Raw genomic sequence first — 144179 nt, 5'->3', positions numbered from 1 at the left:
GTTCTGCCAGGAAATGAGCCAGCAACTGAGGAACTATGCTCGTGGCATAGGACACATCCACCAGGGAGAGGTTGGTGAGAAAGAAGTACATGGGAGTGTGCAGGCGGCTGTCCAGTCTGATCAGAAGGACAATGAGAACATTCCCCAGCACGGTCACTGTGTACATGGCCAGGAACAGGACGAAGAGGGAGACCTGGGTGTCCCAGTCCCTGGAGAGGCCAAGGAGGATAAACCCACTCACCCATGTTTCGTTACCTGCTTCCATTAAAAGAAACTCTGAAGACTATTAATCTGCAGAAAGAAACATATCTACTTAGCCATTCATTCAATCTGTAGATTACTCCTGAGACCATGGTTGCAGGTTAGATCCTTTCTCATTTTTCATGTTCACTGCTCGGGAGAAGCCAGCGTCTTCATAGGAATGTAATGTGTCTCCAGCAGAGTCAGCTACATGGCCGGGAGGTGAATGCTAGGCCATTTTAGTATTTTACAGCATCTCTGTTTTTCTTTATTGTTCATCAAGAGGAGCTAACAAAGGAAACAATATGATAAAAAAAATAAGCTGGGAAGGAGACAAGTGGAAAATTTACAATCTACACCAAATGTGTTAACGAGAACCATCCTGATAAATCCATGGAAAACAATGATGGCTACATGAGTAACCCGTGTTTGTAATCCTAGCTACTCAGAAGTTAGAAAAAGAATTGGAAGTCAACTTAGGCATTAATGTCCATGAGATTCCATTCCCAATTAACCAGCAAAAATCCAGGCTAGAGGCATGTGCCAAGTTGTAGAACATTAGCTGAGGAAACAAAGTTGAGAATTGATATGGCTGCACGTTTAAACCCCAGTATCTGGAAAAACTAAAACTAATTAGTCAAAGCCAGACAGAAATTGCTTGATGAATTCATCCATTATTCTATTCATTCTTAAACGTTTCTATGTCTTTCTGCCTTATATCTTAAGTAAAAATATGTGTCATCTGAAGATGGCAGGTGAGAAATTTCCACAACCATGTTAGGCAATGTGAAAATCTGGAATCACGGGAATAGTGAATGAAATGGGACCTTACATGATGCAAACTTGCATTTCCCCAGTTTCTCTTCTAATACATCAGCTATGCATGTTTCAGAAGATGTATGGTAAGGAATGTATTAGTAGTGAGTTCACACCCCCTCTGCAACATGCTAGCTATACTAGCATGCCTCTCAATAGACACAGAACCTATCTTAAATTCCCATTTGCTCTCTTCTCGATCAAAGGAATACCAAGAAATTCAAAAGGTGAAGCCAACTTAAACATGTTCTAATGACGAAGTCTCAGACAGTGATGGAGTGATATTTGTGGCTGCTGATGTATATTCGTTCTATTATAGAATCTTAGAACTGAGCTCCATTGAATTAGTCTGTTTCATCTTAGATAAGTCTGAAAGGTTGATAGGATTTACATTTGTGTTGAGCTCCATATAACAGGGCAGAATACATTAGAGAAAAGAGCGGGCTTGCAATTACTACAGGATTTTCCAACAGATAGTACCTTTTAAAAAATGTATTTTATTTTGTTATAAGGATGATGTACAGAAGGGTTACAGTTATATAAGTAAGGTAATGAGTACATTTCTTGTTGGATATTTTTTCCATTATAATCCACTCCTTCATTTTTGTCCCACTATTCACCCCCTGACTCTCCCCCTCCCGAAGTTGTAAAGTTCATTTCCAACATAGTGTCTTGTGAGTATCACTGTTGTGTTAGTTCACCCTGTGTCCTTTTTCTCATCGTTTTGTGATTCCCCTTCCCTTCCTCAAATCAGATAAGCATATATACAAGGCACAGAGTTCCAGAATCAAAAACAGTGATTACCATGGATTAACCAAGCTGGAGCAGGGGCCAGAATGAACTTGATACAGTATGTTAAAAACAGCAACAAATGGCTGGGAGTTTGGCCTAGTGGTTGAGTGCTTGCCTAGCATGCATGAAGACCCAGGTTCGATTCCTCGGTACCACATACATAGAAAAAGCCAGAAGTGGTGCTGAGACTCAAGTGGTAGAGCTCTAGCCTTGAGAAAGTCCAAGGACAGTGCTCAGGCCCTGAGCTCAAGCCCAGGACTGGCAAAAAAAAACAGCAACAAAAACAGAAGCCTCTTTTTTTTTTAATGAATAGATAAATTTCTATTTAATTAAAAGTGTAAGTGCATTTTGTGTCCAATGTGATATTTCTGGAATAGATTACATTAGCTATTTATTACTGCATACCAAATTATACCAAAAGCAGCTTAAAACAATATACAAGTATTATTCCACAAGTTCTGAGGGTCAAAAATTAGCTATGGATTACTTAGTTGAATCCAGAAGCCTTTTTTCCATATCTTGGAGTCCATTTCAATTACCATTATTGTATATATTCGTATGTCAACATAGAATACCTTTTATCTTAACTGCATGCTCTTCTATCCTTGCCCTAAGTAGAAACAAGACCTCGATGTACATATGAATAATTTCTCATTAAGAATAAAAGATGAGACATAGCCAGTGGATCACTGGGCCAAACAAGGAGAGAAGCTGTCACTCCACTAGTCCTAAAAACACAGCACTATCACATTCTGATATCTTCTAATGCTACTGTTTGAGTTATGAATTCACCATATTTAATTGCACTTGCTTTCCCTTGGTATTCTATTGGAAAACTTAACTTACCTTTTCAAGGAAGTACCCAAGGCATGGTACTTAGTTATCACTTCTCTTTGTAGCACTCACTGTCACATTTTATTTCCTACAGCAGTAAGTGGCATTGTACTTTTACAGCTACCTGAAATTATTTTCTTCATCTGTTGGTTGGCTGGGACAACAAATTATGTTTACTCTTCACCCCATATATTAGTGAGTGAAACCCAGCAGGTATTTGCAGTACAAAAGGATGCCTCTGTTCCTCAACTTCTCCAGATATTTAAAAAAAGATCATGTCCATTATTCAAATGACAAGAGTGCACAAATGGATCCCTTCAATCTTCCCCATATGTCACAAGATGGAGCACATTCCCCAGGCTACGGAGATGCTGCATTGCAGCATTACGCAGGGGATGCCCTGTACTTAAAGGATACATTGCCCACCACCACCACCCCCCCAAAAAAAATCCTGAGGAAGTGAGTTTGTGAATTCCCTTCTGCACCACTCTGTTGAGTCTTTATCATGTTTGGCCTCCTGAGGGGACTCGGCTACCATCTCAGCTGGGATCAATACTCTCCTCGATACTGAAGCCCAACACAAGAAGAGAAGATGCTCAAACTACATATATTCCTTTCCTGATGGTCAAAATAAGTCAGAGCCATACCTGCATGTGACAGAGCTGTCTGTAAATTATTCTATCCTTTCAAGAAAGGTTCATCTGATCTGTGTCCACATAGTGGATTGTTGCACACACAGATGGCATCCAAGATGGGTAAAAGGATTTCCATCATCCTCCCCCTGGGTCTGGAGAACCCCAGGTTCACATACATGGTGGCATATCAACAACCAGTCCACATGGGCAAAAGACAACTAGCAGCTCTTTATGGACTTTTGTCTTCTTTCTCTTCAGATCTAGTAGTTGTCCTGACCTTCACATCATTTGAGGTCAAATATTAAGGAATCAATGTCTCAAACATTAATACTTTTGAAATTTTCCTTTTGTAGATTATTTTGTCATGGCTCATGGTGCAACTTCTCATTCTTTCTCCTTGGAACTGGTATTGTTTTACGGTTTCTTTGCTTTAATACATTTTCATAATGTATTACTAGAGTTTCAATTGAAACCATCTGACATGAGATTCTGAAGATCCTAATCTCTTCCTAGTTTTTAATCTGAATGCCTCACAAGTGACAGTTTAGTCACGTTACATTTCAACTGTTTTACTGAGAAGAAAGAAAATTTAATTGAATATATACTCCCAAGAAAATAACTTAGATATGAAGATTTTTTTAAGTAATTGACAATTTTTCTTTGCTGGAAATATACTGCTAGATATGTCAATTAACCTCAGTTTCCCCTCTACTTATCACCCACAAATGTGATGCAGAATTCATTCAGCATATTTCAATTCACTCACCACATTTCTATAAATATGCAGTTACAGTTGTAACTGCAATTCTCTTTTCTAAATCCCTGTCTCACTCCTTTCTCTGCCAGTACTAAAGTACTAAATTGACAAGCTCATACGTTACAAATCTGCCTAAGACTCCAGCTACTAAAAGACAGATGATCTTACTGCTTTTCTGGAATGCTTAGGGTGATGGTATTTCAGCATTTGTAGCTCATGTCTCTGATCCAAAGTGCCAAAAAATCAGCTGACTAGGAATATTTCTTCTGCATACGCTCAGTTCACAAGAACCCTCTGCTGAGATCTTGCTCAGGACTTCTCAAATGGCTTCATGTCCCTTACATCTCAGATTGTATTATCAAGCATGCTCCCCACCAACAGAAACATGGATGGTAGAATGGAGCACTTGGGCCGCACAAGCTCTGTGAAACGAAGTCACCCAGGAATGGTTTAGAAAAACTCTTGGGAAGAAGTGTGTCACTATTCCCAAGTGGGCTGAAGCACAGACATAATCACGTGTGCTGGTGGCTAAACTGTCACTTGGAGCTAGCAGATACTCTTAGGACCTTGTGCTGGAGTGTTAATTGCTGTTATGACTCTCAAATCTCAAAGGCAGGGATACCATGATGCTTTTCTCCCCCTGAGGAACTCCTCCAAAGCCTTAGGTCATTCTAAAGAGAATCACCGGACCCATTGCTGTGCTCCTCTAGGATGCTTTTCTACAGTAGGAAGTTTCTCAATCTAAAGAACAATGACTGGGCCTGGTCAAGTCACTGGATCTATACTAACAAATGCAATATCCTCTTCATTTATATCTCCTTGGGCGCATGAGTATGAAACTCTGTATTTAAAGAATGTAATGGACTTCTGTGAGATTTATAAGCATTTACAGATAAATAGACAAGTACTTGGAGGAAGGGAGAAGATCCGTTGTAATTATATACTTTTTATACCCTTATTTCAGTTATTTTATACCCTTGTTCAGTTATTCCTTTTCTTTCCTTGTGCATTATTTAGGATTTTTCAAAAGATTGAAGCCACACTCAAGCCCTGATCTCTGAAAACTTGTGTTTGTAAGGGAAGATGGAAGAAATGATTAAGATGAAAACTGGCAGGGAGGAAGAATTTTAGCTCAGTTGGCTTACATATCTCAATTTTAAGACCCACTTTAATTTTTTTCTCATTTTTTTAAAGCCAAGTGTCAATGACCCATGTCTATAATCCCTGCTCCTAAAAAGAATGTTGTGAGAATGTTGTCAATTAGTGCTGGTTCACTTAGTGTCTTGGCTGATGTTAGCCATGTATGCAAGCTGTCTTTGGCTATATCTCTGTTGCAATCAAACAAGACCTTCAATCTTTCTTGAGTACTAAATAAAACCACTATACTTCATTTAGTAGGTCTTCACCAAAAAATGTAACCTGTCTTGACAACAGACACCTCAAAATGTCCACTCACCCATTTGCTGGAAGTGACTACACAGACCACATCTTATTTTAAGAAAATCTTCAAGTACGGAGGTGATTTAAAAGACTAAACAGAGAGCTCCTGTATGACCCAGCAATCTCACTTCTGGACATTTACCCAAATGTCCACAAACAAGGTCATTCTAAAACTACCAGCACAACCATGTGTATTGCAGCATCATTTACCATAGCTAAGATATGGAACCTACCCAGATGCCCCTCAGTAGAGGAATGGATCAAGAAGATGTGGTATTTATACACAATGGAATGCCATGTTGCCATCAGAAAGAATGACATCATTACATTTTTAAGGCAATGGAAAGATTTGGAATACAATCATATTAAGGAAAGTAAGCCAGACCCAAAGAAACATAGACCCCATAGTTGCCCTCATTTGTAAGGATCAGTATATGTGTCGGATTTTCCTAGCAGAAGACCACAATTGCTCAGTAGCTATTCATGACCATAAGAGGATGATAAGCAAAATGAGCTCCAGGATATGGAAACAAGAGGTTTTTCTTTGTGGTTGCTGATTTGAATGTACATCATGAAGTTATTTCTTTTTGTTGTTGTTGTCTTCCCCCCATGGTTTATTCCCTGTTGTCACTGAATCTGATGTTGGTACCTGGTATACTGTATATACGTTTATTTGAATTAGGAAAGGAGAGGGGAACAAATGGTGAGACAAAGGACAAAGGGAGAACCAATGTGACAGCGATACTCACAAGACAGTATGCTGAAAATGAACTCTGCAACTTGGGGGAGTCACAGGGAGGGAAAGTGGGAGAAAACATGGGAGGGGATAACAATGTCCAACAAGACATGTACTCACTATCTTATGTATATGTAAGGGTAACCCCTCTGTACATCACTGTGACCATAAAATTAAATGGAAGCTAAAGGAAATCTCCAAATATGACATTGCGTCTTGTTTCCATTGGAAACATGATCTTAATTATAAATGTATCTTATGTACAAATGGCATGAGGTAAGGACAAGCCGTAGGCCCATGGATTATAATTTGACACATTGAAAGTGACAGTAGATATTTTTCAGTTATTGTCAGGTGCCAGGAATGGAGTAAGGTGTGAAGTTTCATAACCATAGTGCTAACTCCAGTGGAAATGCTTCTGAGACATAAAAACTTACCCACATGCGACACCCCTACACAACTACTGAGTCAACCACAGAACATCACCAGTACATGTTATGCCATCACCTTCCTGGTTGCCCGGGAAACGCAACTCACGTGTGTCATTTAGGAATTGGATGGTGAGCTCACAGGCATGGTTCATTTTGCCAAATGATGCTCATGAGTCATCAGACTGACAATTTTGATGTGACTCCAGCGAACTGTCCTAAGAGTTTCTGCCAGGCCCCCTTTACCTCCTTATTCCTTAGACTATAAATCATGGGGTTCAGCATGGGTGTCAAAATGGCATAGAAGAGAGAGATCAACTTCTCCTGAAGGACAGAGGGGCTGGAGTGGGGCTGGATGTAAGTGAAAATGGCCATTCCATAGCACAGGGCAACCACCGTGAGGTGAGAGGCACAGGTGTGGAAGGCTTTCCGCCTGCCCTCTGTGGACTGGATCTTCAGGATGGTGGAGATGATGCGGATGTAGGACAACAGAACCAGGAAGAAGGGTGTCATCAGAAGGACGATGCTGGAAACCATGATGGCAACCTCATTGGTGGAGGTATCCACGCAGGCCAGCCTGACCACAGCTAGCAGTTCACAGGATATGTGATCAATATACTTGTTTGTACACATGGGAAGCTGAAAGGTGATGGCTGTCTGCATGAGAGAGTTGATGGAGCCACTGACCCAGGATGAGATTGCCAGCTTAGCACACCATCCTTCGCTCATGATAACAGGGTATCTCAGGGGTTCACACACAGCCACATAGCGATCATAAGCCATCACTGCCAGGAGAACAAACTCAATGCCACCCAAGGCCAGAGAGAAAAACAACTGGGCTGCACAGCTCAGGAATGGAATCACCTTGTGTTCTGCCAGGAAATGAGCTAGAAGCTGAGGAACTATGCTTGTGGCATAGGACACATCCACCAGGGAGAGGTTGGTGAGAAAGAAGTACATGGGAGTGTGCAGGCGGCTGTCCAGTCTGATCAGAAGGACAATGAGAACATTCCCCAGCACGGTCACCGTGTACATGGCCAGGAACAGGACGAAGAGGGAGACCTGGGTGTCCCAGTCCCTGGAGAGGCCAAGGAGGATAAACCCACTCACCCGCGTCTCGTTAGCTCTTCCCATCAAAACATTTTCATCTGCAGTGAAAGTGGGAAAGAACACAAGATACTCAAGAACCATAAAAAAAACAGTACTTTTAGCACATCTGGGTGAGCGTGCCTTAGCTGTCTTCGAGGGATGTGTTAACCTAGATGATATGCTTTGTCCCAACATGCATTGAATTCCTGTGACAGAATGACCAGCCCGTCTGCCCATGAAGTCATGCTTTGTGTCACAGAAATATCTTTATGGTTTGGAGATAAAGCATCAGCATTTAAGGAAAACTGCTATGTATGAACTTACCTCAGGATTCAGGGAAAAGGAGAAAAAAAATCGCATGATAATTGTAGGTGAACTGTACTCAACGTAATACATAGTTTTATAGTTAAGAATTGTTTCCAGCAAGCACCTCCAGACAGCCTGTACCATGGAACCAACAGCAAGAAAAATCGTTAAAAGAGTTTTAGTAGCTGAACTTGTAGGCATTGTTGGACTATACTTATTATTTAGCAAAATGAACACAAACCAAGATGTCAGGCAAAGAATGAGCAAGAAATCTCCCTTATCCTGGAAGTGTATTAAAAATCTGTTGAGGGCAGGGAGTTTGGCCTAGTGGTAGAGTGCTTGCCTAGCATGCAGAAAAACCCGGGTTCGATTCCTCGGTACCACATACATAGGAAAAAAAGCCGGAAATGGTACTGAGGCTCAAGTGGTAGCCTTGAGAAAGTCCAAGGACAGTGCTCAGGCTGTGAGCTCAAGCCCAGGACTGGCAAAAAAAAAAAAAATCTGTTGAAATATCTGGAATGTAAGGAATTAGACAGCAAGATCACGAAATGTGGATGAAGAGGAAAAAATTAAGAAGCTGGCTGCTGACCACTTAACTGGAGAAGAAATATATATCAAGCAAGACCAAATTGCCACAGTAGACATGGACAGGGTTTCGAATATTTAAGGTAAAATGTAAATTTTAATTCAGTGATCTTATTCTTTGCACTATGAAGATGTCATGAAAATATGTCTACAATGTCATCCATTTACTTTGTACTTGTGAAAATAAATATTCCTTAACCCAAAAAAATATTTCCACTCAGGACCAGGAGTGTGGCCTAGTGGTAGAATGCTTGCCTAGTAAGCACAAAGCCCTGTACCACATAAACAGAAAAAGCTGGAAGTGGTGCTGTGGCTCAAGGGGTAGAGCACTCGCCTAAAGAAAGCCCAAGGACAGTGCTCAGGCCCTGAGTTCAAGCCCCAGGACTGGCTAAATAAAGTTATTTCCAGTATATTTGGTTGGAGACATGGATAAAATAATAGGGAAGCTGTATGGCAAGCCTGAGACCCTGAAATCATATCAAACATCAAAGAATAAGAAAAAATCAATTATCTTCAATATATCCACTAGACTCATCTTGGTAAAATGTATAAATCTATTATACAAAGAAATAGCTAGAAGGAAGAAGGCTTTTGGAAAGATCTGAAATCTGAAGAACCCAGGTTTAAACTCGGTTTTGTTAGACAAGCTTTGGTGTTGCTTTGGTGATACAATGTGTATAGAGAAGAGTGCAGCACATGCTGCATAAGCTCCAATGCAGATAATTTACGGGGGAAAGATCTGTTACACCGCTATGGGAAGACTTACCGTGGTACTGTGGGTGTCAGTTGACACATACTATTTGTCTGTGGTAGTGGAGATAAAACAACCATCTTGGTTTTCTCTTTACCTCCTCTCCACAAACTGAACACAGATAGCCTGACAGGGAGCTTTTAGAACTTATAAATGGATGTGTAGAAATGGCTTGCCCCTTAGAGCAGGGATGAGGGGCAAGGGAACTAGACTTTTCTTCAAGTCTTCTCAACTCAAGGTGGGTTGTGAAAGAGAATTTTAACCATGCTTTAAAAAATTCATTATCTTTGAATAGTTATACAACTGAGGGGCCATGTAACAAAGCAGTTCATGACTACGTGTGGATAGGTGCCATCTCCTTCAAGCCCTTCCTTTCCTTTTCTCGATATTGTAGTACATACAATGAATCCTTTACTGCATTCTCCTTCCCATCCCCGTCACTCGTCTAAACCCTCCCCTCAATCAAATCCCCTTGCAGGTACCAATTTCCTGGTGTTGATTTTGTCCTAGTGTTTGGCCTAGTCTTTCTAAAAGATTATACTATTTGAACTCTCCATGGAGCCTATTATATTTCAGTTAATTCATTGGTAACCACTTGCATACCACCCAAAGTGTTTACTTATAGAATTATACACCCAACATATTTACTTATACATTTACAGGTACATTCTATCTACCACAAATGAAGGAAAACATGCAACCTTTGTTTCTCTGGGCCTGCCTTACTTCACTTAATCTTATTTTATTCTAAGTCTTTCTATTTCCTTGCCACTCAATGGAAAAAATGGATCAAGAAAATGTGGTATATGTACACAATGGAATTTTACTCATCTGTTACTCATCTGTTTTCCCATTTACTACTATTAAGAATCGATCCTTTTGAGCATGGCCGCCAAAGAAACAAAGCCATAGGGACCTGTATGGAACAGAGAAATCATACATTTAAGTACCTGTCTTCATTGTCAAAGAAAAAGCACAAAACAGGAGTTCTTATATATGAACAGTGGAATGAAAAGTTTCTATGTTCATTTCAGGAAGTGCTTTTTCAGTTTGCTGTCATGCTATATTATCAATTCTAAGCAATAAACTTAGACTTGACTCATTCTTATTGCATGCCTGTCTATTCATTATGTTTCCTTTTCTTGGAGTATAACACAACAAGAGAGGCAGGGAGAGAAAAGGGGCAGGGGGGTATTAAGGGCAGAAACAAGGGATCTTGATCAGGCTAGGGTCTCTGAATTGAAAAAGGGAAACCGTAACTACTTCAACTCTTCTTACTTGCTAAAGGGCAAAATATAATGATTAGCTCTGGATTTGCCCATCTCACTGACAGTTTGAATAGTCACAGACATTTTTTCTATCAATGCCCAATTTTGACTGTCAAAAGATCCTTCTTTTCAGTTCTCTTCTCATACTTTTATCTCTTCCTGTCATGGCCTTTTCCAAAGGCATAATCAGCCTGGGAAACAACTCAAAGAAGACGCTCAGATTGAAATTTTAACACATAAAAAAAATTATACCAACTGTTGGTATATAGATCACAGATTTGTATTTAAATTATTCATGTTTGTATTTAAATTATACATGTTTTCTATGAATTTGGCATATACCTAATTTTAGTAAGGACTTAATACTAATAGCTACTTAAAAGTACTTAATTCCATTAAGTATTATTTTTGTTAGGACCTAGGATTTCAGCAAGATGAACTTTGCTGTGTATCTATCATTCTAAAATTCTTCTTATTTCATATCTAAAATCATGTATATCAGTTTCTTGTATTGATGATATCAATTTCCTATTGTTCATCCTATAAACCAATAGAACTTTAATTTTCTTCTTTATAAAATTAGAAGACTTATGTGGTATCTATACACAATGGAATTCTACATAGCCAACAGACAAGATAAAATAATGGCATTCACGGGGAAATGGATGAATCTAGGGCAAATCATGTTGAGTGAGACAAGTGAAGACCTAAGGAACAAAAGGCGCATGGTATCCTTAATATGTGGCTATTAAATCCAAAGAGTACAAGAGTGAGGACTCAATAACTACATACCCAAAGCTATGGACATGGTAATGGAAATATAAACATAACTATATAGACATAAAAACCTATGACTCTATAGACATAATGTTTTATTTCTTAAATTAATATGTTTCTATGACATACAAACCCTTAGCCTAATTTTGATTAAGTTCTAAATACTAAGTCCCAGTGATTGTCAATAGAGATTCCCTCCTTGAACACTTGTTTGTTAAACTTGTCATTTAAAATATGATGTAAAAATCAACATTAATAAATTCTTTAAAAAAAGAAAAAAATTGAAGACTTGAGGGATGCTGGCTTTGTTATCATTAATTCTAGAGATTTTTATGATGTTTTTACTTCCTGTTCATTTTGTTAACTCTTCTTCAACTCCCTCATATGTTTCTCTCCGAATTTTCCTCAAGCCTGATTTTCCTCAAGCCTAACTTTCCTCAGTCCATTCTTCTCTAAATTCTCCTGTTCCAATGCTGTATTTCCTAAGATTATATAGTTATAACTTGCACATTTCTCTCTATAGCTTTTATTTTTTTTAATTGTAATTAGTAAAAGGGTTACATGATATTTGCCAGATAGAAGGTGCATTAATTCACATACATTGATACCCTTTCACATGTCTTGGTACCTATTACCCTCCCACTCCCTATAGCTTTTAATTTATAGCTATATATTCTACATAGTTCAACTTCTATTCTGCCATAATCTTCTATATATCTTACCCAACACCTAGAAGCTTTATTAGACTAGTTTATAATTTTTTCTAAATAGTTCATCAATGTCTACATTAATCACCTCACACAATGGATTCCTTCGAGAATATTTATGTTTCTGCCAATGAAACTAGAACCCTCCTCTTTCACTAGTGAATCATACTTGATTTTTCCCTTGTCAGCATTCCACAGAAGAAATGTTTTTTTCTACTAAATATTTTTCCATTTCCCTTCTTTTTTGTACATACTTACCATTGCTGTCCATGTATTTTATAGAGTACAAGTGATTTGATAAGGGTATTAGCTTGGAGGAGTCTTTTGCACTTCACACACACACATAAAGATGTTACTGAAAAATGTGCACCTCTTTAAAGTTGTGCCACAAGTATCTTAAATTGACTGTGTTGGACATTGCTGTTCTGTGAAATGTCTAAAAGTGAAATAGCAATTTATGCGAGGGTAAAAATAGGAAGTTCCTAAACTTACTATGGGCTAGTGCTATCCGCTCATGCTAGCCCTTTAAAATAAATAAGTTATATTAGTCAAAAGTCAAAGTTTTAGATGGCAATGACCCTGGAAGTTCAGGAAAGTTCAGAGAGGAATAGTGGATAGCAGATATGAACACTTATCTGATCAAATATTATTCTCACTGTATTGGCTAAGTCAATCTATCTAATATCCATATTAATTCACATTTTTATCTGATTCACTCCATGAACAAATCCAGTTTTTACTTGTTAAATAAGAAAATGGAAAGAATGCCTTATTTGAGCCCTATTAAAGATACCTCATGTGGTTTTTCCAATTATCCAGCAATTATTCATTACAGAGAATATGAAGACTCAAATGTTCTGTTCTCTGTGACAAGGAAACAAAGACCCAAAAAAAGTGTCGATTCCTTATACAAGCCCTTTTCTGATGAGACAATATGACTAATTTAAAAATCAAATTTAAATCAATCAGTTCTCTGTAAAGAAAACTATTTTTGCTTCCATAAAAATTGCTCTATTTGAGCAAAACCTTGATACATAAGGCCATATAATAGGACGCTAAATGAAAGGACCTCTAAGATATAGAAACAAAAGCCATATAATGAGTGATTGTTGTCCTTAAGGTACTATATTATCTCTCATCTCTTTTGCTGTCCCTTGGTTATCGCATATTGTTACAGTATCTCACTTTGTTACCTGATATATCGGATATATTTGTGTTTGGTTATTTGAAATTGGGTAGGGAAGGGGGGGAAACAAGATGAGGGGTGGAGGTGGGGGGGAGGGAAATGGGGACCAAGACATGTGAAAGGGTATCAATGTATGTGAATTAATGCACCTTCTATCTGGCAAATATCATGTAACCCTTCTATTAATTACAATAAAAAATATGAAAAATTGCTCTATTTTCTTTATTATAAAAATTCCATCTAAATGTTCACAGATTAAATATTACTTATGTTAAACCTATGCTACCTTGATAAAAAAAAATCATCCACTACTCTGTTGTTTCTTTTTTTTAGTCTCCTAATACTTTACTGATTCATTGGCTGAAAATAATGACAAAGAATAAGAAATTCACACAGCCTTGCTAGGTGAGGTTAAAACCTGATTTCCTGACTGGAAATAGACTTCACATGTTGACTTCCTTTTCCTAAGTCTGCCTTCTAACCATTCAACTATTAGTGAAATAACTTCATGCCATTCTTCAGAGCTCTGTGCACCAATACCGACTTCCCCTAAGCATAGACTCACTAAAAGCACCCTGAGATTTCCTACTCTGAACAGATGTATGAAGGAAGTCAAGATCTAATGTGTGGGGTTAAATGTGTTTCTCTCTCTCTCTTTTTACCATTGGCGATTGAGCTCAAGATCTTGCTGGACCTCCTGTCTACCTCTTGAGCCATGCTCTCACACCAAGCTGGACATGTTTCTACTGCTAAATTCTCAGGGGGTGATTGGAAGTGTTTGCTGTTGACATCTTCTACTTAGGAAATCAGGAGTCACTCAACTAATTTATGATAACTTATGTAAAACCAGACAATGAATGGGAGTTCCACCCATGACAACCTTCCCACACCTGTGGCACACATCTGGAAGAGCTTAGCTCCACACATGAGTAGGATTTTTCAACATAAACTACCATTCATCTTTTTTCCTACATCACCCAACCCAAACCCCAGCTCTAAGTAGAATTGCAAAGGCCTTGAAGTAAGCATAAGCAACCATTAATCATGAAAAAGATTGGCCAGGCACTGGTGAGTCATGCCTGTAATCCTGCCTACTTAGGACGCTGAAATTTGAGGTTTGCAGTTTGAAGCCAGGCTGGGCAGGAAAGCCAGAGAAACTCTCATCTCCAATTAACCAGCAGAAAACCAGGATTGGTGCTATGGTCCAAAGTGGTACAGTGCTAGCCTTGAACCAAAAGGCTCGTGGACAGCTTCTAGGCCCTTATTTCAAGCCCCACAACAGAGAAGAGAGGGGTGGGGGGGGGAGAGAGAGAGAGAGAGAGAGAGAGAGAGAGAGAGAGAGAGAGAGAGAGAGAGAGAGAGAGAGAGAGGGAGGGAGGGAGGGAGGGAGGGAGGGAGGGAGGGAGGGAGGGAGGGAGGGAGGGAGACAGAGACAGACAGACAGACAGACAGACAGACAGACAGACAGACAGACAGAAAGACAGAGAGATCCAACCCTAAGGCCACTTATCTGAACACAGACAGAACTGATCTCTGCTGTAGCACATCAAGAGGACTGTCAGGGTCTCCTCAGATGTCTTCTAATGCAGCTATTCACATTACTTGCACTAGCTTTTGATTGTTTTTGTTTCCCCTTGTGGTTCCACAATAGGTGACTTACCTTTGCAAGGAAGGAAGTAGCCAGGGGTTAGCACTTCATATCTCCTTCATACAAGTCATTGCCACGTTTTCTTAATCCACCCCAGTGAGATGAGTAGATAGCTCCTGTCGTCCACTACTTACTGGTTGTCTTAGTACATTATGCGTTTTCTCTCTCTCTCTCTCTCTCTCTCTCTCTCTCTCTCTCTCTCTCTCTCTCTCTCTCTCTCTCTCTCTCTCTCTCACACACACACACACACACACACACACACGCGCACACACACACACACACACACACACACACACTATGGAGACAGAAGTAATTTTTACTTAAAAAGAAATCCAAGGGTAACAATGTTCAACCAGTAATGTACTCAGTACCTTAAAAATATGACTGTAACCCCGCTATACGTCTCTTTGATAATAAAATTTAAAATTAAAGAAGAAATCCATAAAGCAGACATAGTGATAAAAGGATTTCTCAGTATCTCCTTCACCAGAACTCTATCATTAAAATGATCATTTCAGCTGTGAATGTCCGTACAAAGAATGCATAATGGCCTATCTTGAAAATCAAACTTCAAACATACTGGCTTAAGGTTGAGACTGTTAACTACGTAAATACATTATTAAAACCCTTTTTCTGGAGGGAACAAAAGGCATTTCTGCATCACCCTTCATAACTTTCTATGAAATCTTAATCATATCTGACAAGCTTACTGGAGACCTCAGTGATCTCCGCTGAGTGAAGCAGTGTCTAAGTAAGGAAGTCCAGTGCCCACAGCCCACAGAAAACACTCATTCCTGTGGGGTCCAAGCAAACCACAGAGTCTTACCTTCATAGAGTTTTTCAGTGGAGACTGCACTTTTTTCTTTTTTTTTAAATTGGGGTGATGTATAGAGGGGTTACAGTTACATTCGTCAGATAGTGGGTGCATTACTTTTCACACATTGATACCCCTTCTCATGTTTTTGTCCCCGTTTCCTTTCCCCCAGCCCTCCCAATCATTTTGCTTTCCCTGCTTCCCTTTCCTATTTCAAATAAACAAAAAAACCCATATATAACAGGTAACAAAATTAGATACAGTAGCTATGAGATTAACCAAAGGGGAAAAAAGAGGAGAAATAACGTACTATATTAAGAACAACAATATCACAAGAAAAACCTCTTGTTTCCATATCCTAGGAAAGCAGTATGGCAGTTCCTCAAAAGACTAAACATAGAGCTCCCCTATAACCCAGCAATTCCATTCCTGGGCATTTACCCAAATGTCCAGAAACAAGGGCATACTAAATCCACTAGCACAACAATGTTCATTGCAGCACTATTTACCGTAGCAAAGCTATGGAACCAACCCAGATGCCCCTCAGTTGATGAGACTGCGCTTTTCATTAGAGAAGGTTCATGTTAACTGTGGCTGCACACTTGGTTGTTGTGTGCGCACATCTTGGATAAGAATATTTTCAGAATTTTAACATTTGGACAGGTAGAAGCTCAGGGCCAATTGATTAGATGACGTATTTAAAAATGATTTAATATTCCCGGGGGTGGGGGGGAGTTGTGCTTCTTTAGAATCTTGTTATCTATTGTCTATCCAGTTTGAGTTGCTTGACTTTTCATGGAATCTGAGTCCACCCATTGAAACCTTGTTTCTCGAATGTGTGCAATCATGAAATGTACCTTTGGTGTTATTTGTGTGATGATTTCATTGTGCAAGTTCTCGCCCTCCTTCATTTCTTTAGACTCAAGTGTTCTTCTGTAGTGCTTCCTTTACTTGGAAAGGTCTCCATAGTGTAAATCCTAAAACTTCTTCCAGAGGAACCGGCTCTGAAATTAAAGATCAGCACATCTAAATCTAGATGCTGTCCCCAGTCTGAGTGCTGAATGGCCTCCATCAATCCACTTTACATTTCATACTTCAAATGTTTAGCACATGAAGTAAAATCAGAGTGCTTTACATGCACACGCTGAAAAAAACAATAGAAATAAAAGACTAACGGAATTGAGAAAGCATCTTTGTCACATAGGCATGAATATTAAATATAAAATTTTTACACATTTGATTTTTTTCTTTAATTCTGATAATCCCATGCTTCAGGAGTGACATGCATGTCCCCTATGGAGTCTCTACATTTGAATGATCATTCTCTTTTCCCTACCTGTTTTACTCCATTGTTGTTTCCAAAGTTGTGAACTGAGAGTATGGGAGGACCAGAGGATTGCCTGAATCTATAGCTTCGGAAAATCAGAATTTTTTTGGAATGGGAAATATGAAAGGTAAGAAGGTTTCACCATTCAAGTTTCATATTTCTGATCCAGTGTCCTTAATAAATCAGGTTAGGAAAGTTTCTGTCCTTCCAGAAACCTATTGACATTTTGTGACAACCTCAGTTCCCCCTTCCATTAAGAACTCGTGAATATCTATCCATACCTAGCAAAACAGATGCCTCCACTTAGCTCTAGTACCAAATTTGCTTCCAGAGGCCTGCCCTCCAACACAATAATAAATGATACAATTTAAAATGCTTCATCACCTCAGGCTTCAGGGCTTCAAAACCACTGGAGACTGGTGTCGCTCGTGAGGGAAACTCCTGAAATGACATTCCTACATGTCTCAAATTGGCTTAAACACAGATCCAAGAGAGTGTGGTAGTGTCTGCCCTGGCAGATTCCCCTCATGCATTAGGCTCTTAATTGCTGTCGTCTCTCTCATTTCTCAGGAGGTGAGCTTCTGTGTGCCTTTCTCCCTGTGGAAAGTCATTCTTCCTGCATCCCAAAATGGCACTGAAGACCTAGGTCATTCCGGAAAAAAAAAGTCATAGAAGCCAGCTTAATGATGTTCTAGAATGTTCTCCTATGGCCCAGACCTGACTTTTGGCCCTCACACCTGTGCTACAGTGAATAGAGGTCCTATATCCCTTACCTGGTAAGTCAGGCCAATTCACACCTGCAACTCTAGGATGCCCTTACCTCTTCTCCTGTAGAAAAGAGACTTGAGCTTCAAAACTCAAATGCATACACAAAGAATGTCTTTGGGCAGTGCAAGTATTGTATAACTATCAATATAGTTTAAGAATCCTATTAACATTTTGAAAACAGTGGAATTACATGATTTTAAGATGTTACAAGTTGAGATTCCAAATAAGATCTATATAGAATCTCATGACATGCTGATAAAATATGAGAGTGCCTGGAAGAATCCATTCTGTATAGTATTGCTTGTTCGGGAGTCTATCATCCTGTACTTAAAATGTGTGTTCCAACTGAAATGATGACTAGAACAAAGTGAATGAAAAATACATGGTTGGTGGGCACCACTGGCTCCTGCCTATAATTCTTTGTGCTACTCGGGAAGCTAAGATTTGAAAATCGTAATTTGAAGCCAGTCCAGGCAGGAAAGTCCATCTCCCATTAACTCCCAAAAGAGCTGGAAGTGAAGCTGTGGCTCAAGTTGGAAGAATGCTAGTCTTGAGCAAAAATCAGCTCAGGAACTGTTCCAAAACCCTGAATTCAAGCCTTAAAACTAACACCAAAAAAAAATTGATGGGTGAATCAATGAAAACATGCAGAAATAAGCATGGACTGTACATATAATCTATCTCAAGGTTATAGTAATTATTTAGTAAGTTCAGGTATCTAGTGGAAAGGACAGTCTACATAAATGCATTATAAATTTAAGCACAAAAATCGAAATTTATACTGAACAGTCTAGTGGAAATATTAGACGTGAATAACAAAGTATTCAAGCTGGAAAATATTCTTGAGAAGGCAGTGGAGTGACAATTGAAGATCTGAAGAGGACAGAATAATATTGAGGTGAGGAGGACATGTCGAGAGAATTCTATATGAACACAAAACATCTCTTGAGAAGGAAGAAATAATAAAGATAGTTTTATACAAGACTGAATTAACTCATGGCTGCAGACCTAGATAAGAAATGCTAGTAAAACTTCTTTAGGCACACAAGTATAATACTAGACACAAATTGGATTCTCTTTTTTAAATTAAAAATCCTGCAGATGATGAAATGGGCATTTAATAACAGATGTGTCTAAAATTATATTTCATATATTATTAAATAATAGCCCTTACAATGCAATTAACTTAAGCATGCTTAGTGTCTATGTCTCATATTAATGACAATAACAGCACAAACATGAAAGATATCCAATACATAGTATTTAGAGGTTATGTGACAAAGATTATGTGATATTCCAACATTTTATTTTATATTTTATTTATTTATTTATTTTGGTGCCAGTCCATGGACTTGAATGATCTAGGTGATGACCCTTAGCAAAGACAACATTTATTACCTGGAAGTATAGTGAAGATGCCACAGGATGTCTTTTAAAGGTATGTATGTATGTATCTTTAGTTGTACAAAGGGGTTTCAATTCAACCTGTCAGTTTCTGACTTCTATCACTGTCACTCTTTGGTTCTTCTCCCCCCATTTCTCCCTACTCTGTCCCCTCAGTCAGGCAAATCTGTTTTCACATGTATACATTCACACATCACATTTCTAATTAATCATAATCCATCTAAAATTGTAGATTAAAATACTATAATAAACATTAAAATCTTTTTAATAATATAAAAATAAACCAACAATAATGATAGAAAAAGAAAAAGTGGGAAATTTTTCAACAATTTTTAAAGGTAGCAAGATGGAGGATTTTAAGCAAAACACATTAATTAATTACACTAAAGGCAACTAGAATATCTAAGCACACTAAAAATAATATTTTATATTACATGAAAATATTAGATTCAATCATCCCTTTGGTGTATGAGAAAACTAAAGATAAAGATGTGGTTATGTTAAAAGTAAACAGTTGGAAAAAGAATTGCTATGAAAACACATACACGCAAATGTACACACAAGTATAATTATATCAGCACAAGTAGTCTTAAATATTAATGGGCATAAAGAGGGACCTGGCATAATGAAAAAGAATTATTAACCAAGAGATCACACCAACCCTACATATATATGCACGGATCAAAAAGCAGAAGTTGATGGAAATTAAAAGAGAAATAACTAAATCCCAAATTTCAGTTTTGCATTTCAACATACTATTCTCAATAATCAATAGAGCAAGTCCACAGAAAGCCTGAACAAGCATTAATAAATGACTTAATCTCACTGAAAAGTGTCAATAGCACATTCCATCCAATAGCACAATCCAATAGCAAAATTGGGACACCCAATTTCATTAAACAAATGTTATTGGACTTCAAAACACACATGGAGTCCTAATACCATGCTATTTGGAGACTTCAATTTATAGGTTATCAATTCAAAAAGTCAACAAAGAAAAGACATCTTTAAATATGTAACACCACAGACCAATTAGACCTTATAGACTCTTACAGAATATAGCCTCCAGTAGCTATAAAATACATATTCTTCTCAGTAGCCCCCAGAACATTCTCCAAGATAGATCATATTCTAGGAAATGAAATAACTACCTGTATTTTTACCAACCTACAACAGGAAAAAATAGGAGTTAATAGCAAAAGAAATCACACAAAAGTATTCAAATTATAAGAATTAAACAGCACATTGAAAAATGATGAGTGGATAATTAAAGAAATAAATAGGAAAACAAAAGTTCCTAGCACCCAATGAAAACAAAACCACAATCTATCAGAACATTTGGGACATAGCAAACTGCTCTAAGAGGAAAGTTTATAGCTTGACCCATTTTTTAAATGATGGCAAAACTAGGATTGGAAGCACTGCTCCAATGTAGAACACCAGCTGACAACCACGAAGCTCTAGGTTTACACCCTAGTATCACAGAAGATGGTGTGTGGAAGAGATGGCAGAGGAGAAGGAGGAGGAGGAGGAGGAGGAGGAGGAGGAGGAGGAGAAAGAGGAGGAGGAGGAGGCAAAGAAGGATACTATACTATACTACTGATATTTCCTGAATTAATATCATTGAAATTTTATTCATTATTACGTTATAAGGTGATATTTTTCTAAAATTTCCAAGAATGGATTAATTTTTAGACATTGGAAAACTTTAACGTTTTATTTTATTTTTACTTTATAAATAACAATTGTGTGCATATACAGGATATAATATAATAAAATTTTAGTGGGATAGCACTAACATTTTGGGGGAATGCCAGCCGATCTTATGAGATTTAGGATTGTATTACAATTAAGTAAAATTCAAATAGCTAATGGACTTTGGAAAATATGAACCTGCAATTTCTTTTTTTCCTTTTTTTATTTAGAGAATACTTTATTAGTTTCTGTAATCAAACCCACATAGATAAGACCTTACATATTTAATACAGTGTGTTTACCCCTGTACAAATGAAAACAATTAAGTTTAACGTTTCTAGACCAATATGGCTATTAATTTCTGTACAATGCCAACTCAACACGGTAAACTGGAATACTTTTTCCAAAATTGACAGCACAGCTAAAGTTTCCAAAAATTCAAATTATATATATATATTTATATAAAAAGATCAATAATAGCAGTACTGAACCTGCAATTTCTAACGCCTAAATTTTTGTGTTTTCATGTTAACCATTGTGAAAACTGTAATTTAATCAACCTAAAAAAGAGAAAGTAAGAGTACTGCAAATGAAAAGGAAGACCAGGAATTATTATACTCTTTCTCCTTTTTCATCATCTTATCATTGTTTAACTATTTCTTCCCCTTTTTCGTAATTTTTAGCCTTTAAATTGATTAGGAGAGGCAATCTTCCATTGTTAGCTCTAATTTTGCAAAGGTTGATGAGGGTCTGTTGTATGTGGATGGGAGGCATCTTTAATACAGAGTTTTAAGGATTTCACCCATAAGGCAGGCTGACACATCTTGATTTCTAAAATGCATATTGAAATGTCTTTATGCTTTGCCAAGGCTGAGAAGTATGTCTGTGTTAAGATTAAAGCACCATTTATTTGCCATTTCATTTATTAGTATAGTATTTTAGGGGGTGATATTTTTATAAGCTTTCTGAGAATTGATTAGACAATGGAAATTTCAACCTTTTTATTTTAATTTTACTTTATAAATAATAACTGTACATTTATAGGGTAGAATGTAGTAATTGGTACATATATAGTACTGGTGATTTATACACTAATATGTTTCTCAAACTGTTTGACTATTGTAAGATGTTACGTACACTTAGGTTTTCTGTGGACAGTGACAGATTTACATACAAATAACCCAAGGAAAAATACGTTCAGGTAAAACAAGACTCTGTTTTGATCTCTCTTCCCTTTTCTTCCAACACTGAGAGACAGCATGCACACCTGGAGTAGATCTTGCACAAAAAGAATTTTAATCAGCCTTGAGTAAAAACAAAACACTGTTTTCAAGCAATACAGGGTCTATTATTTAAATATACTGCATGTGAAAATTCCATGATGAAATACCTTGCACAATTCAATGTGCACACACACACAAAAAAAAAAGCAGGAACATCAAATGGTCTGTTAGGAGGTTAGGAATTGATAGAAGTAGATAGGCAAGCAGAGAAGGTAAAGAAAAATGAATATGTACTCTGAGAACTGGGTATACTGGGTATGAAAACGGCACAGTGAAACCTGCTGGAATTGTTTCTCTCAAGTGGACAGGGGTGAAGGCTCATTGTATGGAATGTCATAATGAAACCTCCTGCTTGTACAATCAATACATTCTAGTTTAAAAAAAAATTCTTAAACTACTTTTCTCAGAATGTTGATTCGTAGTGATTCCATGTGACGACATCCACCACACATTTTTAATGAGTCTTCACATGTGAAAAAAAAATCATTTCATTCCCAAGGGAAATATCAAATGCATTTTTAACGTGAGGGTGAATAAATGCTGGCAATCTAAAGACCGATCAGTGCCTCGGTCCGTGATTACAAATAATGTCATAAATAAATTACTATCAACCAGACTTAAGTGTGGGAGGTCTATGACATCAGCACTTAACTGTACGGAACATGCTGCGGTGACATAAAAACACACCCACCTCCCATCCCCAACACAGCAACTCAGCTTCCTATGGACATGGCCTGTGTGTAGCACCTCCTTTCTGGTTGCCATGGTGATGTAGCTCTTTCCTGTTATCTCAGTTTTAGCAAAGAACAGCAAGGCAAGGCTCTTTCTATAGGGATGCTCGTGAGTCACCAAATCGCATGCTGATTGGATCCACTTGGACCCCCTTTGCCTCCTCATCTCTTAGACTGAGCATCCTGAGAACCTGCAGTGACCAAATTCAGTTGGATACTTCCAATGATTCTTGTTTCCAATGTACAATACGTTTATTCTGACAATGGGGCTTTATTAATTACACGGGGTAGTCTTAAGTCAGTTACAACGGATAGACAATTCAAGATCAGTTTGTGGGTGTTCTATATCTTTGTCGCCTTACCTTGATACACAAAGCAGAGGGTGACGTCAGTAAGATGATGGAAGAGAAATTCTCAAGCTCCACTTCTCTTCCTCCTCCATGTGTCATAGCTTGAATGTCTCCTGAAGGATTGTGTATGAGAAGCTTTGTCACCAGGATGGTATAATGGGGAGAGAAGTGGTAAGGCCTGTAGAGAGTGAGGCCTATTGAAAGGTTCTCAGGATAAAAGACATGTGCTCATAAGGAGGCTCTGGTCCCCTGCTCCTGCTTTTCTCCTTTCCTGTTTCAGGATGTGCTCTGCTGTGTACCCCTGCATGAAAAGAAAAGCAAAAAAGGAGCCAGAGCCCAGGGGCTTGCATATAAAATCCAAGCTATTAAAAAAAGCAGAGTTTGAAAGGATTGTAGTACCAGGCCATTGAGGGAATAAAGATCATGAGACAACCCCATCTTAACCAACAGCCAGGTATGGTGGTATACTTCTGTCATCCCCGCTACACAGGAGATTAGGATTGAGAGGATTCCATTTCCAAGCCAGGCATAAGACTCCATCTAAACAACAACAACAACAAAAATGTTGGATGAAGTAGCCCATTCTTGTCCAACCAGTCATGACAGAAATTATTGACAGAAGAGTCTAGATTTCAGGCTGGCCTGGGCAAAAGCTGAGACCCGATCTGAAACATAATCAGGTCAAAGGGGAATGGAAATGTTGCCTAGCAAGCCCAAAGCCCTGAGTTCAGACTCCAGTTACCATTTGACACACCAAAGCTTGTTAAATTAATACACTTGTTATTAACATCTACAATAACATGGAGATGTGATCTCAGTTTTCACTCTCAGCTAAATAAAGATAAGTTCCTAGTTCAGCTTCAGAGAAAAGGATTAAAAAAAAGCCAAACCCTATCACAAAGCTTCTTGACTTTGTATAATGGTTTCAGGGGACCTGATGCTCTCCCCAAAATTGTATCTGTTTTCATAGATATCCACATGAAATACAGAATTTTTGAAGATTATTTGTTATATTGTAATATCACCTTTATACAAAAGAAGTGGCAAAGCTCTGTTAGAAGAGTGAGGAACACAGCTCCTGTGCAAAAACCAGTTTTGAACAGCTAACGCAGACAGCAGAAGCCAGTCCTGTTTAACCTGTCTTTCTATGCAAACTCTGCATGGGACTTACGTTCAACCCCCAGTACAGCCATAAAAAAAGAAAAGAAAAAAAAGATGCCATATTATGTATATATACAATGGGATGTTATTTATTGTAGCATGAAGAACAAAATCCTGGCATTGGGAAGAAAACAAATGAAACTTGAGGTCATCATTTTAAGTGAAATAACCCATATATACAGAAAGATAAATATATATTTTCTCCCAATTGTAGAATCTAGATTAAAGAAATCCTGGCAAGAAAGTAAAATGGGAGTGCTTTGGGAATAGGGGACTCATAGAAGAGGGAAGAGAACAAAACAAAGTTAAAAAAGAAATGTTGTCAAAGCATATTCCATACATATGTAAGAATGTCACAGCAAAACCCACTATGCTGTACAACTAATATATGCTAATTCACAGTTATAAATGAACCCCTTTTTCCTTACATATGTTTGACTTTCCATAGTTGTCTCATAATCTTTTTTTTTTTTTGCCAGTCCTGAGGTTTGAACTAAGGGCCTGGGCACTGTTCTAGGACTTTCTCAAGACTAGTTTTCTACCACTTGAGCCACAGCTCCACTTCTGTCTTTTTTTGCGTATGTGGTACAAAGGACTCAAATCCAGGGCTTCATGCATGCTAGGCAAGTACTCTACCACTAGGTCATGCTCTCAGCCTTGGCTCATAATCTTGAGAAAGATAAGTGAAAATTTTAACTGTGGAAGCAGAGAACGTGAGGATAAACATGTCTTTCATGCCATTATGTGTGAGGGTACACAACTGAAATCCCAGCACTCAAAATAAAAAGAGGCAGGGACTGGGACTTCAAGGTCACATGGACATGAGATATTGACTCAAAAATAAATATATACATACATAAGCTGAAAATAAGTATCAGATAAATCCACATTTGTCGTTTTAGACTTCAATCTTCCTTTCTTAGTATGCAGAAAATCTGTGAGGTTAAAGAACACTTGAAGAACACTTCCAAACATCCTGCTCTAATTTCCATTTATAGAAGATTCTACTCAGCAACAGAACATATGTTATTTTTAAATGTTCATGGAACATTAACCAGATAGATTATACTCTAAGCCATAAAACAAACCTTGACAGGCTTAAAATATACGAAGTATGTTCTCTTATGATCACAAAATTAAAGTTGAAAGCAACAACAGAAAATTTACATCAAATATCTAAATATTGCACATAAGAGTCCCAGACAAAACCTGAAGAGAATTCTAAAAATGGATTGATTGAATGGATATGAGTACAAACATATCAACATTGCTAAAGAACACTAAAACTGTCCCTAGATGGAAGTCATGAGAATTAAAAACATAATAAAAGCTTAGAAGAGAAGATTGGTCCCAAATCCATGATTACAACTTAAGAAATTAAAATAAAAGAACAAATTAAACTCAAGCAAGCAGAAAAAGGCAAAATGATTTTTATCAAAATACTTGCAGAGAACCAGCAAAATTCTGGATCTTTCAGGCTTGCTAAACTATGCAAATTAATTGTATATTTAAGAGCTCATCCAAGCTAACATTAACTATTTGGGGTGTAGACTCTGATATTTGTCTAGGACCTAAATCAGCAGAAATGTTTGATTTCAAGCAGCATGGAGATACTCATATAGATAGAAATAGAAGGCTAGTAAGATTTGGGGGCTTTCTGGGTACTCAACTACTCAAACTAAGTCTATATTTAAGATTCCATCCAGCTAACATTAATCATTTGGTATTTAGAAGCTGATATTTCCTTAGGGCTTAAATCAGCAGAAATGACTGGTTTTAAGGTAGTACAGAATGGCTCTGGGAAAGCAGCAACCAGGTGAGATTCTGGGGCTTTCAGGTTGCTCAACTACTCAAACTAAGTCTACATTTAAGAGTTCATCCAGCTACCATTCATTTTTTGGAATGTAGAAGCTTAAACTCAGGGACTGGATGCTGTTAGTGTTTTTACTCAAGGCTGGCACTCTACCGCTTGATCTAGAGCTCCACTTCCACCTTGTATTTTTTTTAACTAGCTAATTGGAGATTTTTTCTAAAAAAAATCCCAGACTTCCTTGGGCTAGGAGTTTGGCCTAGTGGTAGAGTGCTTGCCTAGTATGCATGAAGACCCGGGTTTGATTCCTCGGTACCACATACATAGAAAAAGGCTGGAAGTGGTGCTGAGGCTCAAGTGGTAGAGCTCTAGCCTTGAGAAAGTCCAAGGACAGTGCTCAGGCCCACAACTGGAAAAAAAAAATCCCAGACTTCCATGCCATGGCTGGCTTTGAACTACCTTCTTCAGGGACAGCCTTCTGAGTAGCTAGGATTACAGGCAAGAGACATCAGTGCCTCGCAATGTCTGTCTCTTGACGGTGGTGTTTGGAGAAGGCTAGGCAAAAATTCACAGAACCTCCCTGTGCAATTCTCTTTGCAACTTCTTGTGAATCTAACTACAACCAAGTTTTAAAACATAATTAATTAATTGTTTTAAAAAAAAGAAACTCTAAAGGGTAGCAATAAATATAATAAATATTTAATATTGTACCAACTTTATTTGACTCTGATAACGAGGTGCAGTTTATTTTTATCTTTCTGTTTAAATTCTTAATGGGAATATTTTTAACAATAAGCTTTAATTTTTTATTTGTTCCTTTATGTTCTCTTTAGCTATTCATCCAGTCTCTTACCACAGGAAGAGACTTGCAAATAATCCTTGACATTTAAAGCCATGGACTCTCTTCAACTCCAGACCCTAAAATGAGCCCATAATTTCTTCCACAGACAATGCCTTGCTTCTGTCTAGAAGACATTTCTAAAACATTTACCTCCTTCCTGTCGATTTAAGCATGTTGGTCTTGCTGAGCACTTAAAACTCATTGAAAAGATTAGATGTGAGTTGTTTCTTACCTACTATGCCAAAAAGAAAATATTTTCTCCTTGCCCTGTCAATCTGATAAAGAGAAAGGTATGCTCTGGGCACATAATGGCAGGGGCTCCCCGGCCACCAGGGATCAGGGCCCACAGCCACCTTCTCCAGTCCTAGAAAGCTCCTTGGCCTTTCACATTGTACTGGTTTCTTTTAGTGCAAAACAATCTCCTTCCTTTTCCTTCATGATTCTTTTCCCCTGATAACTACTTGATGATCATTTCTCATAGACTGTGGGAACTCGTTTCCAAGGATACTTTTGACAGTGTTTCACAAAGAAGACCATGTCAGAACCAAGAACCATTTTAACAAGACTTGGGTTTCTAAATGGGTTTAATATCTCATTATAGCTCTGCCCATTTCCATTGCATTGAGGCTTCATGCCCTACCTGTGAGTATCACTGAGGCAGAAGCAACTCCTCCAGTCAAGCCTGAAAGGGAAGAAAGACTTCTCTTGACAGCAGTTGCATGCTCTTTCCACGATCATTCAGCCTCCAGACTACGGTCTGTTTCCCTCACCACTTCTTGGCTGCGCCAAGTTCTTTGTTTAGAAACTGAAAGCCTGCAACGGTTTTCTTGAGGCTTGCCTCTTTTTTGTTTTTTTTTTTTCATCTCAGAATTTCACAGTCCTGACAGATTCTTTTTACTTGGGCTTAGCTTTCCATTCTCACCACGTGAAAGCTGAAATCCCAAGAAGAAAGAGGGTTGGTTAGGATCGTGCATTATTAGGTAATGAGAATTGCTCAAGTTCTCTCCCTCCTTCCCATTTTGTTCTTACATCACACAAACTCTCCAGTGGCAACACATCTGCGTTGGAAGAAAGAAGACTGTAGTTTTCCATCCACCTGGACCCTTAGTAACCAAGCTGGGATGTAGGCTCCGTGCTTAATGACAGTGGAAAACACATTCATTCTCCCAGTCCACTCTTCCCACCCATCCTTTCCTGATCATCCCTTCAACCATGACCCTTCCTTTGCTTTACTTTGAAAATCAAAATTGAATTTTATTTAATTCTCCTACAACCTAATATTTGGACAATTAATTTGTACTTGTGTTTCATATTGATGAGTGTTTTGTATAATTTTGATTTTATGCCGAATTAGAAGACATCTCCGTCTGCTCTTCCAGTCAATACTGGGTACAACCCTGAAGAAATAACTTCCTGCATGCACACTGATAAATATGTGAAAATGAGATATGACAAGCCAGTGGCACTACTGTGTACTGACAAAAGGAAATGAATATTCTAATGATCAAAATAAAAGAGACTAATAGCACACCACATCTGAGTACCAACAAAATAAAAACCAGTCAAGTTGGTGACCTTAGGGATGCCATTGCCACCACATTTGACAACTGTGAGTTTCTGGGATTGTAAGGGGCAGTGCTCTAAATGAAAAGAGCATTAGAGAAGTATATTTGGAGAAATGTTTGCTTATAATCAACTTCTCATCCACTCTTGGCAGACACCACCTTAACAAAGCAGTGAGCATGACCTCACATGACATCCGGTAGACAGGAGAGCTCAGCATCGCATTAGGGACTTTCTCACAAAAAGGCACAGCGTAGAGTTAATCATGAAGAGTTACGGGTGCCGTCCAATCTGAGGATACATGACGGATATCCCAAGACCATCAAAGTCAAAGAGAGAGTCAAAAATCACTCCAGACAGCTACAAGATGACCCAAGGTAACCTTTCGCTCCATACCAGATCCTGATTTCATGTATGCCATCGCTGGAATCAATAGCAAAATGAGATCTGAAACTAGATGGTGGTGACGTACTCATGGCAAGCCTCTTGATTATGATGGTTTTTTGAAGCTTGAAAAAGAGAATTTCCTGACTGCTCAGGGATGGCTAGGGCATCCTTTAAACATTTGCTCACAAATTTGGTTCAGGAACACAAAAATCTTCTCTGTATTTTAATTTATTCTATAAGCTCAGCATTTTGAATGGTGTTGATTGCTTCTGTACAGTGTCATTTTGCTCAGTCCTCAGTCCTGTCATTTTCTACTAAAACCTTAGTGAATTTTCTCCACATTTTGGCAAAGGTGGAGAGTAGAAGACCAGCGAACCCATTTAGTGCATGGATAGAGAGGCACTCTCCATTTCTCATTAACAGCCTGTTGCTGAGTGCCTGTTCTGGTCATTTTTATGACCTAAACATGATGTTATAAATAGCCAGATGGTTCTTGGTGGCAAAAAGCCTACAGCATCCACTTGTAGAATATTTCTCATAATTAAGAGGACAGCACACACTGTCTTCTAGGCAAAGGACGAAATGCAGCAGAGTCTTCGTGCATTAATGCACAAACGGTAAACTTTGGTCATCTGGCCTTCTTGGTTGAGTTTTCCAGAAAGATAACAACATTATCTGTCATAGCTATACAGAAAGTCCATTCTTATTAAAAATTTGAGATCAAATTTGGGAGATGGATCGCAGCAACGTATCTACAGAGACATTGCTCATGAAACTCAATTTTGAGTAAAAAAAATTCATTAATAATAATATTCAACTTCCAGAACAAGTTCAAAATTCCAAATGAGTTTATAGAATAAAATCCAAACAAACAACCTGGAGATGGGAGTGGGTAGTCAGCATTTTCCAGAGCAATGCAACCAATGAGAAATAAGTCTGTGTGTCTGTGTACGTGCATATGTGTATAGCTCCCTCCATGTATGTACAGAGAGATGAGTTATGGGGAATTGGCTCACGCATATACACAGGCTGACAAAATGTGCTTATGAGTTCAAGATCCAGAAAAGCTAATGCTTAGTTAGATCAGAATGCACAGTTCAAGAACTAGTCAAAGACCAACAGCTTCCTGACCTAGGGACAGCCTATGCTTCAGTCCAAGTCCAGAGGTGAGATAAAAGCTGAGATCTGGGTTAAAAGGCAACTCAACAAGAAAGATTCTCTGACTTGGGGAGAGTCACCCTTTTTGTTCCCTTTAGGGCATTGTGGGGGAGGAAATCTTCCCATAACAAGATAAAGAAAAGATAAACACTCTCCTACAAACAACCTGAAGCATTCCTAAGTATCTGGGCAATGGCCCATGGGAGTTGATATACAACTTTACCTGCTGTAGAGATTCTTGGGCAGACTAAAGTACACAAAGCTAAGGATCAACACACTAACTTCCTTGCAAGCACGTAATCAAGCTTCATGGACACAATACCTCTGAATGCAAGACACTAGTGCCCTCTGCCAGCCGGGAGCATGGCGCCTCAGCAGACAGCCCATCCCTCCCTTGAAGAAGCCCCGAGCCTTGATTAGCACTAACAGGCAGTCACTAAATTCACAGTATTTGGTGGGAACCATCCGGACCACTGTGATCTCCTACACGACTCCCAGAAGTGTGAGCTGCTGCTGAGGACCTCTGATATTCAAGGCCCAGGAGCCATGCCTTTAAAATTCAACCGATGCTTTTAAGCTTTCCATAGGAGGTGTTTCCAAAGGCCTATTATGACTCTTCCTTCCCTTTCCTAGCCCAAGTCACCACACTGAAGGGATCCCTTCTGCCCACCCCAAGAGAGGAGTACCTGGGTGGCTGGATGGCCTTGAGCAGGCCAATCAGAGTATGGCAAACAGAAAATTCTTCTCAGGCAAGCCTTCCAATGAGGGCCCCAAAGAAGGCAAATTGGTCCAATATCCCATGGTCAACTCTAAGGACAGCTTCTGCTTTGGATTCTTAAGTTTAAAAAAAATGCTGGAAATTAAAGAGATTATGCTGGTTCCCTATACACAGTTCTGGATCTAGCTTAATCTGTCGGTTATTGGTTTATAGGTTTATAACCTCCTTTAAAGGTTAATTGGGGGGGGTGGGAATCTTGTTCCTCTCCCATGTATCACTCTCAGTTGAAAATTTCACATACATTAAAAAAAATACATTGAGGAGTCACGTGTTGGTGGCTCATCCCTGTAATGTGACCTACTCCAGAGTCTGAGATCTGAGGATCACAGTTCAAAGCCCACCACAGTGAACAACTCTAAGAGACTCTTTTCTCCAACTAAGTAGCAAAAGGCTGGACATGGAGATGCGGCTCAAGTAGAAGCCTTCAACAACAAAAAAAGTCAAGCACAAGTGTGAGACCCTGACTTCAGTTCCCAGTCCTCAGCACAAAACTATTTTCCTTGTTTTAATTGAGTCAATGTAAGTTTAATGCTGAGATTCTATCCCACTGAGTTAGCGGAATCTTCTACCAGAGTCATTGCCTGCTGGCTGAGGGCCCAGGAAGAATGGAGGGAAGAAGAGAGCTGGGCCAGAGTCCCAGCTTAGTTCTGACAATCTCTGGAGTCTGAGAAGACCTTTCTCACACATTACATCTCTGAAAAGCAGCAGACTTTTAAATGGTTACTAAGTGGAAGTAAAAGAACCAGGCAAGTGATCAATGAACAAAACCTTCCACTTGCTAATTAAGGAACTGCATAATCTGGTGGGAGGGGAGGAGGGAAGGATGGAGGGAGAGAGAGAGAAAGAGAGAGGCGGGAACATGCAATGGGTAAAAATGAGAGGAAGGACCTAAGTAAGGAAAGGGAGCATTAGAAAGAATATGGGACAAGAAGGAATCTGAACACACTCAGAAGGTGTGGGAAAGGTTGGAGGAAGAAGAGGAGGAGAAAGAGGAAGAGGCAGCAGCCACTGGCGGAAGTGAGAGGACCTGCAGTGCAGAGGCGAGGTCTCACTGGTAATGCAGTGTGATTGTGTGAACTGAGACCCATGCATGAGGTCTAGAACAATCAGGTTACCTATGGTCATTGCAGACATTTATGTAGTATTTACCACATGCCACATACTGCTTAAATGCGTTTACCTACACTAACTAATCAGTTCAATGCTCAGCGATCCTGTGAAGTAGAGATAACCCCCAGCCCCTGTATTTCCAGTGAGGACAAGACACAAGAAGTAGCAAACCCTCTGCCCTCAGCAGAAACAGGGCTACATAAGGGTAACTGGATCCTCATAGTCCTGTGAACAGGCAAAGGAGCATTGATGGTGTAGGTGTCTGTAAAACTGCAGATCCACTGACCTTGAGCTGGGAGCTTAGCCTGAGTCATCTGAATTGCACCTGAGGTCATGCTTGCAGGAATGAGTTTTAAGTAACTCAGGGCAGTAAACAAGGAGATGTGACCACAGATGGGGCTGGAGTGTTGACCTTCTGGCTTTAAAGACAGAGGACCCGGCCCCAAGTCAGGGAACTGGGAGCTTCCAGAGACTCCAGTGGAGGGAATTAGTTGTAAGATTACAAACCTGTGTTGTAATAAACCTTGTGGTTCTTTGCCATAGCAGCCATGGGAGTCTCCTCCAGCCTCACAGTGGAGGCTCTGTACCAACCACACCTTTCCAACGCCTCTTTCATGCATGAGCCATGTTAGTACAATTCTGTGCTCGGAAATATGAAAATTAATCTCTAGCTTCTTCACCTTTAGCCCTGCTTGTAAATAAGCCCGTGTTTTCTTATAAAAATATAACCCAACTCTCCATCTTAGGGCAACTTGGTTTTTGTTTTCTTTCTTTACTTTTCCTTTTTGTGCTGGTCCTGGGACTTGAACTCAGGTCTTGAGTGCTGCAAGGTTTTATCAGCTGAGCCACAGCTCCACTTCTGGCTTCTTGGTGGTCCATGGGAGATAAAAGTCACTTGAACTTTCCTGCCTGGGCTGGCTTTGCCCCTCCATCCTCAGATCTCAGTCTCCTGAGAAGCAGTAACGAGGATAGACCCACACCATCAGCACCAGCCTTGAACCTGTGACTTTTCTCATTAAAATATATGTGTAGAAGCCATAGATTGCATTCAAAAAACAACTGGGTACTATTTGACACCACGATCTGTTATTCCTTCACAGGGTCTGTGTGTTCACAGCGTGAAATATTTACATTTTTATGTATTTATTGGACAAATTACCGACTGTGTCTCCAGAGGGGTGGGATGGGGTGGGGGAAGAACGTGGTTTCCATCCCAGATCTGGGCCCGCAGCTGAGGCTGAAAATGAAGCCTCTGCAGACCCGGGCTGCGGGCCAGGCTCCGCCCCCTCCCCGCGGCAGCCAATCAGACGCCGCCCTAGGCTCCGCCCCCTCCCCGCGGCAGCCAATCAGACGCCGTCCCGGCCCCTCGGCCCCCTCCCCGCCGCAGTGCGCGGTGCCCAGGCCTCCGGTCCACCGCCCAGTCTCGCCTAGGCCCGCAGCTCCGGCCCCTCCGGGACCCCCCTGGTGCTCGGCTCAGACCTAGCGGGTGCTCTCGGTCCTGAATCCGCGCTGCAGGGACTGGCGGAGCGGAGGGTGAGTGGGGGATCAGCCGTGGGGGTCTGCACCGGGGAGAGGCTGCGGTGACAAAGCTTGGGGGCGGGGGGGACAGGGAGCGGGGCCTGGCCAGAGTGCCCCGGCAGGAGGAGGCGGGGAGGGCGTCTGCCTGCGGGGCTGGGGTGGAGAGACGTGCCGCGGGGTGCCTCCCTCCCGCCTTCCTTCCCTCCTTCCTTGCTTGCTTCCCCCCTCTTTCCTTGCTCTTCCTCCCCCCTTCCTTTTTTCCTTCCTTCCTTCCTTCCTTCCTTCCTTCCTTCCTTCCTTCCTTCCTTCCTTCCTTTCCTCCCCTTCCTCCTCCTTTCCTTCTTCCCTCCCTTCCTGACCCTGTGCTTATTTCTCTCTGCACCTTGGGAATATTGTCCCTTGTCACTTGTTTTTCCCTTTTCCTTGCTTGGAGAATGGATATCCTCCCCCTCCTCCTCCCCCCCCCCCCATTTCCCCTGGTGTTGGATTTGTGCTCTAGAGAGAGCCATTGGGGCTTGGTGGTCCACAAAGAACCTTGAAAGCCAGGTTATCTCACCTGCCAGAGCCCTAGCTGGCTTGGCTTCTGTTAGAATGCCCTCCCCCGGCTTCACCCCCTCCCCCTGCACCAGGTAAAAGTCCCCCTCTCCAGCCTGTAGCTGCAGACAGACTCCACCCCACCCCAGCTCCCAGTGCATTTGAGCTGGGGGGAGGTGGAGGGGTGCTGTGTGGGGTGCCTGGAGTCAGAGAACATTAGTCTGGAATGCTTTTGGCCTGAAGCAGGAAGTGCTGGATTACACAGCTCCCAGATAAACAGCCCACAGCTGGAGGACACACAGGGTTGGGCCAGCCTGCAATGCAGGGAGGGAGAAGGCCTAATGCACAAGATAGAGGAAAGATCTTTGCCAACTGGATAATGACGGAGACTTGGAAGAAGCTTTCTCTAAGGAAACTTAAAGAACAGAATGTCTCTGTCCTCAGGATGGTCCATCCGTCACCACCACCCGCCCAGCTATAAGTAGATTGACTATATCGATTTCTTCCCGCTTTGCTTTGCTTTAAAACAAAACTAGGAAAAAGGATGTATGTGGTCTAAAGAATAATGAAATGAATGGCTGACATTCTTCCAGGCCAAGACTGAGGGCTTTGCTGTGTCTGTGACACAGGGGCAGGACCCTTCCCCACTCTGAGACATGACACCTGTCATGCTTTTTCCTTTGAACCATTCTCTTGCTTCTCTTTATAGTTTCACATATGTGTGTGAATTCTAAAACTACGTATTGGCTTTCCTTATCTTTTTTTTAATTTTTTGTTTTCACATAAGCATTATCCTGCACAGATTCTTACATGTTTGAGATTTTTCTCTCGTCAATGCACTTTACTCTTCATGGCTTATGATTTAATATAATCTATTAGTGGTGCTGCTGATGGAAATTTGGGTTGTTTCTAATTTGGGGGAGTATATTAGTTGTCTAGAGAGACAAATTTCCCCAACATTTAGCAACTTAAAACTAAAAGCAATTTTAAAAAAATAAAATAAATAAACCCAAGTAAAGCAAACCCTATCATTTCTCTGTTATCTCTGCTTCTGTGGATCAAGAATCCAGGGATAGCTAAGCTGGGAGGTGGACCAAGGTTCTCACAGGCTGTCGTCAAGGAATCAAGGTTCTGGCTCAGACCCCGGGGCCTCAAGGGCAGGGGGAGGAGATGCCAAGCTGACTCATTAGGCTGGGGTAGGCCTTGGGGCCTCCAGCACTGAGGTTAGACACACCCATTCTTTGCCACACTGGCATTTGTGGAAAAGCTCACCACCACAGCAGAGCAGCCTGATTTTTTTTTTCGGACTTTTTTTTCTTCCTCTCCCAGAGAGAAAGACTAGAAACCAGATTATTGTCACCTAATCCAAAAGGTGATATTTCCTTTGGCCATTTTCTATTTGTTAGACAAGACCCATTAGGTCCAGCCCCACGTGTCAGGGGAGGAAGCTGCACAAGAGCAAAGGTACCCATTCTGACAGGAGGGGCCATTTTAAAGGCACCTACCACTGGTGATAATGATAAGTAATTAATGATGTGCGTGCAAATGAGAGTAGAATTGCTGCGTCGTACGTAAGATTTGTGTGTGAGAGCTGGAAGAAATCTTTCCTCCTGTTTAAAATAAAAAAGAAGTGTACATATTGGATTTGATTAGGTCATTTCCAAAGCTGTGTCTGGTGTGTTGAGCCTGTTTTCATTCTGTCCAGCAAGGGATGGGAATTCTTGGGCCACATACTTGTCATAATTTAGTCTTGTCAAATTTCAATTTTACTCAGTCTGGCAGGTATGAAATAGCATTCTACTGTGTGATTTTTTAAAATTATCATTCCTACATAACTAACAAGGCTGGCTATTTTTTTGTATGTGTTGATGGGGTATGGTATTTTCTGTCTGCATTTCTGTTTCCTGTTTCATGCTCATTTTCATATTCTTTTTTTTTCTTTTTTTCACTGACATTGACATTGAAGTGTTTGTTGCTTCCGCTGCTGCTGCTGTTGGTGGTGGTGGTGGTAATGGTGGTGGTGGTGTGTTTGTGTGTGTTTGCGCGAGAGTACTCCAGTATTGAAAGTTTGCATCAAGGCCTGGATGCTGTCCTTGAGCTTTTCTTTTTTTCCTCCTCCTCCTCCTCCTCCTTCTTCTTCCTTGAACTCAGGGCCTGGGCACTGTCCTTAGACACTGTTTGCTCAAGGCTAGCTCTCTGCCACTTGAGCCACAGCACTACTTCCAGCTTTTTCTGTGTATGTGATCAGACCTAGGGCTTCGTGCATGCTAGGCAAGCACTCTACCACTAGGCCACACTCCTGGCCTCCTTGAGCTTGTGCTCTACTACTTGAGCCACAGCTCCACTTCCACCATTTTTCGTTGTTGTTGTTGTTAAGTTCTTATAAGAGTGTCACAGAATAGACATAAAAATTTATGACTCTATAGACATAATGTTTTATTACATAGATTAATATGTATCTCTGACACACAAACCCTCAGCCTAATTTTAATTATGTTCTGCAATCTACGTGCCAATGATTGTACATAGAGATTCCCTTCTTGAATACTTGTTTTTTAAACATGTTATTTGAAATATGATGTAAAAATCAATGTTAATAAATTCTTTAAAATATGTCTGTGCTCATAAAAAGGGGGGAAAAAAAAGAGTGTCACAGAATTCCCATCAGGCTACTTCAAACTTTTAGGTATTTAGATCTTGACCTCCTGAGAACCCATTGTTTTTCTTCCATAGTATAATCTTTTGGCCCTCCATATATATAAACATGGAAATAAACTTAGAAAATCAAATCAAAAACAAGTGAGCAAACAAACCTGTTGGCATTTTCATAGATACTATATTAACTGTATGTCTTAATCTCATTTCATTCTGCATGCATAGAATATCCAAGACTGGGCAATTAGTAATGAGTAGAAACTTATTGGCTCATCATTCTAGAAGAAAGGAAACTCTGAGATCTAGGGTTCAAGGTCTAATGAGAGCCCTGTTGCTCAGAGTCATGACAGAAAAGACAGAGATGAGAAGACAAGGAGCCTGTACCCCATTTTTTATGAATCACCACTCTCATGGTAATGGCACTAATTCCATTATCACTCCACCTTCAGAGCCAAAACATTTTCCCTAGTCCTCCCTTCTTAATGTTGCATTGGAGATTCAGTTTCAAACACACGGCTCTCATGTACTAGCCACATAAATGAATATGTTAAATTTTGCCCTTTTGTGCAACCGTTTGTAGAAATCAAATACATTTAAAAAGTAAACATTATATTAATTTGGGAAGAAATGACCTCTTTATAATCTGTTTTTCCATCTGTGACTTCTGTATATAAAACTTATTTACAATATCTTTAGTACTTGGAACGATTTTTCATTTGCTTGATTTTTGGTGAAATTTATTTTTAAGTACATTACAAAATTGCTGCAGTTTTAACTGTTTTGTTTTCATTTAGAATACTTCTGGTTTATCATTACTGACGAAGAAATATATAGTTTTCTTTTATGTACTAGTCAATGTATTAGTCAATCAAATCCGATGGAATTAATATTCCACATTGATATGTAGAAACTTTGCACATTTACTACAAAGACAGTCAAGTCATTGGAACATACTGACAATTTCATTTCTTCTTTTTCAGTTCTTACACCATTAATTTCTCTTTCCTGCTTTGCTAGGCTTGGCTAGGATTTTTATTATATTCCAGAGTAAAAGAACAGAAAGTTTTACCATATAGAATATAAACATGTTATTTACCATGGCTATTTTATATATGACTTCATGAAAAGAAAGTTTATTTTCTTTCTTTTGGTGATATGGGGTTTGAATTCCAGGGTTCATGCTTGCAAGACATGTTCTATCTATGGTTTGAGGTTTGAACCATGCCTTTATCCCCCCCTTTTTTTGCTGTGGTTATTTTTGAGATAGGATCTCATGTTTTGCCCAGGCCAGCCTGGTCCAAAATCCTATTATGCTTCCTGAATAACTGGGATGACAAATGTATGCCGTTGGTTGAGATAAGGTCCTGAAAACTTTTTTGTCCAAACTGACCTAGAACTGCAGTCTTTCTAACCTGTAGCTCCTGAGTGTCTTGCAGTACAGGCATGGACATCAGAACCTGGCATATTTTCTTCTTTCAGTAAATACTTTTATCATGAGTAGATACATTTTATGAAATGCTTCTATATATACTGAAAGGGCCATATCACTTTTCCCTTTATTATACGCTAAAACATCATATTTATATTCTAGTATAAATTGCTTACTATCCCTAGAATCAACCTTTTCTGATCTATAGGGAGTATCTTTTATGTATGGATATGGATAGTTAGATGAGCATTATCCATTTGCATTCAACAGTGTGAGATGACATTGGAAACTGAATTAGCCGTTCCTGCATGACCTTTATCTAGTTTGGTTGATACCAAATGTGAGAAATTTGTGCAAGATCCCATTTATCTGGTCCTGGAACATTTCTTCAAATCATTTACAAAAACCCCCAGGGTTTGGAGTTTAGGAGATTCTTTAATGTGTGGATTCAATTACTTTAATGATGATAGGCTAGTTGACTTTTCTTAGGAAGTCAGTTTTGGTAAATTCTACATGTAGATATGAAATATATATATATATACATATACACACTTGATGTGTGTATTCAGAATTAGTAGAATGAAGTTTTTCATTATTTCCTTTATCTTTCCAGTGTATTTTATTTATGTTTTGGCTTATTTTGACAGAACCTATTCTGTATTGACTATCTCATACACCGAATTTTTGTATCTTTTCCCCTTCTTGCCTTATACTTATTTCACTGTTATTTCCTACCTTCGTTGTTTCTTCTAAGCCCTTAAATTGAATAGTTAATTAATTTTATTTTTGACCTTTACTTTTTCCATGAACTTTTCTAACTGTGTATTATTTGGAAATACTTTTATTTGGGGGGGAGGTCATGGGGCTTGAACTCTGGGCCTGGGCATTGTCCCTGAGCTCTTCAGCTCAAGGCTACCGCTCTACCCCTTGAGCCACAGCCCCACTTCCATTTGTGTGTGTGTGTGTGTGTGTGTGTGTGTGTGTGTGTGTGTGTGTGTGTGTGATTAATTGGAGATAAGTCTCACAGTCTTTAGTGCCCGGGCTGGCTTTGAACCTTGATCCTCAGATCTCAGCCTCCTGAGTAGCTAGGATTACAGGCATGAGCCACTGCACCTGGCTCTTTTGGGAATACTTTCTAATGATCTTTGTTATAGTTTTCCTGTTTGATGCTCTTTTGTGTTTGCTAGCTACTACATTTATTATCTGTCTTTACAAAAAAAAGTCTAAAAACAGATTTGGTGCGTGTGTACGGTGAAGGTTTGTGTTCTTATTGTGCTCTTTGTTTTGTTTTCTTGCGGGGCGGGGGGGATGGAATTGTTCTTTGGGACCTGGGACTTGAATTCTGGATACTGACTTGGATACTGCCCCAGAGCTTTTTCACTCAAAGTTGGTACTCTGCCACTTGAGCCACAACTCCACTTCTGCCTTTTTGGTGGTTACTTGGAGGTAAGTCTCATGGAATCTTCTGCCCTGGCTGGCTTGGAACCTCTTTCTTCAGATCTCAGCCTTCTGAATAGCTAGGATTACAGGCCTTGGCATTCTGCAGCACCACAGGTCCACAGCTGCATCCCGGAGCAGAAACTGCAACAAAGCGGGGTCTCTGTGGTGCAGGGCTGGGTGGGGAGGCTCCACCCACATCCCGTGTCGGCCAATGGGCTCCCGGAACAGTACTCCGCCCCCGTCTCCGGGCGGCCAATAGGCTCTCAGAACGACCCAGCCCCGCCCCCTAAGGCGCCGCTCCTCATCCCCGCGGCCGCCTCTGGCTCTGCCAGCCTCCACCCTCTGCAGGCTCCAGGGTTCCCTCCCTGGCCCGGCGGGGCGCCCGGTCTCGCGGTCTAGCTCGTCCCCGCCCAGGGCGCCCCCTCGCCTCCCTAGGCGATCGCTGGTCCACCGGGTGAGTCTCCCAAAGATGGTGTGTGGACCGGGAGCGTGTGGGGCGCCCGCCCCATGTTAGGGGCGGTCCCAGCGGGGGTCCGGGGAGGCCGGCCGGGCGGGCGCCGGGTGCTGCGCCCGCGTGCCTCCGACGCGGTGCGCGCGGGTCCGGAGCCCGGCCGCGGGGACCCAGGCCGCGGGGACCCAGGCCGCCAGGACCCGGGAGCCGGCTTCTTTCCTGCCCCGGCTCGGGTTTGCTCCGCGCCAGTTGGGCCGTCCGAGCGCCGTCCATCACACACATCCTTGCCCTTGGAGACAGTTGTCACTGTGAAATTTTCAAAGCCACGTATGAAAGGCAGATCGCAGCGTGTATCCGAGGTAGACATTTTTATCACCTCTGCGCCAGCGATTTCAGTACAAATAAATAATAAAGCAAGTAAAAGAAAAAACATCCCTTTTCTGCACCAAGTCTCATGTCTTCATCCGCAGAGGTAAGTGAGTTTGTATACTTCCCGTGTAGATGGGTGTTCTTTGTTCTGTATGGACAGGGAAGGAGTCTGGTTGGTTGGTGGGTTGGTTGGGGATTTTTGTGCCACTTCTGGGGCTTGAACTCTGGAAGCTTTTTCACTCAAGTATGGCACTTGAGCCACCTTTGACTTTTTGTACCCCGGCTAGCTTTGAAGTGCAATCCTCAGATCTCAGCTTCCTGATGCGCTGGATTACAGGCTCCACTGCAATAGATGTGATTTTATTCCTCCTTTAGCCTTCCTCCCACCCCCAGTAAAACTTCTTGGGAGTTTTTAAACCTGCAGTGCTATTACCCTGAGTTTTCAAATCTAGAAACGCCGTAGTGAACATGACAACAGGGAGAACAAATATATTCTGTCTCTTGAATCATTACCTGGCAGGATTCTGAATCCAGTTTTCTTGGTCTTGTCCTTACCAGTCCCTCTACTTAAACCTGGCCACTGAGCTCAGCTGTGTACATCACTTTGTTGATTGATGTTCATAGGATTTGGTTTGAAGAAGGACACTCAAAGGAGATAGAGGAAAAACTTTATTTGGGGTAAAAGCCCCAGTTAGTATTGAAAGGCATCCATGTTTCAGAAAAACGAAATATAGAATTGTAAAAGGATTTGACTATTTGGTTTTAACAGGCACTCAGTCTTTCTGCATGCCAGGCATTGATCTAAGGATGAAAAGAAACCCACCCATTTCCAGCCTTACATCTGAAATAAAGGTGGAGAATACCTCTCACGTGGCTCACCCCCATTCTCCAAGGAATAAAACTTCCGCGTAGAGGAATTAAATAAACTCTCCAAAGTCGCCCAGCTGACAAAGCGTGGCTGGGAGGAGTTTCAGTCAGTCCATCTATGACAAGTCTGAGTCCTAACTTTGTTCTACCTGGATTTCTCCTGCTAGAGATGGCACCTGTGTGTTGCCTACCAACACTCAGCCAATTCACAGAGGGAGGAGAAACCGTCAGTTTATTATCAGAAAGAAAAAGAAGAACCTCGGAAGGCTGAGATTCCAGAGACTTTCTGTCCAAAGCCAAACTGGGCAGAAAAATGCTAATGTGATCCAAGTGGTAGAGTGCCAGCAAAGCACTCACAAAGCCCTAAGTCCACTCTACATACAGTGCAATTCAGAATATGTTTATTTTGAATTTATGAACGTTACATACACCCTTGTAGCAGTGCAATCCATGCTGAATTAAGAGTTGCTCCCTCCCCAGTTGCTCGGATTAAACAATATTGACAGGTAGAAATGCATATTTCCCTTTGTTTCATTGGGATACAAATATATACATGCTTTTTCTTCCTACTTTAAAAAAAAACAAAATACGAAAACATGCCCGTCAGTCTCTACAATTTGCATATCCTCTTGGGGGACATATTACACACTGTATAATAGTGAGCAGAATGTATGTCCTAATCAGCTACTTAGTAAGTAGATGATTAACTATGTTGGATTGAAACCCCTTTCTACAACAACTTAAAGATAATGTAATTCTAGTCCGGTACCAGTGGCTCATGCCTGTAATCCTAACTACTCAGGAGGCTGAGATCTGCGGTTCATGCTTTGAAGCCAGCTCGTCCAGGAAAGCGGATGAGACCCTCCTCTCCAATAAATGCTTCAGAAAAAGCTGGAAGAGGCACTGTGGCTCAAGTGGCTGAGTGCTAGCCTTGAGCACAAAGAGGCGCAGGGATAGTGCCCAGGCCCTGAGTTCAAGCCCCAGGACCGGCAGAAATAAATAAATAAAAGATGATATTCTTTTTTAAAAAAAATTAATTCTCATTAAATAGCGGTCCACTCTGCTGAGATGGGACCTTCTGATGTCCCTAATCCTTTACAATGCCTAGTCTCCCGGGCCAGACACAAAGAGGTGCTGTCCCCAGGCAAGCTCCGCCCCTTTCTCCTGAGCCGCCTCCAGTCTGGGAGGCCGCAGGGGCGGGGCCTGCGGGAGCCCCGCCCCTGGCCCGCTCCAGCTGGTCGGAAGCGGGACGGAGTCTGCAGAGGCCCCGCCCCGCCCCCGGCTCGCCCGCTGCCAGCGTCTCCCGGCTGGTGCGCGCTCTGCAGTGCAGCCCCTTTCCCGCAGCCTGCGCGTCTCCCCGAGCTCGAGGCCCTGCCCCCTCCCAGCTGCCCGGGTGGAGCTTGCAGGGTCACCCGGTGAGTGCTCCCCAGGAAGGTCTGGAGAGGGGGTTGGTGTCTGTGGACTGGCCCCGTCGTGGGGGGCTGGGGAACCTGCGCGCAGCCGGGCCGGGCCGGGGTGCGCAGCGGGGCGGAGGCACCTTGACGCCCGCTGGGGACGGTTCTCCTCCGCTCCCCGGCTGTGCATCCCCGAGGCCGCGTCGCTCCAGCCCCGATTCCCGACGCGGATGTCGGCGTGCGCTGGCTTTGTGTGGTTGCGTTGCCGACAGGCCTGTCTTCCAAGGGCAGCATCCGACCCCTGGGCGTTCTCGGGTGGAAAGGCCCCGCGTAGCCCCGGGGAGTCTTGGGCCGGCTTGGGGGTGGTCACACGCGGAGCTGGCGGGGCCTCGCCTCTGCCCTCCCGCGCTGCTCCCTGGGCTCGGGGAGGGGGTGGGGAGGATCGGTGGTCTGACACGACTCGGAGATGCCAGCAGCCTGGCAGAGAGCCCCCCCCCCCGCTCCCCTCCTCCTCCTCTCACCGCCCCCAGCTCAGCCCCTCCGCTCCCTTGACGTCACCGGCCAGCTCCGGGTCCGCGGGCTCTGAGCCCGGAGGAGGCGGGAGGGGAGGGGGAGGGGGACGGGCTCCAGGCTCCAGGCTCTGAGCCCAGGGAGGAAAGGAGAGGGGAGTGGGGCAGGGGAGGGGTGGGGGGGGGAGCGGAGCGGGCTCCAGGCTTAGCCCTGCTGGAGTTTGGGAAGACCTTTCTCACACTGTCCCCTTGGTAGAAACCTTCAGCCAGCTGAGAAGGGCTAAGGGGCAGGCCGGAACTGACCTGCCAAAAAACAACCCCAGGCTATCAGTCCTCTGAGAGTTACCCAGTGGGACAAAGGAGCAAACAGGAGCTTGGAAGCTTCCCCAGGGCCAAAGTCAGGACTTGAGAAGGAATGTGTATGCTAGAAATAAGGGAGTGGAAGAAGGGTTCAGTCCTTCATCCCGTGGAGATATTGAAGAGGGAGCCCCAGACACCAGTAAGGGTCTAGGGCTTGGATTTTTTTAAATCTACGTGGTGATAAATATATGGGGGAGGGAGGCGGCTCAGGATTTTTACCTGGTTTGCATTTTGTTGTCTATATTCTTCCATGTGTGTTATACATTATTTCAGATGGATGAATTAAACCATGTTTTCATATTAAAATGCAATGAGTCAGATGCAGCTCAGAATGTGTAGGATGGAATGCAGAAGAAAAAAAAAAAGATCAATCCGTTCAGATTCTTGGTTTAGTGGAGGTTGATAGCCAGTGGAAAGGTTGTTCATGCAGAAGCCTGTATGGGGTGGGGGTGGGGGGGCCTGTGGGCCTGCACAAGATGGAGGGATGCAGAGACAGGAGAGGAAGGAAAAGAGAAAAAAAATGCTGGAGAAGTTACTGAATGCATACGGAAAAAGAAACAGTGGGTTCGAGGAAGACAGTGGCAGGAAGATGAGAAGGTGTTGAATCACGTCTGTGTTGTCTACTTGTCCATATTCAAGGCCTGGCTAAATAACGCAGGACCCTGTTTGCTTCTAACTTCATATCATCATCCATATTTTACTGTTTGCATCCCTGATCTTCCTCCTAGGGATGCAAACCGTAAAATATATTCTCTGGTCTCAGATCTGCAATCCATCTGAAGTACAAAATGAGAATGGCCCAGGCCCTCTCCAAGAAGGTTCTACCTTCCCTTCAGCATATCTCAGGGAGAACCCTGAGTAGGTCCAACAGACAGGGCTGTTTCCTGGTGAAAATAGAAAACTTACTCTTCCCCTGTGAGTAGGATACCTTTAGCTTTGAAGGTGACCGTAGACTCTGAGCTCAAAGAATCATGGGGGAGAAAGTCAAAGATTTAATGACATTGTTTGAGAAATCTGTAATCGACGAGGCTAACCTGTTGAAATGTGTTGTTGTTCATATTAAAACCTGGCACTAAGAGACCACAAATCCTTATATATGTTTGGTGCTGGGCTTAAAAATGTGGGCCCTGGTGTTGTATTTCCTGGATTTGAATCCAAGATCCACCACTTTCCATATATATACCTTTGAACAGGTATCAAATCACCTTATCCCACAAGAATGCTTCTTTCTCCCCAGTTGATAAAATGGTGATAGCAAACATATCCAGGGTTTTGTTATAATTTTTAAAATTACAAAAATTATGTGTCATAATGCCAGAAACCTGGTAAGTATTGTAGTATTATGTTACTATCATTACTATCCTTATGAACTAATAACTATCATTATTTTAAAAATGGGCTCATGTCTTACCTAGCATAAGGATTTGAAATTCTCATTTAAGATGTATCTAGAACATTCTGCTTAGAAGTAAAATAGATGTAGTTCCTCCTTGAGCTATCTTAGAGCACAAAGGGTGTCATAAAGTATGAGTTCTCTTTTCTGGGAGTGTGGCGTTTCTAGGCACTAGGGAAGCACAGGTCTGCTGAGCAACTCTGGAGGAGCAGTGAGTGGGGGAGACCTCTTCCTGCCATAGGGAGAGGTCAAAGTTAGGTAAGTGTGGCATGGGATTTCAGATCCTAAACCCACACAGGTGTTGGAAATGATACCAGGAAATGTTCCTTGTCTTTGATCTATGTTTACTTCTTGGTTTCCACTTATCGATTTCCATTTCCAGCTCAGCATGGCAGTCAGAATCTTTGTATTCATGTCTTTCCTGCTGCTGTTCTTCACTGCCACTCTTTAAGAAAGCTTATTAGAAGGAGAGTGGCTGGGTCTAAGAATACACATAGTTTAGAAACCATGTTACCACTGGGTTCCTTTCAAAAGAGGGTAGGTAGACCTCAGTCCTTCCTGAGACAATGTGGCCACCATTGGTCCTCTATTAGAAGCCATTAGCCACTTCTGTCTTCTTCATTGTCTTCTCTTTCCCCTAGTTCATCTTTTGGACAGTCTTATGGATAATAGACATACTATTTTCCACTGCCAGACTAGAGATACTGAACACTTTTTCCAGAGATGGGTCCATTTAAATTTCCTCTTCTCAGAAGGGTAAGATTTCCATAGATAGAAAGGTGGAAGATGAAAGGGAAAGGAAAGAGGATCCTCTGAAATAAGAAGGGGGCCTGATCCTAGGAAGCTAGTGAGAAAGACGGAGCGAAAGATAAAGCTGGAAACTGTGAGGAACTGCCTGTCCTCAAGGCCTCACCAACCTGGGGAACTGAGTCAGGTTTCCCCCTGTGGACACAGATGCAGTCCTGAGGGATTTTTCTTCCCAATTAGAAGTGTGATAAGAGTGAGCTTAGATGAACAGAGATAAGAACAGGCACTGGTGACTCAGAAGCTGGATTGGTTTAGGCCAGACATGAATCACTAAAGACCCAAGCCAGCTGGTGTCATTGGAAATTGTGAACAAGAACATCAGCAGGACTGGTGACAAGCTGAGTAGGGGAAGAATAGGAAAAAGGGGCACCCTGTGACCTTGCAAAATTCTCTGTCCTGGTAATTTGTGGCATCCAGGGTGGGCAGGGAAAGCTTCTCACTCACCAAATGTTGGCTCAGCATTTTTGTATCGCATTCTTATATTTATACTTATATACTTCTATTTCACTGCCAGAAACATCTAGCTTGTTCAGTTTACCTTTGAAGAGAAGATACTCCATCTAAGACTTCTTTAATTTTAAAGACCGATAACCACGTATTGGATACACATGGATGACCACGTGTTCTTTTAGTGGGATCTGGAGTTTATTGGTTTCCTCAAGACCAAGATTTTATTCTATGGTCTATAATTGGCACATTGTCTACACCAAGGACTTTTTCAAGGACATACCAAGATACCTGAGGAATAAATGTAATAATCATTAGCTCTGGTATTATCATTAGATTCAGGTTTAACATTAGTTCCAAATAGGAAAATGGTAAAAAATCACTGTCAATAAATGCAGAACCCAGTGTTTGTAAAACATAATGTTGAGTCAGGCTTCCTTTTTCACTTTGCAAGAATTCCCTGCTCATTTGCAACTTAAATGTTTACATTGTATGTTTACTGTGGTACCTAGGATTGAACAGCAGGCCTCTTGCCTGCTAAGCGAGTGCTGTACCACTTAAGCTATATCCTCCCTTCCCTGTCCTAAATGACTTACTCGTAGAGTAAGCATAAGCATATATGGGAATTTCTATATACATGTAGTTGAATACTGATGAGAGATCTTGAAACATCCTTTAAAAAGGAGCTTGTGGTGAAGGAGCAAAGGACGGTTGTAAGGTCACACTCAGAAACAGAGACACCTTCCTCAGTGGAGTCCCAGGTACAAGTAAGAATCTACCATCCTTCCTAACCTAGCCTCTGTTTCTGGTTGTGTGGATTCAAGCCACAGACAGCTCTCACTTTCCTCCTGCTCAGCCTCTGCTTCTCTGAGTGAGGGTAGTTAGGCTAGTTAGACTGAAATTCTAAGTGTTCCAGGCTGAAATTTAAAAAGAGAGGATGAAGGAAGAGGTGATGTTGATCAAGAAGCATTACACTCATAAATTTACATGCTGAATTGTCACCCCTTAGTACAATTACTGAAAGATAATTTTTAAGTAAACAATAGCAAAGCTGAAATATAAATAAATAGTTGATATTGGGGGTTAGAGGTATGGTTCGAGTTGTAGTCTTTCTAGCAAATGCGTGGCTGTACGTTGAAATGCCAGTGGAATGGGTGTGAGAATGACAACTTGCTGCATGCTATGTTAATTTCTAGAGGCTGTCATATCAAATGACTGCCAATAGAGCAGATTTAAATCACAGCATTTTATTCAGCTCAGCACTGGAGGCTCAGAATTTCAAAATCTAGTTATCAGCACCACTGGCTGGTTCCTTCTGGGGGGTTCAGAAGTAGAATGCATTGTCTCTGTCTTTGCTTCTTATTTTTGCCAACCATTTCTGGAGTTCCTTGGCTTACAGAAGTAGCTTTCTAAGCCCCTGCTTTCATCTTCCAAGGACAGTCTCCCCTTGCATTCTCTGTCCAAATGGCCTCTCATCAGTCATTAGCCTAGAGCCATCCAAAGCCGCTGGGAGCTCATCTTAATTTGATTACATCTGCAGAGACCTTATTCCTAAATACGGTCGCATTCCCAAATGGATTTCACAAGGATTAGGATTAGGATTTCACAAAGTTTCTTGTGAGACACAATTCCACCTCCATTCCTTCCATGTTTGGCTGGTTCAGTATTGGGGAAAATAGCATACTAAATGTAACCACTTAATGTTGGAAAGGATAGGACATAGTCTAGGGCTGGGGGGGGCGAAGGGGGGGAGGAATCCAGGATTCCTCCTGGATTGCAGTCACTGACATTGTGATTGATTCATTGCAATGCCCGTCTTCTTCACAAGCTAACCAAGTAGTGGAAAAACACACTACTTTATTTTGTTGTTGTTGTTGTTTGCTTACCCTTTCTTCACCAAGTTGAATCCTTGCTCTCTTCTGTGCAGAACCAAACAGAGCCATGGCGACTCCTTCAGCTGCCTTTGAGGCCCTTATGAATGGAGTAACCAGCTGGGATCTCCCTGAAGATGCCATCCCTTGTGAACTGCTTCTCATTGGAGAGGCCTCCTTTCCTGTCATGGTGAATGACATGGGCCAGGTGCTCATTGCCGCCTCCACCTACGGTCGAGGCCGCCTGGTGGTCGTATCCCATGAGGACTACTTGGCCGAAACCCAGCTCACTCCTTTTCTCATCAATGCTGTGGGGTGGCTCCGTTCCTCCCCTGGGGCTCCCATTGGTATACACCCATCTGTGGCACCTTTGGTTAAAATCCTGGAGGGTGCTGGAGTGGAGTCAAAGATTGAACCGGAAGTGGATGACTCCCTCGGGGTTTACTGCATTGATGCCTACAACGAAACCATGACTGAAAAGCTGGTCCAGTTCATGAAACGTGGAGGAGGCTTGCTCATGGGGGGCCAAGCCTGGGATTGGGCCAACCAGGGTGAAGATGAAAGAGTTCTGTTCACCTTCCCTGGGAACTTGGTCACCAGTGTGGCTGGCGTGTACTTCACCGACAACAAAGGAGACACAAGTTTCTTTAAAGTCTCCAAGAAGATGCCCAAAATCCCAGTCTTAGTTAGGTGAGTACCCCAGAGACTAAATTCTCAAGAGCTGTGAGTAAACTTTTGCATATTTAGCCAGCTGTGGCTTGGCGAGGAAAGAAAAGCAAACAGTCCACAGGTTGAAATTGAAAATCAGGTGGTGCAAGTTATGCATGCTAAGTCTAGGAGCTTTATCTCAAGAGGCTAAGGACCAAGCAGGCCAGTGGAGAGGCAGATGGTGGACAAGAGTCAGACTGCTCTGAAAGTTCTTTGAGAGCATTGCCCAGTCTTATTTTGTTCACATACACGTAACTATACATGTAACAGATTAATGGGTGCCTAGTAAACATTCATTAGCTGTATATGATTGGATGGATGAATAAGAGTGATTAAAAGCTAGACTAGTCCCCAAAGCAGAAAAAAAATACACCAGGCCACTCCCCACTGTATAGTAAAGTTCTGTTCCCTGGGGATGAAGAACACTAATCTAGATAGATAAGACTGGGAAGATGCACATGGAAGTTAAAATTATGTCAAATGAGCTAGAACTTCTGGTTGATTTGCCGCCCAGAACAGTTCATTACTCTGTCTTTTGGATAAGAAAGCACTTTTCCTCGTTTTAACCCACGCTCTAGACTTCTATGAAGGAGTTCAAATCTTCTCTGTCTATTCATCCATTCATTGAGTATATTATACCCCAGATTTTTTTTTAATTTCAAGAATATTATTTGCAAGATCTAAGAACTAAGGACATAGAAGTGTGGAAAGGGGTATCTTTGCTCTAGATGCATTGTACTCATCCATTGAACTGTTGGATTGAAGCTCTTGCACAAAGATTTATTTTATTTAAAAGGAAGAAGTAACTCTGCAGGGCTTACATTCCAAGACCTTCATTGGATACCTAAAATTGCACATAGTACCAAGCAAACCCTGTGTATAATATATCATTTTGATAAAGTATAATTTATAAATTTGGTACCATAAGAAAGTAACAGTAACTAATTATAAAAGAACAACAGTTATGCTCTAATAAATGATATATAATGAGATAACACACAGTATCTTGCTGTAATATGCTCACTGCTCTGTGGCAAGACTACCTGAGGTGACTGACATAGGCGCTGTGAAATGTCATTAGGTCACTACCATTTAAGGATCACCGAACACAAACACTGCCACACCACCACAGGAAGTCCAGTGATCAAGGTGGCTACCGAGGGACCAAGAGCGGGAAGAGTATATAGTGAGGACACACTGGTCATAAGAATGATGAATATTAACTATAAAATAAGTCAGCATAGGATTTCATCACACTACTGAGAATATATACTATTTGAAGCCTATGAATCATTTATTTGTGGAATTTTACTTTTAATATTTTTGAGCCACAGTTAACTACAGGCAACCAAGGTACAGAAACTAAAACCATAAATAAGGGAAATTTGTATATGTATTTGCTAGAAATTGCAGGAACAGACACAAGAACTAAATTACTATAATAATATCTTTAAGTACAAAGCAAGTGTCATATAACAAAGCAGTTTATGAATATAGTGCATCGTGATCAGTGCCACTTCCTGCAACATTCTCACCAACCTGACCCTTCCCTTTCTTGATTTTGTGATACATAAGGTAAATTATTGACTACATTCTTCCTCTCTCCTCTCTTCAGTCGTGTGGTTCCACCCCCTACTTCTTGATTGTAATCATTTCCTGTTGTTTTTTGAGCTTTCCAGACTCGTCATCAAAATAAAAGCATGCTTTCCTATTCAGTTCTTAAACTCACTAGTGCCTAAGCATGCATGCATAGACTTCTGCCTGTCTTCTGCCTGCTACTTTCTTGGAAGTTAGTTGTTTCTTTTGGCCTAGTTTCATACTTCTCTTTCATGCTATTAGTTCCCATCAAACTTAGTTTGGTGACTCATGATTATTTAAATTAGAAATGGCATTAGAAATTCTGAACAGATCATTACTGGTTTCTGCAGTGTATTTTCCAGGACAAATGGTTCTCCTAGTCCTTTTGTTTCCTTAGTTTTTCTTTTCATACACATTCAGTCTTTTGTTCCAGTGATTTCATTTTCGAATGTAAAAATACCATTCCAGTTTGCAGATTGTACTCTTTTCAAAATCCACTGATATGGTGGATTTCTAGTATTCTTACTTTGTTGTTGTTGTTATTATCTCCAAGTAGTTATTCAGAGGTGTGTCGGTTTACTAAATCATTGATGAGTCCAATGCATCTTGATAGATATCCAGCCTTCCATCTTTCTCCCCCTTCTGCACTGGTAGATTTCTTTTTAAATAACTGTTTCAGAAAAGGGTAAGAAAGATAAGTCATGTTTGATTGAATTGTTTGTTTTGCAATTTATGAAATTATTGTCTAGCTCCTCCATTTCCAACAGAAAATGGCCAGGAATTCAGGTAGTTTTGTTTCTTAGATGAAGATCTGGAGACTATCTCATCTGGTCACGCCAGGCTAATTCAGAAATCCTGATGTTGCTGATGGTTTCATTTGAATTACAGTAACCAACCATCTTTGTTCATTGACTTCACTGGTTAAACAGGAAACACAAATTTTTAATGTAAAGTGCAGAATTCACAAACAGTAACAAAGAAAATAAGGCAAACAAAAAGCAAAATAACAAAAAACCTTTTATTTCCATTTCTTGGAGTTCTTATCTTGTATGTAAAGGCAAGGGGAAAGGGAAGGGGAGCACAGAAAGGGTGGCAAGAGGGTAAACACATGCAGCAGTGATACTCAGTAGATACTGTGTCAAACATGAACTATACAACCCTGAGGGTGGGGGATTAGGAGGGGAAAACCAATGAGGAAAGAGGCGGCACTATTCAAAAAGAAATGCACTCATTACCTGACCTATGTAACTGTAACCCCTCTGTACATCACCTTTACAATAAAAATTAATTAAATAATAAAAAATAAGTCTCAAATTCTAAACATCTTAAAATCTCATTGTTAGAATCATCAAATTAAGGTTAGAGTATCCAAGACAAAACCAGGTCATTCGTTCTGCTTTGCCTGGCAGCCACTCACTTCTTAATATCTTTAAGCAGATGGTCTTGGACAGCAAGATTATACTGGCAAAGGTGTTTGGTAAGCAGAGAACTAGTTGAATGATTTTAGTGGCTAATACTTCAGGGATAGGGACAGTCCAAACTGTAGAACAGTGCCTTTCTCTTCAGGGAAGGGTCTGCTGTGAAAACCATCCATGCCCTTGTCAGTTGATTAGAGCTCTGCTAGCCCAGCAGCTCAGAACAACACTACAAAGGTGATATCTATATGTCCCCCCAGGTTTTGGTGAGAGGTGTTGTCTATATGTACCCTCGGGTTTTGGTATTTCCTCAAAAGCTGTCTTCGGACCACACAATTGCCATAGCTTTATACCTGACAAAAATGGCAAAAGTGAGACTGAAATCTCAGGTTCATAGTAATCCCGTTAGGTATTCAGGATCATGTCTACCACTGGGGGCTTGTGGGTGTGCTGAGGCCCTCTCGGGGTAGATTAGTAATCCATGCAAAAGAGACACGTGATGCTGAGTGAAGCCCCCAGAACACAGCTATTCTGCTCTCTCCTGGCAGCCAACGAGTGAGTGGAGGTCTAGATAGAATCAGTCCTCTTGGGTCAGGTAGCCAGAGGTTCTCACTGGAATTGAAGCCAGTCAACTTTCCTGATAACACCTCAGCCAGCCGTAGACTTTGGCGAAAATTAGCTGTATGAAGTTTCTCAGAGACTCCTCATCAAAATAAAAGCATGCTTTCCTATTCAGTTCTTTAGCTGATGTTCAAAAGACTCAGAATGGTTTTTAATGAGCTAAAATCTAGACTCTTTAAAATAAAGTACGGGGTACACAGCGCGGGACCTCTTTTGCAGTTTCCTTCCCTTCAAGTCCCGGGACTTCAGTCCTATCCAATCTGCTCTCCCAGCTCTCCTGAAGGAGCCAGCATAGTATTAGTAAGAGCAGATGATCCGAAGGCCTTGCTGAGTACCAGAAACAGGCATAGGGGCTTGGTATAGGGTCCACCCACCCCTCTAATCCAGAGTGCTTGTGTCTCTTTGCAGTTGTGAAGACGACCTCTCTGAGGACAGAGATGAGCTCCTACATGGCATTTCAGAGCTGGACATCACCAATTCAGACTGTTTCCCATCTCAGCTGCTAGTGCATGGGGCTTTGGCTTTTCCTCTGGGGTTAGATACCTATCATGGTTGTGTGATAGCAGCTGCCCGCTATGGCCGGGGCAGGGTGGTTGTGACTGGCCATAAGGTATTATTTACTGTGGGGAAGCTGGGGCCCTTTCTGCTCAATGCTGTCCGCTGGCTGGATGGGGGCCGCAGAGGCAAGATCGTAGTGCAGACAGAGCTGAGAACACTGAGCGGCCTGCTGGCCGTCGGAGGCATAGACACCAGCATCGAGCCCAGTCTAACCAGCGATGCCAGCGTCTATTGCTTTGAACCGATGAGTGATATTGGGGTCAAGGAGCTGCAGGAGTTTGTGGCAGAGGGCGGTGGGCTCTTCGTTGGTGCCCAGGCCTGGTGGTGGGCCTTCAAAAACCCAGGAGTGTCTCCCCTGGCTCGATTCCCAGCAAATTTGCTCCTCAACCCCTTTGGCATCAGCATTACAAGCCAGAGCCTCAACCCAGGCCCCTTCCGTACCCCTAAAGCAGGGATAAGGACCTACCACTTCCGTTCCACCCTGGCTGAGTTCCAGGTTATCATGGGCAGAAAGAGGGGGAATGTGGAGAAAGGCTGGCTGGCCAAGCTGGGCCCCGATGGCGCAGCTTTCCTCCAGATCCCCGCAGATGAGATCCCTGCCTACATGTCAGTGCATCGGCTCCTGAGGAAGCTGCTGAGTCGTTATCGGCTCCCCGTGGCCACCCGAGAGAACCCGGTGATCAATGACTGTTGCCGAGGGGCCATGCTCTCCCTGGCCACAGGCCTAGCCCATTCTGGAAGTGACCTCTCACTGCTAGTCCCGGAAATTGAAGACATTTACAGCAGCGCCTACATGCGCCCCTCAGAATCTCCCATCACCGTGGAGGTCAACTGCACCAATCCAGGTATGGAAGGAGGGCATGGAAGCTCAGGTCAGGAGAAGCAGTGGATGGCATCACTGGGCGAGAACATGACTGCCAGAAAGCCTGTGGCTGGGGTGTGGGTGCTCTTAGAAGAGATCCGTCTGGGCAGCACGGATGGTTAGGGTTTGCAGTCCTCCAGAAGGGTTGAAGGGCGTGATGTGGGGCAGTGATAGTCTGCCCTTCCTGTACTTTTGGCAGGCACCCGATACTGCTGGATGAGTACCGCCCTCTACATACCTGGAAGACAGATTATAGAAGTGTCATTGCCGGAAGCCGCTACCTCTGCTGATCTGAAGGTCAGGCATCGTCTTAAGTGTTATGCTTTTAACTGGCATTACAGGGGGATGGTGGAGGTGGGGGGAGCTAAGAGAGATCTCAAAAAGAAGCTACTCTATTCTTCTGCAGAGACTCAATTCATCCTCATGAGTATTTCCCATTGTAGCACAAGAGCCTTCCTGACTGTAGTCTGTTCTGCTCCACATTCAGGACTGTTTAATTGTTCAACTCCACTCTCTTCTTTGCCACTTCTACACGTACACACTGCATGTGCACAACGAATCTGCCATCCTGTCTGGCCTCCTGCAGGGCCATTGTAGAGTTAAGGGCCACTTCTGTGCCCTGTTTAGTGTCTCTTCTGCCACCTATTTAACCTAAACTCAAGGAAAACAGTTCCAAGGGTCCAATGACAAGGACCATTCCATCTTTCCCATGAGAAAAGTGAGGAATCGAAACCATTCTCCACTATGTCATCTGGAATACACTGCCTCCTGTCTAATTAGCAAAGTTTAGGGGCCCCTCTGACCCCTTCCAAGGCCAGAGTTACCACAGTGCAACAAGCAACCTAGGATTCTGACTCAAAGGTACTGAGGCATTTATGGGAACTGCTTTTCCTCAGAATTAGCCTTTTGGGTTGTATGGAACCTCAGAGCACCATGTTAACATCCCCAGATGACCCACTGTGAAGCCACATGAGTCTCTTGTGAGATTCATGCATTACCTTGAGGAATGCCACGATTTCTGTTTATCTCACATTCTCTCACAGGTTTCATCCATGGAGTCATGAGGTCATGGCCTAATAACCCTTCCTAATTCCCTACCTCCTGGGCTTCCTTCCCCCACCCCTCTTCCCCCACAGTGCTTCATGCCCCGTGGTGACTCTGGAGGGGTATTTCTCTTCCAGATCCAGATTGGCTGCCACACAGATGACCTGACCAGAGCCAGCAAGCTGTTCCGAGGCCCACTCGTGATTAACCGGTGTTGCTTGGACAAACCCACAAAGTCAATCACCTGCCTCTGGGGTGGCCTGCTATACATCATTGTGCCTCAGAGTTGCAAACTGGGTTCTGTGCCCATCACCATTAAGGGGGCGGTGCATGCTCCGTATTACAAACTGGGTGAGTGGAAGCTGAGGGAGGGGAAGAGCTGGGATGGCAAATTCACTGGGACTGTTGAGAGAAAATGTAGACTAGTGGGGGATGTGAGGTAGCTAGGGTCAAGAAGAAAAGATTGAACATTGTGGCACCTGCATGATCGTGTTTCCAGGCCACGTGGGGCAAAAGCATGAGACCCTGTCTGAAAAATAGAACTAAAGGCAAAAGGACTTGAAAGCATGGCTCAAGTGGTAGAGGCCCTAGCGTGTGTGTATGTGTATTTTTATGTATATATGTGTGTTTGTGTGTGTGTATATATGTACACAGACATGCACATGTGTGTTTATGTAGGTATACATTGAAACATGTAGATGATAGATAGATAAATAGACAGATGAATATACCCATCCAATAGAGATTTCAGAAGGGTGGAAAGAAGAAGAAGGGGTGTGGCTCTTCATCAGCTTAGTGTTCTTCTGGAGCCCAGCTTGTATATTTGAACATGAAAGGTTTGGTAGCGTGTTCAAGACCCATGGCCTCTTTTCCTAGGAGAGACATCCCAGGAAGAGTGGAAGAGGCGTATCCAACAACATCCAGGCCCCTGGGGTGAGCTGGCCACAGACAATATCATCCTGACTGTGCCAACTGCCAATCTGCGTGCCCTGGAGAACCCCGAGCCGCTGCTTCGCCTCTGGGACGAGGTGATGCAGGCTGTGGCTCGGCTGGGAGCCGAACCCTTCCCACTGCGTCTGCCTCAGAGAATTGTGGCCGATGTGCAGATCTCAGTCGGTGGGTGCTCTGAACAAATCTGCCATGGTACCTTTGTTGTCTCCATAGTAGGTAGCCGGAAGGGTAAAACTATTCTGCTAGAAACACGTATGATGTCTTTATAGATATTTAAAGGATACACTAGTAGAATGATTCAGTATTAAAGAACAAATACAAAATTAAGAAGAAAACTTAGTAACATAAATGTCACATACTATTGAGAGAAAACTTAGTAACATAAATGTCACATACTGTTGAGACGTCAGAGGCATCCAGAGATGTCCCCTGGGCCCTCTCATGGGGGATTTCAAGTAGGTAAAGCTAGCAGAGGACTAGACCTAGCTCAGAGTTGGAAGACACTGAATCATATGTTCTTTGTGTTTGGGTCAGAGAGCCTAAAAATTACAGGTGAAGGAATTACATATCTTGAGGAGCCAGTGAAAGTTTTCTTGGCTTGCATGCATAATTACTATTAAGTGTCAGGGTGAGTGACTCCATATATCATCATGAACACTCCAGGAGACTGTTCATAGAGCTGAATTTTGGGGAAAAAAAATGATGTAGCAGCATGGATTCATATGGACAAGATACCATCATAAAAACAGAAATCTCTCAAGCCCAGGACTGGCAAAAAAAATAAAACAAAAAACCAGAAATCTCAAATGTCACCCCGAATGGCCATCTGCTCCCTGCCTCTGTCATCCTGGTTCAGGTGGGAAGGCAGGTGATTCACCTGTGGAATGAAGACTAAGGAGGATGAGGCAGGAAGATCAGGAGTTCAAGGTTAGCCTTGGACTATAGAACGAGTGCCAGGAAACTTGGGTTATATAATAGGATGCTATCTCAAAGGAAAAACAAAAGAAATTCTGGAAGGCTCTGGGTTTGGATTGATTGCCCTTTGGGAGTATGGACGTTGCTGAAAGTTGTCTGGGGCTATTGGATATTTGGGGAGGGAAATGGTTCAGAGGAAGATTTCATGAGATGAGAGAACAGCCATAACCCTCCCCTCTCCCCCTGCCCCTGCCCCTGCATTTCCAGGCTGGATGCATGCCGGGTACCCCATCATGTGCCATCTGGAGTCAGTGCAGGAGCTCATCAATGAGAAGCTCATCAGAACCAAGGGGCTGTGGGGCCCTGTGCACGAGCTGGGCCGCAACCAGCAACGGCAGGAGTGGGAGTTCCCGCCACACACCACCGAGGCCACCTGCAACCTGTGGTGTGTTTATGTGCACGAAACGGTCCTGGGCATTCCACGGAGCCGTGCTAACATTGCCCTGTGGCCCCCTGTTCGGGAGAAGAGAGTTCGAATCTACCTGGGCAAGGGGCCTAATGTGAAAAACTGGAATGCATGGACTGCACTGGAAACATACCTGCAGGTACCGGGCAAAAATTGAGGACGACAGGGCCTCCTTCCTGTGGGGGCCACATGTTGGATTAGGTGCTATTCTAGTGACTAAAAAGAAGACCTCCCACCACACCTCTGTAGGAATGTATAACAGCAGAGAAAGCGCTGAGGGACTGTGAAACGATTTGCAGGGCCAAAGAGAGTACTATAACTACACTTACTGTCATAGGCTTTAAAGCCAGGCATACCTGTAGTTCAGTAGCTGTCGAACAAAATTCCTCACACACACTATATATAGGTTATGACCTGTTTCTTGCTTAGATGAATGTATCAGTTCCACCTCTTGTCGACAGTCCAAGATTCCTGGCTGTCCGGGGCCTGAAGGCTGGCTTGTTGTTCAGTGCCCCAGTTTTCTGTCCCAGAGGCCTGGATCACCACTGAGGCCTGGATCACTCGGGCCTCAGATTAAGGCCAGGCATGTTCTATTCTGGTGTTTCCACCTGCCAGAGTTCTTCTCTGTTGATCCTCTCTGCTATGAGAAGGATGTAAAATGGCCAGGGAGCTGCGACTTTCACCTTGGTGTTTGGGTTGTTAACTTTGAGTTCTAGCTAGCTAGACTATCATCTTCTCTTTCTAACTCACTTTTTCTTCCTTTGGAGGAAAATGCGCATTAACCTTGTGAATTATTACAGACCTTTCATTCCTGAGTTTAGCCATCGCTGATGGTGTCTGCTTTGTGCCAAGGCACTGTGCCAGCCCCAAGGCTATGCTTAAATTTTTGCATGCTGCTGAGGCCAGCATGCAGAACAGAGAGACATCAGTGCTGGTTGGAAAGCTAACGTTTGGTGTATTCAATACTTGAAATTCATGTTTGCTGTCTGTGAATTGGCTGTCTCCCTTACCTCTCCCCTTCTCTCTCTAGCTTCAAGAGGCCTTTGGTTGGGAGCCATTCATCCGTCTCTTCGCTGAGTACAGAAACCAAACCAACTTGCCCACAGACAACGTGGACAAAATGAATCTGTGGGTCAAGATGTTCTCCCACCAAGTTCAGAAGAATCTGGCTCCGTTCTTTGAGGCCTGGGCCTGGCCCATCCAGAAGGAAGTGGCTACCAGCCTGGCCTATCTGCCTGAATGGAAGGAAAATATTATGAAATTGTACCTCCTCACACAGATGTAAGGAGTGCCCATCGAGGTGGCAGGTAGAGAGGTTTGGGGAGGTAACAGAGGTGGGGATCTACTTCCCTACCTCTGTCCTCGAGGGTCCAGGCCTTGCCTTCCTAGATCAGTGCCCCTGTGTCTTATGACCCAACTTCTGTCTCTAGGAAGTGGGTTAAGAACACCGCAACACATGGGTAAGAATTCTTCAGGAACAAGGACCCTCATTGGTTCATGAGCCCTGGCCCCTTTGCTCTCAGTGGTCAGATTCCTCCCTGCCCCACATTGACTCCATTCTCAGAGCATGGGCCCTTGTTTGTCTATTTATTGGCCCTTGGTCCCTCCTCTTGGAACGTAGCCCCTAGAGTATGGCTCTTACCTTGGCACCCTGCGGATTCTCCCTGGGCTTTTACCTGCTGGTCAAAAATATCACCCTAGACCTCCCCTTTAAGATAAATTTATTTTGTCCTCCAAACAGCTCCCAGATGACTCACACATCTTGTGAGCTTACAAAGTCCTGGAAAAGCAGCCTGGTATAGTGGGAAGGACCTAGACCCTAGCTCTTGGGAAAGTCACTTGATGAGTTTATAGTTCCTTGTGTGTGAATGGGTCTCACGGAACTGGCCAGGAAAATTCTGGTGGATGATTTGGAAGAATCTGACGAACTACTTATACAGTGCATACTACCTATCTTCAGAGGTGGTTTGATTTCCTGCGGGCCCACAAACTGGGGAGTTTCCTTGCTTTCCATAGCTTAGCAATTAAGCTCCTCGTTTCTATTAATGTGTAATCATAGAGTTCAAGTCCTGGATCTTTCACTTATTAGTTGTACGACTCTGAAAACTCCTTTATCTTCTCTGTGACTCAGTTTCCTCATTTTATAAAATGGGATCTACTTCGCAGTATTATTGTGAAGGTAAAGTTCTGTACAACAGAGTGATTAGAACAGTACCTGGCAATTAGTAAGAATTGGGTGGGGGGGGGAATCTTGGCTACCATTTTTATCATCTAATTAAGTATCATTTTAGAGCTAGCCTTCGCTTTTACATGGAATTTTCATATAAATTCATATTTTTTGTTTTCTTTAAACTGATGCACAAAAGTACAAAAATTGTCTCCTGGTTAGCCACAAAAAACATCAAAACTGGAGCTGTGGCTCAAGTGGTAGAGTGCTGGCCCTGGGCAAAAAATCTCAAGGACAGTGCCCAGCATGAGTTGAAGTCTAGAACTGGCGCGCACACACACACACATACACATACACACACACACACACACACACACACACACACACACACACACACACACACACACAAATCATACATACTGATATGCTAGGGATTATGCGATGTTTGCTATGTATATGCCTTTTGTAAAACATCTGTCTCCTCAAACAGTTATTTCTTCAGTCAAAACATTCAAACCCACTTCTGGAATGTACTTTTGAAATGTACAGTTCATAATTGAAATATACCATTGAAATGCACAGTTCATAATTGTTTTCTATCCCACCCCATTTTATACCCCTCCCTGCGAAGATTCTGATATATTGCACTGTAAATCTCAAGTAAAGATGTTAAATTCATAGTAGGTTTTGTTTGGTAAATTGCTTGGTTGGCTTGGTTGGAATAGGTCCTTGTTATATATCTCTGACCTCAAACTGTGATGGTCCTGCCTCAGCATTCAAGTTCTAGGATCAGAGGCATAAGCTACTTACCATTCTTGGCCCTAAGAAGCTGTAACACAAAATGAAAGCAAAACAATAAAAACTGCCAAGAAACAAAAATACAAGTTCATGAGGTTTAGTTTCTTTACCCATTTCTCCTGGGCCAAATTCTATCTTAAAAGCTGGAGTGGAAGTCTGTACAAAACCTAGAACAATTTCTAGATGTTATTTGTCCTTCACAAACTATCGTTGCCCAGTCCTTTGCAGTGGTGTTTAGATTTCCATAGTGAGACACATTCAAGATATTATCTCTGTCAAAAGGCACTGCACAACATAATTGTGGAACAAAATAGAAATAACCCAAAGTTCATTCAGAAAGGTTTTCTTATTTACTGATACCTTTTCTTTATCATTTTTATTAGCATTGAGGCTCTAGGATTGAGGTTGCAGACATCCAACTAGCTTTTCATTTCTTAGTTGACTATACCATTTTTCTTAATTGATAATTGGGAGAATGTGAACTACATAAAGTTTTTGTGTTCGGGGGAAGGGAAGGGATTTCTTCATCATGTCATTTCTCAGTTCTGTAATTATTTCCCTTTATTTCATGAGTATTCATTCAACATTGAATGGTCATTAATTATGAAGCATTGAGAACAGGCCAGGTATTACAATCTTCCTTTGTGTACATTGTGTCATTTAATCTTCACATTAATTTCATAGAGATAGAAACCATTACTGTTGCCATTTTTAGAATGAAAGAACTGAGTTTGCAGCAAATTACATAAGGCTGTATGGCTAATAAGTGGTAGATCGGTGAGTTGAACCCAGGTATTCTGGTTCCAGGCCAGATACAAATAATTACAGTGCTTCAAATGAAACCCAGATACATGCTTAAATACAGAAACCAGTCAGCAAACAAAAGGACCTTTATGCGGTAACTTGCCAGAGTTCGGCTCCTTATATTTACTCCTGATCTAATTTTAGCAAAAAAAAAAAAAAAAAAAAGTTCTTACTCCAAATTCCAGCCCAAAGAAAGAATTTCAGATGTTTCCAGATAAGTAGCACTGACTGAGGGGAGCACTTCTCCATCAGGCAGGTCTTTGAGGTTCTAAGTTATTCGGGTTCTAGTCATTCTCTCCTGAGTGTCTTGAAGTAAATCCTCTGGTTTATTGGACTTTGAGTGATAGATTATTTTTGGTAAGTGCCTAAGTCCGACATAGTGCATGTTCTCAGGGAGGAAATTGCATCCTCAGTCTTTTAGAATTAAATTGTATCCATCCCTGCTCGTGTTTAATCTATTTACAGCAGTAAAGCCTGGGGATCCTTTATTTTAAAAAGTGAAGTTATCTATGTCACACCCCTGTCTGAAAGCCTACAGCAGTACTTCCAATTTAAGATGATGGACTAAACATGTAAGTTTGCCTCCCCTCCCTCCCCAGGCCCCATTGAAATCGAAGTCAAGAAAAACAGAAAGAGAGTTGACACATCTCAGCAAAGGAAATGGACAGCATTTGGTTGGAGAAGATCTCACCACATTTCCAGAAGAGAGGAAAAAAAAAAAAAGAGAGAGAGGAGGAAGTATGGTAATGTGCTGAAAGAGGGAAGGTACCTTTCAGACAGAATGTAAGCTGATCTGAACATCATAACCCCAAAGAGACTTGAACACTGAAAGTGTCTATTTACAAAAGAATTGTTCCAGTTGTAAATTTGTTCCCTACCCTATTCTACCCCAACCCTTGTGCACAGAGCACACGCAGCCTATTCTTGGTAACAGTTAAAAATTCATTGTCGTTGTGGTTGTCTGTATAAAGGAGTTGCATAAACTGCCTGCAAAGAGGTAAGAGTTGGTACTGCAAATAAAATTATTTTGTGGAAATAAGTGGTCCCCTAGCCTATCACCCAACTCTACTAAGAGTCGAGACCCAGAGTGAAGTGTCTACTTACAGAAGAAACTTGTTATTGGAACAGATGTAAATACAGAATCATAGAAGAAACCCATACCATTCCCCGTCGAAGTCAGTATTTAACATTTAAGCATAAATGTGAATTTTCTTCTAGAGATTCCCAAACATGGAGGTGAGGAGGAAAGATCAGGGAGAAGTATAAAGAATATAACCATGTAGAATTAAAGGGTTTGAAAATTACTACCAACACTAGAGGAAATTAAGTCAAGGAGGGGAAAATGTGACTTAAAAATCTGTTTATCTTCAGAGAGATTTGACATGTAAGATGGTAACAGGATATGAAAGAGACAGAGAGAAGAAGGGGGGAGAAACTAAGAATAATATGAATCCTTCAGCGGTAAAACATGACTGCCAAAGAAAATATTCAGTAGACCATGCTGAAAAGGGATATGAAAGAAATCTTCTCAGATACACGGGAAAAAGAAATAGACAGAAAATATGAGAAAAAGGAAAAGACATAGACAATCATATGTAAACATTAGGTTACCTAGAAAACATGGGAGAAGAAAATAACTGAATTTTTAAAACTAAGTTTCCAGACTAACAGATCAAAAACAAACGATACCTAGATACAATCTGATTTCTGATTAGAATTCTAATTGCCCAGCAGTCCCATTTTGGATGAGAGCACAGTCTTATCTGGGGCTGTGAATATTATGCATTCTGTGCCGTAGTATCCATGAGAAGCTGGGATGACTGAGAATAAAAGACATTCTTTAATCAACAAAAAGATAGACGAATCAAAAATATGTCAAGAATGTTAGTTCTAATGATGAAGCAACGTAAAATGATACCTGAGTTTACTTACCCACAAGCATAAGAGGAGAGTGGCTTTGACTTTGGCAGTAAATAATTTCCTTTCCAGAGATACAGGTGGGATGTTGGGTGTGTAGGAAAGAAAGTATCTTGACTTTCGCTTGTCTCTCAGTAAAAAAACATTTTCATAGCCAAACTAATGGTGATAAATGTGTATTTGTCTTTGGTGTTCTGACCTGTCAACAAAGCATGAAAGGCTTAATTTCTGATTCATAATTGAAGTTGAAAGTGATGCTGATATGCTAAGTAAAAAAGAAAACAGAAAGAAGTTGAGATTTAGTGGGGCAGGGAAGGGAGGAGTAGAAGGTAGAGTGGGATATCCCTTATGTATTCAAAGTGGGGAGGAAACAAGGTTTTCAGTATAGCAATCCATGCTATACATTAAACCAAAAGAAATACTAAGCTGGCATATCTATCAAACATTTGAAGAAGGATAGGGGAGGAAAAGGAAGGAAAGGGGAGATACTATAAGTTAAATCCTTATCTTTTGTAATGAGGAATTATTAAAGATTAAAAGTTGCTCTACAGTCCATAAATCAAGAAACTATTGTTCAAACATTATTTAAAAGTAGGAAGTTAGTGGCCAGAAGATTCAAAAATAGATATTGTTTAAAAGCATCCGGGGCATGGAACTAAGGAAGAGTAGCGAGGGAAACTTTTTCATTTCAAGTTCTTCTGTACTATTTAATTTTGTATCTTGTGCATGTATGACTTTGAAAAAGTTTCTAATAAACACAGAGAAACGATATTCAATGGCTTCACATTGATTTAAGATGCCACAGGACCCAAACCCTTGATTTGCTGATTTGCCTTACAAAGCCTCCAAGTTACCTTGCTATTGAGCTGGTACTAGGGCTTGCACTCAGTCTGAGTATTATCACTTACTACCTCTTTTGCACAAGGCTGTTGATCTACCATTGAACCACAGCTCCATTTCTGGTTGTTGTTTTTTTTAATTTGTTTTGGTTTGGTTTAGTTTGGTTTGGCTTTTTGGTGGTGAATTGGAGATAAAGAGTCTCATAGACTTTACTACCTGGGCTAGCTTCAAACCACAATCCTCATTTCTCAGCCTCCTGAGTAGCTAGGATAATAGGCATGAGCCATTGTCTAAATATTTGGATTTACCTTACATGTAACTTATCATATAGCCTAATTCTTCCAGTTTAGCCTCATTAAATACCTGCCAGTGATTCAAGCACACTTTGCTTTTTCTATGGGTGTTCTAGAAATAGTGAAAGAACTGTGCTGGTTGCATAATGTCTGATTAAGCCAATGTACAATATTATTTGAATGAAGAGATGCTTAAGAGAGCATTCTCTAGTGTTCTAGCTATCTCTATTTTGGGAAACAGTTTGAGAAGATGCATGTGACAGTGCAAGTTCTTCTATGCTCCTGTCCATTTAATAGCTTTACAGGTTTTAGTCTTTCTTGAGACCAGCTGGCATCAGAGGATTTCTGTCCATCTGTCAGCTCCTTCCATATGTTCTCTGCCACAGCTTACAGCTGTTTTTGCTACACTTGAAAACTCAGTTGCCTATCTGATGGAAATCTTCAGCCTAAATTCTCGTGCTATGTTCTCTTAGCATCTCTTCGTTCTCCATTTTCATTAACATCTCTGGTTGAAAATAAGTATTCATAGCAAAGTCTTTTCTTGACTGAGCTAGCATCTCCTCTCTGTTCCCTGCATCCTTAGATTCTGGAAAAAGGATTTGCCCTCACAGAGAATGGTTTCTAGAGTGTTCTTGTTATAGAAATAACCCAAGTTCTTTTCTGTCTCCCACCACTCCACTCCATCTGTACCCTGGTAAAAGGAAAGTAAAATATGCCATTTGTTCACTTTACTGTGTTGTTTAATGCAGAGTCATCTACAGCCCTATGTGAGCAGTGGCTTCACAGGCAATAATTCTGAGGCAGTATTTGGTTTTTGTTTATTTTAGAAATCTTTCCTATCTGCTCTTCATAGGTCAATCACCGATATACTTAGTGTCTAAATCAGCACTCTAACCCCAAGGCCACAATCTCACTTCCTGTACAAAAGTATCTTTACAGGATAATAGACTAATAGCATGGGCTAGTAGTAACTAGAGTGGTTTTATTCCTTGTAAAACCTATGGACCTCAATGGCTTCCATCTGGAAAAAAATGTATTATTTGATTCATATCATTGGGGATCAGTCTTTTGTACATGGAAGAGAAAGAGTAGAAGGTGATCTTCCACTTCCTGGACATATTTCTTCTCAGCTCACATCCATACGCATATACATACACATGTACTTACATATATGAACACATGCACACGCTTCCACACATGAATCATTTGCACACAATGAATTCAGTGCTATGGAGAAGAGATTCTTTGCTAGAACATTGGCAGTTTAGGGAATGGTCAGTGCTCTTGTTTCCAGATGGGTGGCTGGATTTATAGCTACTCAGTTACATTCAGAATAAATTGAATAAATGAGAGATAAACAGGGGTGGAACAAAAGGATAGAAACATACTACCTTACACATGTAACTGTAATCCCTCTGTATATCATCCTGACAAATTAAATTTTAAAAAATGATAGAAGAAAATAGGCTATATACTGGCCACTGAAGACAGTATCAGGAAACAATTTATGTCAATATCAATATGTGCACCTATGAGCTATTAAAGTTAATTCCAGGCCAGGTGCTGGTGGCTCATGCAGGTAATCCTAGTTCCTCAGTAGATTGTATTTTGAGGATTGTGGTTCGAAGCCAGGCAGGGAAGACTCTTTTCTGCAATTAACCACCAGGAAATTGAAAATGGAACTCTGGCTCAGCGTGATAGAATGCTAGCCTTGAGCAAAAGGAGTTTGGGGACAGCACCTCGGACCAAAGTTCAAGCTCTACAACCAACAAAACAAAACAAAACCAAAGTTACTTCTGTTCATTTGAAATATACTGAACCTAAACTGTATATGATTAAGAAATGCATGTGAAGTACTCAAGATTTATTTCCATGAACTGCTTACATTTTGACCAAAGATTATTTTTAGAGAGTGCCAAAAACTATTTGTGACCTTTCTAAGTCTTAGAGTATTCCAAAAATAAAATGGAGACTGCATGATAGAACTTGTGGGACAGACACAGGTTTGTTTTTTGAGGATAAGATGATCAGAGACACAAATACAAACTCTTTCCAGACCGCCCTGCAGGCCCAGGGCCGAGAACAACCAGCAGGTACCCTGTGCCAGGGCTCTTGGAAGATTCTGTGCATCCAATGAGAGCCAAGAGCCCAGATGCTAATTTCCTTTACTCTACACTAAGGAAATAGGTAGTGGCAGCAACTCCGACTTCAGTTTAGTTTAGTTTAGTTTTGTTTTTTCTCCAAGTCCTGGGGCTACGGGGCGGGGGGGGGGGGAGGCACTGTCCTTGATTTTTCTCAAGGCTAGGTTGAGCCACAGCACCACTTCTGGCTTTTTTCTGTGTATGTAGCACAGAGGAATCAAACACAGGGCTTTGTGTATGCTAAGCAAGCACTCTACCACTACACCATGCTCCCAGCCCAGCTTTAGTGTTTTCAGATACAGCATTTCTATTTTTATACTAGCTGTCTTCATAGCCTTCTTTGCCTCTTTGGCAAAGGAGATTAATAGTAGGCCTTAAGACTTAATAGTCCAAAAAACAATAAACAATATGAGCTTATTGTTTAATTGCTGTTCTCACTAGCTGGAGCAGATTTAACCTTAGCTCTTCATAGGGAATTAACTATATAAAAAAGGAGGAAGACAGCTGGTTCACAGATGTAATGTTGACAATGATGTTTGGCGTAAATCCTATTCGACCTATAGTTGTGAAAAAAAAATAAGGTAAAAAGACACTCCCCATCCCATAATCCCTTGGTAGAAGGACTGTACAGACACTCATTTGTTTCTCTATGATGGGACTATTATTGGTTCCAGCCTTCTATGGCCCGAATATCTGTGATATAGGCACAAAAGAATGTAAATTCATCCAGTGTCAGTGGCGCATGCCTGTAATCCTAACTACTCAGGAAGCTGAGATCTTAGGACTGAGGTTCACAGCCAGCCTGTGCAGAAAAGTCCATGAGAGTCTTCTCTCTCATTAAGCACCAGAAAACCAGAAATGATCCTGTGACTCAGTGGTAAGAGCATTGGCCTTGAGCACCAAAGTTCAGGGACCGTGCACAAGTCCTGAGTTCAAGCTCCAGAACTGACACACAAAATGTATGTTCTGGGCCAGGAGTTTGGCCTAGTGGTAGAGTACTTGCCTAGCATGCGCGACGAGTCTGGTTCGATTCCTTGGCACTACATACATAGAAAAAGCCGGAAGTGGTGCTGAGGCCTAAGTGGTAGAGCTCTAGCCTTGAGAAAGTCCAAGGACAGGGTTCAGGCCCTTAGCTCAAGCCCAGGACTGGCAAAAAAAAAAAATATGTTCAGTTTAACTTCATGAATACACCAGAGAAACACATCAAATATTTTATAACTCTGAATTAGAACTTGTCACCTATCAAGAGAAGCAATCACCACAAGCTCTGTTGTTTCTGACAAAGAATCAGGCAGATATTTGCTCCTGGAGAGAAACTGCTGTAATATAAGCATTTTCATACATGTACTAAATAATGAAACATGTCATAGGGTAAGTCTTTCATAAATAATCTCAATAACTTTTCCTTCATTCCCACCATAACACAATTTTTAATGAACACATGTAAGAGTTATGTGATGATTATAATAATCATTATATTATTCTGGATCTTCCAGGAGGCAGAAATGGAGAAAGGATCGAAAATTTAAGAATGTATCAGTGGTTATGAATACATTCTTAAAATGAGGTTTCTGAAGGGCAGCCTTAGATAGAATATGAAGAGGGAACCAGAGGATGCCAGGCACAGAATCAGACTTCAGTGTAGACTTAACCCTAGGGAGGAGAGAAGAAGCAAGAAAGGCTTGTACTGCAGTGGGAAGTTTCTTGAAGGCCCCTGGGGAGTCCTGGAGCCAGAATTATCCATCAGCACAACCCCAGATCTCCTTGCAATCACCCTTAATCATTGGCTGGGAAAAGCCCTTGGGCAGTGTGGCCATGGGGCCAAGGATTCCAGAACCCACCAGCTGGGGCCACCTGGCATGCACACACCCTGCAGTTGGAAATCTGAGAGCAGTGCTTTTGTGACCACCGCATTACTTCTTCTTAAGACAGCTGTAGACACCTGCTCTGGATCATCTTAAATAGTGACTTCGTAAACCTCCCCAGTGACTCACATCAGGCCATGCACATAGGTGGACCCAACATTTCCATGCCTAAATTAGAAGGAGGCTAATCCCTTCCAGATTCTTAATGTCCTTAAGGGAAAGAATATACAGGACCTTATGAAGTCAAGTCTGTGACTAAAAGTAATTGAAAGACTACAGAGAGCTTTCAATTCACAATTAGGAAGGAGCCCCTGTGCTTGATTAGTGATAACCTGAAATTACTGCATAAACATTTGCACAGAATTCCCCCCCCCAAAAAAACCCTAAACAATATGCACTGGTAGCTATAACTTTAGTTTCTGTATGTGTCTTTTGTGCGCTGGATAATTAAGTATGGTAGTATTTATGTATTGACTATGAATAACCCAGGGAAAGCTACTTATGGAAATGCAAAAGACATACATTTATTTGACAGACGCTAATATTTAGACTTACCTTTACAACTTGAAATGGCTTCATTCTTCTCCCTCCCACCCCACCCCTTCTGAAGGGAGAGGTGGATTCTCGGCAGAAAAATAGGATTTGGTTTGAAAAAGACAGGAAGTGTAGAGATTAGATGGTGAGGAGGCAATTACGGTGTATGTGGTATTTCTTAAATACTGTTGAATTTCGTGAGGCCCAGGCCGTCTCTCAAAATCTGGCTTACACATTTCCTTACTTGTAGTGCTATCGAGAAATTGCAGTGGCATGAATACTTGTCAACTTTCTCAGACAGATCTCACAATGTAATGTCCCCCACTCAGCTCTGCCCACGGATGACATCTGTTTCTTGAGGTTAATTATTGTCTCTCCTTTACTGCAAGTTCTTCTGTGATCCTTTGGTCAGAAATAGACAAAACCACACACAAAAAAAGGGGGAAAAGATCCAGAAATGATATAACCAGCAAGTCCAACAAAGTTCACTTTAAGCCAAAATCAGCCAGAAGAGCTGGTCATGATTTATCAATAAAGGCAGCGATCTAACAAGGAAATGCAATAATTGTGAATATGCATGTACCGAATGATGGTATAAACAATTTCATAAAGCAAATATCGCTGATTATTAAGTAAATGACCAGAAGCAAGAATAATAGGTAAATGCAAACCTAATTCTCAATAGATAAGTCATCCAGAAAAAAAAAATCAGGAAAGAAACTTCTAAGTTAGATTGCATCGAAGATCACATGGACTTAACAGTAACCTACAGAATGTTTCAGATAATAGCTGTGGCATATAACATTCTTCTCAGCATCTTGTGTGACATTCATACATTTTTTTTAAATAAAAAGGGGGGAAAGGAAAAGGGAAGCACTTCCTGTACTTTATTAGATTATAATGGGATAAAATTCACAATTAAGAGGAGATACTACACATTGAAAAGTTAACTTTCGTGGTTTTAAAATTCCTAGTATCAAATAAAAAATACAGCACAATTTATCAGTACCTTTGAGATACCGCAAGGGGAACTCTAAGTGTATAGCTGAACACCTACATTAAAATTTAGAAAAAAATAAGGATAAAACTGGTTAAATCTCAAATCACATCGCTCCTACGGGGCGAACATATGGGACTTGCATAAAGGAAATCTTTTAACCACAAAAAGGCCCTGGGCCGGCGCGCAGCGCGGAGGGCGCACGGCCGGCTGCGGCCACCAGGGGGAGCCCGGGGCCGCGGGGGCCGCGGGCCGCGCAGCCGCGGGGGGGCCGTGCCTCCGAAGATGGTGTGTTGGCGGACAACATCCGGAAAGGAAGCTGTGCCTGGGGCGGGGCTGCTCTAGCCCGAATCCCCGAAGGCCCCCTTCCAGCCTCACTCCCTCCTCCAGACACGCCACCACCCCGAGGCAGCGGCCCTCACAGCCACCCATTCCAATCAGCCCCGGCTCGGCCGTGCTGTAAAGCAGCCTGTCAGAGAGGCCACGCCTCATGCAAGCCACGCCCAGTGCGGCCCCCTGCGATGCCACGCCCCGGTGTCGGCCACGCCCACCTCACCCTTCCGTGCGGCCACGCCCCCGCGTAAGTCCCGCCCCCCAACACGTCTCCACAGTGCTTCTGCTCCTACTGGAAGCCACCCCAGAACAGCCCCTCGTCCTTGAAAACCCCATCCCTAGGGCAAGGCCATGCCCCTGAAGACCCCGCCCCCAAAAGGCCTATCCCCGCGACCCCGCCCAATCGATGCCCCGCCCCTTGAAGCCCCGCCCCCAAGAGGCCCCTCCCTATGTGTACCCACCTCCAGATTCCCCGCCCCCGAGGACCCGTCCCTGAAAGGCCCCCTCTCTATGTGTCCCCGCCCCCGAGAGGCCCCGCCCCTAGGAGACCCCGCCCCCGGATTCCCCGCCCTGTTGAATCCTCGCCCCCTAGACCACGCCCCCAGGAGGCCCCGCCCCTGGATTCCCCGCCCCCAAGAGACCCCGCCCCCGCGGACTGGCCCTGGCTGCCCTGCCCCCGCCCCCAGGCCCCGCCTCGAGAGGCCACGCCCCCGAGAAGCCACGCCCTCTGGATACCCCGCCCCTCGCGGCCGGGCCCTGGCTGCCCCGCCCCCGAGAACCTCAGCGGCCGCAGGATCCGCCCGTCCAGACTGCGGGTCCGCGGGTCTGCGGGGATCCGGGCGCTCCGGAGTAAGTTGTTTAGTTTTCCTGAGTGGCGTGGCGGGCGGGCGGGTGGCCCTGGGGGCCCTGGGTTCCCAGAGGTGCCCGAAGGATGCTGAAGACGATTCCCTCCTGGAAGTGGAGGTGCGCGTGTCTGGACGCCTCCCTGGTTCCTCCGCGCCCGCCGGTCCCCGGGGGAAGCGCACGGCGCCCGGGGCGGCCTGCCGGGACAGCTCGCTCCTCTGTGAGTTTCCTGCCAAGCTAGGAAGGCGCCAGGACGTGGATTCTCTTCTCAGAGGTTCTCGAGCCCGCATCTGGAGCTCAGGTCTGCGGATCTGCCTCCACTTACCCTCCTCCAGTCCTGAGCCGTAGAGGCTGATCACCTCGACTTCCCAGGCGGTGGGAGACGGGAAGGGCGTGGGGCTGGGGGGTGGAGCCGGGCAGATTCCACAGAAGTGCGGGCTGGCGTGGGGGTGGGGGCCGGCAGTGTGGCCCACAGACCTGGGTTGCATTCCTCGGTACCACATATATAGGAAAAGGCTGGAGTGGTGCTGTGGCTCCAGTGGTAGAGCTCTAACCTTGAGAAAGCCCAAAGACAGTACTCAGGCCCTGAGCTCAAACCGACAAAAAATGAAATTTGTCTGGGGGGGACGGGGAGGTCACTAAATAACTAAATGCCAGACCTAGAAGCCTGCAAACAAAATAGAATAAAACCTAAGAGCTCTGCAAATGTCACCTTCCGGGAAGTAAGTAGATGGGAGAGGTTATGGATGAATCTTGTAGACTGGAATGCATCCTGGGGGGGAAGGGGTTAAGACCTAGAAGCCTGAAAACAAAATAAAATAAAGCCTGAAGGGCTGTGCTAAGGTCACCTACCCAGGAGTAAGTAGATGGGAGAGGTTAGGGATGACTCTTGTAGACTGGAATGCATCCTGGGGTGGAGGGGTTACTAAATAACCAAATTCCAGACCCAGAAGCCTGAAAACAAAATAAAATAAAACCTGAAGGGCTCTGCTAATGTCACCTTCCGGGGAGTAAGTAGATGGGAACGGTTATGGATGAATCTTGTAGACTGGAATGCATCCTGCAGATGCAACCCAGTCTTAGTCTAAATATGAATGTAGACTAGAACTGGCATTGGAGAGAGATGGAGAGAAGACTGGCTGAAGGAAGTAACTGTCAACAGGAATGGCAGGGACCAGCAAAGGGAGGGATGAAATGTAGCTCCCCTTTAGTAGCTGACTTAGTTTAAGCTGTCCTCCAATGCAAATTCCAATACAGGGATTGTCTGCATGAGGTAGAGAAGCAGAAAGCCAGGTGAGGAGATGGGGAGAATGAGGCAAGGAAGGGAAGGAGACCAACAAGAGGGGATGTGGAGTTCAGTCCCCAGGGGACATCTGAGGGGCTGCTAAGCTGCACTGAGGACCTGCACTGCCCATGGGTCTGCCATCTCACTGTTACCTATGGAGGGGAGAGAATCTGAGTGCACTGGAGCCTCGCTGTGACAGAAGTTGCTAGGGATCCCTGCCGCACCACGTCCCCTACCCATGTCCCTTGGGGAAACCCAGAGATTGAGGAACCGGTGGGAGTGTTTGTCCCGTGCCTGTAATGAGCTCAGTGTGGATCAACACTTAAAAAAAAATGTCTAGAAACTGCAGAATGCTGCCTCCCAGACTGAAGTAGGGACCAGTCCACTGGGGAAGAGATGACCAATTGAAAGGTATTTCAAACACATACTTGGAAAGCTGTCAGAATAACTGAAGTTTTCCAAAGAAATAAAACACCAAGTCAGCTGGCATGCTTCAACTTTGGCCTTTTCTTGAACTACCCACCCCTGCCGGACCCAGTCCTGGCCCTGGGCTTGCCAGTCACCTGGTGTGTCTCCTGCTGGGAGGCTTTTCTAGTTCTGCTCAATGCCACTTTGCCACAGAACTTTCCAAGGATTCAGTCTAAAGTGGGTCTCCAGTTGCTCCATGCCTCATCTTCACTGTTTTCATCTCAGTTATTCATTGCTGCATTTTTCTTTATTGTCTTTCACATCCTGCAATATCTAGCAGGATTCCTTGTCTATTTTGCTCCTTTGTCTCCAGTGCTAGAGCAGTGGTTAGCATGGGAAGAACCCAGTGGAATCTTCATGGGTGAATGTATTTTAATTGTTGAATTGTTGTCTCTGTCTCTCTCTCTCTCTCTCTCTCTCTCTCTCTTTCTCTCTCTCTCTCTCTCTCTCTCTCTGTGTGTGTGTGTGTGTGTGTGTGTGTGTTTGTGTGTCTCTCTCTCTCTGTGTACGTGTGTGTGTGTGTGTGTGTGTGTATGTTTCTACCTACTTGGGCTTGAGCTCAGGACCTTATGTTTTCAACTTGGCTTTTTCACTTGAAGTTGGCACTCTGCCTATTGAGCCACAGCTACATTTTTGGGTTCTTGAGAGTTAATTGGAGATAAGAATCTCTTGGGGGGCGGGGAGTTTGGCCTAGTGGTAGAGTGCTTGCCTAGCATGCATGAAGACCCAGGTTTGATTCCTCGGTACCACATACATAGAAAAGCCAGAAGCGGTGCTGTGGCTCAAGTGGCATTGCACTAGCCTTGAGGAAAAAGCCCAAGGCCAGTGCTCAGGCCCTGAGTTCAAGCCTCTGGACTGGCAAAAAAAAAAAAATGTCTCATGGACCTTCTGCCCAGGCTGACTTCAAGCAAGAATCCTTAGATCTCAGCCTCCTTAGTAGCTAGGATTACAGGCATGAGTTACCAGGACCTGGCAGTTGTTGGGTGTTATTTTTATTTTTTTATACTCCGTCTTCTACTGTTTTGACCCCAACCTGGGCTTTTGCTTCCTCTGCAGCTGCTGACAAAACCATGGAGACATCTCCTGCTGCTGCCTTTGAAACTCTCATGAATGGAGTGAAGAGCTGGGACCTCCCCAGAGGCCCGGTTCCCAGCGAGCTCCTCCTCATTGGAGAGGCTGCCTTCCCCGTGATGGTGAATGACCAGGGCCAGGTGCTCATTGCCGCCTCCTCCTATGGCCAAGGCCGCCTAGTAGTTGTCTCTCATGAAGGCTACCTGTTGCATTCTGGATTGGCTCCGTTTCTTCTTAATGCTGTGGGCTGGCTCCAGCCTTCTCCTGGGGCTCCTGTAGCAGTGCATCCATCCCTGGCATCACTAGCAAACCTTTTGCAAGACTCTGGCATCGACACGCAAATTGTGCCACGACCTGGAAAGTCCTTCGGAGTTTACTGCACCAATGCCTACAGTGACATCGTGCCTGAGAAAATGATCCGGTTTATGAAATGCGGAGGAGGCATGCTCATTGGAGGCCAAGCCTGGTACTGGGCCAGTCAGCATGGCTGTGACAAAGTGCTGTCCTCCTTCCCCGGAAACCAGGTGACAAGTGTGGCAGGAGTGTACTTCACTGATGTCTATGGTGACGTAGGCCATTTCAAGGTCTCTAAGAAGGTGCCAAAGATTCCACTCCACGTCAGGTGAGTGTGTGTTCCCCACTGGGGAGTCTGAATTGTGTTTTATAATCATGCTGAATTGTCTTCCTCAGTGAGCTTCTATTTCCATATGGATGGTATATTTTTACTCCATTTTGGGACTACCACAGATCAAAAGGAGGATAATTGAAATGTACCAAGACTCAAGAGAGGCCAGCCTTCACTGCCAAGCAGTCCTTCCTCCAGGCCAAGAAATAATCAGCTTTACAGAAAAGCTCATCTTATGTGCCACTCTATCCCTGCCTATCAGTTTCTTAAGAAAACAGAAGGGGGAAGTAGATGAATCTAGAACGAATCATGTTGAGTGAAACAACTCAAGGAAAAAGGAACAAAATGTGGCTATTAGATCCAAACAGTACAAGAGCAAGGACTCAATATTTGCGTACCCAATGCTATGAACATGGTACTGGAAATATAAACACAACTACATAACATAAGAATCTATGACTCTATAGACATAACGTTTTATTACATAAATTAATATGTCTATGACATACAAACCCTCAGCCTAATTTTAAGTATGTTCTAAAATCTAGGTTCCAGTGATTATATATAGAGACTCCCTTCTTGAATACTTGTTTGTTAAATACGTCATTTGAAATATGATGTAAAAATCAATGTTAATAAATTCTTTAATAAAAAATTCATATTGGTATACAAAAAAAGAAAGAAAGAACGGGAAGGGCATTTCTCTGTGTGAGCAGCTAGCATAAGCCAGTCCCTGCTCTGGACACTTGAGAATGCAGCACGGCACAACACAGACAAACCGTGCTTCCCATGAAGCTTGACTTCCAGTGGAGATCTAGGGAACTAATCAACAAGTATTCTGTCAGACGTTAATAATGGGGAAGGGCCGGGAGCGTGGCCTAGTGGTAGACTGCTTGCCTAGCATGCACAACAACTGGAGTTCAATTCCTCAGTAGCACACACATAGAAAAAGAAGTGGTGCTGTGGCTCAAGTGATGAGTCCTATCCCTGAGAAAGCCCAAGGACAGTGCTCAGGTCCTGAGTTCAAGTCCTGGGACTGGCCAAAAAAAAGGGGGTGGGGTGGAGAATGAAGCAAGTTTTATAGTAAGCCTGTGAGGAAGAGGAGAGTGGCAGCTATTCTATTTAGTGTCTTCAGGAAGGGTGTGTCAGAAGACTTGTCAATAACACTGTATTCAAATTGAATGATGTTGCAAAGAGAGGGATTCAAGATGCAGGATTGATGGTACAGTTGATGGAAAAGTAGGAACCCCCACAAGGACATCAGCTACATCAGGACCGACAGTGGAGGGGGTGGTGTTACAGGTAGCGTGGCCACCTTGTACATAACGGAGCTGCAGCTAGCAGTGTCCAACAGGGCTGGATCCCAAGGTGGGAGGTCAGCCTGACCAGAGCTGGAATCCTTTATTCTGCCTTCTAGTCAGTTATCTCTCCTTCTTATGGGATGAAGCCACCAGTATGGGTGGGGCGGGGGATAAGTCCAGGTAATGCAACTTCCTACAGCACTAAGGTTGGGCCACAAACAGGGGGCAGTGGCTTTACCTGCAAACAAGCAAATGGTCAGCTTGAAAGGCATCTCTGAAAGGAAATGTTTGGAAGGACACCTGAAAGAAGAGAGAGAATGAATGGTATATACAACCATTAAAAGAAGAATGGAGGGCCGGGAGTTTGGCCTAGTGGTTAAAGTGCTTGCCTAGCATGCATGAAGACCCGGGTTCGATTCCTCGGTACCACATATAGAAAAAAAGCCAGAAGTGGTGCTGAGGCTCAAGTGGTAGAGCTCTAGCCTTGAGAAAGTCCAAGGGCAGTGCTCAGGCCCTGAGCTCAAGCCCAGGACTGGCAAAAAAAAAAAATTAAAGAAGAATGGAGGCCAAGCAAGGAGCCAGAGCTAAAACCACAAACAGAAGCTGGCTGGGTACCTTCCAGGAACATCTAAGAAAGCAAAATGGTTGGAGCTGCATGAACAAGGATCAGAAGGGTACAAAGTCATGCAAGAAAGATCATCACAGCTAGACCCATAGATCTTACTCTCTTCAGGACAGAAGATAGAGAATCTATGCAGAAGATTTATCTCTTTATGTGTATGTGAGTCTGAGAACTCAGGTGACATGATTGATGGAGAAGCTGAACAGGAAGCCACTAAAGTAGGCCACACAGCTTGTGGCTTCCACTGCAGTGGCCATAGTGGAGCTGCTAGGGGCAACCTGCACTGTATACTCTGAAATATTATTGGCAGACTTGGCTGCTGGGATGGATATGGAAGAAGAGGAGAAAACGGAGTTGAGGTTTGGGGTTTGAATTGCCTAAAGACCATATTGACATTTACTGAGTTGTGAAAGACAGATCTAAAGCCAGTGTTGGATATTTGGGGTCTAGATGTCGGTGACTGTGTCTGTCCATATATAGTGAAGGCCCTCCTATAATGGGTGCATTCACCATGTTGCAGTTTATTTTACTCAGGCAGGATGAAGCCTGCGTAGGAAATGAAATCCTACAGCATTGCTCCTATGTGTTGCAGGCTGTGACTCTCACTGTGCCCTGCTTTTGTCACAGTGCATTGCTTTTTTGTTTATCGCTACAAGATAATGATTCTAGGCACTATAATTGTATATACCTAGGCAATAATTAGCTGGAATAGATGATGCACCTGCTGGGTCTGTCTCTTTTAATTTAGAAAGCCTTTTATTGTGGGGAAGTCAGAACCATTAGACTTTCATTTATATCTTAGGAAGGGTACCTGTCAATAATGAGTGAGCAGCTACAGGGCCTGGACCCTCACTCTCAAGACAGACAGACTTGGAATTCTTTCCCTTCTAACTGGGCTAGGAAGGTGCTCTGGTTACCAGGGAGACTGGATGAATCCAATTTGTCCCAGCCTGTTTGTTTAACATTCTAATATTAGGAAACAGGCAGGTTGAATTATATCAACGTGATCCTCTTAATTGCACCCTGTGAACTCTACATCCGCAGACCAAACCTGTTTTTCTTCATCAACAACTACATTTTTCATGTCTACGATTGAATTGGGAGTTTATTCCACATGGATATTTGTTTAACCTTTTAATTATGGCCCCAATGTTATTGATCAGGAATGAAAAGGTGGACAGGAGCCATGAAGTGAGCTCTTCATACTGACATTTGCCTCTTCCTCTCTCATGTCTCCTCAGATGGGGCGCGGAGCTCACACAGGACCAGCAGGAGCTCTTGGCCGGGATCTCTGAGCTGAACATCAAGTCAGGCGGTGTCCCCTCGCAGTTGCTGGTGCATGGGGCTCTGGCCTTCCCCGTGGGACTCGATACCTCCCTAGGCTGTTTCCTGGCAGCTGCCCACTATGGCCGTGGCCGCGTGGTCCTGGCTGCTCACGAGGGCATGCTCTGTGCTCCCAAGATGAGGCCTTTCTTGCTCAATGCTGTTCGCTGGCTGGCCAGAGGCCGGAAGGGTAAAGTTGGGGTGAACACAAGTCTTAAAAAGCTGCACTCGTTGCTTTTGGAGCATGAGTTAGACTGCACCCTGGAGTCCCAGCTAACCAAAGCCTTGTGTGTCTATTGCTGTGTGGCTTACAGTGATGGGGAGGCCAAGAAGATCCAAGAGTTTGTGGCTGAAGGCGGGGGCTTGCTGATGGGTGGGCAAGCCTGGTGGTGGGCTTCCCAGAACCCAGGCCACAACCCGATGGCTAGCTTCCCTGGAAACGTCATCGCCAACTGCTTCGGTCTCAGCATCCTGCCTCGGACCCTCAGCCCGGGCCGCTTCCCCGCCCCTACTCCACACATGCAGAGCTACCACCTTCGCAAGGCGCTGGCTGAGTTCCAGACAGTGTTGAACAGTGGTGAGGACACCATGGAAAAGAGCTATCTGGCCAGGTTGGGGGTAGACGGGGCGGCCTTCCTTCAGATTCCTGCAGAGGGGCTTCCTGCCTACACATCCCTGCATCGGCTGCTCAGGAAGATGCTGACACAAGCTGGCCTCCCGAATGTGAGCAAGGAAAATCCGGTAGCCAAGGGCTCCTGTGAGGCCACGGTGCTCTGTCTAGCCACAGAGCTGGCACACTCGGGGACTGACTGCTCCCAGCTGGTCCAGGGCCTTGGTCCTTGGACCTGCTCCTCCAGACTGTCCCCGTCAGACCATCCCATCACTGTGGAGATCGATGGAAACAACCCAGGTAGGGGTGAGCTGTGCTCACTGCAATCCCAGGCTGGGGCTTGATTTCTGAAGGGCTTGGAGGTGTTGACCTTCAGAAAGGCCAGCTCTATGCTTTACTTGGGTATTTTCAGGAAGATGGGGGCTTAGAGTTCCATTTAAGTCCTAGGAGATAGGAGGTAGAGATTGAAAGGGTGAAGGTTCAAGGCTGGACTGGACATAAAAGTAAGGCAGTTCCTGTTCTTCATGCTTATAATGTCAGCCTGGAGGAGATAAAGGTAGAAGCTGATCCAAGGCCAGCCTACAGCCAAGACCTGAGACCCTATCCAAATTATAAGTCCAGGGAGTGTGGCTGGCAGAACTCAGCAGGGGGACGCTTCCCAAGTGGGAGGCTAGAAGTGGAGTCCCAGTGGGAGCAGAGAACTCTGCCTTCTCTTGGACTCTTTCAGGTGACAGCGAAGCCTGGGTGAGCACTGGGCTGTACCTCCCAGAAGGACAAAGTGCGGAGGTGTCCTTGTCACAAGCTGCTGCATCTGCTGGCCTAAAGGTAAGGCCAGACCCCCTTGGGCAGCCATTTCCTGCTTCCTCACCCACTCATGGCTTCCAGGGGCACAGGGAGGGACCACACTGCCCATCTCAGCATCTGTGGGTAGAGCTGCGACATTTCCCACAGCCTCTGTGAGTGACTGAAGCAAGCCCCGCCACCAGGGCCACAGCCAGGTCTGCATCCTCAGCCTGAGTTCCACAAGAAGCTGCTTTCCCTGCCCACAGGCTCCTAACTGCACCCACCCTCCTCCTGCCAGCCCCGGGCTCTCTGAGCTTTATCTCCTCACCTGGACACACATAGGGTTTCTTCACTGAGCTGCCCACATCTCCTCATACTATGCTTTTCATGGAGAGTTTCAATTTAGGGGCTCTGATGTGTTCACATTCTCTCCAGAGCTCACCTGCTTCTACCCAGGCGAGCCCAGGGTGGCAGATAAAGCAGAACGGGGGGAGGGGAGGAAGAAAGGGGAACAGGCGCTTTTCCCTGAGCCACATGGCCCAGCCTCTGTTGACCAGGGCCAGTGGAGATCTCCGGGTTCCTTGGCAGCAGAGGACTCACTCTCGCTCTGCTGCTTTGGCATAGGATTCTGCCTGGTAGAAAGATAACACAATGCCATGCCGCGCCGTGCCCCCCCACCACTGTGGGCCTCAGTGTTATGATTATTCACAGTGTCTCACCAGGTCATGCCTGAGCTCTAGCCTCTGTCTGGCTCCTTTTATTACTAGAAAGGAATACAATATACTTTTAAGTCTACATGACCTTGGAGTGTGTGTGTTGCTCACTAGTAGAAAAGGGCAGTCCAATTCCCTTCTTCCCTACACACACACACACACACACACACACACACACACACACACACACTTCACATGCACACACATATACTTACACATAGATACCCACACACATATATACATAAACCCCTCCACATATACACATACACACCTCCACACATGTATACACATACATACTCACATACACATATACAGTACACACACACACACACACACCCCTCCATGAATGGTGGCCCCATCTATCCAGGTACAGATTGGCTGCCACACCGATGACCTGACCAACTCCAGCCAGCTGTCTCGGGCCCCCGTGGTCACTCACCAGTGCTGCCTGGACAGGACCGAGCGGTCCGTGTCCTGTCTCTGGGGTGGTCTCCTGTACATCATCGTGCCCAAGCACTGCCAACTGGGCCCAGTGCCTGTCACCATCAGGAGAGCTGTGCCTGCCCCCTACTACAAGCTGGGTGAGTGGACAGGATGGGGAGGAAGAGCTGCAGACACGGTGGTGACTGGGCTGGCTGCTCCAGGGAGAGCGGAAGAAGGGCCGGCAGAGAGAAAGAGGAGAACTGTTAGCAATGAGAGTAGAGATACAGAACACCCTGTGTCCGTAGAGACTTCTGGGCAGGGAGGAGCAGAAAGGAGATCTGGAAGTTTCTCTCCTTGCCACAGCCTAGTGGCCCAGGGGAAAGTAGCTCATGATTTCAGCGTCGTCCTGGCAGAGTTCAAGTTGTAGTTTGTCGGCTCCAAGAGAAGTCAGGGTCGTGTGTGGCAGGCTGGTGTTTCTTCCAGGTGCGACTTCCCGGGAGGAGTGGAGGGAGAGTGTCCAGGAGAGCCTGGCCCCTTGGGGTGAGCTGGCCACAGATAACATCATCCTGACCGTGCCAACAACCCACCTGCAGACCCTGGAGGACCCGGCGCCTCTGCTCCAGCTCTGGGATCAGATGATGGAATCCATAGCCAGGCTAGCGGCCCAGCCTTTCCCTTTCCACAGGCCTGAGCGGATTGTGGCCGACGTGCAGATCTCAGCCGGTGGGTATCCTGGGGAGCGCCCCCACTACTTGGCCATTCTGTTTTAAATTTGGTGGTACAGGCTCTCATGGTTGTCAGGCCAGAGGTCTAGAGGCACACCCCTTCCTGTTTTCCTTTTCCTTTTGGGACCATGATCCTCCTGTTTGTGTGTCCCATGCAGGTGGGGGTAGCAGGCATGAGCCACCCTACCCAGCCTTATTGATTGAGATGTCATCTCACTCACTTTGAACCCAAATCCTCCCAGTCTCTCCCTCCCAAAGTAGCCAGGATTACAGGCATGAGCCTTTGCACCCGACCTGCATTTCACTTAATAGCCAAGATCATTAAAGTATAATCTTTTTAGTAAAGTGTAATTGAGCAGGACAAAGACACCAAAGACCTGGACCATGACAGAGCTAAAAGATGTTTACCGATACAAGGTAAATTATTGCTGTCTACAAGAGTCATAGGACAGTAGGTCAGTCTCAGAAAACTGGTATTGAGCGGTCACTAATATCCGTGGAGGTTATTTCAAGGAGAGTGTGTAAATGAACTATTTTTTTTAACCCTGAAGTCTGCATTGAGAATGGATGAGGAAACAGAATAATGCACCAGGTCCTGAGTGGTTGAAAGTGAAGCAGCACAGGAAGGAAATCAAGAACTCTGCTTCCAACATGGGAAGGTTGCTTTGAATTTCAACTTATCTATTAAAAAAAAAAAGATGAAGCAATTTCTGTCATGGAGTACAAATTTAGATGGCAGTAATCTGAGCCTGGCCTGGCCTGTGAGACCTCAGGTAGACAGGTGACCCACAAAGGAAGCCCCGGATTCCAGCAAGGCTCACTACGTGGGGTGCATTCCTGTAGTCTCAGGAGTAGAGATTGGAGGAGCGGGTGGGACAAGAAGGAGGTGCTACAGTACAGCCATCTACTTTTCAACCAACAGAGGCGTTGTGCGATGGGTGGAGACATCTGGGGGTGGTGGGGAAACGCTCCAGGGTGGCAAGAAGTGGAGGGGGGAGGTTGGCGTGGCGCTTGCCTCCATGTGGCAGCTCTGCCTTCTCTACCCCCAGGCTGGATGCACTCGGGGTATCCCGTCATGTGCCATCTGGAGTCCGTGCAGGAGCTCCTCCACGAGCCGAGCATGAAAAGCAGAGGTCTGTGGGGAGCGATCCACGAGCTGGGCCACAACCAACAGTGTCCTGAGTGGGAGTTCCCCCCGCACACCACCGAGGCCACCTGCAACCTGTGGTCAGTGTACGTGCATGAGACCGTCCTGGGTATCCCCCGGGCCTTGGCCCACTGCGCTCTGAGACCCTCCGAGAGGAAAGAGAGGATCAAGGCACATCTGAGCAAAGGCGCCCCCTTGTGTAACTGGAATGTCTGGACGGCTTTGGAAACGTACCTGCAGGTACTGAGCAGAAATCGGGGGTGCCTTCGTGGGCATTCCACATCTTTCATTCTCCATCTCCTGTAGGGTTTCACCCAGCCTGGGACCCCACATCCCCTCAGTGTGCGACACAGGGCTGTGTGGTGCGTGCCCTTGGGTCTGCACCATGAGAATCACCCCCGTCCTGCTCACTCACAGTGAGGCGGCAGAGCAAGAGAAATGAAAAATGTATTAGTGTCTCTTGTCTAGCACATCGGTGAGGAGTTTACGTAAGCCCTGAGTGAGACATGCTGAGACTGAGTCACAGTTCCTCAGTCACCGTCCACGGTTCCTGCTGGTTTGGTCCTTGATCTCCTAATAAGCTTCCACAGCAGTCATTGTCTCTTGTGTTTTCTTCCACTTAGCTTTATGGGTCTATGGGTCCCATGAGTGTTAGCATCTTGATATGAGAACAAAGATTTGACCGCAGGAGAACATTATAGGAGATTTGTAAGGGTCCCAGACTTCTCTCACCCATCTGAATCAATGTACATTTTAAAGAAACAACTCCTAAACCCAATAGGGCAACACAGAAGTCATGATTTGAGCCTATTTCCGATGAAATAAACACCTACTTCTCTCCATTCCCGGTTCTGCTTTCTGTTTCAGCCCTCGTGAGCAGGATCTGAGCCCTCTTGTGTATAACCACAGTTCTATTGGTAGGGGTGGTGGCCTGCCCTCCACAGCTTCATGCAAATGCCCTTCGTGTAATGAAAAACTTAGAACTAAAGCTTGGAAGCTAATGGCAAGCCCTGCCCTTTTGCATCCTGTCTTTAATGATCTTTTTTTGATTGAAGATCCTCTCGTTTCCTTCCTTCCTTTCTTCCTTCCTCCTGTTCCTCTTCCTTCTCCGGGTCTCACTCTTCATCTTTTCTTCTCTCCTCCTCCCTTCTTCCTTCCTTTCATATGAATGAAGACCAAACCCAGATGTTTCCACACAGTTTCTATATTCTTTATTTATTCAGCCAGTCTGTGGCCCTAGAGATCATCAAACTTTAATGGTAGATTGTCACTAAAGTGTCAGTTAAAACCTTACTCCAGCCTGCCCACCCACTCACTCCCTCGGTGAGTGGATTCCTGCCTATCTTCATACCCGTCACTCCCATTGACCTGTGTCCTCTGGAGAAGCAGAAGCTCTTCATCCTTTTTATCAAGCACCAACTCTGGCATATCGTCGCTAAATCATATGTGATGAAGTTTAATTTATTGATGCATTAATTAATAAGTTATGGTCAGGGAGACTGAAAGACCAACCTGTTAAGAACAGATGAACAGTAAGGTACTGAGCAAGGCTTACCTTAAAGGTAATCAAAGGTCAGAAATGGCTTAAAAAAATGCTATGATCATGTCTACAAAGTGTTGGAAGTCACCAACACTGATAGGCCAAATAATTAGGATTTGGTCATTTCAGGGTTGGAGGCATGGCTCAGGTGGTAGATTGCCAGCCAATGGGCAAAAGCCTCAGATACTGAGTTCAAGTCCTGGTCTCGAACCAACAAAAGGAAAAGGATGAGGTGGTTTCCAGTCTCAGTCAGGCCCAAGCTTGTCCTGACACTGAGGAAAACACTTAACATTTGAGATTATGTGTTGATACAGATAAGACTAGAACTGTCATTTATTGAATGTTTTCCTTTCCCACATATCATGTTTTCCATGAGCCCCTCTGCTAGGCTGTTTGATGACAGGGAGCTGGAGTGAGCCATGGAAGTTATGTGGGGGGGGGGGAGGGGAGGGGAGAGTGGAGAGTACAGTAGAAAGATGGGCCCCAGAAGAGGAATGGAGCCGATGGACAAAGGGGCAGCCATTACAGCAAACGCAGTATACTGCAGAATATGCCTTGTTCCACCTGACTATTTCTTTCCCTTCTTTCTCTTTGCAGCTGCAGGAAACCTTTGGCTGGGAACCATTTACCCAGCTTTTTGCCGACTATCAGACTCTTTCTGGCCTCCCTGATGACAACAGGAGCAAGATGAATCTCTGGGTGAAGAAGTTCTCTGAAAAAGTGCAGAAGAATCTGGTCCCCTTCTTTCAGGCCTGGGGTTGGCCTGTGCAGAAGGAAGTGGCCGATAGCCTGGCCAGCCTGCCCTGTTGGTTGGAACATCCCATGGTCATGTACCTGGATACGAAGGAGTAGAAGGCACAGAGCAAGGGGACAGGGGAAGGAAAACAATCCCCCTGTGATCCAGCTTGCCACCCTCAGGGCCTTGAAGCGCTCTTCCTAGCCATGTCATTTCTTGTTTTGACAATCGTTCCATGAGAAAGTCTCATGAGGACAACTAATGTGAAGAAAAATCCCTTTATGACGCCATCATCTCAGCCTTGTCTACAATATGATAATTTCCTTTGATTTCACTAGTATCTACTTTCAACTGTCCAGGAAATGTTTAACTGAAAGCACAGAGGAACCCCCTGACACATAATGAAATCCTGGAGTAGGAACTGGGAGTTTAGATGTGGTGTTATCTATTTTTTTTTCTCTAACCACATTTATTTTTGTTTTCTGAGCTTTCTAGAAGTCATCATTAAGTAGCTGTATGAAGGATTTGCCATTCAAAAGAGCAAGACCCCTTAATGTAAGGGGTCTTGATCAGTGTCCCCCTTTCATCATGCTCCCTATCTCTTCCTTACAATCCCCCCCGCTCGGCAGTCTTCTTAATGTTGTAGGATTTGCATTGAATTTTATGACTGCGTTCTCACCCCCTCTAATAAAAAAACTAGTAGAAAAGGTGAGGAATGTCTTCATCTGGGATGAGACTGGGAAACTGAAGGAAAAGCCTTAAGATACATTCAGAAAGTAGCATGGTTTGTTTTAAAATGGACTTTTAAAAAGTTGAAAAATATTTTAAGTCAAGCAAAAAAAAAACAAAGTTGAAACACAGCACATTTTTATGTATGTTGTTATGGCTCCTAAACAGATCATAACATGATCTAAAAGCTGAAGTTGGATTGTTTAGGGTCATAAAATGCAACCTAGTACCATTCCCCTCCTCCCCCCATTTGTTATATTTTTCTTCTTTGCAAGTAGTGGGGTTTGAAACTCAAGTGCTTGCGAGGCAAGCTTGCCCCACTGAATCTTACCTCCAGTTTTGTACTGACTGATTTTAACATGGTGTCTCACTTTCAGGCCAGGCATGGGCTGTGATCCTCCTAAAATAAATCATCCTCACCAAGCTCTAACGAGGGCACTGTACAATTAGAGTAGTAATTATAAAGCGGATCGCCAGGGCAGCATCATATTAAGAGACTGTTGTCAATAAATCAGTGTTTCTCAAGTCCCCCATCACCATAAACCCCGCTTCCACCACCAAGTAGAACGCCATCCAGGCCTCTACGTTTCTCCTTTGTTTTCCTTTCAGGTTTACTGCTTGTGTACACAACCTTGAACCACAGTTTATAGTGAGTTGATTTTAAGTTTTATAAAAATATGATAAGGTTCTATTTCAATGTCATCTTTTATGACTTCCTTCTGGTGACAGATATTGTTTGTGAATTTCTTTGGGGGTGCCACATAGAAATGGAGTTGACTTTCATTTCTGCCTAATAGAACAATGATTCACTCAGTTCATCTATGTTGATACATATTTACATTTTTATATTTGGGAATAGTTCGCTACTATGAGCAAGTTTTGTATGGTTTTTGGTGTGGGTGAGCAAGAGTTTCCCTCAAATACCTTCAAAATAGGATTGCTACATCGTAGAACGTGAAAAACTTCAATTTTGATGAAGTAAGTTGAAGATCAAGGCAAATCACTTGGAATTTGTGAGTTTGCATGGCTTTAAGCACTCATGATCACAGTATTATTACGTTTTCATTAGGTCAGAGTTGTGAGTACTTTATCATGGTGGTTTGAGTTTTTTCCTGCTAACTAGGTCCATCAGCTCCCATATATTAGTAATGCATTTGTCGCTATGCTTTTTCAAGTACCCATTCAAATCTTGCGCATTTCACTATTGTTTTTCTTGTATGCCATGGATATTTTGGATTGATGAGAGATGGAGGCTTCAAGTATTTCTGTGTATTATAGATGTCTTCTCCAGCCCTGTGTGCTGCCATATCATTTTCCTTAGAATGTCTTTTAAGAAATGCAATTTCTTGGGGCCGGGAGTGTGGCCTAGTGGCAGAGTGCTTGCCTAGCATGCATGAAACCCTGGATTCAATTCCTTGGTACCACATAGAAAACACCAGAAGTGGTGCTGTGGCTCAAGTGGTAAGGTGCTAGCCTTAAGAAAGCTCAAGGACAGTGCCCAGGCCCTGAGTTCAAGTTTCAAGACTAGCAACCCCCCTCCCCAAGTATAATTTCTTTCAGTGTTGTCAGTTATCAATTCTCTTTTTTTATGGTCAGTGCTGTTTGCAGATTGAGTGACAAAAACATTGTCTCCAAATTTGATTAAGCTTTATATCAGTGTTATCTCCCAAAAGTTTCAGAACTTTCCCTGTAAGCTTAGAGTTTTCCGTGAGTCCTGTGTTTATGAGAACCTGAAGTACAATTTCAATTTTTGATGAAATGTATTCTAATTATAGCAAAGGCCATTTTAAAGTTCTTTTTTCTTGTTTCTACAATCATTCTGTATATATGTTGGTCTTTTTGAAGGCTGTCTATTATTCTATACAGATTTTTTCTCTATTTCTGTGACAATGCAATACTTCTGTAACATCTTTATAATAAATCATGTATGACTACTGGTAAAACACTAGCCTTGAGCAAAAAAGTCTATCAGAAGTCTGAGGCTTGGGATTTAAACTCTAGTATGGGCATTTAAAAAGACAAAATGATTTAAACTGTCCAAATAGATTTTGAAAAATATAAAACACAATCATATGATGCTTAAAAGAAATTCTCTGAGTGAGAAGAGTAAAGCTGGAGCTGGACACCTAGGGTTTACACATGTCATCCTAGCTACTCAGGAGGGTGAGATCTGAGGATCCATGTTTCAAAGCCAGTCTGGACGCAAAGGTCCATGAGAATCTTATCTCCAGTTAACCACCAGAAAACCAGAAGTAGCACTGTGTCTCAAAATGGTAGAGCACTACCCTTCAGCTGAAGAGCTCAGGGACAGCACCCAGCCTCAAGAGTTCAAGACCTACAACTGACCCCCTCCCAAAAAAAAAAGAGTAAAGAAAGAAAAGATCACTAGGACTGCACCAAAAATGAAATGTATTGAACTCATAGAATTATAGTGATTTCCAAAGGGTGGATAGGTATAGAGGAAGGGGAGGGAGAACGGTTAGGCACTGGGACAGGGTGTAGTTGGATGGGAGGGAACTTCTCATGTTCTATATCACAATACAATATAGGCAATGATTACCTGCACATTTCAAAACAGTGGAAAGGATGTGGGATGCACCCGACACAAAGAGATTATATGTGTCTATATGGCTAAGATGACAGACGCATCGTTTACTCCACTTTCATCATTGGTTATTATGTATGTATTGAATTGTCACTATGGACCCCATAAACACATACAATTTTATTATATGTCAATTAAAAGAAATAATTTTAAAAATAATAAAATTAGACATCTTTATCTTCTCATGATCTGAAAGGGAAATATTTTACCAACCAAATGTTTAGCACATATTTTTATATGTACCAGAGATCAGATTAGCATGTTTGCTTTCATTTTCTATTAAGATTTTTATTGAATCATCTTTGAGTTTAATAAAAGAATATTTGTTCAAATTTTTGTGTCTCTTTTCATCTGTTAACATAAGTAGATTTATACATTGATTTTTAATACTAAATCAATATTGAGTTTTGATATTAACCTCTTTAGTCATGTACATTATGATGCATATAAATTGTTTATAAGTATGATGTGATTAAGATTCTTGTTTCTGTATGTACAGGTTTGATTAGTTTATAATCTTCCTTTTTAGTGTTCTTGATTTGTTTGATACCAAATCTATATCCTCCTTCACAAAATACGTTACTGGATGTTCCTTCTTTTGCTTTCTTTGGAAAGGGTTCATAAGATTAAAGATATTTGTTCCTTGAAATTTTGAAAAAGCTCACCAGACATTGTGTCTGGAATTGTCTTTATAGTAAACTTTATCTTTATTTGCTGATATTATTTCCTTGATAGTTACAGGATGATACTTTTCCTGTATTTTACTTCTTTCTTTTTATTGCTGGGATAATGTATAGAGGGGTTACAGTTACATCTATCAGATAGTAGGTGCACTACTTCTCACATATTGATACCCCTTCTCATGTTTTTGTCCCCATTTCCCTTCCCCCACCCCCTCCCAACCATCTTGTTTTCCCCCTTCCCTCTCCGATTTCAAATAAACAAACAAACATATATACACTATACTAGGTAACAAAGTCAGATACAGTAACAATATGAGATTAACCATAAGGGCAAAAAAATAAGAGAAATAGCATAGCACATTAAGAATAACAACCACACAAGATAGAGCTTGTTTCCATAACCTAGAATTCCTTTCATTTAGTCTCATCTTATGTGGCCTTATGTACCTAGGTTTTGAGCTATTGTAATTCTCTGCTAGGAGAATTCTAGATGTGTAATAATTATTATAAATGAGGGAAACCTTTGAGCCTATATTCCTTTGAGTCTGGCTTACTTCATTTAATATGACTTTTTCTAAGTCTTTCCATTTCCTTACAAATGGGGCAATGTCATTCTTTCAGATGGCAGCATAGAATTCCATTGTGTATAAATACCACATCTTCTTGATCCAATCATCTACTGAGGGGCATCAGGGTTGGTTCCATATCTTAGCTATGATAAATAATGCTGCAATGAACATCATTGTGTTAGTATGTCCTTGTTTCTTGACATTTGGGTAAATGCCAAGCAGTGGGATTGCTAGGTCATAGGGGAGCTCTATGTTTAGTCTTTTGGGGAATCAACACACTGCTTTCCAGAGTGGTTGAATGAGTTTACACTCCCATCAACAGTATAGTAGTGATCCCTCCTGGCCACATCCCTGCCAGCATCTGTTACTAGATTTCTTGATCATGTCCATTCTAACTGGAGTGAGGCAGAGTATCAAAGTTGTTTTGATTTGCATTTCTTTTATGGCCAGAGTTGTTGAGCATTTCTTCATGTGTCTATAGGCCATTCTATTTTTCCTCTTCAGAGAAGTCTCTCTTTAAGTCTATTTTACTTCTTATTTCTGCCTCTCTCCTTGATCAGTTTCAGCAAAGTTAGACTTAGTTTTACTCTTTGTTTGAACTCAGGGCTCCATGCTTTCTGGGTACCATTAGATCCATCATCCCTCATTCCTTTTGCTAACTTTTTGGTTGGATTTTCAAATACAGTCTCGTGCTACATTTGGCTTGGCAACCCTGCAAAAGCAATCTTCCTCACTTTACTTTTTGAGTAGCTGGAGTTGAAGTGTATTCCACCATGCCCAACACGTGTGTTGGAGCCAGGTCCCATTACTTTTCATTAGTCTCTCTGTGAATTGTGACCCTCCCAATCCACTTTCCTAGCAGCAGGGTTATAAGCAGGCACCACCATGCCTACCAGATTTGGTTTTTTCCCCAAGAACTAATTTTGCATTTAGTTTTATGTGTACACATGTTTTTCTTCAATTAATATCCACTTTCAACTTCAGGATTTCCATGTTTTCTGCTCTGGGGAAAACGTGTATTGTTATTTTCAGACTACTTGTGATGATGCTTTCCTCAATTCATTTTCAGCTCTTTCTCTTCTCTAATATTATTCTCAAGGCTACCTCTTTACTCCCCTCTTTTGTCAGGCAGAGCAAATTTTCTTATTTGATTCCAGCTATTGTAGCAAGGTTTTGGTGAAAAGAACAACAGAAAATTCTTTTACATGCAATGGTGAACTGAATGCAAGCTAGCTCAAACTCAAATGAAACAGGTGTTTCCACCACCCTTGTGCATAACAGATAACTAAATGGAACTAATGCATTCAGACAATTCATCACCCACTATGCATGGCTTGCCAATGGTAGATTCCAGTAATTAGGTCTTGGTGAATCTCTATTCACAGTCAGGAATCTTCCCAGTTCTGTAGAGAAGCACCTGGTGGTCTCATGAGAGGTCACCAGAACAACTGGTTGGGTCTGTACCTCTCATTCAAAGGACAAATCCTATGACTCACACTGCCCAGGTTGGCCTGCAGTACTATTCCAATTTCCTAACCCAGGACCAAGACACAAATGAAAAGCCTATGGAAACTGTCTACTAGCATTTTCTTCCCCATATCCCAGGAGAGAGGCATTGAAGATCTCTGCATTTTGTCAAAGGATTTGCCTCAACCAGCCTCCATTTCTTATCATAGTCATCAATATTCGGTGGCTAATTGCAACCAGACCTTTGTCAAGACTCAGTCACTCACCAGAGGAAAATACAAGACACAGATTTGTCTACCAGCAACCACTTGACACTGCTGGAAAAGAAAATCCTAGAGCCTAAGTCACTTAACCCAGACCCCAAGTGAATTGGCCCCAGGAACGCATAACTTGAATGAACCCCGGTCATGTTCAGGGAAGTGTCCCAGCCAGATGCCACCGTTCCAAAAGGAAGCAGGAAGAAGGATACACTGAAAAGTAACCACAGCACTCTTTATATAGAAACTGTCCTGACCACGCACTTTTGAATTCTGCAGACTCTCATCTCTCCCAGGAGATCTAAACTCCAGTCTGAAGGCAACCAGGTGAGTGTCTCTGGTTGTTTGCAGAAGGTGAATTTTCCTACTGTGCAGTTATGGAAGGATGTTGCTGTCATCCATATTCCTTCCTTGTGAATGGGAATTGAGTGCTGGGTCTCTTGATTTTCTAGTCCTACTGTGCCTTTGTCAGCTTCCTGTTGTTGTGAAAAAAACACCTGAAGACATGTGCTTCATGAAAAAGTTGACCTTAGCTCACAGATCTAGGTGCTGAGAAGTTCAAGACAGAGCAGTTTCATTGGCAATGAATGACCTCGTATGGTTTTAATTCATATTGGAAAAACTGAAGGGGACAGAGGGTTAGGGGAGGCATCGCTTTCCAAAAACATCTGCCTGTAGCAACTACCACAGTTTGGAGAGCAAAAGAACTCCTCACTCCTGAAAGAATGAACCCGGTTCCTGGAGAAAGGCATGGATCTCACAGCCAATCTCTCTGTAAGGCTCCACCGCCTCCTCTAAATGGCTACATTAGGGAGCAATTCAAACATGAGTGTGGGATGGGGCAAGACAAACCATCCACAAGCCATGGGCCAATTAAATCTGCAAGGCGCCCGAAGTGCAGGAAGGGGGGACAAGGTGGGAGTTTCCTCACTGTCTCTCTTTTCTTGTTCTAATATTCTTGGTCCTCTGATCCTTTTTCTTTTGTTCTCATTGTAGCTACCCTTCATAGCTCTTGTTACAGTCTTTTCTGGCTGTCATGGTCAATCAAAGTCTCGGGGCTCAGGGGGATTTAGAGATTATCCCCTTGTTTCATTATAAGAGAAAACTACAGCCCAGAAGACTGAAAAAACGATCTGTGTATATGTCATGGACACTTTAGAACCCAATAGGTAAAAGGTAGAAGCAGCCAAGAAGAGCATCAAAAACAAAGTGACAGGTGCTTGTGGCTCAGGCCTATAATCCCAGCTATTCAGGAAGCCAGGGTCTGAGGATCACAGTTCAAAGCCAGCGTGGGCTGGAAAGTCCATGAGACTTTTATCTCCATTTAAGTATTCAAAAGCCAGAAGTGAAGCTTCTGGCTCAGGTGATAGAGTGCCAGTCTTAAACACAAAAGCTTAGGCCAGTGCCCAGGCCCTCAGTTCAAGCCCCAGGACAGGCATCAAAAACAAAAAAATCTCCATAGTCTCTTGAAATCTAATGGTTCTTCACAGAAGATGGAAAGCCATAAAACAATTTCTTTAAATGCAATGCCAAGGCTTTCCGATGTCATTTCCTGAACACACAGTCTCCAGGTTCCTCCCTGGGCATCTCTGGAGAGGCCAGACTCCACCCCACATCAAGGGAACCACAGAGCCCCTCTGCCATCTCAGTGACCCCTGGGTTGCACTGATTCCACTGAATCTTGGGAAATGCCTGGGAGAGGGGCTGGGTGCAAACAATGTCATTATTTGGCTTTGCAACTAAGCCTCCTCCTTCCATTTAAAGTAGCCACATTATGATTCACTAGTGAAGAGGAACATGTGCTATATCCGAGACATGAATCTACCCATTCTACTCCATCCTGAGCACACTTGGCCTCTTCTCTCAGTCCCAGACACTCAGGCTGGGGAGCACAACACCTGCCCTATGCATGGCCACCTGCTATGGTAGATTAGTGTCCTCAATCCATTGTGCATTCTCAGTGGAGAGGGAAATGGATGACAACTCCTCCTAACTTCCTGATGAAGACAGAGTGGCTGATTTAGCTGATTTCTTCTGGTTTCCCAGCACCATCTTCCTCCATTCATGCTTTGAACACACTGTGCTTCTCAAGCAAAGCCATAACTTTTTCTAAATACCTGATTGTTGTCTCTGAAATGATTCCCCCCCTCACTGAGGCTGATCAGTTCTCTCTCTACAATTTGTCAAGCAAAACAATCTATTGCTTTGTCCAAAGTAAAGTGTCTTTGTCTATGCCTCTGACCAACTCTTTGCTCATGGGTAAAAGGTACTGAGTGAACAGGATGTGAGCTAACTTCCTTCAACTTTCAAGCAGATAACCAATCTTTTAACTGTTTGCAAGCTAATCACCTAGTGTAGCTTTGCTGTAGTCAATCGAAATACCTTGCTTAGCCTCCACATTTTTCCACATGAACAAGGTTCTCTTCCCTCTCTTTACCAGCCCAACAATTAGGTGCTATTAGTAGAACTGAGAAGCAAGCAGCGTGTGCCACTCAATTGTACATCTGCTCCATCTGCTCCCAAATGGACTTCAGCATGGATTCAAAGATTCCATTCTGAGTCTAAAGAGTCCAATGAGTTCAAAGATTCTGTGTCCTGTATCATGTAAAGATGATGTTCCCAGAACTAGAGAGATGACTTCTACTCATTTAAAATTTTGCATGAGTGTGGGCAAAGGGCAAAGGAAGCGAAGAAAATGATGAAGTTTGCAGAGCGACTTGACAGTGATAGAAACCACAGATCATATCCACATTTTCCAAGTAGCACTGGGTCTTTCTAGAGCAAAGCAGTGGAATAAAAGGCTGGAAAATTGCCAAGACAGGGCCCACAGAGTTTAACTGCCAGGCTGATGGAGTGTTTGTTGCTTAACCATGGTGAAGCTTGGGGGGCTTTAGTGAAGGGAATTATTGTGAGAATTAAAGTTTCTGGATCGGTTTAGCTGCAGAATGGAGTCCTGAGATCTTGAACTAGGCCTACTACTCACAGGAATGGCACCCATCCAATACTTGACAAAGTTTGACGACTGAGTCTTCAAGGAGGAGGGAAGAAGAGAGAAATACTGCTTCGTGTCATCTGGGAACTAGGGAAGAATGATAAGCATAAAGGAATTTTCTTTCCATAGTTTCAAGTTTGAACAAAATGCTTGGCTGTGTTAATAATTCCATCAGTTTTCATAGGGAAACTTCTCAAGGATAATATTCTCATCCTTGAGAATATTAGTTAGGAATTTCAGTTAGGAAAAGCAAGTCTAAGGATTTGGATCTCAGAGTAACTTGTGAGAACACAGAGATGCTCTCAATTTCCTGTTTGCGCTAATAACCGTGACACCATATACTGTCCAATAAAGATTTATCTCCGTAAATCCCCTCAGCAAGGGATAAACAATGGGGATCACCTAGAGTTGTTCAAAAAGGACTATTGTAACCTCCAACAGGGAGCAGAGGCCTAGCAGACGGGAGAGCAGCCAGCCTTAGGGTGGGGAGAGGGGCCAGGAGGATTCAGAGTAAGGGCTGAATAATGAATAGAAGTTAGGATGATGAAGATCCTTAGAAACCATCCTAGAGCTTAGGAAACCAATAAACAGGTGAGGACTCTAATTATAGCTGGCCACCAGCCTTACGGGCAGTAGGCTGTGGAAGAGAAAGTCGTCTTGCTTTCATCCACTGAGTTTTTGCCCATTGGCTCATCACACTCAATGTTTGTTTCTCTGCAGCAGCTGAGAAATCATGGGAGAAGCCGTGGGAGCAAAAGCTAAGGATAATTTTGCAGATCTCGTGGAGGGAGTGGTGCGTTGGGATCTCAGTAAACTCCACATCCCCTCTGAACTCCTTCTGGTCAGCAAGGAGGCCTTTCCAGTGATGGTGAATGAGAAGGGCCAGGTGCTTATCGCTGCATCCTCCTACCGCAGAGGCCGCCTCCTGGTGGTGGCTCATGAGCATTATTTGTTTCAGCCTAGTTTCACTCGATTTCTGGTCAATGCAGTGAGCTGGCTCTCCCCCTTTATTGGGTCTCCAGTCATTCTCCACCCATCCCTGCTAATAGTAGCAGGCTTTCTGAAAAAACATGGACTTAATACACAGCTTAAGGCAGAACCTGGTGACGGTGTGGGGGTTTACTGCACCAACGCCTACCATGAGAACTTGATGGAGAGCTTGCTCCAATTTATGAAGCGTGGAGGGGGCGTGCTCATCGCAGGCCAAGCCTGCACTTGGGCCAATAGGTTTGGCCATGACAAGGTGCTATCCAAGTTCCCTGGGAACCAGGTGACGAGTGTGGCTGGAGTATACTTCACCGACATTCAAGGGAATGTGGACAGTTTCAAAGTCTCTCAGAAGATGCCTTTAATTCCACTGGACATCAGGTGAGCGAGGCCTCTCTTGGGGAGGGGGGGAATCAGATCCCTGTGAAATATCAGCAGTCCTGGGAGGTTTGAACTCAGGGAGGGCCTCGTTGCTTGCTGCTAAGCCACCCATCCCATTCCTTCAGGAAGGAGCTTTCAGTCCAAAGAGGGGAAACTGGTCACTGTTGAATCCTTACAGATTAGTCATGTAACTGCAGCCTTTGCCACAATTCCCCTCTGTTCTCTGCTGTGGACTGAATGCTAAATACTTTGAGGAAAGGCAGTTTTTCTGTTTTGCTTACAGTTGAGCCTCCCGAGTACGAATCATTAAGAAGTGGTTGGTAGGTGGTTAAGAGGTGTACAGCGGTCACTGAAATAAGGCACGTGTCTGTTTTGCCTACGTCGTATCCCTAATAGCTCATGTAGTTCTTGACATAGTAGATGAATGAAGACATGAAAAATAACTTGAGCCTCAAGGTATTTGAAGGATAGCAAAGAAATGCAATATAAGCCAGATGGTTGCATAGCAGTAATTTTTCTCTCTAGAAACAAAGTGGGAATCATTGGAATAGTGCTATATCTGAACCAAAGCAGGTCTGTAATAGGGTGCTAGGACTGGAAGAAGCCTTGTAGCACAGCTTTTGTAGAGGAGCTTGAGTCTCTGTAAAGACTAGGGGAAAATTGGGCAGTCATGATCATAAGATGGGGTCAGATATGTTAGATCTGTCCTTTGTTTGCTTTGAATCCTAAGAACCAGACAAATCAATGTTCTCTCTCTTCTGACCAATTCATATATGTATATATATGTACATATAGAGAGAAATATATAACATTCTTTCTCACAGATGAATAACTTTCTAAATAGTGTCTATGGCATAATTTATTTAACTTTAGGAATTTGGATCTGAAATAATACCTGCTATTAATTAAAGCTTCAACGTGACTCATATGTCATTGCATATAAATGCAACAGAGATAGGGATGCATTTGGTCTAAGAAATTGAAATGCTATCAAAAATATCTGTCTCTGAAACATCAAGGGATTCTGAAAATTTGCCATGATAAGAGGCAATTAATAACTTCACTCTTAAATTATAGCCCCAGAATATTGCTAATAATAGGTATTGTTAACTTTTGTTTAACATTACTGTCAGGAATGTGGAAGTGTTACATTAACTTATGTATCTCTGATTACAAATGTAAGATGATTACTAAATAGCAATTTATATTTCCTTTTTTTAAATAACAGTTTCATTTGGATGGTCTATTTTTGTACTTAATTTCTTAGTCTTTGTCTTTTTCTTATTGATGACTAAGTGTGTTTTTGTATATTATAGATGTTACTTCTTTGACTACACCATTTGTTCTTTTGGTGTGTGGTTCTGGACTTTGAATGCAGGGCTTTATGTTTTCCAGCCTGGCAGTCAATCACTTGAACCATACCCTTAGCCCTTTTAGATTTAGTTACTTTTTGACTAGAGCCTTGCATTCACATTCTACTGATCTAAACTGTGATCCTCCTCCTACTGATACTTCCTATGCTAGACACAGGCCAGCCTGCTCAGATTTGATTGGTCTGGAGATGTAGGCCATGGTAGAGCATTCACCTAACAGGTATAAGGCCCTGCTTCCACCTCCAACACAGAAGGAAGAAAGGAAGGAAGGAAGGAAGGAAGGAAGGAAGGAAGGAAGGAAGGAAGGAAGGAAGGAAGGAAGGAAGGAAAGATAAAAGTCTATATAGCTCTGATAGAGATCATTTGAGAATTTCATTGTCTTTTTGTGTCACATGTATGTGTGCACCTGTGCATATACCACATGTCTTCCAAGTTAAGGAAAAGATCATTCTCTTTAGAAATGACAGGCTGTATTATTTACCATAGCAAAGATATGGAACCAACCCAGATGTCCTTCAGTGGATGAGTGGATCAACAAGATGTGGTATTTATGCACAATGGAATTCTACGCTGCTGTCAGAAAGAACGACATTGTCCCGTTTGTAAAGAAATGGAAAGACTTAGAAAAAATCATATTAAGTGAAGTAAGCCAGACTCAAAGGAACATAGGCCCAATAGTCTCCCTCATTTGTCATAACCAGTAGAAACCTTGGGCTCTCCTAGCAGAGATTTACAATAGAACAAAATCTAGAAACATAAGGCCAAATAGTATGACACTAAATGTAAGGACTTCCAGGATAAGGAAACAAAAGCCATATAATGAGTGATTGTTGTCCTTAATGTACTATGTTATCGCTCATCTCTTTTGCCATCCCTTGGTTATCTCATATTGTTACAATATTTCACCTTGTTATCTGATATATTTTATATGTGCTTAATTGGTTATTTGAAATTGGATAAGGAAGGGGGGAAATCAAGATGAGTGGAGGGAAGGTGGGAGGGAGATGGGGACCATGTCATGAGAAAGGGTATCAATGTTTGTGAAGTTATGCACCTTCTATCTGGTGAATAGAATGTAACCTTCTATTAATCACAATAAAAAATATATGGAAAAAAAGAAATGACAGGCTGTTTTCCCAACTTGACTTATCTTGTTTGTCTAATGATTCCAATACACAGCAGGTATATCAGAATCATCAACAAAATGTTGACTGAAAGAGCAGTTGATCCTAGGCTATTTCACTGGGAGAATTTATATGTACATGGGGATCTAGAAACAAAAATCTCACCCCATGAATGTTAAATACTATCTTTTAACCCCGATTTGAAGAGAAGGAAAATATACAGTGTACAATTCAATAAAGCATTGAAATGTAAAGCAGTTTAAAAAATGTGATGCAGGACCGGTGGCTCATGCCTACAATCGAGGAAACTGAGATCTGAGGATCATGGTTCAAAGCCAGCCTGGGTATGAAAATCCATGAGACCCTTGTCTCCAATTAACTACCAGAAAACTGGAAGTGGAGCTGTGGCTCAAGGGGTAGGGCCATAGCCTTGAGCTGAAGAGCTCAGGGACAGGGCCCAGGCCCAGCATTGAAGCCCCATGACCGACAAATTTTAAAAAAAGCAAAAGCAAAAAAAAAAAAAAAGTGGTGATATTTCTTTTCTAAAACCTGACTCAACTGGGAAGAAAAGGGCCACACCTTTTTCTCTATGTGGCAAGTTCAGATATTAAAATGGCTCGGTTGGGTTTTTCCTTCTTGAAAGTTTTGTACCAAATGAGCTTGGGTCCTGGATACTCTTCATCTCTTGGATTTCTGGCCTCCACAGGCTCTCATGTGAGAATGTCTTTTTCTAGGTGTGATGAAGAGCTCAAAGAGGACCAGAGGCAGCTCCTGAAGGGGATTTCTGAGCTAGACATCCGGGCAGGGGGCATTCCCTCACTGCTGCTGGTGCACGGAGAGCTGGCCTTTCCCCTCGGCACAGACAGCCACTCCGACTGCTTTCTGGCAGCTTCCCACTATGGCCGTGGTCGCGTAGTGGTCGGAGGCCACGAAAACCTGATCCTCAGCCACAAGATGCACCCATTTGTGCTCAATGCTTTCCACTGGCTGGCAGGGAAGAGGAATGGTAAAATTGGCTTAGACTCCAAAATGAGAGCTCTGGGCCCTATGTTATCAAAAAATAACTTGGCATGGACCAGCACAGAAGTTCTGAGCAGTGACTTGAGCGTCTTCTGTGGTTGTTTCTCACTCGCCCAAATGGATCCGCAGAAGGTGAAGGAATTTGTTGCTGAAGGTGGAGGGTTGTTAATTGGAAGACATGCATGGCTGTGGAGCCTCCATCACCCAGACTTGAAATGCATGCTGCAGCTCCCTGAGAACAGGATTCTTACCACCTTTGGCCTTGGCATCACAGATCAGACAGGCAGACGAGACCGCTTCCCAGTCCCCAACCCGGACAAGACAAACTACCACATCCGTACCGCTCTCGCCCAGCTGGCCACCATGCTGTACAGTGAGAAGGGCACCATGGAAGAGAGTTGGCGGGAGAAGGTCATCAAGGACTGCTCTTACTTGTTCCAAATCCTGAACCAGGATGCACCCATCTACCAGTCCATGAAGACTCATATTCTGCAGATGATCAAGTGGGATGGTTTACCACCTGTGAGCAAAGAAAACCCCATCACCAAGGGCAGCTCCCAAGCTGTACTCATATCCCTGGCGGGAGAACTGGTCAAGTCAGGAATTGCCAGTTCTATGTTGCTGGATCATCCTGCCTTTTTACCTGCCACAGCATCTCCCATCACAATTGAGATCCACACAGGTAGGGAATGGAGAGAGGACCCCGGGCTGTGGAGAGAAGTGGGGAGGGGGGAGAGAAATGGTAGCGTAGCCAACTTCAGCATTATCCCAACTCCTTTCTTTTTCCATCAACTTTTGTTTTTAAAGCGTATATGCTGGTATTGGAGCTTGAACTCAGGGCAAGAGAGTCCTCCCTGAGCTTTTTCACTCAAGGCTCTACCACTTGAGCCACACTTCTACTTCTGACCCTCTGCTGGTTCACTGAAGATGAGAGTCTCATGGACTTTTTTCCCCCCAAGGGACTGGCTTCCAACTGTGATCCTCAGATCTTAGTTTCCTGAGTGGCTAGGAAGACAGGTGTGAGTTCCTGAATCCTGGCCCCCAGGAATGTGGAAGAAGACATACTTTAGGAATTCTGAGTAGGTGTGGGCATCCTGAGTGAGTGAAGGAGTCCCTAGGAGAATCCATAGCTCTTGAAGGAATTCTGGAGAATTCTGGATGAAGATGAAAATCTTGCAGATGAAATGACCTCAACTTTTCTTATGACTCTTGTCAGAAAACCACAACTCCTGGGTGAGCACTGGACTCTACCTACCGGAAGGGCAGACTATAGAAGTAACATTGCCTAGTAAAGCTGTTGGTGCTAAACTGAAGGTGAAGTATCTGTCCTATGACATTATACCTTTCCTTCCTCTCCCAACATCCTTTTAGATTCTCTCAATAATCTCACCAGCTGTACAAGGACGGTACCATTCTCATTTTGTACACAAAAATATTGTCATAGAAAAGCCAAAGCCTGTCCTAAGTGATAAGTAGAGTACAGAATATTATTAAACACATAGCAGAGTCTGGCCAATGATATAGACTCATGAAATATTAATTCCTTTTATCTCTTCTTTGCCCCAAGTGAAAGTTGCATATGATTGTTTAAATGCCTGAAGCATTATCCCAATATCATCCAAGCTCCAACACGTTAGAATTATTCCCATAGAACCACACACCAGTGACTCATGTTTGTCATCCTAGCTAACTGGGAGGCTGAGATCTGAGGATCTCAGTTTGAATCCAGCCCAGGCAAGAAACTCCATGAGACCCTTACTTCCAACTAACAACCAAAAAAAAAAAAATGAAGTGATGCTGTGGCTCAAAGTAATAGAGCACCAGCCTTGAGCGAAAAAGCAAAGGGACAGCTTCTAGGCTCTTAGTTCAAGCCCCATGACCAACAAAAAAAGAAGAGAAAAAAAAAAGAATTGCTACCTTTCCTTGCCTGAGACTCATAGAGACATAAGAGGCATAGTCAGTGCACTCTGTGAATCAGTATTTACCTTGGGACTGGTTTTGCTTAAATAAAAATCATCCCTGAACTCTACAGGAAATAGAAATGACTAGGACCAGAAGGAGATGCTCTGAAGGAGACAGATGAGTAGAATGTGTAGATTCTCTTTTTCCTACCTCTGCTAGGGACAAGAGTGGCCCCAATTCTCTCTGGCCTAGAAGACTTGCATGCAGAGGAGGGTGGTCAGCATTACCACCATGATCACTTGTGCTCCCTCTGACAGATCCTCATTGGCTGCCATACAGACAACATCAGTCATGCAAAAACTTACTTCCGGCCCCCGGTGGTGACACAGAGTTACAACTTAGATAAAGCCAAGAATTCCTTCTCCTGGCTGTGGGGAGGCCTCATCTACATCCTTGTGCCCCCTGGCTACAAACTGGGTAGTATACCCATCGCTATCCATGGCGCCTCCTGGGCCCCATGCTTCAAACTGGGTGAGTGAGAAGGTCCTTTTCATTCAGGTTGGCATCTGGAGGTTGGGAGGAGGGTGTGTGCTGAGGGGCAAGGATGGGGTAGGACTGAAGGGCTTACCATAGGATGAGTGCCTCCTGAGACGTCTGAGGGGTGGATGGCAATGGATGGAGGTGTGTGTCTTATGTTAATACAAGTGAAGATTTGACTGTTTATCTGGTTATGGCTCCACATCTCCTGTGCTACTGGGCCAGTTTTGTAAACTTTATTCCAGGAAAGACATCCAAGGAGGAGTGGAAGCGTCTTCGCCTGCAGAATCCAGCGCCCTGGGGAGAGCTGATCACAGATAACATCATCCTGACCGCGCCAACAGCAAGCCTGCAGTCTCTGGAGGACCCAGAGCCTTTGCTCCTGCTCTGGGATGAGATGATGCAGGCAGCAGCTGGGCTGGCGGCTGAGCCCTACCCTTACCGCCGACCGGAGAGGATTGTGTTTGACGTACAGATCTTAGTTGGTGGGTGCTTCAGAGAAGTATTCTGGAATGTATTGCTAGTTGAACAGGCAGGATCGAGCCATAATTTAGCAGGAATTGGTAGGAGGAAAGGGTTCATATTTAGGGCCCTGAAAACCATACTTGACATTTTAAAAGGGCAGAAAACTCTATTATGAGTCTCTGATCTCTAGTGAATCAGCCAAAAGCTAAGACGCGTGAGCATGGCTCAAATGGTAGAGTGCCAGCCTAGAAGGAAAAAGCTAAGGGTCAGCACCTAGCTTGCCCCCTCCCCAAAAGGCAACCATTATTTGTATCTTCAAGAAATGAGTCATGGAATAGTAAGAACAAAAGGAAATCATGTATGAACTCGTCATGTGTACCCCTGGGGAAAAGATGAGAATTCGGTGAGATCAGAGTTGGTCAGGGAAAGGATATTTGGTGAATTTAAACGGAATTGAGGACTTCATAAAGCTTGGAAAAACTAGAGAAAATTGAAGCATGTAGGAAAAAAAAAAACCATTGAGGAAGCCCAGTTGCCATTTTCAGGCTTTCAACCTGATTGCCTAAGATACAAGACTGAACTGGAAAAGGGAAAACGGCCCTGTTTTTCCAAGAGGGTCCATATTCAAACACAGAGCCTGAAGGCACAGACCTAGCACCCACCTAAAAGATGGGGACAGAGACGACCAATGATGGAATTCACATTCATGCCATGTACTCTGTGCTTGACGTCGTGAGGCAAATAGGAACAAGAATGGCAAAGCGGGTGTAAGAGCAGGAAGGAGGCCCATTCAGGGCACATACACGTGGGCACAGGCCAGATGCCATTCTGATTGACCAGGGGTGTGTTGGTGGCCTTCTCCAGGATGGTGGGGGGAAGTGCAACCTTTAACACACATCAGCCATCTGAATCTCTTTCCTGCCGCTGTCTCCAGGCCTGATGCATGCTGGATACCCCATCATGGGCCAAGTACAGATAGTAGGAGACTTTCTCTCCGTTGCTGCCATAAGGTCCAACGGTCTTTGGAGTGGCCTCCACGAGTTGGGCCATAATCACCAGCGGGGTGCGTGGAGCTTCCCTCCCTATACGAACGAAGCTACCTGTAACCTTTGGTCAGTCTATATCCACGAGACTGTTCTCGACATCCCCAGGGCTCGGGCCCATCCCGCTCTGAAGCCTGAAAGTCGCAAGCAGAGGATCAAAAGTCACATAGACAAGGGAGCCCCTCTGAATGACTGGAACATGTGGACAGCTCTAGAAACCTATCTCCAGGTACTGGGTAGATGGGGGAAGGAGATGAGGGTCTACAAAGACCCCCCCACCAGTTGCCTAGCTTTCTGGTGGTCCTGAGTCCTAGTTTCTTCACTAGCTCCAGTGGCTCTGGAATGCAGCTCCTCCCTGGGCATGGGAGGGTGGGGCCCCTTGGGACTCAGGCAGTTCACCAGTGGCATGGATGGGGGAGCAACAGGGAGTGTGCCCCCTTTCCTCTCCTCCACCTCACAAACTGGTGGAAATAAGTAAAAGCAGGTAGAGTCATTAGGAAAGATGCATCAAAACGATGAAGCTCTGTTGAGATGAACTCGACAGCTCTTCTCATAGCTTAGAGGATGCTAGTATTTCCCCTACAAAACCTAAACCTCACCCATGGACAGCTTCTGGTTTCATGATCAAATCCATGCTAGGTGCAGTGTCATGTAACTTTCCCCAAATCTTCCTCTCTGTTTTCTTGCTAGCTGTGGGAAATAATACCGAAGAAATATTATCTCCATAATCCATGCTGCAGGTTCAGAAATCCCAGGTGAAAATATCGAAGCAGTTTGCTCTTGGTCTAATAATTAGAGGGAACAGAGCTAGTGCCCACTTTCTCTGTTAGACCACCATGTTTTAGGCACGGTCTCCAGTTTTCACTCTGCTTTCGTGATTCCCACGAGACTGAGATTACTTTTGGATATACCAGCTTCTTTATCAATAAGCCACCAATCTGGTACCTGCACAGGGCCATAGTATCAACCAGAAGTTTCAGACCCAAGTTCAACTCTAGCCTCTGGGAACAGAGTCCTTTGATTACTCTGCATGAAGAGGCCCATTACTTTGGGGTCTGAGGGTGAAATTCAGGAACCTCCACTGACTCCTCACCTTCCCTTCCCAATAACATGCCAAAATTCACCTCTCCTCTTATCCAAATTGCTTCAGTATCCTCCTCACAGACTCCTTACCCCTAAGCCTGGAGCCCACTTAACGTATCTTTCAAAATGCTGTGGGGGGGGGGGGATAAATGACATAAATGTTATCCAGTAACTCTGTGGCACTTCCAGTAGAAAACTAAATCTTTATTATCTGGGATCTGTGTTATCCTCCTGCCTTGCACAGGGTCATAGACTCCTACATGGTGGAGTAGACGCAAGCACTCCATGGGCCCAGCCGTACATCTCCAGTCTTGAGCTCACCTCAGTCCCATCCAAATCTGTATTAGTAAGCCTAACAGCAGGAGAACCACTTACTGAGAACCCACTATCTATCAAATGATGGTCAAGTACAAATTCTGTCTCTGAGATTAGATCGAGATGCAGTAAATCAGGGAACCCACTGCAGGATAAGCTTGTAGAGAAGGAAGGAGAGAGCCATCAGCAAGAATTAACTTAATAATACAAGGTGGATAGTAACCCAGAGCCACTGTGTAATTGAATGTGAATGCTTCAGAGTGACTTTCTTGGCATGTGCTTTCTCTTTGTCTTTGCAGCTCCAGGAGGGCTTTGGGTGGGAGCCATTTACCCACGTCTTTGCTGATTACCAGACGCTCCATAATGTTCCCAGAGACAACACCAAGAAGATGAATCTTTGGATAAAGAAGTTCTCTGAAGCAGTGAACAAGAATCTGGCTCCTTTCTTTGAGAGCTGGGGCTGGCCTGTCCAGAAGGAAATGTCTGAGAGCCTGGCTTCTCTGCCTGAGTGGGTGGAAAATCCCATGAAACTTTATTTATCTATGTGAAAATCAAAGACATGAAAAAAAGTGTTCTTTCTGGAATAACTCATTGGGTGCAGCAAATACTCACTTAAATTTCAACTTTAAGGTTTTTTCCCTCTCAGTCTCAGACAGCACAATCTCAATTCTTTTGCAAAATAGAAATTAAATTAGATAATGACTTTTCAGAATTAACATTATGAATAAATTAATCATTTCCCCCTAGATTGCTCTTTTTAAGACATTCACAATTTCTTCCTTGTTTAACACTGAGCATTTTCTTTATTGAGTTAGTGAAAGTTGCTTAAATGTAGAGACATTGTCACAGGAAAGTCTTTTCCTCTAGATTCATTTATAATATGTTTATCCTAATTCTAAATTTATGTTTCAAATAGCATTTGTGCGGGTGTCTTAAACAGCAGTCCAATGAATACTTTTTTTTGCCAATGCTGGGCTTGAGCTCAGGGCCTGAGCACTGTCCTTGGGCTTTCTCAAGGCTAGAGCTCTACCACTTGAGCCTCAGCACCAATTCTGGCTTTTTTCAATGTATGTGGTACTGAGGAATTGAACCCCGGTCTTCGTGCATGCTAGGCAAGCACTCTACCACTAGGCCAAACTCCCGGACCCAACAAATACTTCTTAAAAATGAATAACAGTAACTACCAGATGGAGAATGCACCATATCCTACCCCAGGTGACTGGACTACAGCTGTCCCTATTGTACTATCCTGAGGAGCTAGGGACTCTGACATACAGAACCATTTCAAGTTAGTGTGCTACTGGAAATGAAAGCTCTAATGCAAATGACTACAGTTCATGTAGACATGTCTGTGAAGTTCTGTGGAGATATTGATTCATTAGTTCCTCAACATATTCTTTTCTACTACACATGGCAACTTATCTGTTTAGAGGAGACTTGCCATGTGGCCTGGGGAATCATCCATGGTGCTTCTTTGGGTAATAATTCTGTGACTCACTGACCTAAAACTCTGTTGCCTTGGACAATTTGATGCAAATGTTAGCTAGATTGACCAAAACAAGGAAAGCAAATAAATATTATCACACAAAAGCTGTAAAAAAAAATTCTGCAGCGTTAGGTAAGGCCTTACTGTAGGAGCTTCCAAGTTAAAAAGTCAATGCCACTCCAAGTCCATGAGGCATGAGCTTGCTAAGCTATATGTATATGCATCGTATTATCCCTACAGTCAAGGGCAGAAACAGAAATTTTTAAGTAACAGACAAACCGTGCTAGGGGAAGTATTGAACATAGATAATTGTGCGCTAGAGTCAGACTTCACAACTAAAACAACTGCCATAGTTATTCTCATATACTGAAGATATGCTTACAGAGTCTATCTGAAAGAGAACCTAATTCTTGGATATATACATTTGCCTTTCTTTATGATGGAGTTTTTTTCTTTTTCATTTGTTCCATGAAACTTCCCCTTGAGCACTGTTTTTCTTTTCTTATGACTGAAATGAAGGATAGAGGGGAGGCAGCAGTAAGAGATCCTCAGAATTTTCTTGTTGGCAGTCATGAGGATTGACTCTGGGCATGGGCACTGTCCCTGAGCTCTTCAGCTCAAGGCTACCACTCCACTACTTGAGTCATAGCACTACTTCCAGTGGCTAATTGGAGATAAGAGTCTCATGGACTTTCATGCTTGGGCAGGCTTTGAACCGCAACCTTCAGATCTCAGCCTCCTGAGTAGCTAGGATTACAGGCATGAACCACTGGTGCCTGGCTTAGACTATGAAGGTCTTTTATTTATTTATTATTTTTGATCATTCGTGGGGCTTGAACTCTAGGCCTGGGAGCTGTCCTGAGCTCTTCACCTCAAGGTTAGTGTTCTACCACTTGAGCCATAGCAGCACTTCTGGATCCTCAGAATTCTTATCATGAAAGCGTGCATAAGGCCACTAATGACCAAGAATAGCACTCTCATCCCTGGACAGAGAGACGTCAGCACAGATCCACACAAGGCCTGACAGATGTCAGTATCCTTTTTTCAGTGAGTCACAAAGGCACTAGCAGGAGATAATTTCTTTCTGAGATCATGATTTCGGTGAACCATATCTGATATTAAGAATAGTACAGATTATCTCAATATCACTGCTTTCATATAAAGAGGAATTAATGTGTAAAAAACCCCACACCAAGAAACACAATGAAAAGATTATATCCCCAGAGATACTTCTCAAAAGTATAGATACAAAATGTGGTAGCTCATGCCTGTCATCCTAGCAGCTTAGGTGGTAGGGATTGGGAGAATCCTGCTTCAGGCCAGCCTGGATAAAATGTCATCTCAATTCTCATCCACCTCAATCTCTAACAAAGAGAGGTGTGGTGACAGATGCTTGCCACTCCAGCTACACTAGAGGCATAAATATGAGGATCACAGTCCAGGCCAGCCTAGAAGACTGAAAGACTTCATTTTAAAAAATAAATGAGAGCAAAAAGGGCTGGGAGCTGGATCAAGCGATAGAGCACCTGCCTTGCCAGTGTCTGACCTTGGGTTTAAACTAGTCCAAAAGAATAAAAGTTAAAAAAGAAGAATCTAGATATCTTAACACAATAATGACTTAAGCTCCGGGTCAGTACTTAGGTTGTTTTGTGTCTATTTGTTTGGCTTATGTGATTTGTTTGTATATAAACTTACTGAATCAATAAATTGCTTCTTTTGGCTTCTTGCAAGTTGAAGTGAGTTTCTATCACCTGTCATCAGAAAAGTCTGTTTCCCCAAGTCCTCTCCAGCACGCTGCTGGAGCTATGTGGTACACAGATCTTGGAGAATCTGCCTGAGACTGACTTTCCGGGTCTCGTGCACCTTTCTTTTCTGTTCATGCTGCGGGGCTTCAATATGGGTCTCAGAAACGATTAAACACAAGCGTAATGACCACTGATAACAAAGGTGTCCATTGGTCTCCAAGGCTTCCACCTCGATGCCCCTCTTCCATTCGTTTCTAAAGATGATTTGGGGTACATAAGATAAGACATAGACTCTGGAATCTGGAATCTCATTTGTTTTTCTAGCTTTGGAAAGGCGGGAGTCTGCTTGGGAATGTTGACTGATAGCTGTTTATTTCCTCTTTTAGATCTCAATTTAAGGAAAATTTCCTTATTCCTTGACTTCTCGCTTTCTTTTTTTTCCCTTCCTCCTTGCTTGTTTTTTTTTTCCCCTTTATTTCTTTGTAGTGCTGGAGATTGAATCCAGGACTGTAAATGTGCTAGAGAAACACTTTCTCCCTGAGATACAATCCAAGCCCTGAAGATAATTTCTTCAGGGGAAACTCCATGCCCTTAAGTATTCTATCTGAACACACCCAGGAATTCATCTGCAGTCACACAACATGTGTGGTGAATTCTCACATTTGTACTTATTTTCTGTTTAATGCCCCCCAAAGCCTGTACATTTCATAAGACAAACCTGACTCTATATTTCTTAGAGCTGATTCCCCAGTATATAGCACAGTGCCTGTCACATAAAATCATGGGTATGTATAGATGGCATAAAATTACTGCTTGTGCAAATGTGACCTCATTTGAACACCCTCTAAAGACCTAAAAAAATTTACTGAAGTTCAAAGACATCTGTTTACTCTACAAATAAATAGCAATATTACTTTAATCTTTCTCCCATTTTTTCTCCTTAAGAACAAGCTACACACCTTTTTTTATGATAAAAATTACGTAAGTCAAGCGGTGAGCACATTTCCTCTTGAACAGTGTCATCCCCTCCCTCATTCTCTCCCAGTTTTCCCCTCCCAACTTCCCCCTTCCCCACCAACTTGTTTCTAGTGGGTGTCCGACATCATTCCTAGAGGGTCTCACTGCTGAATTTGTTCACTCCTTGGTCCTTGGTCTCTGAGCTTTCCCTACCCCTCCCCAAATCAGATAAACTTATTTATAAGACAAAGGGTACTGAGATCAAAAATAGTGTTGAGAGAATATACCAAAGACAAATGGAAAGAAGGAAAAAAGAAGACCCATAAATGGTATAATAAAAAAATCCCCTACTTCCATTTCTTGGAATTCATTTCCATGAGCATCATTTTATATGATCTTATGCCCATAGCTATTGAACTCTTGGGACCCTCTCATAAAAATATTTTCTTTGTTCTTACTGTATGAGTGTTTGCATTTGTCATTGCAGGGGTAATAATTTTTTCTTTTATTATCCATTGAGTTTACTTGTAGAGTTAAAGGCACTTTCTAGTTATTGCAAAGGAGGGAAATCGTGACACCTACGTTTCTTTGGGTCTGGCTTACTTTGCTTTTTTCCAGGTTTTTATTTCCTTATGAATGGGGCAATGTCATTCTTTCTGATGGAATCATAGAGTTCCATTTTCTTGATCCGTTCAATCACTGAGGGGCATCTAGGTTGATTCCATATCTACGTTAAACAATGCTGCAATGAACATGGTCATGCTGGTGGCTTCATATTGATATCAAATGGGATGACAAGGAAATCTGCATTGCTGCCCCTCTCTTCCTTTTAAATATTAAGAGATCTGTTTTTACAAGGATGTTTACAGCAGGAAATGGTGATGGAGAACTTTCAGGAGAAGTAATCCACTTTTAATTAAATTCCTTTATACCTTAACATTTCATGATTTCTGTGTTGGCATCTTCCCAAATCTGTTTCGTTTTCTTTCCTCACTTGCACTTCAGCAAACATTAATTTGTAAAGTGCTCCTATCTCTTCTGAATTCTCATCACCTCCTGTCCTGCGATGTGGCTCTGAATTTTTAGCCAAGGGCATTCCTGTAAATCAGGAAGATCTCCATCTCTTCTGATCATCCCTCGAAATAATTCCAGCCCATTTCTGTCTCTCCTCAAGATGGCACACTAAGCATAGGATATAGCCTCTTCCACCTTAGGTCTTAGATTTTTTAGACGAGATCTTGTTTATCTAGCAATATAGCACAGTGCTAGAAAATCAGAAGACAGGCTTGCCCTAAATATGTCATGTGGAAGGAAAGCAAGAACCAAAAACAGGTATTGTAAAGGACAGGAATAGTCTTGAGAGCACTTAAAATAATGAGACACTGTATTAGAGATGCAGACTCATTCTAGTATGTCCATTCTAGTATATTCTACTATATAACTTGGGGTGGGAGAGGAAGGGAGCTAAGAGGGAAAAAAACTGGGAGAAAATTGGGTGGGGCACTGTTCAAAAAGAAATGTACTCAATACCTGACTTATGTAACTGTATACCACCTTTACGATAAAAAATTTAAACATTCAATAGGACATGATCACTTATACAGAACTCTAAGCATTCATGCATAAACAGCCTACAGGGATCTACACTCAAACCCCTCTGTTTATTACAGTGACCGCCAGGAAATGAAAACATGGGAGGAAGTTTTTGGTGCTGGTGGTGATGCTAACGTTTGTGTTTGGGAGTTTAGGTATTGTTGTCTTTTTAGAGGAGCAAAAAGGGGGCACAGATATGGTGAAAGGAAGGGCTTGAAAAAAATTGAACTGAATATACACTATGTGCAAAACAACTATGCAACTTATGGGCAGAGATGGGAGAGAGAAATTGGGACAGCGAAGGAAGGGAAGCATTTTAGTCATGACCTCACATATAGAATTATACTATCATTCCTTAATAGTAACAATAAAAATGACTTGCTATCATCATTGTTCTGTTGCAGTTCTGAACATCTGGATCTTGGTTTCTAGCACACCCAGGCACAGTCGTCACACTCCATCACTGATGATACTTCTTCTATGGCTTTCTGATCATTCCTTTCCCATATTTTGCCATGGTGCTCTCTTCTGTGAATTGCCACCTAAGACCCTGGGGAGAACACTACATATACTTGCAATGAACCACTCTCCACACAGCCCCTCAGTGCCTCTTCCTTCAGGAATGCTGCCTAAGTCTTTGAATCTGTGGAAGCCCAAAGAACACCTACATATTTTCCTCATTGTCCTACGTGGCTCTTGAAGATCTCAATCTTGACCAACTCGAGTTGGTGTTAGAATCATGCAAAGGACTAAGAAAGTGTTTCGATATTGGTATAGTATCTCATTTTGTTATCTGATATATTGAATTTATTTGTATTTGGATATTTGAAATTTGATAGGGAAGGGGGGAAAACCAAGACGGGTGGGGGGTGTGGGGGGGGAGGGAAATGGGTACCAAGACATGTGAAAGGGTATCAATGTATGTGAATTAATGCACCTTCTATCTGGCAAATATCATGTAACCCTTTTACTAATTACAATAAAAAAAAAGAAAAAAGCTTATTTCTATTCATTCCTGTGTGCCACAGCTAACCAGGGCATCAAAGATGGAAAGTTCTTAATAAATATTTCTTGAATATATAAACTCAGAAAAACCAAAAAGCAAACAAAAAAAACCCCCAAAAAACCCAGGCTGGGTGCAATGGCTCATGCCTGTAATCCTAGCTACTCGAGATACTGAGATCTGAGGATGGTGGTTAGAAGCTAGCCCGAGTATTAAAATGTCTGTGAGACTCTTATCTCCAGTTAACTATTAGAAAATCAAAGTGGCACTGTGGCTCAAGGCGTAGGATGGTAGCCTTGAGCTGAAGAGTTCAGGGACAATGCCCAGACCCAGAGTTCAAGTCCCACAAATGACAAAACAAAATGCATAACAGCGGAACAGAGATAAGCTTGTCTCTGAGATCTTAAGATACTTCCTTAGATGTTAGTTTACTTATTTGTAAAACTTTTCTCTCAGAAATTCTTTGATTAGGAAATAAATATATGAATGATTGAGTGCAAGATTCTGAAATTTGGTGTGTGAGTTGACATAACACTTTGAAGAGAACAACTGGGGCTGGGTTTGCAGTGAAATAAGGATAGGTTTTCTTAACACAATTTCATTATGTTTAGATTGGGTCATAAATGTCATCTCTGAGAACTGAGCAAATCCACACCCCAGTAGCTTCTCCTATGGCTGCTTTTCCTTCTGAAGGTTAAACTCACTAACGCAAATTGCTCAGCTGGGTTCTAATTAAATCTCTGCTCTCCCTTTCTCTTTCTCTTGGGGGGACTTCTACCCTGTACACTTTGCTTCCTCTTCTTTCTCTCTTAGGTGCCTCCCTTTTCTCTTAATGTCCTCCACAGAGGCCAGTGGTAAGCACAGCTCATGTAATGACGACACTCTACGACCTAGTTCAAAGCCTGCTGTAAAACTTTTCAAATTAAACCCTCAGGATTTTCACAGTTGTAATTAAACTGCATGGTTTGAAGTGACCTAAAATAACCCTACCATCTAGCTGGCATCTTATACCCATAAGTATGCTGGGCTCTGGGTATCAGAGGACGATTTAAGAGTCGCTGACCATTGTGTGCAGTGCTAGAGACCATCCACCTGAGTGTCTTAAGACATTCCCTAGATCTCCTCTAGTTGGACAATTTCAGAGCATCCCCACACGTTTGTTATTTATTCTGTGCTTTTATTTTTTTAATTTTTGACATTTCATTTATATTCATTTGAGTTATTGATGTAAATATTTATTGATTTTCTTTAACCTACTTAAATGTAAATTTAATAGGAAAAGTATTGTCTGTTTTACTTACAGATGCATCCCAAAACCTAAATTGATACATGAAATGCAGTATGCATTTAAACCTTACTGAATGCATTAAAAATTACTGTAAGCAAAGTATGCAGACTAACGGCTGTGTTTCAACCTAGTGAGTGATTTCCTGGTTAGGCCTCAAAATGACATCACATGCACAACCTCTCCTACTTTTGATCAACATTACAGATCAAAAATGGTGGACGCTGTTACAAAGTGTTGTGCATCCCATTTGTTGGTCAAAATACGTTTCTAGAATGGCTTTTTCCAAACTGAAGGTCACTCACTCTTGTCCGTAGGCTATGACATAGAAGGCTGAGAACAGCCATTTTTTACAAAAAGAGAAATATTTTTTTAATTCATGGTAGGCCTGGATATAATTTATGTGTAAAATGGAAAAAAATCATTATATGAAATACAGGTGTTTTAGGAGGTTTATCAGAATTATTTGTATTATCATTCAAGTGTGGGCATGATGGTCACATACTAAAATTGCTATAAAAAGGAATCTTATTGTAGGCAATACTTTTAAATTAAAAATTAATTATCAATGATTCCTGGGAACCAATCCTAGCAGGATTTTTTTGGTATACCTTGATAAATTAATTCTAAGTTTTACATGGAAAAATCAAAGGAACTGTAAGAACTAATGCAAGTTGAGAGGAAGAAAGCCCAAAGCTAGAGAACATAAATCCTCATTTTGAGACTGAGATTAATCAAGAGTGATAATTCAATACATAGTATAAAGCAACATTAGCAAAGACAGGGTAGTGTTAATGAGAGGACAGATATAATCAATGAGACAAAAGATAGCCAAATACAGATTCACACATACATGATTAGTTGTTTCTGACAAGAGTACACAGGAAATTCAATAGAGAAAGTTAATCCTTCCAACAAATTAGCCCAAATGAATTGGACACTCACAATGCAAAACACAAGACAAAACAAACAAAAATCTTTACACATCCTTCATAAAAAACAAATGCAAGTGTATTATTGAAAACTGTAGAAGAAAACATATGACAACATATTTAATACTCTTTACGTTAAGAAAACATGTTTAGATATGACACCAAATCTTAACCTGTGAAGATAAAACTGACAACTAAGCATCCAAATTAAGAATGTGTGCCTTAAAAAAAAAAAAGCCCTTCTTAAAAACATGAAAAGAGGAGCTACACACTTTAAGAAAATGCTCTAAAACCTGGTTTCTGGACCAGGTATGATGTTGCACACTTACCATCCCAGCTACTTAGGAGATGGGGAGTTGGGGCTCACACTTTGAGGTTAGCCCAGTTAAAAGGGAGGAATAGCTCATCTCAATCAACAAGCCTAGGAGGAGTCGGAGGCATACAGAGGAGTACTGTGGCCCAAAACTGTTGCCATGGGAAAAGGCATAAGACTGTCAAAGGCTGGAGGCATGTCTCAGTGATTGCATCCCTGCCAAGTGAGTGGGAGGTCTTGAGTTCAAACCCCAGTACAATCTAAAAGAAAAAAGAGAGAAGAAAAGGAAAAGAGGGAAAGGGAAAAGGAGAAGAGAAAGAGGGAAGAGAAGGATTAGGGGAGAGGTGGAGAAGAGAGGTAGAAAAGGGTAGGGGAGAGTGAGAGGAGAAATAGAGAGGGGAGAATTCTAATGCTTTGCCCAAGGGGCCTAGAAATCTCATGAATACACATTTTTATATTGTCCCTGCTATTTTCCATATTGCTCTGGGAAAAATGTAGACTTATTCAAGCAGCATCATAGGAGCACTGACCGGAAGGAAATAATCAGGGATATACACACTTTTCTGAAATGCGAAAGGATATAACTTCCCTGAAAACTATGTGAATGTTCTTTTATATTCTGAAAGCTGGCATTTAAAAGAAGAGCATGAAGATTTTCAATTATCAAAGAAATAGAATTCTATTCATTTTAAGGATATCATTGTCACATTCAGATACTGAGAGAATCAGTGCTGTATGGGATATAAAGAATTCTGATCTATTTTTCATGCAAACTTGATATGATTAAATTTGTGTATTCAGTCTCATGAGCCTTTCTCAGTGGAAATTGTGTGGAAGTCAGAGCCAGTATGCAATAGTTCCTGAAAGTCTAGACCAAAAATACCCACTGGTATGATCCATGTAATGTTTGCTTTAAAAAGCCTCTTCTAAATCCTTGGGGATTAGAGAAGAACGAGAATGAGAAGACGAAGGCTTCTCAGGATGGAGCCCTTCGTATGTTCTAGCACCTAGTACGTCAGTTATCTTTCCATTGATGCAGAGGATTGCAGATGTCTTGCTATCTCTTGAAGTTTGTGAGCAATGGACCTGTGTTAGTATTCACCAGTCCAGCAAACCATTAGGCTCATACACACACACACACACACACACACACACACACACACACACACACACACACACTTATAAATGGTCCAGTAAATTTAGTTAATAAATCCAGTAAAACCTAAAATTATGGTTTCTTCTTCCACCAAGTACTATCAAAATTGTGTAATCCCAAACTGGGCATTGATGGCTCATGCCTGAATCCTAGCTACTCCCAGAGGCTGAGTTCTGAGGATCACAGTTCAGAGCCAGCCCAGACACTAAAGTCTGTGAGATTCTTATCTCCAATTAACCACCAGAAAACCAGATGTGACATTGTAGTTCAAGTGGTAGAGCACTAGCCTTGAGCTGAGGAGCTCAGGGACAGTGCCCAGGCACAGAGTTCAAGCCCCACAAATAAGAACAATAACAACAAAGATTATATAATCCCAGATGACCCTCAGTGGATAAGTGGGTCAAAAAATGTGGTATAAATACACAATGGAATTCTATTTATCCATCAGAAAGAATGGCATTGTACCATTTATAAGGAAATGGAAAGAGCTGGAAAAACTTATATTAAGTGAAGCAAGCCAGAACCAAAGAAACATGTTTACATGGTTTCTCTCATTTTTAGTAGCTAGAATGTGCCTATAAAGCCACAAGTAAACACACAACGATTTTTTAATCTACGTATATATACATACATATGTGCGTATACACACTGGGACATGATAAACCATATAGATCTCTAGACATTCCCACATTGAGGCCAAAGGAAGATACACATAGGAGCGGATCACAAAGACTCAATAGTTGTGTGTCTGATCACGTAAATAATGTTTTATGGAATGATCTCCAAGAGAAGAAAAGAAGAGACTTTTAGTTGCTGTTGTGGCTGTTTTATTTTCTTTCCCTTTTATCTTGTTTGTTAGTAAGTCTGTCTTTGGGAGGGTGAGGAGTGTCACAGAAAAGGTGGAAAAAAGTGAACACATGCAGCAGAGTTACTCATGAGGCAATAAGTTTTGAGAAAGAATGTTGAAAGATGAGTCTGTTGCTGCCATTTGTGATATTAATGAACTCTCTTAAAAGGAAAGACTGACCTTATGAAAGAACTAGTCAGGTTTGAATTCACAGAATCAAATAATGGGTCGTTTCTCACCAACTCAATGGCACAGTGATTTTTTTTTTAGTGTCACCTTAAAAACCAAATAAAAAGCTAACTTAAAACACTCTGTTAAGGCCTCGTTAAGCATTAGCATTTCATTTTGGTTCAACTAAGTCTGATAAGCTCAAATTACATACTACGATGATAACTCGAGAGAGAGGATGTACCTTACAATGACTTGTGGGGTTTGGGGAGGGCACATGGAGTTGGATGGAAGAAAATACATGGAAGACTCATAATGTTCTCAGAGAATGGTAGTGGCAAAACTGTCACTAACTTGGCAGAAAATAAGCTGAGATTCTAAAATGATTTTCAGAGGCTTTGAAGAAGCTGGGTAAGCATGAGAAGGAATACCATCTGGTATGTCTACATACCCAAGCTCTTGAAGAATGATGGATTGGGTGTCACTATTAAAGAAAATAACCAGAAAATAATCAAGAAACATTCCCGTGTAGAGAAAGTCAGAAATATTTGTTTCCCCAGCAGGACTTCAGAACTACAGCTGAGTAGTAAAATGCTAATTTTCCTTTCTACTGGAAGTCTTTATTTCACATATGAGCTCCACCTCCTGATTGCAGATCAAATGTTAAAAAGCCATCAAACAGTCTTTACCCTTCATAGGTCTCTCACTCAAGGGATAACACACCCAGACTTTACATACATTATAAAATTCTAGATGTTAGGACCTAACATGCTTGGCTAAAACTAGTGGACTTCGGAATGACATGGATAACCATTACCAACTGGGTAGAACGTGCTAGATGTGAGCAGAGGCTCAAGACAGGCCCATGAGAGGCCTTTCCTCCAGGGTATCTGGCATCATCATGAAAAGAATATAAGCTGGGTAGCCTCTGTCTGAGCTAGACACAAAGAACAGAGCACCGATTAGACAGTCTGCCAGTGTACTCAAGAAGAAATGTCTCAACTAACCCCTAGATGTGGGAGCTAGAAATGAGTGTCCACTGTTGATGTACTGTAACTGATGTGTTTGTTATTGTTGTTCCTGTTGCTGTTTTGTCAGCCATGTTGTTGTTTTGTCAGCCATGGGGTTGGAATTTTGGGCCTGGGCACTGTCCCTGAGCTCTTCAGCTCTAGAGTGCCACTTCCGGTTTTTGTGGTGATTAATTAGAGATAAGAGCCTCACGAACTTCATGCAGGGCTGGCTTTGAACTGTGATCCTCAGATCTTAGCCTCCTAAGTAGCTAGGATTACAGGTATGAGCCCCTGGGCCCCAGCTACAACTGATGTTTTTATCTATAACTTTTTTGGTTATGCCTTAATAGCAAAATCTTACAAGGATCCATAGCCTTAATTGTTTCCAAACATCCACAAAATATGTGAATTCTACATGTGAGTTAATTCACTATCTTAGAAGAAAGCCCTGGATTTTTTGTTTGTTTAGCCTCAAAACTACAAAGATAGGAAAGACTTATTAAATAACTCTTGGGATTATCTGATTGCATGTAATTATGGTAACTTAAAAGGTAAGTCATTGGTGACTTGGGAAGCTAATAGAACTAACTCGAAATCTGGAGAGTCTGATCTGAAGTTAAAAGGAATGAAGGCAGCTTCTGGTTTCTTGAAGGCAAGAGCACAAGAGATGATCTAATAGATACGCCAGAATTAAGATGCCACCGATAAACAAACCCTGACCATGGTCTTACGTGGTTCCTACAGACTTAAATTTCAAGGAAAAAGAATCAAATTCCTCCGTCTGAGTCAGTCACCTATCCCCTGAGAAAGAAAAAGCAGGACTACATCTCACCTTTAAGAGTTAACTCATCATTTAAAAAAGTAAGAAAGGAGTGAAAAGAAGAAAGTATGAAGGAAAGAGAAGAAAAGAAGAAGGAAAGCAACAGTAATCAAACAACTACAGAAAGGAAAAGAAAACATGTAAATGAGCAATAAAGCCTCTCTCACACTTAAAATTTGCGCATACTTCCCAGGACATAATGAAGGAGTTGTAGACTTTGCATTTATATGTGAACTTCATAACGTGCATTAATACAAACTTTTTCCCCAAGCCCCACTAAAAGGATGATTAAGGGATTACAAAGGGTGTAACTCTTTAAGGATTAAGACAATGGGAATAGAGATGACAGCTCCACAGTTTAATCTTTGGGTTAGATTGGTAGGATATCGAGACAGGAAAAACAGAAACCTATGTGGAGTGCTATCATCCATCCTCTGTCCAAGGCAGATTAGTAGGAAGATTTAGGAGCTAGGGAAGAATGGAAATCAGAAAGGAATACCGTTTAAAAGTCTATACATAAGCAGGTAGATCTTCAGGCAGTGAGCTGCCTCTACTCAGCAGAAGAAAGGATGGGTTGAGCTAGTGAACTCTGTCTTCAAGGACACTCATTATTCATAATCAAGGACACTTGGAGAAACTTCCTCCTCCTCCTCCTGCCTAAGATTTTTTTCCCCCAAGAGATAGTTAGGGTGTTGCCAGACAGGCTAGAGGTCAGCAGACTATTTTCTGAGTACCCTGACATGTGAGGGGATATAACATGATTCCCTGACTTCTAGGGATTTCCTAATAAAGTGGCTGAGACACTATCCAATTAGTGACGCCAACTGTCAGCCAACTCTTTCTAAGCTTCTAACTAGCTTATACCAATTCCTTTATAAACAGTAACAAAATCAAACCATATCAGTTGCTTTTAAAACCAGGACTATAAGGGAAAATATACACAGAACGAAATCTCAGGGAGAAAACAATATTACAAAATAGATAATACATTCCCTCAGAGAAATTAGAAAGGATAGCTCATTTGTAAAATAAGAGCCAATTACTCGGTACTCAAGAAGAAGAAAACATCAGAAATTAAAGTACTGTTGAAAATTATACATTGGGCAGTAGAAATGAAAATTCAATAAAAATGTTGGGAGAAAAAAGAGGAAAAAAAATCTCCCATAAGTAAAAAGATGAACAAGTATGAGAAAATCGAGTGAATGTACATATTTTGAAAGAAGAGTTAGAAAAAATGGAAGAATTCACAGTTCCAGGCCAGTGCAGGCAAAGGTTAGTGAAGTTTTATCTCAAAAAATAATCTAGGGGAGAGGCTGGGAATTTGGCCTAGTGGTAGAGTGCTTGCCCAGCATGCACGAAGACCCAGGTTCAATTCCTTGGTACCACATGCATAGAAAAAAGCTGGAAATGGTGCTGAGGCTCAAGTGGTAGAACTCTAACCTTGAGAAAGTCCAAGGACAGTGCTCAGGCCCTGAGCTAAAAAGCCCAAGACTGGCAAAAAAAAAAAATCTAGGGGAAGTGGAGCTATGGCTCAAAGTGGTAGAGCATAAAAGCTCAGGGACAGCACCCAGACCCTGAGTTCAAACCCCATAACTAACAAAAAATAAGGAAAAATAATCGAGGGGGCCAAAAGTGTGGTCTAGTGGTAGAGTGCTTGCCTAGCATGCTTGAAGCTCTGAGGTCGATTCCTCAGTACCAATACACAGAAAAAACTGGAAGTGGTGCTGTGGCTCAAGTGGTAGAATGCTAGCCTTGAGCAAAAATGCTCAAGGACAGTGGCCTGGCCCTGAGTTCAAGCCTCAGGACTAGCAACACCACCACCACCAATAATAATAATCTAGATATGGTAGTGTATGTCTGTAATCCAGTTGTGGAAGAGGCACACATAAAAGAATCACAATCAAAGATCAACTGAGGTAAAAATACTAGACCTTATCTCAAAATTATCTAAACCAAAAAGTGAATCAATTATTGGTGGAGTGATTGCCTTACAAGGTCCTGTGTTTAAAATCCCAGTAGTCACAGAAAGAGAGAAAGAATGAGAGAGGAGGGGAGGAGAGAGAGAGAGGGAGGGAGGGAGGGAGGGAAAGAGAGAGAGAGAGAGAGAGAGAGAGAGAGAGAGAGGGGAGAGAGAGAGAGAGAGAGAGAGAGAGAGAGAGAGAGAGAGAGAGAGAGAGAGAGAGAGAGAAGAGAGAGAGAGAGAGAGAGAGAGAGAGAGAGAGAGAGAGAGAGAGAGAGAGAGAGAGAGAAAGAAAATGTTCCAGGAGGCCCAACCCAAAAGTGTCGAAAAGAAAGAATAGATAAGACGGAGGGATCAATATTATACAATGCAGAATAAAATATAAACCCCTTATAGACCTTTTTTAAACCATCCCAAATCAATACACATTCATCATGTTGTTTTATGTTATTCTGGACAAAGAGAGAACCCTAGATGTGTTCAGAGTACAAACAAAACAAAAAACATCCATTTCTCAAAGGCACCCTGGGAAACCCGGTCATTCAAGGCACAGTTCTGTGAGACAGTGGTTCCAGTCCAGATGCATGTCCAACCAAAGTAGGAGTCCATGTGTGGACAGGCAAGGAGATTTTCAAATATGAAAGTTCACAACAATTTTATTTTTCATGTCTTTTTTCTTTTTTTGCCAGTCCTGGGGCTTGAACTCAAGCACTGTCCTTGGGCTTTCTCAAAGCTAGAGCTCTACCACTGAAGCCACAGCACCATTTCCAGCAAGCACTCTACCAGTAGGCCAAATTCCCAGCCCCCGTGTATCCTTTTATAAAAGAAGTTCCTAGTGAGATTTTTTTCTCCAATATGGAAAGAGAGAAGTGGAGTGGAGGAGAAACAGTTCCCAGGAAACAGTGACCACATAAGAAAAAGTAGCCTCCAGGGTAGTCATGATGACAGGCATGCAGTCAGCAAAGCCCATCAACCATAGAAAAGGCTCGATGCTAGGGTTGCTGGAAAACATCTCCATGGCAACAGTGGAACACACATTGCCAGTGTGCTCGAATGTTCTGCCTTCTATGGTGGCTTCCGTGTTCAGGGCAAAGCACTGATAGCTGCACAGAAAACTAACCACACCAACACATGAGGTAACTCTTCATTCTAGGGGAAACAAAAGTTTTAACCAGAACGACCATGTCATAATTTGATGATAGTAAAATAACCTGTCATGATTACTGTTGAACATGGTTCTCATAATTTACACAGTGAATACTGTCTAATACCAAATTCATGATGTGATTATTATAAGACAGAAGTGTGCATGTATGTGTGTGTATTTCTCTTGTGTATGTTTATGTTGGAGAGAAATGTCATAAGAAAGTGAGAGAAATCACATACTCGATTGTTTTAAAACACATTGACAGAAGACAACACAAAGTTGAAACTGATGACTACAAAACAGATAAGAAAGGACAGGGTGAGGGATTGTTTTATTTATTTTTGTTTGATCAATGGAGAAATCAACTAAAAGCACATATTCGTTTTCTTTCCAGGAGCTTGGGGATAAGTTTGATAGGAAGTTTCATGAAAGAGATTTCCTGAACATCACCCAACCAGCAGCAATCAGGAGAGGCCAGCGCTGACCATCCGTCTCAGGACTCCTGGGGCAGAATCCCCAGCTCAGCCACAGGAAGGAGGTGGGGCCTGGCTGTCTGGCAGCTACAGCTCTGAGATGAAACTTTACAGCTCTGGGATGAAACTGCCTCTCCTTATCTTGACATCAATAACAAGGTGGAATTCTAGACTGGAGTCCTGCTGAAGGTCTTCTAAATTCAACAGGCGCAGGCTGGAAAATAAGCAGAGGGTTTGCCCTCTGGGGACAGAATGTGGGTGGCAGACTATTGTTCTCTGTGCCAAGAACATGAGGATAAAGAAAATCATAATGATCTTGAGGCTCAGTGAGGACTCACTCAGTGCCTTGCATTGTAGCAGCATGCTAGGGAATTGTCACTTGGCATTCTTCCGACAGGTTACAAACCCTCTGACTCTACAGAAAGATGAGAACATCAGCTAGGCACTGGCTAGGTCTTAGGTGTCATGCCAATATTCCACTAACTCAAAATAATCCTCTACTTCAAATCTCAGCACACAATTGAGGAAACACTGTGATAAGGAATTTAAGATCCTATCTCAAAAGAACATGGAGAATCACAGGAAGCTTTTTGGCAGGAAATGAGGTGACATGAGACCCATGTTCAGCTTTAAGATGAATGAATCAGGTGAAACCACGAGGCCCTGAATTGGAGCCCTGAGTCTGAATGGAAAAAGACAGGGATGGGTTGCAAAACAAAGAAGCTACAGTTTCAATAGCTAACTCAAAGTGACTTCCGAGCAAGGCAGAAGAATTGAAGCAGGGATCTGAGGGCTGGGATCCAGGAGAAATTGAAGACCTTTGATAGACGTGGACTGCCTACAATGGGCCAAGGAAGAGCTACTGAGCCAGAAAGGCTGCTTCCTGATATCAGGGGAGCCATTTGCACAGCAGGCGTGCTGGTCATGAGAAAGACTAGCTTGACAAATGAAATGTAATGTTTTGTAAGAATTCTCCCCACTGAGAGTTTATGCACTGTCTTTTTCATGTATTGTTAGTATTAGAGGTATAAGACAGAAAAAATAGTCTTTCCTTACTAGATTGCCATATATTCATAGAGTTTCTGTAGTTTTTCCTGTTGTTGCTATTTTTTTAATCTTATACAATATGAGAAGATACAAGATGTACCTTTTGTGTTTTGTATTTGTTAAGACTTGTTTTCTAGCCTAAAATATGATCTGGCTTCTACATTCTTCCATTAGCTCTGAGAGAAATGGGGTGTAACTCCTTCAGCAATTGAATGGTAGGTCCATTAATGTTAAATCCATTAGATTATAGTACAGGTTTATTTTCTTTGTTCTATTTATTTTTTTTAATCTGAATGAACTGTTGGTGACAGTATTCACAATTGTTCTATTTTTATATTTTTGATTGATTATTCTGTTACTAGATAGGGTATCTCTTTATCTCTGCTGGCTAATTTTTACTCACAGCACAGTTTTTTCAGATCCATGTGCATTGTTTTGGATTTTTTGAAAAATCATTTTGTACCCCTTTCCATCTCTGTGTGTCTTTACCTTTGGAGGCAAGTCTCTTTCAGTTTTATTATTTTTTTCCCAAACCCTGCACATAGTGTGTTAACACGTCAATGTATAAAGCACAATGCATGCAGACAAGTGTTATCCCCTCCATCTTTGCCTATCCTCTCTCCAATCCCACCTACATTTTCAAGTTTCCCAGTTGAGTTTTCACCTATGTACGTCAAGTGTTAGAATTTGTATTTCCCTGGCATTACTCTTTTCCCTTGTCATCTATCCTTCTAGTTCTCATCCACCCTCTCGGTCAACATATGATTCAGCTTCTTAATATCTGCGTTGTTGAATTCTGATCATTGTTCAGAGGGGTTAAACCTTGGGATCTCACTCCCATATATACCATCCTTTAGTGTGCTTGATTTTGTGTGTGTGTGTGTGTGTGTGTGTGTGTGTGTGTGTATGTTGCTGAGGAATCAAATCTTGAGCTTCATTTATGCTAGGCGATCACTGTATTATAAAACTATGTTTCCTAGCATAAGATACATTTAATGTGTTTTCTAAAAGCTGGCATTTTTACAAGATAATGGCTGTTTATATTTCTACATTTATTTGTTTTCACTTTTGTCCCTCACAAGAGTTTTGTAATTTTCTTTATAAAGCTTTTATGATTCTATTAAATGTCTACACATTTATGGGTTTTGTGGCTACTTTCATGGTATTACCTTTGCTATTCTCTTTTCTGATTTCTTATTGGTATCATAAGAGGAAATTTATTTACTGATAATGCTGACTTTATATTAGGAAAGCCTGCAAAATTTTCTTATTGGATCCAGTTTGCCATTAATCTTCTTATATTTAAAATGCCAGAGATCTTCTCATCAAAGAGTAATTACCACATATCCTCTTTGGCATCAATTCTTATTTTCATGTTGAGGAGTAAATGAGAGCTAAAATGGGAAATTACAAACCTTATCATGTAACTACTGGGAGAACGAAATCATGGCCTTCATCCACTCACTGCACATTTTTCTCTTAAAGAGAATTTCAGAAAATGTATTCATCTTTTGAGAATTTTCAAAGACTTGTCTTAAGGTTTTAGTAATAGCCTCTTTTTCTTTTTTATGATACTGATTTCTTGATATATCATTATACTGTTCATTACTTTCAATAGTTTAGACTTACTGTAGCTCATTCCCTAATCATTTATAGACTTTTCATACTATGAAGTTATTTTTTTGTTTTGGCTGTTTTTATATCTTTATGTAGTTGTACAAAGGAATTTCCATTTAGCAAAGCAGTTTATGAATACAATGTGTCTTCATCAATGTCAGCCTTTTCTTCAACCTTCTCACTCATCTCTCCCCTGCCCATACCTTCCTTCCCTCTCTCTTCATAACTTTATAAGCTATACATTGAATTCTTGATTGCTTTGTTCCCCTCTTCTCCTCTTGCTTTGTCTGCTCCTTTCCCTTTAACCCCATTACACCCCTTTCAAGTATCCTTTTCCTGGTGTTTTATTTTGCTTAACTTAGGCTTTGCCTTTCTAAGGAATTACACTATTTTGCATTCTCCCTTGAAGCTACTGTATTTCAACTAATTCATTGGTATATACTTGCATATCACCCAACATATTTATATGTTTTGTAAACTAAATGCTGCATATACAGGAGAACATGCATCCTTTGTCTCTCTGGGCCTAACTTACTTCACTAAATGTAATTTTTCCAGACCTTTCCATTTCTTGTTTTTTTCATATATTTTATTGTAATTAATAGAAGGATTACATTATATTCACCAGATAAAATGTGCATTACTTCACATTGGTCCCATTTCCCTCCCCCTTTCCATTTCTTTACAAACAGTTCAATATAATTCTTTCTAAAATTCCATTGAGTATATGCCCCACATTTCCTTGATCCATTTGTCCACTGAAGGGCATCTGGACTGATTTGATGCCTTGGCTAAGATGAAAAGTACTGCAGCAACATGGTTGTCCTAGTGGCTTTATTGTACCCTGGTTTGTAAATGCCCAGGTGTAGAGTTGCAGGATTATGGGTAGTTCTATGTTTAATTATTTCATGACTCTCCACATGGCTTTCTAGAGTAACTGGACAAGTTTACATTCCCGCCAACAGTGCATTAGGGTCCCATTTTGGCTACATCCTCACCAGCATCTGTTCTTATCTTTCTTTCTTTTTTTCTTTCCTTCCTTCCTTCCTTCCTTTTTTTTTTTTTGTTGGTCATGGGGCTTGGACTCTGTGCCAGGGCACTGTCCCTGAGCTCTTCAGCTCAAGGCTACCATCCTATCCTTGTATCACAGTGCCACTTCCGGTTTTTCTAGTGCTTAATTGGAGATAAGAGTCTCACAGTCTTTAGTGCCTGGGCTGGCTTTGAATCGAGATCCTCAGATCTTACTTCCTGAGTAGCTGGGATTACAGGGGTGAGTCACCCTGCCCGGCCTCTTTGCTTTCTTGGTAATGACCATTGTAACTTTTTGTTTTGTTCACTGATTTGTACTCCAATACCAAGGTCAAAGCATGACACATAATAATTCAAAGAGCATCTGTTGACTCAACCATAAGCGAATGAGTAAATTAATTCCAAGAGATAGCCTGTGAAGCTTATGGCTCTGAAACATACACAAATATGCAAAATAATATCCCAACAACTAGAGCACACCTTCAACCCCCAGCTCTATGGAGCTTGTGTCAATTGTCTAGCTCATATTCTAGGTTCAGAAACATCCCTTAGTATATACTTCCTAGAGCATTTCTTGAATTTCTTGCACATGAGTGAGAGACTGGGGATCCATTTACATATCACAACAGCAGCTCCCTGCTGGAACCTTCTGGACAAATTAAGACCTCCAGATCCTGATCCTTCATTATGGCATTGGAGTCGTTGCGTGGGAATTGCCATAATGAGAGAGAATCAAGCAACACTCTGGGGAAGGAGCATCGGACCAATGGGACAGACCACACTTTGGACAGATGGGCAGCCAGGGACAGGAACAGTGGTGTCTCTCTGGACAGCTGTGGAGTTGCGCATGTGCCAAGCTCACCCTCTGTTTCTGGACTTGAGAGGGCACTTGGTGGGGAGTAATTAATCACAGGATGCTTTTGCTGTTGCCCTCCCTTTGGAAGGGACCAGTTTACTCTTCTCCTCCCCATTGCCTCAATCCTCCAGGGATACAATGAAAGCTGAGGTTACAGTTCTGACCAGACAGAGCTAATCAGGAAGTCTGGCAGTACACTGGGGTACTCTCTCTTAGTATATCCCTCCCTCTCCTTCACACCTGAGCACTGTGACTCTGCACTCTCCCACCCTCTACTTGACCTAGGGTCTCACCAACCTCCACCTATCTCCAAGTTATCTTCTCTCTGAGTCCAGGTAAGCAGATATCTGGAAACTGGGAATAGGCTGGCAGAGGGAGAAAAAGAAACACTAAGAATCAAATGTGGAAATAGAGAAACAGGGCACTTCTTATTGCCTAGTTTTGCCTCTGCATGATAACACTTCAAAGCCATTCAGTCCTTCACTGTCCTTTCTTTGTGTCTGGGTTTCGTTGTCATGGCCATCCATAAATCACAGTGAACAGAGGTACAACATGTTTTACACTGTAAACTCCTTCAGTCTCAAGGTATGAGGAAATAGGGTGGGGTGAGCGGAACATGAGGCAGCCAGATTTTTTCAGTGATTTTTTCCCAGATGAATCTGTGCATACTTCTCATGCAAAAGTAGGAAATGTGTGGCCTTATGTGAACAGAGGCTTTCATGGAGAAAGGTTATCAATATGTTTTTCCAATAGAAAAAACATACTGGAAAATATTACTTCTTTAACTCTAGGAGGAAGACAGAATAAAGAGTAGTCAAGGAGATGGTTTTCTAATTACTTAACTCTGCAGGAAACAAGAAACTTCACTACTGATAGTGCCAAGAAAGGAAAAACTTCATGATTCAATTTATCCCTACTGTCTTGGCCAAAGATTAAAATCCCCAGGCCCTGGGCCAGATCAGCAAAGGCTCTCATTGAAGAACATTTGGGACCCCAGCTGGCTGAATCCTATGCAGTCAATGTCATTTAATGTAGTCATTTGCTATGCATCTTTGGCAACCATAGAGGTCTATTTGAGATACAAGGAGGCATGCAACTGGGTGGCAGGGAAAGAGGCCTATTGGAAAGATTAGAGAGAATTACTGATGCCCAAATTATTTATAGAACTTCCAAGGTGATGGATTTTCTCAGACTGGGCTCCAAATCTACCAGCAGACTCTCTTCTGGATGGTGGCTGGCCAAGAGAACCATTTCCCCAACTAGTAGTTTATCTTATGTTTCTGTTATTTTAGTGAATCATGGAAATAGCTGAGATAGCCTTGTTTTCTTCATCCAAGTGGATGCAAAGCTCGCTCCATTGCTGAGATCCAGCTCCCAATGGTTAGCAAGAAGCAGAAAACCAGGGAAGTTCTCTAACTCTCTAAGACAGTCATTTAGCCAACAAAGATGCAGCTGCAATATTACAAGCATTTTTCAAGCTTATGAAATTGACTTCATGGGACATGGTCATAGACTTAAAAATTAAAATTTGAGCAAAGATGCTAATACTTTTCAAACAGGTTCAGAAATGGATCCCCAGGCTTAGAACGCTTTTTTTTTTTTAATGTAACCGCACCATGATCATTCATTTCCTGTGATAAAGTCGACCTCTCCAGCCCCAGAACTAGGCCATTCCCTGCCCCAGACAGTTTTGATGTTGAACATTAAAGGTCCCATTTTTTGAAGCTTATCCTCTTCCTGTGGAAGAAACCTGAGTGGGAGACATTCATTAAAATGGGTGCTGCTTCCAAGCCAGCAGTCTCTTTCAGTGCTTCAAAGGTAGAAAGCCAGCTCAAAAATCAATAAGACTCCTAGGTTCTCATGGTTCAAAGTGCCTTTCCAGATGAAAATAAGAAAGCCCAGGAAGCCTGAAATGAAACTTTTCCTAAAGCTCTAATCCACGATTGACTTTTGGTGGAAATGTTTAAAATGAAAGGAAAAAAAAAACAATCAAAGAATGGTGACTAGCAAGGGTGCTCTAAACAAATTGCTAAACTACGAGGATTGATCTGGAGTTAAAAAACTTCAGAGTGAGTCATATGGCTATCATTGTAATAAAGAACTCCAGGGAAGATACAGAACTATCAAGAACATCTCCTTGGTACAACATGTACAATCCTTTAAAACTTCAGAAAATATCAGAAATCAAGAATGTTTCAATACCCTATGCATTTTTAGAAAGATAATAAAAAAAAACTTAGAGAATAAAATGGAATAATAGAAGACAGATAGATGGATAAATGGTAGATTAGATCTATATTTCTATTTCCCACCCCATGAGATTGCCTACCCAGCAGATAAATACACACACACCCCTGTCACTTAAGTCAGAAAACAAAGATACTAGTTAAGCACTTGAGCTGATCTAACTAAAGAGCTGAGATTTCTATGATGGAAGGATGAATACTCAGAGGCATGCAATGTAAGCCTGTCAATAAAGGACAAAGAAGAAAATGTTTTCTTTGTTCTTATGATCCTGCTAAAGGCCAGCTCTTCTCTAGAAGATTTTCCATATTCTCTTGCAGAATCTTTATCATATATTACTTTTATTGTCTCCACTCAACACCGAGGAGGTTGGGCATTTAGAAGAGTTTATTAACTTGCTTCCTCCCCTCCAAACCAAGCATCCAGAAAACAACACAGAAAACTTGACACTTCTTTAACAAGAACTTTAAATATATATATTTAGAGAAAAAGAAACACTGGTTTTATAAATTATAATGATTTATAAAAAGTCATAGATCAGGGGCCTGTGACAAGTCACTAAATGAAGTTAGGAAATATATATTCATAATCACCTAAGCGTCACTTCATGAAGGACAGGAATATAATTTTGCTATTATGATGCTCTTCTAAGGTGTAATTTTGATCAGAAGGCTCCATTCTACTTGGATTTTTTTGCAGCAGAAATAGATCGACTCAGTAAAGTGCTTTAGTCCAGTTACACCAACTTGTAGTAGTGAGGTCCCGGCTGGCTAGTGACCTCTCTTGTCTTCTGTCACGTGCCATAGCCCTGGCTCTAGACCATGTGACCTGTATGCACTATTCCAGCTCAGCATTCTAGGGAATTCTCTAGATCTGAAGGGGCATGGCTCCAATTTCCCAACCTGTTTTGGAAGTATTTTGATAGGCTCTTGAAATGACCAATGAAAATGATCATTACTGCAGATCATTTTCAATAGTCTGCACTGCAAAATTAAATCCCGTTTCTGCATCTTTCACTCAGCCAGGCTTCCAACCACATCCAGATGTCCTGGGCCACTAGCCAGCCATGACTCGGTTGTCTGTGAAACCTTGCCCAATTAGAAAAGCAAATCTGCCAGAACAATCACAACAGCAATGCTGAATGTCAAAGCTAAGGAGAAATTATTTTTAGATTGGATTTCTTAAATTATCTGCATTAATGCTCACATCTACGTGTCCTCCACATAAAATTTTAGTGAAGGTAAATCTGAGGACAACACTGTCTAGGAGATTGTGGGTCATTTCTGTCTGAGGAGGATGGGAGACATGGGGAGATCTCGGTAGAATTTGTGCAGTATGGGGAGGACATTGGGAAGAGGTATAAATAAGAAAAAAATATACAGTAGATAAAACCAAAGATCATCAGGGGATAGGTTGCTTGAATGAAAATTTGGCTTTACTGCTAACAATGTGTATGACCTTTCATTTATTTAGGCTTCAAGTTCCTTCCATAAGGTAGCTATAATAAGAAGTGATTGAAATGCAATAAGCCACACATTTAAAATGTACAATTTGATGCATTGAACTCAAATTAAAGAACATACCCACATCCCCCAATCCTGCTTTCTAATTTCTTGTTTTGTTCTCCAGTGTCATGTCACTTTTCAGACAACCACTCATCTGCTTTCTTTTGTTATAGGTTAGTTTGACTCATTTATAATTTAAAATAACTTTAAAAATGTGATTCCTAGAAATTTGCTTTTAATATTTAGCAAAAGTATCTTGAGATTTCAATGTGATAATTTGTGTATCAGTAATTCTTTCTTTAAATTTGTTTAGTTATATTCCACTCTATAGTTGTATAAGATTTGCTGCATTCTTCTGTCTGTTTTGTTTCAGCTTTTGTTAGACCTGGAGCTTATTTTTTTTCTTATTTTATGGCTTGAACTCTGGGCCTGGGCACTGTCCCTGAGCTCTTCAGCTCAAGGCTACCTCTTGAGCCACTTTTAGTTTTCTGGTGGTTAATTGGAGGTATAGACTTCTGTACCTGGGATGGCTTTAAATGGTGATCCTCAGATCTCAGCCTCCTTTTTAGCTAGGGTTACTGGTGTGATCCACTGGCGCCTGGCAAACAAATTTTAACATGAAATATTTATAGATAGGATCCCTCAATTTTCAGAGTGAAATTTTGTCTTCCACAGATTGGTTGATGATCTTGCATATTACAGAGATCTGTGATTCATATAAAAATGGTACAAGAAGATTGTCTCCTTCTTAGTAATAATATACATAAATAAATTGGAAACAGAAATTATTACACGTTGAGTAGAACTTGCTTGTATATGTATATGTATATGATGTTTATACTGAGATGTTAAAATAATGTGCTTGTTTTTCTTTATCTCTTCCTTGAAAAATGATGGTATATTTCTACTGAGAGGAGAGAGTTTCCCTAATTGACCAGAATCCAAGTGCTATTGTATGACCTAATATATGGTGGGTGCTTCGTGAATCTAGTCTTTCACATATGACTGTTATTAGATATCACTATTTGACTACCTCACAAAGTAGCATTCTGAATAAGGATGAACTCTGCCCACTATTTACTAATGTCTCTTATACTAACTAAATCCATAGGGACAGGATGAAGCCCTAAAATTCAGGTTACAAAGTAGGAAGTACGTATGTAGAGGAACTATTTCTAGTTCTGTTTGTTTTTTAAGTGCATTTTGCCCTGACTAACTTCAAATATTGATTGTTATAAAATGGACCGGCACTGTAATGATTGAATGATCACAATGTATTACATACAATGAATTTTGAATACCACAGAACTAATTGAATACATGAACAGTAATATTTTTAAAAAAAAGATAGCTATAATAAGAATGTTTACCTCATTGGGTGATCACCATGATTAAGTGGATTCGGTGAGTAAGGTCCTTGAGAACATTTGCCTGGCATTCTCCTAAATGCTGGTTATTATTAATGGTAGTATTAATTTCTTAGAAGAGTGAGAATACCTGTACTCGAGTCATTGGAAAGAGGTGGTATAGTGTAGATGGTCTTGTGCTTCCCCTCTCTTCCACTCCCCCACCCCCAGTTTCTCCTGCTAGTGTAGGGCTAAATTTGAATCACTGAAGCTTTGAAAATCTGTTCTTCCTCCTATTCTAAAGGTGCTTGTATAATACACTCCTATCAATAGGTGCAATAATTGGTTGCTTCTTCCTCTTCCTCCTCTTCTACCTCCTTTTCTTCTACCACCACCTCCTCCTCCTCCTCCTCCTCCTCCTCCTTCTTCTTCTTCTTCCTCTTCTTCTTCTTCTTCTTTGTCTTCCTCTTTTCATCTTCTCCTCCTCCTCCTCCTCTTCCTCCTCCTCCTCCTCCTCCTCATTCTTCTTCTTCTTCTTCTTCTTCTTCTTCTTCTTCTTCTTCTTCTTCTTCATCTTCTCCTCCTCCTCCTTCTTCTTCCTCCTCTTCTTCTTCTTCCTCTTCTTCTTCTTCTTCCTCTTCTTCCTCTTCCTCTTCTTCTTCTTCTCCTCCTCCTCCTCTTCTTCCTCCTTCTTATCTTTCCTCCTCCTCTGTCTTCTCCTTCTCCTTCTTCTCCTTCTCCTCCTCCACTTCCTCCTCCTCCTTTTTTTCTCCTCCTCCTTCTCCTCTTCCTCCACTCTGTCTCTCTCTTTCTCCCCCTCCTATTCCCAGGGTTTGTACTCCCTGCTTGCCTTTCTCATGGCTGTTGGTATAAGCTGTGGCTTGTACTTTATTGGTCCGTTGAAAATGGTTCATGTCTCCTGGATTTTTCTGTTCAGGTTGGCTTTGACTTGAGATCCTCCAGATCTCAACCTCCTGAGTAGCTAAGATTACAAGTGTGAACAACTAGTAGCCAGAAGCAGTCTCTCCCTACTTAACTGATCTCTTATGCTAGCTTTATGCATCCTTGTATAAAAACAAAACAAAACATGATCTTTCTTGGGCTTCTAGATATTGGAACCATTACCTGACTTTTCTTGTCTACATTGCTTCTAGTATGAACAGAAATAAATTACTGAACTGTGTGTGTCTCTCTCTCATGACCTCACCCTGCTTTAAAAAAATGAAAAGGAAGAACTAACGAGATGAGCTTTTCAGGAGTTTCATCCCACTCAAAAACCAGGAGAGGCCACCTTCTCTCTCCCTCAGATATTTACACCTAAGCGATCCCTGGCCAGGAAGAGGAGGTAAACTCGGGTGTGTTGTATTTTCTCACTAGAGGGAAGGGTACCTCCAAAGTTTGTGGACATGAGTGTTCATGTGTATGTTAGGGGGAGGGGAAAGATGATTTGACTTCCTGTAGACTAACCTCCCTGTGTCTTCCATCCTAAGATCCATCCCATTCTTCCTCCGTAAGACTGTAACAAGGGTTTGAAAGTCTCCTCTCATGTGTGACACCAATAAAGGAAGAAACCCTTGAAAGGGAGACATTCATAACAAAACCCAAGTTCTCCTCATTCCTTCTAGCTCATCCTTCCAACTTACACATGATTGCACTCTGTGAGACAACTAGCAAGTCCAGTATTGATCAGACACAGTGCTGATGAGATGTCATAGTGGGGGTTAGGATTAAATTTTGAGAAGAGATGAAATAAAACATTAGATGTTACTAATGGCTATTGTAAAGCTTGAATACCCTCTTCCAGCCTATGTGATCCAACATTTCTGCATTCCCTTAGAACGAGTCATGGGATAATTCTTAAGGAGGAACGGGGGTCCAGTGGCAAATGTGGAAGGTATTATTCATGCTGAAAGGTGAGTCAGAGAAGACACACGCCACCATTTCTCATCTTGACAGAGTACTCATCAAAATGTCAAGGACATTTCGTTCCTGACACTCCCAGCACAGGCCTCCCACAGGCAGCCTTGCTGCCTGAGTGTCACCCTCCACGCTTGGCACAGATCTGGGGCCTTGGAGGCTAAATGAATATGGATTATCTGATTTACTCCTGTAACTTGATTCCAGAAACCTAGTACAAGTGCGGAAAGTTCTGGATTCAGTCTCAGCGATTCAGACTTGGTTTCCAACTTCCACAGAGCAATTAAATTCATCCCTAAAACCCAACTTTATTTTTCTTCCTTCAGATCAGAGGTCGAGAGCCAAGAATGGTGAATTAGATCTGTAATCCCAGCCCCTCATGAGGGGAAGACAGGAGGGTCACAGACTCAAGCCTGACAGAGAAACAGGGTAAGACCCTATCTGATAATCAGACCAAGAGGCAAAAGTACTGGAGTGACGGGGAGAGTGAGAGGCATGGTTCAAGTGATAGATGGCTTGTTCACCAATCAAGAAACTCCTGGGTTCAACCCCTAGTACTGAAAGATAAAGGAAAGGAAAGGAGGGAAAGAGGGAGGGAGGGAGGGAAATGGGGAAAAGATTATAAAATGATCTAGAACAGAAAGCCCTACAGGGTGGAGAGGAGCTTGAGGTCTGAGTTCAAACCCCAGTACCACCAACCAATAAAAAATAAGTCCCCGGCCTGCACTGCATTCTTTTGGTTGTATGAAACCCAAAAGGTAGTTCAGTATGACAAACCCGGGAAGGGAGGAGAATAGAGAAATAGAGACTCAACGAACATTTCCTGCCTGGGAGAGGATTTAAGCAACAGTTATCTCCCCCCCCCCCCATGATAGAATCCACAACACACTAAGGATGACAGCTCTGTGAGTCACCAGGTCAAATCAAGACACCTCCGGCGCAAGTTCAAGTTCAGAAAGCAGCTAATGAGTCTAGTCCAGGGGGGCTTTCTTTTCCTGCAGGTGGAAGGCTAACCCCCGAGCCCCGCGCCCACCTTCAGTCATGGCCAGCCTGAGCCCGGGCCCCCTCTGATCCCCACAGGGCCCGGCTGGGCCACTCCCGGAAAGCACATTTTCTTTCCAAACCTCTCCCCAGGAGCAGCTGGCTGCTGGCTCATGGACGGCCCCAACGCCACCATGCCCTGTGGTTTTCTCCTTCAAGGCTTCTTCGAGTTCCCCCGCCTGCGGCCCTGGCTCTTCCTGCTGCTGCTGGCCGCGCACCTGGCCACGGTGGGCGGGAACCTGCTCATTCTGGTGGCCGTGGCCTCTGTCCCTTCCAGACCTCCCATGCTGCTGTTCCTCTGCCAGCTGTCGGCCATCGAGCTCTGCTACACACTAGTGGTTGTGCCCCGATCGCTGGCTGACCTGACCCTGCCCGGCCACCCCAGAGGCAGTCCCATCTCCTTCCTGGGGTGCGCGGTCCAGATGCAAATGTTCGTGGCCCTGGGCGGGACCGAGTGCTTCCTGCTGGCCGCCATGGCCTACGACCGCTACGTGGCCATCTGCCAGCCGCTGCGCTACGCGGCCGTGGTCACCCCGGGTGTGTGCGCACGCCTGGCCCTGGCCTGCGGCCTGGGCGGCCTGGCCGTGTCCGTGGGGCTCACGGTGGGCGTCTTCCGCCTGCCTTTCTGCGGCTCCTGCCTGCTGGTACATTTCTTCTGCGACATCACTGCGCTCCTGCACCGGGCCTGCACCCGGAGCTACGCGGACGAGCTGCCCCTGCTGGGCGCCTGCCTGCTGCTGCTTTTGCTGCCCTCCACGCTTATCCTGGTGTCCTATGGAGCCATCGCGGGGGCCCTGAGCCGCCTGCGCGCCCCCGGGGGCCGACGCAAGGCTGCCTCCACCTGCGCCTCGCACCTGGTGGTCACCTTCCTTCACTATGGCTGCGCCACCTTCATGTACGCGCGGCCCAAGTCCAGCTACTCTCCGCGGCTGGACCGCACCCTGGCGCTGGTCTACACCAACATCACACCGCTGCTCTACCCGCTCATCTACAGCCTGCGCAATGGCGAGGTCACCACTGCCATCCGCAGGCTGCTTGGGTGCCAGGGGGTCAGGTCACACCGGGAGTCCCGGGCCGTGTGAAGGCTGGGAGGAAACAGAGTCAGGGCGGACTGGGCAGGTGTTGGAGCAGGGAAGCCCCTCCCCAACCAGGCCAGTATCCAGGAAAGAGAACTCAAAGCCACCCCCCAGGGTCCCCTGCCCTGCGTCCTGCCCTGGAGAAATGGCTGGCACGGGATGGCACAGGAGCTCAGGAATGAATAACCTGCTGAGTTATCCGCAGCATGGTAGTCCCTGCTCACGGTCATGAGGAAGGTGCCAGGCCTGACCTCGCAGAGTTCCAGACTCCTTGGGTGAGGACAGCCAGACATGAAGAGGAAAGAGAAGACGCGGGCAGTGTCTCAGGTTTGAAGGGCTCTGGAGAAAGTGAAGAGAAGCATGGGAGACGCTCCGGTGGAACTGGGTAGCCGGGCTGAAGCGTCCTGCCAGGTCCTTGGAGACCACAGAAGGATCTGAATTTGTGCAGTGAAAGCGCGGAATGGTGGCTTGCTCCTTGTAGGCTCTCTCTAGAGTCAAGGTGACAAAGGGATTGGAGATATGGAGTTCCATTTGGGAGTTGCTGGCCACATCCTAGGTGACCTGCAGCCAGAGTGCCAAGAGAAAGGTCAAGGGATAAGGAAGGAGAGATTCGGGACTCTTGTTAGATTGGGGTGAGGAAGAAACAGGAGTGAAAGGTAGTCTAAACCAGCTCCTTTGCTGGATGGTGGTGTCATTGCTGAGAGCGAGAACTCAGAAGGAGTAGGGAAGAATGGGAGGGGGGCTATGTTGAAAAGCCATCACCCTCGGATGAGCCCGACGGCACTGAGAGACTAACAGAGGGGAATGTAGGACCGAGTTCCTCCACTGCAAAGTTAGAGCCCAGGCAAATGATCTGTTAAGGCTTCATCCTATTCTCTGGTACCTTAAGATGAACCATTTAGAAATTCACATGAATCAAGGGAATAAAAGAAAACAAGTCTCAATAATTTAATACCAACTGAATAAATAGAGTCGAGGCCTAATGAATGACCCCAAAACAACAACATGCATGTAGGCACACACATCAATCGCCAAAAGACAGAATGTGTTTATAAAATATCCAAAAGCTATTATTCATTTCTTTCCTTGTGTGGTGAAATGATGGATTTTTAAAATTTTTTTTCTCTTTTCTCTATTTTGAAGAATGTCCTAAAAATCATTTTCAATATATATTGCATACATATGAGTCTATTATTTAAGGCAATACCATCAGAGCCCCCTCAGTGAACCAGTTTGCCCACAAGTTCCTGAATTCTCTTCTCCAGCCCTGAAAGGAAAGGAAAGAAACTAGTGTCAACACTGCAGGGATGGGTCTCAGAGTAGACAAGAGTTAGAGTAGACAGGAGTTAGTGTAGACAAGAGTTAGAGGAGTACATTGAAATATTTTTTTTGCCTGCCCGAAGCTTGTAGGAGGCAGTGCTGTGTTGAAAAGGAGAGGAAACATTAAGATGTTTTTTTCACATTGCCTTGTGAAAACTAACTAGAGAATAAGTTCTCTTGACATGACTGTTTTGTTACAATGTCACATCAATGTACTCTCACATAGACACAAATTGGCACAGAACTTAAACTCCAGAATTTATTCCTTCACCCGCAGAGAGAACAAATAGATGCCAAGAACTAGACAGTTGGGAATTGAGTAACAATTATACTGTCACTGTATTCCTCGTGCCTGTCCATATTATTGAACGAATGAATCTGAGGCTCATCTGGAGATGGAAGTCTGGGAGATTAAGACAAACAGGTAATTGTATTACTGTGATGAAAGCCATGATATTGGGAAAAATAGAAGATCCTGCAGGAAAACCTGGCCTAGATCTGGACTAGGTCTAGGAAGCTTAGGCATGTGGTAGTTCCTGGTATCAGTAATGGATGTGATTGGTCTAAAGCCAATCAAGGATAGAGAGAGCAGAAGGAGAGTAAAGCACAGGGAGCAGCAGATATAGAACTTCAAGACAAAAGAGACCAAGGTACAGTGTGTGCTCTAGTAAGCGATTGCACTAATATATAAAAGTGGATTCTTTTTTATAACTTATTTGTTAGGGGAAAAAAAGACCCAAAGAAAAATGCACAGAAAACGTGAACAGACTGTTCATACACAATGGAAGTACACATGCCTTTTGCACATAGAAAAAGAATTTCAGTCAGATCCTAAGAGAAATGCAAACAAAATTGCCCGATGGTTTTTGAAGTTGTCAAACTGACAACACTCTAAAAGATGCTTAGGTCTGGGGGGAGGGGGAGGAGGCAAAACAGGCATGTTGCAGCCTTGTTGGCAAGAGTAAACACTTTTTACAACGGCTATGAAAAGCAAGTGGATAGAATTGACTAAAATTAGTGGCATACATAATTCATTTCAATCATTTTATTTGCAGCACTTGACTCTATTTATTTGCCTCGAGGGGGGAAAAAAAGTTCAAGAATGTTCAGATCAGCATGACTTGGTGAGCAAGAGGCTATAAATGTGTTTTCTTAATTGCCATGCAATAATTGCATGAATTTATGGGATGCAATGTAAATTTTGATACATATATTCTTGTATATATGCATAACAGTTTGACAGCATGTTTACACAACAATCAAATTAGGATAATTGGCACATCCATCATCCCAAGTATTTACCATTCCTTTGCAGTGAAATATTTAAAATTCTTTCTCTTAGTTATTTTGAAATACACATATTATTGCTAATTATACTTATCCTACTGTATAATCAAATACCAGACTTTTTCCCTCTATTTATCTGTAACTTCTCCCTATCCCCAATATAGGATCACCTAAATACATTTTTTATAACCCTTATCTTTTGATCCTATAGAGTTGCCTCCAAAAAAGAATGGGGGAGTTTTATCTGTGACAGGTATGGAAGTAGTATTTGTATACATTATTAAGTGAAAAATGTAAAGTGTGTAATACAATATAGGAAGTGGACATTTTACCTTTTAACATATCTGAGCCTTTAACCTTTTTATTTCATCTCTGTAATGCTGTTCCCACTGAGCTTTTGATGCTGGCTTCACAAGTCAATTACTGACTCCACAAAGAGGACCCTTATGGAACACTGTGTGTAATGTCACCTCCCTGCTTTCCTTCATATCAACATGATTATTTAATAACTCTATTATTGGAAATTTTCTCACTTTTATTTGTAATTACTCTTTCCAACGTCATGTAAACTCTATGAACGGCTATGTATTTTACTTACTGTATAATCCCAAGCCCTTAAATAATGTCTAGCCCGAGGTGGCCACTCAATAAATTTTTAAAGGAATGAATGAATAGATCAATGTTAATACCATGCTAGTCTTTATATACAAAAAGACACAATGCATGTAAATATATGTATATATCCTAGTCTTTTATATGGATACATGCGCATGCAATTGTATGAAAGGAAAAGTCAGGGCTTGGAAAATAGAAATGTAATAGACCCTTATTTTCATTGAAGAAGTTTCCTATGTATACATACAAATTACTCATAAAATAAATACTTTTGAAATAAAAATGCAAAAGAGGGAGTAGGGGTGCAGAACAGTCAGAGAAAAAAGAGCAATCTGAAAAGTAGATGAAAATCCAAGAAATGTGGTGCCATGGAAACAAAAGAAAGAATTTTAAGAGCGTGATCAAGAATGCCAAATAATGCTGTTATTTGCAGAAAACCATGATACTGGAGTCAGAGATGACTTTAGAATTTATACTGCATTCCAAAAAACAGCAACATTGCCCGTACAAACCTCAGCAAACCATATGCATTGCCTACTTATTGGTGAAATAAGAATGCTCATGTCCAGAAATACTGTCGAGACAGAGTCCCAGCCAGTGCTGCAGAGAAAGGAAAACCATGGGAAGAACCAACTCAAACCCTGTTTAGGCAGCTGCAGAGGTGGCACTGGCTTTTATTTCAAATGCTAAACCATTCAACAGGGGTTCAAACTGGGTACCTGGAATTTGTTCTAACCAGGTATTGAAGGTGACAGACAAGGAAGCAACCGCATGTGGAAGAAGTTATTTACTTAGACTGTCCCAGTGGTTTACCTGGCAAGACCACAAGGTGAAGCACTTAGTGAAGACATGGAGAAGCAAGCAAAAGCAATGCTCAGGGCCTTTATCATTTGTGGAAGGAATATACAAAATGGGGGCAGAAAAACGGAGCAAGCTCAGTCTGGGATCATTTGATTTCAGTAAGGATTGGGCTATATAAGAATAATCCCTAACTGCCAAGTCCCTGGTCTGAGGTGATTAGGACAAAGGAAATATTAGCTTGGAAAATGAAAGTTGAAGAAGGAGTTGCTTCAGGAATCTGGACTCTGGGTTGGTTGGTTTGTATACTAATGGAAAATTCACAGAACCTTTTGCTACCTCCAGGAGTTAGCTGAATCTAAGAAGGACCGGCCTGCCAATCTTCCAAGATCAGAACATTATAGAACATAAAAAAAATACATGATCAGTCAAAACACTGACTCTACAAATGATCTGGCTTTATATAAGGAAGGCTACCAAGAAGATAAATAAGTACAGTGCTTCACCAAATTTTCTCTCTCCCACCCATCCTTTTGCTGCTCTGAGACCCTCTTTACTTGTTATACAGCTGAACATTTTCTCTGTCAGTCACCCTGAAGCCCTTTGTCTAGTCTCCAGGACTTTTTGTTTTGCCAGTCCTGGGCCTGAGCACTGACCTTGGGCTTTCTCAAAGCTAGAGCTCTACCACTTGAGTCATAGTACCATTTCCAACTTTTTTCTATATATGTGGTACCGAGGAATCGAATCCAGGTCTTTGTGCATGCTAAGCAATCACTCTTACCACTAGGCCAAACTCCAGGCCGCCTCCAGGACTAACTTTTTAACTACTGGGACCAACACTCTCAACTACATTGTCTCCATGATTCTCAGAGTTAGCACACCCTCATTCTGTTCTCTACATTTCTCAAATACAAATCTGTGCATACTTCTGTTGAAGAATATCTCACTACTATATGAATACCACTGAAATTTGTAAGTTCCAAATTCAACTGGGCCATATTTTTCCCTTTAATAATGCTATATAAAAACAGCAGAATCAGCTGGGAGTTTGGACTAGAGGTAGAGTGCTTGCCTAGCATGCAGGAAGACCTGGGTTCAATACCTCAGTACAATATACATAGAAAAAAGCCAGAAGTGGTGCTGAGTCTCAAGTGGTAGAGCGCTAGCCTTGAGAAAGTCCAAGGACAGTGCTCAGGCCCTGAGCTCAAGCCCAGGACTGGGAAAAAAAAACAAAAAAACAAAAAAAAAAACAGCAGAATCAGTCCCAAGACTTTTTATAGTTCTGGTATCAAGAGATACCAACTTGGTCCTAATATAGATTAGACATAGGATTCTATTTCCTTTTTTGGGGGAGGGGGGGTGCTGGGTATTTTTGTGCCTGTCCTGGGTCTTGTACTTGAGGCCTAAGAGCTGTCCCTGAGCGTCTTTTGCTCAAAGCTAGCCCTCTACCACCTGAACCATAGCTCCACTTCTGGCTTTTTGGGGGTAGTTTAATGAAGATAAGAGTCTCCAAGAGCCTTTCCTGCCCAGGCTGGCTTCAAGCTATGATTCTCAGATCTCAGCCTTCTGTGCAGCTAGAATTACAGGACACTGAATTTCTAAAAGCTTTGTATTTGTGATTATAGGATGAAATTATGGTTGGAAACCATCACCTTCTCCATCAGCTGATGCCACCCTTAACTATGAAAGAGTATTCTCCCATGGTTTGAACTCAGGTATATGAACATCTGTAATTCAGGAAAGTTCCCATTATTCTGATGGCATGGGTCCTTTTTCTTGAAGTGCCAGCTTCCAGCTGAGAGGAGGTCATTTGTAAGATTTGTAAACCTTGCAAGGTAGATTTATAAGAAAAGAAAAAGAGTAGAAAGGCAAACTCAACTGTCTAACAGTTTTATTTGGGCTGAAAACCTGAGAAAGGCAAGCAAGTCCCCTTAGGCCCAGCTAAAGAGAAAATGGCTCAAGCTCTTACAACTAGGGTCCCTTTAAATATTAAGCAGACATGTGAAGTGGTTTTCTGTTTCTTTCACGTGTAAATATCCTATTTAGTCTCTAGGTCCTTCTACCCATGACTCCTCCATTATCCCACTGTGTTCCCATCTGATTGTAAATAAACGCTCATGAATCTTTCCAAAATATATTAAGCAGAAAAAGTGAAGTCAAGTGGTAAAGATGAAGCCAGGAAGGGAAAGCAATTTTATCTTGAGAGGAGAGTTGTGAGGTTTCAACAGAATCTGTGTCTTCCAGGGGCATCAGCATCATTCTGCACTTAGGTCTCTGACTCTTCCAACACCACTGGTGTGCATTTGCTCAGAGGGAAGGAGAGGAGAGGAGACATGATCCAGTGGGGACAGCAGCAAGGACAGTTCTCAGATATGGCTGCCAGGGGGAAAGGTACGTGTGTTTCATTTTTTCCCCCATCAAGATTACCAAGAGTTTGTGAAGTTGTCAAGCAGTACATGGACTCATTGGGTACCAAGAGAAGCAGAAGGTTAGAAGACAGGGGTGGGCACAGACCTATGGCCACCTCATCTTTGATAAGGTAGCCAAAAAAAATAGGATGGAAGAAAGACAGCCTCTTCAACAAATGGTGCTGGCAGAACTAGTTAAGCACCTTCAGAAAATTAAAGTTGGATCCTCCTTTGTCACCCTGCATTAGGGTTAACTCCAAATGGATCAAAGACCTCGAGGTAAAAGCTGATACACTGAAAACTTTACAAGAAGGAATTAGAGATACTCTAGGCCTCCTTGGCACAAGTCTTGGCACTTTGTTAATAAGGACCAAGAAACAATACAAATCAGAGAAAGGCTGGATAAGTGGGACTGCATTAAACTGCAGAGCTTCTGTATGGCAAAGGACATAGCTAGCAAATTAATTAGGAAGCCTACAGAGTGGAGAAGATCTTCACCAACCATACAACAGACAAAAGACTCATATCTAAAATATATCAACAGCTCAAAAAATTACATCACTCCAAAACTAATCTCTAAAGAAACAACCATCCCATTAAAAGATGGGCCAAAGACTTAAAGAGAGCCTTCTCTGAAGAAGAAATAAGAATGGCCTACAGACACATGAAGAAATGCTCAACATCTCTGGTCATAAAATAATTGCAAATTAAAACAACTCTAAGATTCCACCTCACTCCAGTCAGAATGGCCAGGATCAAGAAAACTAATAACAACAGATGCTGGAGGGGAGTGGCCAGGAGGGATCACTACTACACTGTTGATGGGAGTGCAAACTCATTCAACCACTATGGAAAGCAGAATGGCAGTTCCTCAAAAGACTAAACATAGAGCTCCCCTATGACCCAGCAATTCCATTACTTGGCATTTACCCAATCGTCCAGAAACAAGGACATACTAAATCCACTAGCACAACGATGCTCATTGCAGCACTATTTACCACAGCAAAGATATGGAACCAACCTAGATGTCCCTCGGTTGATGAGTGGATCAACAAGATGTGGTATTTATACACAATGGAATTCTATGCTGCTGTCAGAAAAGAATGACATTGCCCCATTTGTTAGGAAATAGAAAGACTTAGAAAAGATCATATTAAGTGAAGTAAGCCAGACTCAAAGGAACAAAAAATAGATCAAAATCTAGATACATAAGGCCATTTAGTATGATGCTAAATGAAAGGTCCTCCAGGATATAGAAACAAAAGCCATATAATGAGTGATTGATGCCCTTAATGTACTATATTACCTCTCATCTCTTTTACTGTCCCTTGGTTATCTCATATTGTTACAATATTTCACCTTGTTATCTGATATATTTTATATATGCTTAATTGGTTATTTGAAATAGGAGAGGGAAGGGGGGAAATCAAGTTGTGCAGGGGGGAGGGGGAGAGAAATGGGGACCATGACATGAGAAAGGGTATCAATATGTGTGAAGTAATGTACCTTCTATCTGGTGAATATTAATGTAACCCTTCTATTAATTACAACAAAAGTATATGAAAAAAGAAGATGGGTTGGGGGAGGGGGAAGAACGAATATTGTCATCAAGAAGAGGGAAGAGGAGATGGCATCATTGTGGATCTTGAATGAAATTTCTCTGGATGTGGAACGGTTTGCACACCTAAGCTGCAACTCCCAGCAGCAATATTTGTGTGGCCCTTTGGGGGGCAATATTTCTCCAAGAGATGTGAGTTGTGGATAGGAGAAGGGCCTGTCACCAGACTTGAAAGTTTTTGTCTAGGGATTAGGAAATCTTCACATTCCTGGCAACAGGCAAATCTATTTTCTTCTATTATAAAAATTACCATTTCCTAGTCATACGATTTCCCTTCATCCATCAGTTGACGCACTCAGCTGCTCACGGGATCTGTATTCTGTGCAACGCCTTCTTCCTCCCCCAGTGGCTCCTTCTTTGCTCATTTTACTGTCCCTTCACGGCAGGGAATGTCATCTCTATCTTTTAGCTGTTCCATAAGGGAGCTGACTCTTTTTATAAAATTTGCTTTATTGTTATTATGGAGGGCAGTACAGAGGAGTGACATTTGCATGTGTCAGGTAATAAGCACATTTCCTTCCCCTCCTTCTCTCCCATTCCCTCCTTCCCATCACTTTCATCAGTGTCCAGTGTGTCCACAAAGATAATTTAATCCATCCTACATTATCACAATGAAAAACACACAGGGAGAAAAGTAAAATCCATCCTCTGAAAGTTCCAGAGCATGGCATTGAGCTGGCAGGTGTAGGTCTCGTAGAGAAAGGGGAGAGGGGCATGGTGAGGCTCTTAGGGTTTCAGTTCTGATTGTGACCTTGAGCAAGTTACTAGAAGCTCCCTTGGCCTCAGTGTTCAGTGTCAACTGGAGCTGGTTTCAGCATCTACTTCCCAGGGCTGTGATACTGAACATTCATATAGAAAACATGCTTGGGTCAAGCCCATATCAGGTGCTAGAAAATATAGTTTTTTCAGGCAAAGGAATTCATCAGCTTTATACTTCTGGCCTTGAGATGAGATACCTTGCAAAAGACTGTAATTTTAATTGTTATTATACAGGTGATATACAGAGGGTTTACAGTTACATTAGTCAGTTAAAGAGTACATTTCTTTTTGAACAATGTCACCCCTTCCAGTTTCTTCTCCTTCACCTCTTTTTTTGTTTGTTTGGGCTTTTTTGAACTATATTTTTTCTTTTGGCCTTTTTCTTTGAGGATCAAACCCATGACATCACACATGATAATGTGCAATGTCCCCACCCCACTTTTTTTGAATGGATAGAGCCTAAGTAGAACACTCTTATGGAGCTCAGAGCTCCAGGACCATCCTCTCTTGATGGGACCTGGTAGAATTTCTCCATCCACCACCAGCCTTGGCACTCTGTACAGTCATTTCTCAGGCTAGCACCCCTCATTTCTATTCTTTCTTTGGGACACAGGCAATGCGTGTGCCTTTCTTGTGGTTTCATTGTCCTATGTCCATCCTACATGATCAGAGGAAGGTTCCTCGACTGAACCTATGCTCTGCTTGGAATCTGGACATAACCATGCGTCCTCCATCACCCCCCACCCCAGCTACGTGTCCTCCATCACCCCCCACCCCAGCTGCCCACTTGAGCCAGAGTCTGCTTCCAAGACTTGGGGATGGACACTCTGGGGCTTTCTGCATGTAATGCAAACCCTGAAGAACAACAGCAACCAGTGAGACTTTTTACAAGTTGTTTTTCCAAATACCTCTCTCCTTCCCCCAGCCAAGGATGTCATAGAACACTTGGAATTTGATGCCGAGAACTGTTGGAACATCTTGTATTTTGCAAAAAAAAAAAAAAAAAAGAAAGAAAACACTGGGTTTAC

At 42.5% G+C, this 144179-nt stretch overlaps 6 protein-coding genes across 10 annotated transcripts in view; 4 read left to right on the top strand and 2 right to left on the bottom strand.

The window, feature by feature from the left end:
* Window positions 1–265, bottom strand: part of LOC150063725 (olfactory receptor-like protein OLF3) — a 954-nt gene extending 689 nt beyond the window's left edge. Inside the window, exon 1 of the mRNA XM_090332435.1 lies at window positions 1–265. This exon is cut by the window's left edge and continues 689 nt beyond it. Within this exon, the coding sequence (XP_090188561.1) occupies window positions 1–265 (265 nt within the window).
* Window positions 266–6858: 6593 nt separating this feature from the next.
* On the bottom strand, window positions 6859–7812 carry LOC150063724 (olfactory receptor-like protein OLF3). The gene has a single exon (XM_090332255.1). It carries the CDS (start codon window positions 7810–7812, stop codon window positions 6859–6861), a length of 954 nt encoding a protein of 317 aa, XP_090188381.1.
* A 25780-nt stretch (window positions 7813–33592) lies between these two features.
* LOC150063723 (TRPM8 channel-associated factor 1) lies at window positions 33593–62516 on the top strand. Of its 3 annotated transcripts, none has more exons than XM_090333454.1 (9): window positions 33593–33708; window positions 48276–48909; window positions 52950–53944; window positions 54161–54258; window positions 55143–55356; window positions 55882–56121; window positions 57139–57476; window positions 58368–58618; window positions 61706–62516. In XM_090333454.1, exons 2-9 carry the CDS (start codon window positions 48290–48292, stop codon window positions 61713–61715), a joined length of 2766 nt encoding a protein of 921 aa, XP_090189580.1. In that variant the 5' UTR covers window positions 33593–33708; window positions 48276–48289; the 3' UTR covers window positions 61716–62516. The 3 variants fall into 3 exon arrangements, with proteins under 3 accessions (XP_090189580.1, XP_090189581.1, XP_090189579.1); XM_090333455.1 differs by lacking the exon at window positions 33593–33708 and adding an exon at window positions 42755–42853 and having other exon boundaries at window positions 58368–58644; XM_090333453.1 differs by lacking the exon at window positions 33593–33708 and adding an exon at window positions 42756–42853.
* An 11170-nt stretch (window positions 62517–73686) lies between these two features.
* On the top strand, window positions 73687–85329 carry LOC150063722 (TRPM8 channel-associated factor 2-like). The gene is made up of 7 exons (XM_090333452.1): window positions 73687–74315; window positions 77483–78474; window positions 78902–78999; window positions 80038–80251; window positions 80577–80816; window positions 81868–82205; window positions 84103–85329. Exons 1-7 carry the CDS (start codon window positions 73693–73695, stop codon window positions 84355–84357), a joined length of 2760 nt encoding a protein of 919 aa, XP_090189578.1. The 5' UTR covers window positions 73687–73692; the 3' UTR covers window positions 84358–85329.
* An 8947-nt stretch (window positions 85330–94276) lies between these two features.
* On the top strand, window positions 94277–104321 carry LOC150063721 (TRPM8 channel-associated factor 3-like). Its single transcript, XM_090332254.1, has 7 exons — window positions 94277–94911; window positions 98143–99110; window positions 99645–99742; window positions 100648–100861; window positions 101113–101352; window positions 102267–102604; window positions 104073–104321. The coding sequence occupies exons 1-7, from the start codon at window positions 94277–94279 to the stop codon at window positions 104319–104321; spliced, it is 2742 nt and encodes a 913-aa protein (XP_090188380.1).
* Window positions 104322–133383: 29062 nt separating this feature from the next.
* The window catches only part of LOC150063720 (olfactory receptor 10AC1-like), an 11159-nt gene continuing 363 nt past the window's right edge, over window positions 133384–144179 (top strand). Inside the window, exons 1-4 of one of the 3 annotated variants that reach the window (XM_090332433.1) lie at window positions 133384–134165; window positions 135944–136090; window positions 136722–136790; window positions 138712–138965. In XM_090332433.1, the coding sequence (XP_090188559.1) occupies window positions 133384–134165; window positions 135944–135956 (795 nt within the window). In that variant the 3' untranslated portion in view covers window positions 135957–136090; window positions 136722–136790; window positions 138712–138965. Of the gene's footprint in view, window positions 134166–134330; window positions 134846–135943; window positions 136091–136721; window positions 136791–138711; window positions 138966–144179 lie in introns of those variants that run through there. The other 2 variants (XR_016535452.1, XM_090332434.1) reach the window with 2 other exon arrangements.

This window comes from Megascapheus bottae, chromosome 5 (genome assembly GCF_031878675.1).
Source record: "Megascapheus bottae isolate mThoBot1 chromosome 5, mThoBot2.hap1, whole genome shotgun sequence".
In the NCBI taxonomy this organism is placed as follows: domain Eukaryota; kingdom Metazoa; phylum Chordata; class Mammalia; order Rodentia; family Geomyidae; genus Megascapheus; species Megascapheus bottae.
Note: the sequence above shows the minus strand (reverse complement) of the source record. Positions and strands in the feature narration are given on the sequence as shown.

Excerpts from the sequence above, each read along its gene's own strand:
- LOC150063724 (XM_090332255.1), bottom strand. The coding sequence starts at position 7,812 with ATGGGAAGAGCTAACGAGACGCGGGTGAGTGGGTTTATCCTCCTTGGC.
- LOC150063723 (XM_090333454.1), top strand. The coding sequence starts at position 48,290 with ATGGCGACTCCTTCAGCTGCCTTTGAGGCCCTTATGAATGGAGTAACC. Across the intron at positions 48,910-52,949 it reads AAAATCCCAGTCTTAGTTAG|TTGTGAAGACGACCTCTCTG; the intron begins GTGAGTACCCCA and ends GTCTCTTTGCAG. Across the intron at positions 56,122-57,138 it reads CGATGTGCAGATCTCAGTCG|GCTGGATGCATGCCGGGTAC; the intron begins GTGGGTGCTCTG and ends CTGCATTTCCAG.
- LOC150063722 (XM_090333452.1), top strand. The coding sequence starts at position 73,693 with ATGGAGACATCTCCTGCTGCTGCCTTTGAAACTCTCATGAATGGAGTG. Across the intron at positions 78,475-78,901 it reads GATCGATGGAAACAACCCAG|GTGACAGCGAAGCCTGGGTG; the intron begins GTAGGGGTGAGC and ends GGACTCTTTCAG. Across the intron at positions 80,252-80,576 it reads TGCCCCCTACTACAAGCTGG|GTGCGACTTCCCGGGAGGAG; the intron begins GTGAGTGGACAG and ends TGTTTCTTCCAG.
- LOC150063721 (XM_090332254.1), top strand. The coding sequence starts at position 94,277 with ATGGGAGAAGCCGTGGGAGCAAAAGCTAAGGATAATTTTGCAGATCTC. Across the intron at positions 99,743-100,647 it reads CTGTTGGTGCTAAACTGAAG|ATCCTCATTGGCTGCCATAC; the intron begins GTGAAGTATCTG and ends TCCCTCTGACAG. Across the intron at positions 101,353-102,266 it reads TGACGTACAGATCTTAGTTG|GCCTGATGCATGCTGGATAC; the intron begins GTGGGTGCTTCA and ends CGCTGTCTCCAG.